Genomic DNA, 144,179 nt, shown 5'->3' on the forward strand with positions numbered 1-144,179 from the left:
ACTTGAATAAATACTCGAGTTGTCTCCGCCATCGCAAAGGGCCACCGTCCTTTCACCCAGGCTCGATGGGTACCGCACCAGCGGCGAGGAGAGTGGCTATCACACATGCCAACTAAAAGTGTCAGAGTTGTCATAGGAGTAATAGACTGAGCTGACCCGCACAGGAGACCAGCCAGACGAGAACCAAGCCGACAATGGTATCACGGAGCACCGGAAGCACGTTGTTGAACGAAGGTGCACGCCCGTGGAGAAGATTGAATAGGACATCACAATGCACCGAGCGAAGCCGAGCAAGATGTAGCATGAAATCCATGCCATCATGCTTCGAAACTAGGACACCGACCGCTCCACCACCAAGAGCAACTACCAATCGCCGCCTTCAAGAAGGAGCACGTCAAGGTGCCGTCGACGCCCAGATCAAGGGAGTATAGACTTTCGCTGGAGCTTAGGGGGAGGCGGGAGGGCGAGGGACCACCCCAAAGCCTCCAGGAAGGGGATCGACGCCAAAGGCGTCGACTTTGGGGGTCGCCGCGTCGGCCAAGGGTTCTCCTGGAACCTCACCAAATCGCCAGATCCGGCCAGCCGGCACCAGCAGACGAAGGCTGCAACCACCTGTAATCGTCGCCATCACGGACCAGAACGGATCGGGCCGGAACTAAGCTTCTCCACGGAGCCTCGACGGGCTGCGAGGTGCCGCCGCTACACCATCGACCGTGACCACCATGCTACCCGCACAACCATGGAGGACGCCCACCAGTATCCGCCGGCGCCACCAGCCATCCACGCGACGTCGTGCGCCACCGCCCTAGGCCGCCTCCCCAGGAGCTGAAGCCCTCCACCCGGAGAGGAGTCGACAGATCCCCGCCGCCACCTTCATCCGAGTCGCACGCCAGCACCACGAAGCTCCTTTGGCAGCGGCGGAGGGGGAGGGGGGAGAGAGCGCGGCGGCGGTGCTAGGTTTGCCCTCGAGTCGCCTCAGAGGGGCGACCGGGGGGGGAGGGGGGGCGGGTTAGCCTGGATGTACTGAGTGGGCTTTTTGGCCCACTCGTGGCTCGTTCGGTCTTGGCCCGCTTGAAAAATTGGACGGCCCGGTGTGTCAAATTCGGCCCGAGAAAATGTCGGTCCGGTCCGGTCTTTAACCGGCCCGACCGAACGGACCGAGAAAACATATCAACAACCGCTGTTGTACTTCATCTTCCCAGCCACCGGCACCTGTGCCTCCGCGTATACCTCGTCTCCCCAGCCATTGGTCACCACAAAACAACAGCTGGGCATGGCCGGCAGCAGCATGCGGCGTTTTGGTGGAAAAAACACACGCACACACACACCTGCGCCTCCGCCGCCGTCGGGCAGTGCACGGCCTCCAGCCGACGCGGTCTCCGTCCTTTTCGTGACTAACTACCATGTGCAGGAGCTCTGCAACCATGGGATCTCCTGTTGGAATTATGCCCTAGAGACAATAATAAATATAGTTATTATTATAATTCCTGTATCAAGATAATCGTTTATTATCCATGCTATAATTGTATTGAATGAATACTCATTTAAATGTGTGGATACATAGACAAAACACTGTCCCTAGCAAGCCTCTAGTTGGCTAGCTAGTTGATCAAAGATAGTCAGTGTCTTCTGATTATGAACAAGGTGTTGTTGCTTGATAACTGGATCACGTCATTAGGAGAATCACGTGATGGACTAGACCCAAACTAATAGATGTAGCATGTTGATCGTGTCATTTTGTTGCTACTGTTTTTCTGCGTGTCAAGTATTTGTTCCTATGACCATGAGATCGTATAACTCACTAACACCGGAGGAATACTTTGTGTGTATCAAACGTCGCAACGTAACTGGGTGACTATAAAGATGCTCTACAGGTATCTCCGAAGGTGTTCGTTGAGTTAGTATGGATCAAGACTGGGATTTGTCACTCCGTGTGACGGAGAGGTATCTCGGGCCCACTCGGTAATACAACATCACACACAAACCTTGCAAGCAATGTGACTTAGTGTAAGTTGCGGGATCTTGTATTACGGAACGAGTAAAGAGACTTGCCGGTAAACGAGATTGAAATAGGTATGCGGATACTGACGATCGAATCTCGGGCAAGTAACATACCGAAGGACAAAGGGAATGACATACGGGATTATATGAATCCTTGGCACTGAGGTTCAAACGATAAGATCTTCGTAGAATATGTAGGATCCAATATGGGCATCCAGGTCCCGCTATTGGATATTGACCGAGGAGTCTCTCGGGTCATGTCTACATAGTTCTCGAACCCGCAGGATCTGCACACTTAAGGTTCGACGTTGTTTTATGCGTATTTGAGTTATATGGTTGGTTACCGAATGTTGTTTGGAGTCCCGGATGAGATCACGGACGTCACGAGGGTTTCCGGAATGGTCCGGAAACGAAGATTGATACATAGGATGACCTCATTTGATTACCGGAAGGTTTTCGGAGTTACCGGGAATGTACCGGGAATGACGAATGGGTTCCGGGAGTTCACTGGGGGGGGCAACCCACCCCGGGGAAGCCCATAGGCCTTGGGGGTGGCACACCAGCCCTTAGTGGGCTGGTGGGACAGCCCAAAAGAGCCCTATGCGCCATAGGAAGAAAAATCAAAGAGAAAAAAAAAGAGGAGGTGGGAAAAGGGAGAAGGACTCCACCTTCCAAACCAAGTTGGATTCGGTTTGGAAGGGGAGACCTTCCCCCCTTGGCTCGGCCGAAGCCCTTAGGGGTCCTTGGACCCCAAGGCAAGGCTCCCCCTCTTCCCCCTATATATAGGGAGGTTTTAGGGCTGATTTGAGATGACTTTTCCACGGCAGCCCGACCACATACCTCCACGGTTTTTCCTCTAGATCGCGTTTGTGCGGAGCTCGGGCAGAGCCCTGCTGAGACAAGATCATCACCAACCTCCGGAGCACCGTCACGCTGCCGAAGAACTCTTCTACCTCTCCGTCTCTCTTGCTGGATCAAGAAGGCCGAGATCATCGTCGAGCTGTACGTGTGCTGAACGTGGAGGTGCCGTCCGTTCGGCACTAGATCATGGGACTGGTCGCGGGACGGTTCGCGGGGCGGATCGAGGGACGTGAGGACGTTCCACTACATCAACCGCGTTCACTAACGCTTCTGCTGTACGGTCTACAAGGGTACATAGATCACACATCCCCTCTCGTAGATGGACATCACCATGATAGGTCTTCGTGCGCGTAGGAAAATTTTTGTTTCCCATGCGACGTTCCCCAACAGTGGCATCATGAGCTAGGTTCATGCGTAGATGTCTTCTCGAGTAGAACACAAAAGTTTTTGTGGGCGGTGATGTGCGTTTTGCTTCCCTCCTTAGTCTTTTCTTGATTCCGCGGTATTGTTGGATCGAAGCGGCTCGGACCGACATTACTCGTACGCTTACGAGAGACTGGTTTCATCGCTACGAGTAACTCCGTTGCTCAAAGATGATTGGCGGGTGTCAGTTTCTCCAACTTTAGTTGAATCGGATTTGACCGAGGAGGTCCTTGGATGAGGTTAAATAGCAACTCATATATCTCCGTTGTGGTGTTTGCGTAAGTAAGATGCGATCCTACTAGATACCCATGGTCACCACGTAAAACATGCAACAACTTAATTAGAGGACGCCTAACTTGTTTTTGCAGGGTATGCTTGTGATGTGATATGGAAAATGATGTGATGTGATATATTGGATGTATGAGATGATCATGTTGTAATAGATAATATCGACTTGCACGTGATGGTATGACAACCGGCAGGAGCTATAGGGTTGTCTTTATACTAATGTTTGTGCTTGCAGATGCGTTTACTATTTTGCTAGGATGTAGCTTTAGTAGTAATAGCATGAGTAGCACGACAACCCCGATGGCGACACATTGATGGAGATCATGGTGTGGCGCCGGTGACCAGAAGATCGTGTCGGTGCTTTGGTGATGGAGATCAAGGAGCACGTGATGATGGCCATATCATGTCACTTATGAATTGCATGTGATGTTAATCCTTTTATGCACCTTATTTTGCTTAGAACGACGGTAGCATTATGAGGTGATCGCTCACTAAAATTTCAAGATGAAATTGTGTTCTCCCCGACTATGCACCGTTGCTACAGTTCGTCGTTTCGAGACACCACGTGATGACCGGGTGTCATAGACTCAACGTTCACATACAACGGGTGCAAAACAGTTGCGCACGCGGAACACTCGGGTTAAGCTTAACGAGCCTAGCATGTGCAGACATGGCCTCGGAACACATGAGACCGAAAGGTCGATCATGAATCATATAGATGATATGATTAGCATAGGGATGCTTACCACTGAAACTATACTCAACTCACGTGATGATCGGACTTGAGCTAGTGTAAGTGGATCATGAACCACTCAAATGACTAGAGAGATGTACTTTTTGAGTGGGAGTTTAGCGAATAATTTGATTAAGTTAAACTCTAATTATCTTGAACATAGTCTAAGTCTACTTTGAATATATTTGTGTTGTAGATCATGGCTCACGCGACAGTCACCCTGAATTTTAATACGTTCCTAGAGAAAGCTAAGTTGAAAGATGATGGAAGCAACTTTGTAGACTGGGCTCGTAATCTTAAGCTAATCTTACAAGCTGGGAAGAAGGATTATGTCCTTAATGCTGCGCTAGGAGATGAACCACCCGCTACGGCTGATCAGGATGTTAAGAATGCTTGGTTAGCACGTAAGGAGGACTACTCAGTAGTTCAATGTGCAGTCTTGTATGGCTTAGAACCGGGACTTCAACGTCGCTTTGAGCGTCATGGAGCATTTGAGATGTTCCAGGAGTTGAAGTTTATCTTTCAGAAGAACGCCCGGATCGAGAGGTATGAGACCTCCGATAAATTCTATGCTTACAAGATGGAGGAGAATTCGTCTGTCAGTGAACATGTGCTCAAAATGTCTGGGTACTCAAACAGTCTAGCTGAGCTGGGGATTGAACTCCCGCAAGAGGCTATCACTGACAAAATCCTTCAATCACTGCCGCCAAGCTATAAAGGCTCTGTGTTGAACTACAACATGCAAGGGATGAACAAGTCACCCGATGAGTTGTTTGCGATGCTGAAAGTCGCAGAGTCTGAACTCCGTAAAGAACATCAAGTGTTGATGGTGAATAAGACCACTAGTTTCAAGAGAAACAACAAAGGCAAGAAGGGTAAATCAAAGAAGAGCGGCAAGCCTGTTGCCAATCCAATGAAGAAACCCAAAGCTGGACCTAAGCCTGAAACAGAGTGTTACTATTGCAAGGGTATGGGTCACTGGAAGCGCAATTGCCCCAAGTATCTGGCTGATAAGAAGGCGGCCAAAGAAAAATCAGGTATATTCGATATACATGTTATTGATGTGTACTTAACCGGCTCTCGTAGTAGTGCCTGGGTATTCGATACTGGTTCTGTTGCTCATATTTGCAACTCGAAACAGGAACTGCGGAATAGACGAAGGCTGGCGAAAGATGAAGTGACGATGCGCGTAGGAAATGGTTCCAAGGTTGATGCAATCGCCGTCGGCACAGTTTCACTTCAGTTACCATCAGGATTAGTTATGAACTTGAATCATTGTTATTTAGTGCCTGCGTTGAGCATGAACATTATATCTGGATCTTGTTTATTGCGAGACGGTTACTCTTTTAAGTCAGAGAATAATGGTTGTTCTATTTCTATGAGTGACATCTTTTATGGTCATGCACCCAATGTGAGAGGATTGTTCATATTGAATCTTGATAGCGATACACACATACATAACATTGAGACCAAAAGAGTTAGAGTTAACAATGATAGCGCCATATTTTTGTGGCACTGCCGCTTAGGTCGTATTGGTGTAAAGCGCATGAAGAAACTCCATGCCGATGGACTTTTGGAGTCACTTGACTTTGATTCACTTGACACGTGCGAACCATGCCTCATGGGCAAGATGACTAAAACTCCGTTCTCCGGAACAATGGAGCGTGCAAGTGACTTGTTGGAAATCATACATACCGATGTGTGTGGTCCGATGATCGTAGAGGCACGCGGCGGATATCGTTATTTTCTCACCTTCACTCACGATTTGAGTAGATATGGTTATGTCTACTTAATGAAGCACAAGTCTGAAACATTTGAAAAGTTCCAGCAATTTCAGAGTGAAGTTGAAAATCATCGTAACAAGAAGATCAAGTTCCTACGGTCTGATCGTGGGGGTGAATATCTGAGTTTCGAGTTTGGTGCTCACTTAAGACAATGTGGAATTGTTTCACAGTTGACACCGCCTGGAACACCACAGCATAATGGTGTGTCCGAACGTCGTAATCGTACTTTATTAGAGATGGTGCGATCTATGATGTCTCTTACCGATTTGTCGTTATCGTTTTGGGGTTATGCATTAGAAACAGCTGCATTCACTTTAAATAGGGCACCATCAAAATCCGTTGAGACGACACCATACGAACTGTGGTATGGCAAAAGGCCAAAGTTGTCGTTTCTTAAAGTTTGGGGATGTGATGCTTATGTCAAAAAGCTTCAGCCTGAAAAGCTGGAACCCAAAGTGGAAAAGTGCATCTTCATAGGTTACCCAAAAGAGACAGTTGGGTACACCTTCTATCTCAAATCCGAGGGCAAAGTGTTTGTTGCTAAAAACGGAGCTTTTCTCGAGAAGGAGTTTCTCTCGAGAAAATTGAGTGGGAGGAAGATAGAACTTGACGAGGTTGTCGAACCTCTCATCCCTCTGGATGGTGGCGCAGGGCAAGGGGAAACCTCTGTCGTTGCGACGCCAGTTGAGGAGGAAGTTAATGATGATGATCATGAAACTCCAGTTCAAGTTTCTGTCGAACCACGCAGGTCGACGAGACCACGTGCTGCTCCAGAGTGGTACGGTAATCCCGTCTTATCAATCATGTTGTTGGACAACAATGAACCTGCAAATTATGAAGAAGCAATGATGGGCCCAGATTCCAACAAATGGCTAGAAGCCATGAAGTCCGATATAGGATCCATGTATGAGAACAAAGTGTGGACTTTGGAAGTACTGCCTGAGGGCCGCAAGGCTATTCAGAACAAATGGATCTTTAAAAGGAAGACGGACGCTGACGGCAATGTGACCGTTTATAAAGCTCGACTTGTGGCAAAGGGTTTTTCAGAAGTTCAAGGAGTTGACTACGATGAGACATTCTCACCCGTAGCGATGCTTAAGTCCGTCAGAATCATGTTAGCAATAGCTGCATTTTTCGATTATGAAATCTGGCAGATGGATGTCAAAACGGCGTTCCTTAACGGTTTCCTTAAGGAAGAGTTGTATATGATGCAACCCGAAGGTTTTGTCGATCCTAAGAATGCTAACAAGGTGTGCAAGCTCCAGCGATCCATTTATGGACTGGTGCAAGCATCTCGGAGTTGGAACAAACGCTTTGATGAGGTGATCAAAGCATTTGGGTTTATACAAGTGGTTGGAGAATCTTGTATTTACAAGAAAGTGAGTGGGAGCTCTGTGGCGTTTCTAATATTATATGTGGATGACATATTGCTGATTGGAAACAACATAGAGTTTTTGGAGAGCATAAAGGATTACTTGAATAAAAGTTTCTCTATGAAGGACCTAGGAGAAGCTACTTACATTCTAGGCATTAAGATCTACAGGGATAGATCAAAACGCCTGATAGGACTTTCACAAAGCACATACCTTGATAAAGTTTTGAAGAGGTTCAAAATGGAACAGTCCAAGAAAGGGTTCTTGCCAGTTTTACAAGGTACGAGATTGAGTAAGACTTAGTGCCCAGCAACTGATGAGGATAGAGAGCATATGCGATCCGTCCCCTATGCTTCAGCCATAGGTTCTATCATGTCTGCAATGCTGTGCACTAGACCGGATGTTAGCCTGGCCATAAGTATGGCAGGTAGGTTCCAGAGTAATCCAGGAGTGGATCACTGGACGGCGGTCAAGAATATCCTGAAGTACCTGAAAAGGACTAAGGAGATGTTTCTCGTGTATGGAGGTGACGAAGAGCTCGCCGTAAAAGGTTACGTCGATGCAAGCTTTGACACAGATCCGGACGACTCTAAGTCGCAAACCTGATACGTATTTATTCTTAATGGGGGTGCGGTAAGCTGGTGCAGTTCTAAGCAAAGCGTCATAGCAGATTCTACATGTGAAGCGGAGTACATGGCTGCCTCGGAGGCGGCTAAGGAGGGTGTCTGGATGAAGCAGTTCATGACGGATCTTGGAGTGGTGCCAAGCGCACTAAATCCAATAACCTTGTTCTGTGACAACACGGGTGCCATTGCCTTAGCAAAGGAACCACGGTTTCACAAGAAGTCCAGACACATCAAACGACGCTTCAACCTCATCCGCGACTACGTCGAAGGAGAGGACGTAAATATATGCAAAGTGCACACGGATCTGAATGTAGCAGACCCGCTGACTAAACCTCTTCCACGGGCAAAGCATGATCAACACCAGAACTGTATGGGTGTTAGATTTATTACAATGTAATTCGCATGATGATGTGAGGGCTAGATTATTGACTCTAGTGCAAGTGGGAGACTGTTGGAATTATGCCCTAGAGGCAATAATAAATATAGTTATTATTATAATTCCTGTATCAAGATAATCGTTTGTTATCCATGCTATAATTGTATTGAATGAATACTCATTTAAATGTGTGGATACATAGACAAAACACTGTCCCTAGCAAGCCTCTAGTTGGTTAGCTAGTTGATCAAAGATAGTCAGTGTCTTCTGATTATGAACAAGGTGTTGTTGCTTGATAACTGGATCACGTCATTAGGAGAATCACGTGATGGACTAGACCCAAACTAATAGATGTAGCATGTTGATCGTGTCATTTTGTTGCTACTGTTTTTCTGCGTGTCAAGTATTTGTTCCTATGACCATGAGATCATATAACTCACTGACACCGGAGGAATACTTTGTGTGTATCAAACGTCGCAACGTAACTGGGTGACTATAAAGATGCTCTACAGGTATCTCCGAAGGTGTTCGTTGAGTTAGTATGGATCAAGACTGGGATTTGTCACTCCGTGTGACGGAGAGGTATCTCGGGCCCACTCGGTAATACAACATCACACACAAGCCTTGCAAGCAATGTGACTTAGTGTAAGTTGCGGGATCTTGTATTACGGAACGAGTAAAGAGACTTGCCGGTAAACGAGATTGAAATAGGTATGCGGATACTAACGATCGAATCTTGGGCAAGTAACATACCGAACGACAAAGGGAATGACATACGGGATTATATGAATCCTTGGCACTGAGGTTCAAACGATAAGATCTTCGTAGAATATGTAGGACCCAATATGGGCATCCAGGTCCCGCTATTGGATATTGACCGAGGAGTCTCTCGGGTCATGTCTACATAGTTCTTGAACCCGCAGGGTCTGCACACTTAAGGTTCGACGTTGTTTTATGCGTATTTGAGTTATATGGTTGGTTACCGAATGTTGTTCGGAGTCCCGGATGAGATCACGGACGTCACGAGAATTTCCGGAATGGTTCGGAAACGAAGATTGATACATAGGATGACCTCATTTGATTACCGGAAGGTTTTCGGAGTTACCGGGAATGTACCGGGAATGACGAATGGGTTCCGGGAGTTCACCGGGGGGGCGGGGGGGGGGGGGGGGCAACCCACCCCGGGGAAGCCCATAGGCCTTGGGGGTGGCACACCAGCCCTTAGTGGGCTGGTGGGACAGCCCAAAAGAGCCCTATGCGCCATAGGAAGAAAAATCAAAGAGAAAAAAAGAGGAGGTGGGAAAAGGGAGAAGGACTCCACCTTCCAAACCAAGTTGGATTCGGTTTGGAAGGGGAGACCTTCCCCCCTTGGCTGGACCGAAGCCCTTAGGGGTCCTTGGACCCCAAGGCAAGGCTCCACCTCTTCCCCCTATATATACGGAGGTTTTAGGGCTGATTTGAGATGACTTTTCCACGGCAGCCCGACCACATACCTCCACGGTTTTTCCTCTAGATCGCGTTTCTGCGGAGCTCGGGCGGAGCCCTGCTGAGACAAGATCATCACCAACCTCCGGAGCGCCGTCACGCTGCCGGAGAACTCTTCTACCTCTCCGTCTCTCTTGCTGGATCAAGAAGGCCGAGATCATCGTCGAGCTGTACGTGTGCTGAACGCGGAGGTGCCGTCCGTTCGGCACTAGATCGTGGGACTGATCGCGGGACGGTTCGCGGGGCGGATCGAGGGACGTGAGGACGTTCCACTACATCAACCGCGTTCACTAACGCTTCTGCTGTACGGTCTACAAGGGTACGTAGATCACACATCCCCTCTCGTAGATGGACATCACCATGATAGGTCTTCGTGCGCGTAGGAAATTTTTTGTTTCCCGTGCGACGTTCCCCAACATCTCCTTCCACACCCACCCCGCAAGGAATCGACTGGATTCGCCACGAATCCGTCGCCATCATCCTCCAACACTGCAATTTCGGCCGTCATCGTTCATCATCGATTACGTCGCCGTCGCAGCTTCCCCGGCCTCCTCGACCTCGCGAACGAGTTTTATGTGAGTTACGGCACCATTTCCCTCTGTCCCCGCTTCTGATTAGGGTCTAAAACCTTCACTAGCCGACACCATGGTCATCACATCGCCCCCGGTGAGTTGTTCGCCGGTCTGCTGGTCCGGTCCGGGCTTTTGCTTCGCCGGTCCGGTCCCTAAGAAAAGGACCGCCAGCCTGCTCGGTCCGTTCCGGACCGGACCGTCGACGGCCAGTCCATACGAGGCAAGCAGCTCAACAAACACCTGTGTTTGCCGAGTGTCCTGAAAAAGAGACTCACATTGTGTTTTTGGTACTATCACATGTCCGCCGAGTTCTGCTGAATAGAAACTCAACAATGCTTGACGGTGGTCTAAGAGGGTGCTTGGATACGTTTTAGTCCCATGACTAAAAGTAATGAGACTAAAACTTGCTAGCCTCACCCATGCTTGGATCCAAATACTAAAGAGACTAAAATCAAGTTAATGAGCATTTATTATCCTCCAAACCCTCCAATCTAGAACTTGTCTGAGGAGTTAAATGAGGAGAGAGAGGACTAATGCACATTTTAGTAGGGGTACCCCTGACTAAAAGATTTTAGCCTCAAGACTAGTTTTAGCCTCTCTTTAGTCAGGGGTGCTTGGAACTTTAGCCTCTTAAAGAGACTAGTTTTAGTCAGACTAGTTTTAGTCTCTTGAATCCAAGCACCATCTGAGTTTATCGGGTTTCTACAAACAGAATCTCGGCAATCTTTTTGGCTTTTCTCTTATTTTTATGGAACCCCAAGGGTCACAACTATTATGAGCTCATGCGGAAAAAGTATTCGGTAAATAACTGTCAAGCAGGCCCGCTAGAGACATGGCAATGGCTATTAAAAGGTTGGGCTTCCTATGCCGAGTTCTGAAACTTCAAATGCTTGACCATATGTCTACCCCACGTGCAAATAGATGTGGGCGCTGATTCTAAAACATCACAGGCGCGGGCGCGGGCTTGGCAAGTGCAGAAACCCTCACCTGGCTCCGTCTCCCTCCCTCGTTGCACCATCGCCGCCCCGCCACTTCCACTCCTTCTGCTCTCCATAGTCATGGAGTCGGCATCACTCGATGTGGCCGCGATCGTCGTAGGAGCCGCTGCGTCGATGAACGCCATCGCAGCCCCGCTCCTCTTCGCACGTCTGCATCATCAAGGAGAAGCGCGCAAGGTAAGCTTCTTTATCATCTTTTTTTCGTTTTATTTATAAATGCATTATTGTTTATTTGTTAAAATAAGAGTTAGATATGATATATTTCGTGCCTGGACTGGCTGGTTGCCCTCGATGCATTTGGGGAGTGTGGGCTCAAAGGCCTCGCCCTCGAACTCTTGCAATAACTCGCGGCACGGGTAGCTTGTGTTTTGTCACTGTCGTTCCTTCACGTATCCTTATTCAGCGGCTAGGATTTGAGTCCATATGTCGTTAATGGAGTCTTTTTCGCTTTTATTTGCTGTTTTTTATCTTGAGGCTTCGATCTGTGGCTATGGGTTGTCGATCCTCATCGCCGAGACTATACTCCTCTTCGGAAGGGGGGAGGTAGTTACTATCCACAGAGTCATCGAGGTCCTCGGGCTTATCCAGATCCATGTGTCCCTCCGAATCATCGAGTTTGTGTTCGGGATCAGAGGGATCGATGGGGCTCTCTGGGTCATCCGGGGTAGCGTTTTCTTTGGTTCCCATATTGCTTTCCTTGCCCTTGCGTGCCATGGCCTTTTTGCGACGTTGGAGCCTTTGGGGTTAATTGCCACTGTTTTTAATTGGGGTGTATTCATCGCTCTTCCCTGTGGCGCCATCGTCCATAGGGGTGTCCACCATGTACACATCATAGGTGGAGGTGGTCGTCCATCGTCCAGTCGTGGGAGGAGAAGATGTGTCGACATCCGTAAATGTATCTTCGGCCTCATCCGAAGACAAGTCGAGCATATCGGTTAAATCTTCGATAGTGGCTACTAAGTGGGTGTTGAGTGGGAAATAAAATGCTTTATGACAGGGCTCGAAGCGAATTGATCACGGATCGAGGCCGGGTCATCCAAACTTTCCATAGTTCGGATCTGGATTCGCATCTCACCTGACAGGAGGGGATCAACCGGACAATTCTTCGGGGTTTTGAGAGAGCCAATCTTTGGTTTGTCTGCATAGAGTGTATGCTTGTCCACGATTAACCCCTGATCTTTGAACGCCACGGTCAAATCCGTGCTCGAGGGCGGATCGAGAGTGGGCACAATCCCGGACACGAAGTGTGGGAGGAGACGTGAAGCCGAGGCTTCAGGGTTTTCGAGCTCAATGGGTGAAATCGTGAACCCAACAATGACTAGATCGCCTTGGGCATCAACGACGTAATCTATGTCGTCGAATTGGTTCCCTGGCCAAGGGCGAACCCGTTGATCCGGCCGAGGCCATGAGTTGTATCGACATGCGAAACAACACTGCCGGAGGCAAGGGGCCATCTGGGGACAAAGATATTCCCGGTACCGATGCAATTGCTAGCGATCAGGCAAGCCATCCATCGTTCTCACGATCCTTCAATGGAACTCTCAATGAAAGCACCCATGTCGGTGTCAAAACCGACAGATTTTAGGTAGGGGGTCCCGAACTGTATATCTTGAATCGATGGGCAACATGAGATAAACAAGACAATGTTTACCCAGGTTCGGGCCCTCTTGATATATAGAGGTAAAAACCCTACGTCCTGCTCTTGTTTATACTGATGATGGAGTATCAAATACATAGTTAATCTACCTCGAAATTGTATGTTGTGGTCTAAACCCTAGGAATAATGATCTTGACCTGTCCTATGAACTAAAGCCCTGCTAGGGATACTATGCTCTTGTTTATATAGATCCTAGGGATACTAGGGTTACATAATATCAGTTACATCAAGGAGAAACATCTTGATTACCACGTGGCCGTGGGATGCACACCTAGTCTTTGCAAGAGTCCGTCTTGGATATAACATGGTTTTATCTGTCCGGATTCCAACAATAATTATAGGACGACCGAGGAGTCCGGCCCACAGAAACAAGTAAGCGCCCCGAGTACCTCTTAATCTCGAACTCCCTGAGTTGATCCTTTCCCTTCATGTGGATGTGGAGAAGGAGCCGACGACGCTTTTTGAATTTTGTGACACAAACATTTTTTGAATTTTGAGAAAACTTTGACAAATAGGAACGGTTTTTAAATTTGTGAACAAAATTATGGAAAACTAGAACATTTTTTGATTTTTTTTAAATGTAAGCATTTTCGAAAATTGTGAAAGGGGTTAACAAAAGTAACATATTTTGAAAACTACAAACAATTTCGAACACTATATTTTTTGAATTTCGGAATGAAAAACTAAATAGCAACAAAAACTGAAATTTCAGAAAAATGAATTTCTACAAAACTTTTTTAGGCAACAGCACGGTCCATTAACATGCAAACCTCATTTATTTTATTTTCCTGAAAATACTTTAAAACTAAATTAAAATTGCTTGTATGTTTCAAGGATATATTTTCTGCTTGCAAGAAAAATATCAGTGCACTTGTTTGAAACAATGTCCAAATAATTAAAAGATGTAGACTTATTTACAAAAAAAATGTAATTGAGAAAATATCACGCCTTTTTACAGATGTATTTAATTGTGTTACAAAAAGGGGTCATGTATTATAAAATGATGCACACCTAATTTAAAAAAAAACATGAAATTTCAAGAAAAGTGATCTCATCTTGTATAGATGTTAACGCTCTTTCAACAAAAAAAAAATGTTCACATGCTTGTAAAAATGTTCACGAATGAACAAAGTATTCATGCAATCTCAGAGATTGTGCATGGTTGAAAAAATTTCATGGATCTAAAATTTCCATGTCATTTATTTAGAAAATCATCAAATTTATGTGGTTTCCAGGCATTTAAAATGTTTTCATGCAGTTTTAAAAAAATTCGTGATTGCAAACATTGATGATTACAAACCAGTGAGAAACTTTAACAATGAATGACACCAGCATATTCGATTTTTTATAAACAATTTTGAATGCTATATTACAAAAATGTGACGCATAATATTAGAAATTTGTGAGAAGATGTTGACACCATTTTTTAAATCTATGAACAATTTTTTAAAATGAACATATTTTTCAGAGAAAAAATGATTTTTTTGGAAATGTTTTATAAGAAATCACGAGAAAAATATAAAAATGAGAACAAGTTATGAAACCACAAACATCGTTTGACATTGCATCTTTTGTGACACGAACATTTTCTGAATATTTTTGTGACACGGACATTTTTTGAATTGTTGAGAAACCTGTGATAAACTGGAACGCTTTTTAAATTTGTGAACAAATTATGGATAACTAGAACATTTTTATTTTTTTGAAATATGTAAGCATTTTCTGAAATTGTTAGAGCAGTTAAGAAAAATAACATCTTTTGAAAACTGCAGGCATTTTTGAAACACTAGATTTTTTCAATTTTGGAAGAAAAAACATGATAGAAAAAAAATGAAATTTCAAGATAATAATTAATTTCTACAAAACTTTTTCAGAAAACAGAAACATAAATGGAAAAATCTAATTAGCACCGTCGCATCCTGTCCTTACCGTGCGTTCATGCCCAAGCATTAAAAAAAGGCACCCGTCGCTTTCATGGCCTACTACGAGGTCAGAAAAGATGTCAAAATGCTCGCTGATGTTCTTCTCAATGGATTGCAAGGAAGCATGTTCTTTTGCGGCCGAGAACATGAAGTAGATCATGTTAAGTAGACTGTATTATTTCTGCATTTTCATGGCCTACTAAGAGGTCAGAAAATATGTCAAAATGCTCACTGATGTTCTTCTCAATGGATTGCAAGGAAGCACGTTCTTTTGGTTACAACGTACTTTCTTCAGGGAGTTTCAAGATTCAGAAGCATATGATGAAAATAACTATGGTACTCTATTGTAAATTGTTCAGAAGTATTGATTGATGAGTGTGGATTTTTAGCTCCCGGTGCCTAGGCACCCCCTTATCTCATCATCCATTCATAAAACACCGCCTAGAGATTTGTGCCATTAGCTGGAGCGTTGGAATGGATTAAGACGTCTAGTCTTCATTAATTTAAGTTATAACCAGGAAAAAAAACTTAGAGGTGACTAGACTAGCCATGCCCCTCCTGACACGATTTCACCTATCTAAAAATGGATGGGGCAATCTGACAACAAGAGACAAAAGTGCACAAGTATAGAAAGCGAGTGATACGAGAGACAACACGTTTCTTCGAGAAACTGAAGAGACAGAAGCTTGCGAGAGAGAGAGTACTTTTCTTTTGAAAGAGAAATGAGACAATATTGTTTTGGCGAATGGAGAGAAGTTAGAGAGTATGTTAGATAAAGATTTTAGAAAGAGAGATGGACCTTTGCGTGTGTGAGAGAGTTTTGCACGCTGTGAAAGAGAGTATTCGTGGAAAAGCTACATGTGAATGCGACAGCATTTATGGCTCTCTCTATTGGAACTTCTCACATGTGTACAGTGGTTGAGACACTGAACGCGCCTCGTTCTGAGATGCATCAGCCTGCTACAGTCCCTATAGGCTAGAGCTACAGCCTACCTAGGCCCTCACGGGTTCAACAATCACACCCAAATTACAGCGACAGAGGGTGCTAATATTCTGACATGCATCTGGTCCATGAACGAATCTCAGAAAATTTGGATGGCTTGGATAATGGGGCGTCGGGGTACCCGAGTGCAACCACATCTTTCCGATTCTTTAGATCAACATCCAAATTCGTGGACCAGAACATGCAAATTCCCTCGGTTAGACCAACACTTATGAGTGCAAAACAGCCCGCAAACCCTAGTAAAATTTTCAAATTCTCCACTCTTTGTGCCGATTTTTTTGTCTCCATGACAAACAGGAGATTGGGCCCTTCCCGCTTCACAATGTGTTGAATCTCACGAACTATCGCGGGGTTCCCAAGCCCTCGACAGTTTCAGCTTAGACAACTCATTGGTCCCGGGCGGGCTGCTCCGCAGCCGCCGCCGAACAATCCAAATTTTGAGAATTGGTGGGTGTAGGCTTCTTCTTCTTTGGATCCGGTTCTGTGCCGCTGTCTTCACCCTCACCCGCCATCTTGTTCTCTCCAGCTCTAAAAACCACCATGGCATTGGTGGCCCCCTTATCTTGCACCTGCTCTTCGGTGGAGACCGCCGACAATGCAATTTGCCTATACACTTGTTTCTGCCCATGAAGACCCCCCTTTCTCTTATTCTTCTGATTGTTTTTCTTGGGAGGGAGACAACCTTGGGATTAGCATATGTTTTTGCATTCATCGTGTGAGCCTTCTTGTTGCTATTCTGATTAGATTGCCGCTCTTTCGATGAGCCCTCGATGGACACTTCTTTCTTCTTCTCTTCTGGCGCTCTCAGACAAGTCTTGAACGGTAGATCACCGTTATCATCCCTCCAATGAGGCGTCGTACAGTGAAGATCAGAATGGCCCAATCGTCCGCATGAGAAGCAGAAATTGGGCACATGTTCATAGTAGATGTCATACCAGTCCCTACTGCCTCTCGCAGGTGTCAATCAAGATCCACCTGCGCAATGGCTTCCAGACATCAATGGTCACCCTAGCTCTCAGGAAACCACCAAAGGGATCAAACTCGATAGCACATGCATTCTCATCTATTTGCACTGCTTTGCCCCTTGCGTCACTCCTCAAATTGAACGGGAGGTTTAAAACCCTAGACCAAATCTGAAGTTTGTCAAACTACACCTCTGACGGTTGCATACTCTCCTTGAACTCTGTGAGAATCACATCATGCTTGCTCACATGCCATGGGGATCCGTCCCACACGCGATCACGATCGCGCTAGGTCTCAAATTCCGCCACGAAGATGTTCTCACATGTCGAGCGGAACACCAAACCTCTAGGGTTTCCCCTAGCCGGGCGCAAAGCATTGGCGATCGTCTAGATATGCAGCAGATTCCGGTACAAGACCCTCCCTGCGATCGCCCAGACCCGCCTTGCGCCGTCATCAAAATCGTCCAAGACCAATGGTGTTGCCTCCTCTTCCATGAGATCGAGTTTTCCCATGGCTTCCTCCATGCGCGCCCTCGCTGCCCTAGGCAAGAGGGCCCCCTTGCTGCTCGATTAACCCGGTGCCACGGCGATCCGGGTCCCCTGTATGCAGCCCGCCGACGAGAATGATCGACGACCGCCATTTTCCACTCGAAACCCTAAGCACCTCCTCGGGGCTCCTATTTTTTCAGGAAATGTGACAAGGAGAGACGTACCTGCATCGCCAAACGTCTCTGGCCTCCTTTTGTTTTCTACCATGCGGAGTACTCCATAGTAGAATGCACGATGAACCTTTAATATTTTTATTGAGTCAATTACATCAATGATGCTAAAACTTAGCACGAAAAGTCAGTCTAGTGCTAAAACTTGTGACATACATTGAACTCATGCCATAACTTGATTTTGACGTACATATATGATGTAAAACGTGTATCTATACAGACATGAAGCTGATTAGGCTACCAACATGGCATGGAGCCCGGTGTTAGCCACTAAACGATGAAGACTAGACACGCTCAAAACATTTTTTGCTAACTCGTAAGTCCCTCGCACAGGTATTGAAACAAACCAACACAACACGAAACGTCCTATGTCCTTGCGGATACACACTATATATCTTTTGTATTAAGCGGCCTGGAGTCTCTAAGACCAATTTTGCATTGTTATTTTTTTCTGAAGTATAAATATATGTAAATTCTAGTCATGTGTTATTAATAAAATATATAGAGAAGTTCGAAAATATCTGTAAATTGTACCATTAAAATTTGAAACTTTGTTAGCATTTATCATATATATATATATACATATATGGAAAGATATAAAATTACTTAGATATTTCTATTAAATATGAAGATTATTATGTTAATAATTTTAAATTTTAAATTAAATTATATGGATAATTTTTTAGATAATATGTGAACTCTTAAAAGCATGAACTGTTTTATATACTATTTTTATATTATATAAATATATGTTTCCAAAGGCATGAATTCTTTGATATACTAATGAATATTTTGTTCAAATTGTGAACATTGTTGAGCCTATATAACCATTTATTAAAATATATAGAGAAATAAAAAAATATTTTAAAGCATGAGTACTTTTATATACTATTAATATTGTATTATTACTGTGATTTTATCAAACTTATATAAGCTTTTATTGGATAAATGTTCAATTAATATGTGATTACTTTTATAATGTAATTTATTATAATTGTATGTATACTATTTACAATATACGATTATAATTTACATATAGTCTGATTTTTCTTAGGAGGACGATCAAGGTTTACATATGATCTCTACATTTAAAAAAAAATACTACGATGGGTTGCACGTGTTGCAGCACACTTAAGCTTCACGAAATACATAACATGTGTATTTAGATTGGAAATGAATGCGTGTGGATCTGGTGATTAGCATTGCTAGGTTAGGTGTCTCTCTTCCTTTTGGGAGACACATATGGTTGGGATCACTGTATGATTCCATTGATATCCCTGTAAACATTGTTTCAATAAATGTCTATTTTTCTTTCTTAAAAAAGGCACGCACACCTGCATTTTCTAGATCAGTGGTTCGAACTACAACCGCGACATAAATTTTCAATTATTTACGGGTCGTGGTCACTGACAAGTGGACCATTGCAGACAGCTGTTCAGCGTGGTAGGGGGTTTGTCATGAAAAAAAAATTCTAATGGTTTTTCGCAAAATAAGAGGGCACACGCACTGCGTGACTTGTTTCATGGTTGACAAGAGGGCACACGCACTGCCTGACTTGTTTCATGGTTGACAAGAGGCCCCACGCCACCCTGGCGCATCAGAAAAGCACTGTTTTTGTATTCAAACGTCATTTGCACTCTATATGCACGCCAAAGCCAAGTTATGACACGAGTTGAATGTATGCCGCAAGTTTTAGCACCAAACTGACTTTTCATGTCAAGTCTTAGCACCGTTGATGTAATTGACTCTTTTTTATTCTGTTTTTTTGCGGGGATTTGTTCTGATCACATTTTAGTGTATGTTCGTATTGCTGCACAAAAATCGGTGAATATTTGGCCCCTGCTAATGACATCGTCTTGACCTTTGGTACTATGATGTATACATATAAGTATTTGTATGCATCTCATTGGATGTGTATAACTCGATGGGTTTTTAGTTCGTTCTATCATAATTATGTTATTACTTCATCAACTGAGAGATGATGAACGTGTTGAAGAAGAATAAGAAAAAGGACTCGATTAAGCCATCGACATGAAATATAATATATGAACATCAATTATTAGCTTCATTTTTTTTGCAAAACACAATGACTATATCTTTCATCGGTAGCATCAGTAGTTAAGGCTCTAGGACAACTCATGACTCAACATTTACCCTTTCTAGTAACCTCATTGATATGAATGCATCATTTAGACAACATAACAACACTTGCCATGGCAACTGGAGATCAAAAGACTGATCTGAAATAAAAAATAGCATTGATGCATACCTAATCCTTAGGAACAAAACATGTGAATATACCACATTACACGAGCAGTGCTTCTTCGGATGAACCAAAATGCATCGATAGTCTCAAATGAATTGGTGTTCCCCTCATTCAACAAATCTATGTAGTGATTCTCGTTGTATTTATCAAAATAAAAAGGAAAGTTAATTATGAAATAAATACATGTGGAAGCGATACACAACATAAGCTCTCTCTCTCATCTAAATAACAACAACAACAACATTCCAAACTTTATCTCGTCTCTCTCTCCACCTCCCCCCTTCTTGCCCCTCGAATCATAGCAGCAACAACATCGTACAGTAAAGAATCTCATCTCACCTCTATCTTTTTGTTGTCGAATATCTCTCTCCCACTCCCTCCACCGTGTATCCGCAGTGACGACACAAACATCAATAGTAGCATAGCAGCGGCGACAGAACAAGCACCACCAACAGCCTAGCACCAATTTTTTTACATATCCCACAGCTCTCTGAAAGGACAATTGCTCCCTAAGGTGGTTTTGGTAATCAATAACAACATATGTATCATTGAAAATAATGATTCTATTCTAGTATATTTCAGAAAAGTTCAAAGGTGCATTGGCTAAAGGATTGTGAGGAGAAACCCCTTGATGCAAGGAAAGAAATAGGATTGTCTAAGCTTGAAGCAAGATGACTCTACATTTTATATTTGTGAGAAATTACTTTTGAGTCCATAGGAAGGCCAATACTATTAAAAGGGGGGTGAGGTATTTATGATGAATTGGTTGCTCAAGTGCTTAGAGATAGCAACAAAAAATACTCAACAATTCTCACACACAATTTGTGTCCAAAGCCTACACGTCAAAATTGGTGCCACCAAGAATTCCATTTCGGCCCTACCGATTTTCCTAGTGACAAAACCTTTGCCAAACCCTAATCTCTCGGTACCACCAACTTTCATATCGATGCCATCGAAAGACAATGACCAACTTTCTGGTATGTCGATTTCAAGAATCGGAAATTCCGACTTTTGAAATCGGACGCACCAAGAATTGGAAACTACACTAGGTCATCGAATCGGTACCATCGAGATTCATATATCGGTCTCACTGAGAATTCAAAATTTGTCACATTTAGTGCAACTCGATACCAATGAGATTCATTTCATGTCACCAAGTTGGATAATAATGTTGTAACAGTTGGAAAGATATGCCTATATATACCCCTCAACCACCTCTGATTCGTAGGAGAAGCACTCAGAACACACACACACACACAATTGCCATATCCATTTTTCTAAGAGAGACACACCTACTCATGTGTTATGATCAAGAGATTCAAATCCATCCATTTTAAACTTGATCTTTAGCCTCCCCAAGTTTCTTTCCACAAAATCAATCTCTCCTACCCATGCTAAATCTTTGAGAGAGTGGTTGAGTATTGAGGAGACTATCTTTTGAAGCACAAGAGCAAGGAGTACATCGTTCCACTACAACAGGACCCCACCTATAGCAACGCTTTTTCCGTATCTAAAGGTCAATATATGCGTTGTTAATGTCTTTACCAACAGTTTAGGATGCGTAGCCTTATCCAGTGTTGCTAGCGCATAATGCAACGCATATACTGCCGTTGGTAAAACGGACTGTTGGAAGAGTACAACACATAGAACCGACTTGTACAACACTTCTATACGTTGGTGCTCAATGTATAGGAATCCAAGTCTCATTGTTTGGCAACAGAGAAGTTGCAACGCTTGAGCTATTGGTACATATATAATGTGATAATAATAATAATAATAATTATTATATTGTTAGAAAATAATTTATGCTCCTCATAATGATGATAATTATGTATATTAAGTGTGAGGAAAAAATAGAGAATATACTCATGATAGTGGATATTACAAGAGGAACATCATCCAAATGTCATGGATAATCTAAATATTTCCTTGAGGTCAAAACTTAAAATGAAAGCATCCATCAATATCCCTACAACTTAACTAAAACTTAATCAAAGAACATCATCCAACAGGAACAACATCCTTACAACTAAACTAAAACTCGAAGCATCCATCATCATTATCTTGAACAAGAACATCATCATCATCATCATCATTGCAGTACACTTGTCATGCACCCATACAATCATCCATATATCTCTTCAATCTACAAAAAATGGACTGTTAACACATGATGAAAATACTGATAGATCCAAGATATTAGACCTGTACAAAGGTTGAAGGCCATGCAATCTTTGTTTTTTTCTGCATTACCGAGAGCTTTAACGTTCCTAATGCTAGATGTTATACATGAACATTCAAATGTTATTAAGAATGATCGCAAAAAAACATAGATAAAGATCTATGAGAAATACCTCAAGCGAAGTGAACAATTTATCCTGGCAGAAAAAGGGCTCAGCTAAAGATAAACTGATTTCGTTGATTGGTATCACAAAACTTGTTTACACCAAGAGAACCTACAAGAAGTGAGGAATTCTCTCTTTCAAATGAAGGAATTTTCCGACATGTCTATTCTATCTAAATATTCAATGTGATAATTATGCTCGTAATGCAGTCTCCTCACGAAATGAAAATTGACTAATGTATCTTAACCAATATATCAACACGAATTCTTGTACCCTGGAAATTGTTACCTTAAGGGTAGCGCAATAGCTTGAAAAGAGAAAACATAGATAAAAATGTGCAGCTGAAAAAGATGCAAACGACATAATGGACACATAAAACAAAAACTAAAAGTAGTAACATTTAATTCGAGTTGCCTCTATGCAGCTCCAAAGTGTCTACGGACTGCCCACTTAGGCGTCTTTGTTTAGCCCATTGGCTGGAACATAACAGTTTACAAAGGAGGTTTGATAGTGGGAGCTACACTTGTGTAAATGAGAAAAATACGTCAACCACCTAGATGTTGGAAGTTACACGACATTCATCATAATTGCAAAATAAATACGTATCTAGAAAACCATTATTTAGACACATGGGGAACATGCCCAGCACTAAATCTTGGCACCTTTACACATAATACAGGGTGAGGATACACAAGAAAACAGAGCAGAAAAATCAACGTAATAAGTTAAAAAAGAAGTATCAGCAAAATGAACATGTGTCTTGTTATAAATCATGTTTTGGGCTCTACATTTCACTATCTTTTGAGACTAGCAGTGCTATATACCATAACAACATGATGTACAGAATAAGTAAATGTGCCACACAAAACATTAACTCAAAAGTACATAACAAAAAAATGCACAATTCCCAATCAGGAACATGTCTACAATTAAATAGAACTATTACACAACCCTGCATTATGTACGGAGTATAGTTATAACCCGTAGCAGACATACCAGGCTCAGTGAGAGAATGCAATGTTTACCTCTCTATAATAGCTGATAAAGGATCCTTGACAAGTTTAAGTTTCCCATCAGTTCAGAGCTATTATCGCACATTAATAAAACCACGACGGCGTATTAGTTATGGAACTGGTTTGATGAAAATATCACAAGGGAAACATTATGACAAATTAGAGATGTTGATTCACATTAATTAAGCTTGGCATCCTCTCACTTTTTTATAGAAAAGAAATTAGTTTTCAAGTCAAGGAACATATATGGAGATTCTGTAATTCAGTTTTTTCAAATATTAACTCAACAAAAAAATTAATGATTGCATATTCATCTAAGAAGCATCAGTTGCAGCATAATTTATAATCCTCCTAACACAATAGAGAATAGAAACAATTGCAAGAACTTAAATCTCAGTTACACTTACGTACCTAACACTAACAGTGCATGCAACTGCAAAAACAATTTAGCGTAGGTTGAAATGTGTGTTGTTTCTAAAACATGATAAAAAAATCATACATGTAGCTTACTTAACAGGTTGCAGTGTCCGTTACAAAGGAAAAATAGGTCAGTACGTAATGCATTATGACAATAATCAACAGTTTACTAGTCATATCACAAAGGTTTTATCTTTTTTGTTTTGTTTTAGAGTTAGTGTCAACTGTAACTCTGCTCTGAAACCAATTTTCTTATAATCTAATAGAAAAAATGGGATGATTCAACATGTTTTATAGATGCGACACAGGAAGATAATACAAGTGTAAGGGAACAACACATTTTCTAACATAAGGAGCCGAAAGAGCTATTGACATGATGAAAGAAACTGATTAAGGAAATTAGAGAAATATAACGCCTCAAAGAAAACAAGGATCGCAAGCCTTATGAAGTATGAACCTTGGGGCTAGGCCTCAGACAAAAGGGCGCAGCTAAGCGCATCTCACACCATGCCATCTCGTCTGGCAGCCCCTTACATCTCACATGGCCAACTGAACCAACGCCTGCTTGTAATCCGAGGCGCAAATTAAATTTCAACAGAACAATTACTTGCATATGTGAGAAAACAAATTAGTAACAAAGTTCAAAAAATTATTTGCAATCAAATCAGGGATAATCAGCAAACAAATTAATTTAAATATGCTTAGTATATTACCTGCTAGCACTAGTTAGATAAATTGACACCTTACTGTCACCATACTTGTGAACATCACGTGATTTTTTTGCCTCCAGGACCTCATCCAAGCCTCATAGCTCTGCATCAACTTGCACTTCTGACAGATTAGTTCGTACAATTGGTTGTAGGCATCAGGATAGAGACAACAAAAGCGTCAGGCAATTAAAATCCACCCAAACAAACATGTAGGCTGCACTTTCTCATAAGAGCCTACGTCACAAATCGTAGAAGCACAACATAAATATTCTCAGACACGAAAACCTACTGCCTTGCTCATTGGATACCTGAAAATAGTATGCTCTACTTCCTCAAATCTATGGCTGGTAGCACCGTGGGTTAACCTTGCAGTTCAATCAAAGCATCAATTAACACTCTAGCAGCACAACAAAATCAAATTGACCGCAAGCAGCAGGCACTTGGTACCAAACAATGGCAAATCCTAACAACACTAAAAAACAATGGCTTGTGATGTGCCACTATCCAGGAAGCTCCATGGCTGCTTCGTCTTGAGTAATAGCAAGGTTGTCCACTGGTTGTTTCCCGCTGCACGTCTACATGATAAGAAAAGAGCAGAGTTACAGAAATTGGGAGAGAGAGGACGAAGCCACGAGAGGGGGACGAGGAGGACGACATGGCCGCATGCGCCCTAGCCGGTGCCCGAAACCCTAGCGATGGGAGGAGGGCTGCGAGTGGGCTTTGGTGGCTTCGAAAGACGGACCTATATGGATGGGAGGGCATCACGGTGCGAGGGGACCTCGGTTGTGCTTCCCGGTGCCGGGATTCACCGGACGTCGCTTGAATCCGCTATCGTGGAACAACGAGAAGCCGCGTGAATAGAGATATGGAGAGATGGGACACGAGAGGGTGTGGGTGGATGATGCTGCGGATCCGACAACCTCCAGAGCTGCGAGGTAGGAGGAGGGGAAGGGGAGGGCTGGCGGCGAGGTGGGAGGAGGGGAAGGGGAGGGCCGGCGGCGAGGTGGGTCGGAAGAGGGAGGCGATGTGGTGGGTGGTGGCCATTTGTTTTGGGAGAGATAAGGGGGATTGACGGGTCTGTTCCTCGTACGTCTCTCTCTCCATCATTCTGTTTATTTTATTTTTTATGCATATATCACGATAGGTTCTTGAGTTGCAAAACTGTCCAACGTATTGTTGCATCACTTATATCCGTATCTATTATCATATTTACAACATATGGTTAAAATGTTGTAAACTTTGTGTTGCAATCTAAGGGGTTTTCTTGTAGTGTTCTACCGCATCTATTACCTTCTGGAGGGTGGTGTGTCGGAAATATGCCCTAGAGGCAATAATAAATTCGTTATTATTATATTTCTTTGTTCATGATAATCGTTTATTTATTATCCATGCTATAATTGTATTGATTGGAAACACAATACTTGTGTGGATACATAGACAAAGCACTGTCCCTAGTAAGCCTCTAGTTGACTAGCTCGTTGATCAAAGATGGTCAAGGTTTCCTGACCATAGGCAAGTGTTGTCACTTGATAAATGGATCACATCAATGGGAGAATCATGTGATGGACTAGACCCAAACTAATGAACGTAGCATGTTGATCGTGTCATTTTGTTGCTACTGTTTTTCTGCGTGTCAAGTATTTGTTCCTATGACCATGAGATCATATAACTCACTGGTACCGGAGGAATGCCTTGTGTGTATCAAACGTCACAACGTAACTGGGTGACTATAAGGATGCTCTACAGGTATCTCCGAAGGTGTCCGTTGAGTTAGTATGGATCAAGACTGGGATTTGTCCCTCCGTGTGACGGAGAGGTATCTCGAGGCCCACTCGGTAATACAACATCACACACAAGCCTTGCAAGGAATGTGACTTAGTGTAAGCACAGGATCTTTTATTACGGAACGAGTAAAGATACTTGCTGGTAAACAAGATTGAAATAGGTATGCGGATACCGACAATCGAATCTCGGGCAAGTAACATACCAAAGGACAAAGGGAATGACATACAGGATTATATGAATCCTTGGCACTGAGGTTCAAACAATAAGATCTTCGTAGAATATGTAGGATCCAATATGGTAATCCAGGTCCCGCTATTGGATATTGACCGAGGAGTCCCTCGGGTCATGTCTACATAGTTCTCGAACCCGCACGGTCTGCACACTTAAGGTTCGACGTTGTTTTATGCGTATTTGAGTTATATGGTTGGTTACCGAATGTTGTTCGGAGTCTCGGATGAGATCACAAATGTCATGAGGGTTTACGAAATGGTGTGGAGATGAATATTGATATGTAGGATGACCTCATTTGATTACCGGAAAGTTTTCGACATTACCGGGAGTGACGAATGGGTTCCGGACGTTCACCGGGGGGGGGGGGGGGGGGGCAGCCCACCACGGGGAAGCCCATAGGCGTTAGGGGTGCCGCACCAGCCCTTAGTGGGCTGGTGGGAAAGCCCAAGAAGGCCCCTGCGCAGAGAGAAAGAAAAATCAAAGAGAAAAAAGGGGAAGTGGGAAAATAGAGAAGGACTCCACCTTCCAATCCTAGTTGGACTAGGATTGGAGGAGGAATCCTCCTCCCCCCACTTCGGCCGACCCCTTGGGGATCCTTGAGGCTCAAGGCAAGGTCCCTCCCCTCCCTCCTATATATACTAAGGTATTAGGGCTGATTTGAGACAACTTTGCCACGGCAGCCCGACCACATACCTCCACGGTTTTTCCTCTAGATCGCGTTTCTACGGAGCTCGGGCGGAGCCCTGCTGAGATAAGATCACCACCAACCTCCGGAGCACCGTCACGCTGCTGGAGAACTCATCTACCTCTCTGTCTCTCTTGCTGGATCAAGAAGTCCAAGATCATCATCGAGCTGTACGTGTGCGGAACGCGGAGGTGCCGTCCGTTCGGCACTAGATCGGAGCGGATCGTGGGACAGATCGCGGGACAGTTCGCGGGGCGGATCGAGGGACGTGAGGACGTTCCACTACATTAACCGCGTTTCTTAATGCTTCCTCCTGTGCGATCTACAAGGGTACGTAGATCGGAAATCCCCTCTCGTAGATGGACATCACCATGATAGGTCTTCGTGCGCGTAGGAATTTTTTTGTTTCCCAGGCGACGTTCCCCAACAGTGGCATCATGAGCTAGGTTCATGCGTAGATGTTATCTTGAGTAGAACACAAAAGTTTTTGTGGGCGGTGATGTGCGATTTGCTGCCCTCCTTAGTCTTTTCTTGATTCCGCGGTATTGTTGGATCGAAGCGGCTTGGATCGACATTACTCGTACGCTTACGAGAGACTGGTTTCATCGCTACGAGCAACCCCGTTGCTCAAAGATGACTGGCGAGTGTCAGTTTCTCCAACTTTAGTTGAATCGGATTTGACCGAGGAGGTCCTTGGATAGAGGTTAAATAGCAATTCATACATCTCCGTTGTGGTGTTTGCGTAAGTAAGATGCAATCCTACTAGATACCCATGGCAACCACGTAAAACATGCAACAACAATTAGAGGACGTCTAACTTGTTTTTGCAGGGTATGCTTGTGATGTGATATGGCCAACGACGTGATGTGATATATTGGATGTGTGAGATGATCATGTTGTAATAGTTAATATCGACTTGCACGTCGATGGTACGGCAACCGGCAAGAGCCATAGGGTTGTCTTTGAACTAACGTTTGTGCTTGCAGATGCGTTTACTATATTTCTAGGATGTATCTTTAGTAGTAATAGCATGAGTAGAACGACAACCCTGATGGCGACACGTTGATGGAGATCATGGTGTGACGCTGGTGACAAAAAGATCATGCCGGTGCTTTGGTGATGGAGATCAAGAAGCACATGATGATGGCCATATCATGTCACTTATGAATTGCATGTGATGTTAATCCTTTATGCACCTTATGTTGCTTAGAACGACAGTAGCATTATGAGGTGATCTCTCACTAAAATTTCAAGACGAAATTGTGTTCTCCCTGACTGTGCACCATTGCGACAGTTCGTCGTTTCGAGACACCACGTGATGATTGGGTGTGATAGACTCAACGTTCACATACAACGGGTGCAAAACAGTTGTACACGCAGAACACTCGGGTTAAACTTGACGAGCCTAGCATGTGCAGACATGGCCTCGGAACGCAAGAGACCGAAAGGTTGAGCATGAATCGTATAGTTGATATGATTAGCATAGAGATGCTTACCACTGAAACTATTCTCGACTCACGTGATGATCGGACTTGAGATGGTGGATTTGGATCTTGTACCACTCAAATGACTAGAGAGATGTACTTTTTGAGTGGGAGTTCTTAAGTAATATGATTAATTGAACTAATTGTCATGAACATAGTCTAATGGTCTTTGCGAATTACGATGTAGCTTGCGGTATAACTCTACTGTTTTTTATGTTCCTAGAGAAAATTTAGTTGAAAATTGATAGTAGCAAACTTTGCGGATTGAGTTTGTAAAACTGAGGATTGTCCTCGTTGCTGCGCAGAAGGCTTATATCCTTAATGCACCACTTGGTCTGCTGCACCTCGAGCGTCGCCTGTGGATGTTGTGAACATCCGACATACACGTTTCTGATGACTACACGATAGTTCAGTGCAAAATACTTAATGGCTTAGAAGCAAGGCGCCGAAGACGTTTTGAAACGTCACGGAACATAAGAGATGTTCTAAAGAGATGAAATTGTGATTTCATGCTTGTGCCCTTGTTAAGAGGTATGAGACCTCCGACAAGATTCTTTGTCCATGAAGTAAAGGAGAAAAGCTCAATCGTTGAGCATGTGCTCAGATTGTCTGAGCACGACAATCGCTTGAATCAAGTGGGAGTTAATCTTCCAGATGAGATAGTGATGGTTCTCCAAAATCACTGCCACCAAGCTATGAGAGCTTCATGATGAACTATAACATATCAAGGATAGATACAATGATCCTTGAGCGATTCACGATGTTTGACATTGCGAAAGTAGAAATCAAGAAGGAGCATCAATAGTTGTTGGTTAGTAAAACCACTAAGTTTCAAGAAAGGCAAGGGCTAGAAGGGATACTTCGTGAAACGGCAAAACAGTTGCTGCACTAATGAAGAGACCCAAGATTAAACCCAAACCCGAGACTAAGCGCTTCTATTATGAGGGGAACAGTCACTGAGGCGGAGCTACCCTAGATGCTTGGTAGATAAGAAGGCTGGCAAAGTCGACAGAAGTATATTTGAGATACATGATGTTGATGTGTACTTTACTAGTACTCCTAGTATCGTGAGGGTATTGGATACCGGTTCGGTTGCTAAGTGATTAGTAACACAAAATGAAAGCCGCGGAATAAACGAAGACTAGCTAAAGGCATGGTGACGATACGTGTTGGAAGTGTTTCCAAGGTTGATATGATCAAATGTCGCACACTCCCTTTACCATCGGGATTGGTGTTAAACCTAAATAATTGTTATTTGGTGCTTGCATTAAGCATGAAGTTGATTGGATCGTGTTTATTGCAATACGATTATTCATTTAAAGAGAATAATGGTTACTCTATTTGCTTGAATAATCAACTTCAATGGTTTATTGAATCTCGATCGTAGTGTTACACATGTTCATGATATTGGTGCCAAAAGATACAAGGTAATGATGATAGTACCACTTACTTGTGGCACTGCCACTTTAGTCATGTTGGTATAAATTGCATGAAGAGGTTCCATGCTGATGGATCTTTATACTCACTTGATTTTGAATCACTTGTGACATGCAAATCATGCCACATGAGCAAGGCCTTGTTTTCGTTGAGATGAAACAAGATAGTAACTTGTGGGAAGTAATACATTTTGATGTATGCAGTCCAATGGGTGCTGAGGCACGCAGTGGATATCATTGTGTTCTTACTTCAATGACGATTTGAGTAGATACAGGAGTATTTACTTAATGAATCACAAGTCTGAAATATTGAAAAAGTTCAATTCTGTTTCAGAGTGAAGTTCGTCGTAACAAGAGGATAAACTGTCTACGATATGATCATACAGATGAATATCTGAGTTGCGAGTTTTGCTACATAGTTAAGACAATGTGGAAGTTGTTTCACAATTTATGCCACCTAGAACACCATAGTGTGATGGTGTGTTCGAACGTCATAGCCGCGCCCTATTTGATATGGTGCAAAATATGATGTCTCTTATCGAATTACCACTATCGTTTGTGGGTTATGCATTAGAGACAACCACATTCACTTTAAATAGGGCACCGCGTATTTCCATTGAGATGACATAGTATAGACTGTGGTTTGGAGAAACCTAAGTTGTCGTTTCTTGAAAGTTTGGGGCTGCGACGCTTATGTGAAAAGGTTTCAGTCTGATAAGCTCAAACCCAAAGCGGATAAATGCGTCTTCATAGGATATCCAAAATAGTTGGATACCTCTCCTATCTCAGATCCGGAAGAAAAATGTTTGTTTCTAGAAATGGATCCTTTCTCGAGGAAAGGTTTCTCTCGAAAGAATTGAGTGGGAGGGTGGTGGAACTTGATGAGGTTACTGAACCGTCACCTCAACCAGTGTGTAGCAGGGCGCAGGAAGTTGTTCCTTTGGCATACACCAATTGAAGTGGAAGCTGGCGATAGTGATCATTAGAGCTTCGGATCAAGCTACTACAAACCTCATAGGTCGACAAAGGTCGCGTACTTCTACAGAGTGGTACGGTAACCCTGTCTTGGAGGTCATGTTGTCGAGCAACAATGAACCTACGATTTATGGAGAAGCAATGGTGGGACCGGATTCCGACAAATGGATGGAGGCCATGAAATCCGAGAGAGGATCCATGTATAAAACAAAGTTTAGACTTCGGAAGAACTACTTGATGGTAGTAAGACTATTAAGTAAAGATGGGTTTTTAAAAGGAAGACAGATAATGATGGTGATAAGTCACTATTATGAAAAGCTCGACTTGTCGCAAAGATGTTTTCGACAAGATCAAAGAGTTGACTATGATGTGACTTTCTCACTCGTAGCAATGCTAAAAGTCTGTTGGAATTATGTTAGTAGTTGCTGCATTATTTGTGAAATATTGCACATAGGAAGACAAAACATTGTTTCCTCGACGGTTTCCTTGAGGAAAAATTGTATGTGATACAATCAGAAGGTTTTGTCAATCCTAAGGATACTAACAAGTATGTAAGCTCCAGTGATCCTTCTATGGACTGGTGCAAGCATCTCGGAGTTGGAATATACGCTTTGATGAGATGATCAAAGCTTTTGGGTTTGTACAAGGTTTATGAGAAACTTGTATTTCCAAAGAAGTGAGTGGGAGCACTATAGAATTTCTGATAAGTATATGTGGTTGACATATTTTTAATCAGAAGTGATGTAGAATTTCTGTGAAGCATAAAAAGTTGTTTGAAAGGAGTTTTTCAAAGGAAGACCTGGATAGAGCTATTTGAACATTGAGCGTCAAGATCTATAGAGATAGATCAATACTCTTAATAGAACTTTCAAATGAAATGCATGCCTTGACAAGTTTTGAAGGAGTTCAAAATAGATCAGCAAAGAAGGAGTTCTTGGTTGTAATGTAAGGTGTGAATATGAGTAAGACTCAAAAGCCCGACCACGGCAGAAGAAAGAGAAAGGACGAAGGTCGTCCCCTATGCCTTAGCCGTAGACTCTACAATATGCCATGCTGTGTACCGCACCTGATATGTGCCTTGCCGCAAGTCTGTTAAGAGGTACAGAGAGTGATCCAGGATTGAATCACTGAACAACAGTCAAAGTTATCCTTAGTGACTAATGGACTAAGGAATTTTTCTCGATTATGGAGGTGGTTAAAGAGTTAGTCGTAAAGGGTTACGTCGATGCAAGCTTTGACACTAATCCGAATAACTATAAGTAGTGAAACATATTCGTATAGTAGAGTAGATATTTGGAGTATTTCCGAATAGCACGTAGTAGCAGCATCTATAAGATGACATAAAGATTTGTAAAGAACACACAGATCTGAAAGTTTCAGAACCGTTGATTAAAACCTCTCTCACAAGCAAGACGTGATCAGACCCCATAACTATATGGGTGTTGGATTCGTTGAAATCACATGGTGATGTGAACTAGATTATTGAATCTAGTGCAAGTGGGAGACTGTTGGAAATATGCCCTAGAGGCAATAATAAATTAGTTATTATTATATTTCTTTGTTCATGATAATCGTTTATTATCCATGCTATAATTGCATTGATTGGAAACACAATACTTGTGTGGATACATAGACAAAACACTGTCCCTAGTAAGCCTCTAGTTGACTAGCTCGTTGATCAAAGATGGTTAAGGTTTCCTAACCATAGGCAAGTGTAGTCACTTGATAACTGGATCACATCATTGGGAGAATCATGTGAAGGACTAGACCCAAACTAATGAACGTAGCATGTTGATCGTGTCATTTTGTTGCTACTGTTTTTCTGCGTGTCAAGTATTTATTCCTATGACCATGAGATCATATAACTCACTGGCACCAGAGGAATGCCTTGTGTTTATCAAACGTCACAACGTAACCGGGTGACTATAAAGATGCTCTACAGGTATCTCCAAAGGTGTCCGTTGAGTTAGTATGGATCAAGACTGGGATTTGTCACTCCGTGTGACGGAGAGGTATCTCAGGGCCCACTCGGTAATACAACATCACACACAAGCCTTGCAAGCAATGTGACTTAGTGTAAGTCATGGGATCTTGTATTACAGAACGAGTAAAGAGAGTTGCCGGTAAACATGATTGAAATAGGTATGCGGATACCGACGACCGAATCTCAGGCAAGTAACATACCGAAGGACAAAGGGAATGACATACGGGATTATATGAATCCTTGGCACTGAGGTTCAAACGATAAGATCTTCGTAGAATATGTGGGATCCAATATGGGCATCCAGGTCCCGCTATTGGATATTGACCGAGGAGTCACTCGGGTCATGTCTACATAGTTCTCGAACCCGCAGGGTCTGCACACTTAAGGTTCGACGTTGTTTTATGCGTATTTGAGTTATATGGTTGGTTACCAAATGTTGTTCGGTGTCCCGGATGAGATCACGGACGTCACGAGGGTTTCATGAATGGTCCGGAGACGAAGATTGATATATAGGATGACCTCATTTGATTACCGGAAAGTTTTCGGCATTACCGGGAATGTACTGGGAGTGACGAATGGGTTTCGGATGTTCACCATGGGGGGGGCAGCCCATCCCGGGGAAGCCCATATGCCTTAGGGGTGACGCACCAGCCCTTAGTGGGCTGGTGGGCAAGCCCAAGAAGGCCCCTGCACAGAGAGAAAGAAAAATCAAAGAGAAAAAAAAGGGAAAGTGGGAAAATAGAGAAGGACTCCACCTTCCAATCCTAGTTGGACTAGGATTGGAGGAGGAATCCTCCTCCCCCACTTCGACCGACCCCTTGGGGCTCCTTGAGCCTCAAGGCAAGGTCCCTCCCCTCCCTCCTATATATAATGAGGTATTAGGGCTGATTTGAGACAACTTTGCCACGGCAGCCCGACCACATACCTCCATGGTTTTTCCTCTAGATCGCGTTTCTGCGGAGCTCGGGCGGAGCCCTGCTGAGATAAGATCACCACCAACCTCCGGAGTGCCGTCACGCAGCCATAGAACTCATCTACCTCTCCGTCTCTCTTGCTTGATCAAGAAGGCCGAGATCATCGTCGAGCTGTACATGTTCGGAACGCGGAGGTGCCGTCCGTTCGGCACTAGATCGGAGCGGATCGTGGGACAGACCTCGGGACGGTTCGTGGGGTGGATCGAGGGACGTGAGGATGTTCTACTACATCAACCGCGTTTCTGAACGCTTCCTACTGTGCGATCTACAAGGGTACGTAGATCAAAAATCCCCTCTCGTAGATGGACATTACCATGATAGGTCTTCGTGCGCGTAGGAATTTTTTTGTTTCCCAGGCGACGTTCCCCAACATGGTGCCTCCTAGATTCGTTAGGTGTTGCTTGGGCGCCTCCTACTTCGTGTTGTGGAGTTGAACCAAGAAGTTTGCAAGGTCAAGGATATTGCCTACTTCGTGAAGATCTACTGTGAGTGAGGTTTGTGTTGTGTGGTGAAAGTGCGGTATATCGACTAGAGGGGGGGTGAATAGACGATTTTTACAAATTCATCACTGAGGAAATTACTAGCGAGGAAAGTCCTCAGTCACGAATTAAGTGCATTGGAATGAGTACTCAAACTGATATACAAAAACAGTTATAGCTTAGTCGTCCGAGTGAAATGAAATGTTCAGGTTGCACAAGTCGCGTGATCAGGATAAGCAGGTGACGAATAACTTAAGTGAAGAATTTGGGGTGAGGAATTAGAGAAATTCTTCGGTCAAATTCTTCAAACAGTAAAGATCAAAGTCGCCAGGTGAAGAAGTTTCAGGTGAAGAATTAGCAGATTCTCGTTCGATGCATTTCAAACACGATGGAATGAATTCTTCCTGAGCGGTACTGATCTGTTGAGCAAGGAAGGAATCATTTTAAATTTGAATATCATCATGAGACATTCTTAGTTTCTCAAGATATTTCTTTCTTTGAATAAATTCATAAGAAATCTTCTCATGATCAGCCAAGAGTGTGCCATAACGTTCTTGAAGACTATCAAATCTAGACCGAAGACTTTGAACATCATCAGTGAGGGTTTGAGTTCGATTCATTTCCTCACTCAACACGTCATCTCTTTTGTCTAGCAGTTTTTGAAGCTTTGGAATAGCGGTTTGTTGCTTACTGGCAATATTAGCAAGTTTATAGTAACTGGATTTTTGATAGTCATCAGGTTCACAGTCACTAGAGTCATAAGAGGAAGTGTGGCTTGGTACCTTTGAACCTTTTTCCATGAAGCAATAGGTGGGAGCAAAGTCATCGTCACAGTCATCGGTGTTGTCGACGTTGTCATTTTCTTCCAGGTCGAAGATGGACTTGCTGACGAACGTGGTAGAAAGGGATAGGCTTGCCACACGAGACTCTGACTCCACTTCAGAACCTTCCTCTTCATCACATTCTTCAGATTCTTCCTCGGAATCCATTTCTTTGCCAATAAGTGCTCGAGGCTTTCTGAATCTGGTCTTCTTGTGTGATGAGGACTTTGAGGATAAGGACTTTGAAGACTTCTTATTTTTCTTTGAGTCATCAGAACTGTCATCCTTGTACTTCTTCTTCTTCGATTCCTTCACCCAACGAGGACACTCATCAATGTAGTGACCAGATTTCTTGCATTTATGACAGTTTCTTTTCTTGTAGTCATAAGATGAAGACTCTGACTTCCTCATATCTCTCCTCGAAGACTTTCTGAACTAGCCTCACCTTGAGAACTTCTAGAATTTCCTCATGAGCATAGCAAGTTCCTGACCAAGTTCTTTAGGATCACCAAGACTGCAATCGGAGTCTTCTTCTTCAGATGAGGAAACAACCTTTGCCTTCAGTGCACGAGGTCTTGTATAGCTTGTTCCATAAAGTTCTCTCTTCTCTTCTTGTTGGAATTCATGAGTATTGAGTCTCTCAAGAATATCAGCATGATCAAGTAGCTTGTAGTCTCTCCGTTCTTGAATCATCGCTACCAGTGTGTCGAATGAAGAATCAAGAGATCGCAGCAGCTTCTTCACCACTTCATGGTCAGTGATGTCTCTGGCTCCAAGGTCCTGAAGCTCATTGGAGATGTTAGTGAGGCAATCAAAGGTATCTTGGCAGCTTTCATTATGAATTCTCTTGAAGCGGTTGAAGAGATTGCGAAGAACATCAGCATGAGAGTCACGTTGTGTGGATACTCCTTCATTGACTTTGGACAACCTTTCCGATATAAGCTTTGCATAGGCCAAAGCACTCACTATGCTATGTTGACCTTTGCTGAGATGGCCGCAGATGATACTCTTCGCTTGCTTGAATCTCTTGACATCAGCATCATTGATAGTTGTAGTGATAGAGGGAATACCATTTTCCACAACATACGAGAGATTGTTGTCAATTGCTTCAAGGTGCATGCACATCTTGTTCTTCCAGTAGGGAAAATCCTTTCATTCAAAGGTAGGACAATCCGCAATAACCTTGATCATACTTGCGGTCGACATAACTAGAACTCCAGGTGGTTAAACCAAAATCACACAGAACAAGGGAGTACCTTGCTGAGATACCAATTGAAAGTGCATTATATTGACTAGAGGGGGGTGAATAGGAGATTTTTACAAATTCGTCACTAAGGAAATTCCTAGTGAGAAAAGTCTTCATTCACGAACTAAGTGCACCGGAATAAGTACTTGAACAGATATACGAGAATAGCTATCGCTTAGTTGTTAGAGTGAAATGGAACGTTCAGGTTGCAGATGTCACGTGATCAAGGTAAGCAGGTGACGAATAACTTAAGTGAAGAATTTGAGGTGAGGAATTAGAGAAACTCTTTAGTCAAATTCTTCAAACAGTAAACATCAAAGTCATCAACATGCAATTGAGGAAATGAAAGAGTTGAGGAATTTGAACCCGTTGCTTGATGAAGACATTGATTTGATGACCCAGTTCCAACTCTTGTGATAGTCATACATGTGGTTTGGAGCGGCTTGGTATTTAAATGAAAGGACACATAGTCCCTACTATAATCTCCTTGAGCTAAGGACACACAGTCCTCGCCCAACAGTCGTGGTAAGTCTTCAGGGCAAACTTCTAAACCCTCAATAACACGGTCACCCGACGATCCAAAATTCACTACTAGATGCTCTAGACCATGACTCCTAACCGTATGGAGGATGCACAATCCTGAAAGGTATCAATCATCGGTTCCACACAGGAACAATCTCTTCAGTGATGCTCAATCACTTTGGGGGTTTTGGGTTTTGGTTTGGGTGTTTGGGGTTTTTCGTCACTGATGATTTTATCTCAAAGTCTCTGAGGATTGGGTTGCTCTCAAATGACAAGTGTCAGTTTCTCTCGGGGAGCAACCAACCAACTAGTGGTTATGGGGGTGGCTATTTATAGCCGGGGAGCAATCCCGACATGAATTGACATTGATGCCCTAATGATATGACCATTAGGTGGATAAGGTTGGGGACAACAACGGCCGAAACCCTTCAACTATGAACATCCTCATGTCACTCATGTTCCTCACAGGTAGGTGATTCGCACTAGCGAAGACCTAACTCCTCACATAGAGCAAATTCCTCAGAGACCGGAAGATCTTCGTCTTTGTCACTAAAGAATTTGACTAAGCTGTTGAAGATTTCCAAAGGCTTCATCCGAAGGGTTTGAATGTGTAGGCTTTGAGATGAGCATCACTTGGAAATTTTTCCTTAGTTTTACCTTGACCCCCTTTAACAGTACGGTGGTCCTATCACACATAATAAAGAAAATGAAACTATGAAAACGAAGGTCTTCATGCTTCAGAGTCTTCACATCGATTTCTTCACGGACACACCAATTTCCTCAATTTCAAAGTCTTCAAAGGAAATAGCGAAACCTTGAGCCAAAGACATACATTTTTAGGGGTCGATATTCTTTGAATAACTCAAACTCCTTAGCGACTTATAGAGCCTATGTACACTCACAAACATACCAGTCTCTTAACCTGTAAGTCTTCAATACACCAAAATCACTAAGGGGCACTATATGCACTTACAATCTCCCCCTTTTTGGTGACTGATGAGAAATAGGTTAAGTTTTAAACAGGGATAATAATATGAAGTGTAAGTACAATGTAGCGACCCAACTCAAAACGAGTCAAGCCTCTGTGTATCTGTGCCATCCCTGGATCAGTATGCTGGCACACACAGTACATCAATGTATATATCAAAGTGCAATCACATGTAAATAGCGTAAAACTGACATATACCTTAAATATCTCAGCGGAAGCAGTCAAGGGAGTGGAGTCCCAATAAACACCAACGGCAAGTTGAGTGTAGATCGTAACCCTGAATCATACTCTTACTCGTCGAAGAAAAATATCTGCAACATAAGACGTTGCAGCCGTGTAGGTCAGCATATTGAATATGCCGGCAAGTCACATAAGAGAGGGGTGAAAAGTAATCATCTATACTATATGCATATATGGCAGGTGGGGCTATAAGTTTTTAGCGAAAAACAAGTTTTCTCCTACATCAAGAGAGGGCTAAAAGCAAAATGTTACTACATTGTTGGTTGTTAACGAGATGGTTCCACCAACCAATTTTCGTACCCATGTTGTCAATAATACCCACATCAATATTATTATTTGTGTTGATAATCTCAGATAACTTCAGTTCCTTTGGCTCAAGTTGTCCATGACCGTGGACACGGCTAATCGATTAGGTTTGAGTACTCTGCAGAGTTTTGCACACGCTCCCCACAAGATTTGATCGCCTCCGTGTATGTCCTCGCACTTCAGGGTGTTTGAAGACCGGATGATCAAAACATGGTCTTTCAACGGGTCCCTCTGAATCCCTGTCGGTACCCATCCAGTCCTACCGTTCTTCTACATCTGCTAGCACCGCCTGTCCAGAGTCGTCGCTTTGTCCAACCAAGCCAGAGCCCATAATGACTTGTGGGTGTGCAGGTAAGCCTTGGGTCTTGAAAATATCCGTCCGTCTCTTTGAGCCTGGGTGAAGCTTTCCGCAAGATGTCATGGCCGTCTCCAGCATCCCGGGTCATCCACTGGTTTCTCCAGGGAGCCGATAAACCGTCCTTCACCCAGAGTTGCATTGCATCACGAGGTCTTGAAAAGTCTTGACTTAACCGGTCTTGGTTATTAAATTATTCTCGCATCACTCGTGGTAAACTCTCAACCAGAATCCCGTCTACTCAAGCATAGCAATATGAAATTTGTCTTCCCGGGCCAAGTAACGGGGTTGTTGGGTGCCTACCACATGATACTACAATATGTAACCATAATTTCCAAGTACCTACTCAGCATGCAATTGGGCATAGGATGGTAGAACTACGATGCATAAAACATATGTGATACATGATCAAATGACTTGCCTGGTGATGTTGACGAAGAAGAATTTTCGTTCTCGAGGAATAACTTGATAGACTACTCGTCACTCTCCGATGAAATCTATATAACAACCATATCATTCACGTAAGCACTCATACTAGCAATCATTGTAGCAATCAAAACAAAAGATAGAGCGAATAAGAATCCGAAGGAAACTTCAAATAAGACTAGGGAGTCTTCTACTACATCAAACTCTAAATAGTTTTTGTCTAACAGAAAAATAAAATACTTAAATAACAGGGAACTAATAAATTTAACTAAGATAAAATAAAGTATTTTTCACAAAACTATTTGAAAGTATTTCCAAACGGGATTTGAAACAGTAGAGAAACCAATTGCAAGTTATTAGAGAACTAGAATTGATTTCATGATAACAAATAAAATAAAAATAAAAACTTGTTGAGAACTTACTGTTTACTAACTGAAACAAAACATAATATTGCTGAAATCAAAAGAAAAATAATTTAAAAACAACTAAATAAAGAAAATTAGTCACAATCCTAAAAGAGGTGAAACAGAAATTATTTCACAAGAAACAATGAGCTAAAATACTCAAACAATTCTGAAATTTTTACCAATGATAAATAATATCACTAGTGATCAGTAGCAAAAAGAATTAAATTAAAAGCTATTTCTAAACTCCTCGAATAAGCAAAACAATGTTTAAACTAAATCTGATCTAATTCAAATTTGAAAATTTCAAACATAGACAAATAATATGTTTTTGAAAACTACAGGAAAATTGTGATCTACTGGAAAAAGAATCAACCTCATTGGATCGCTAGATCAAAAGTTATGAGCCAAACAAAATTAGAACTCTCTGTGTTTTTGAATTAAAACTGAAAAACAGAATAAGCTAACTAGTGCACGGGGGGTATGTGGCGTGCTCTGATTGGCTAAGGGGGTGAGTGCTGCGGGGATTCTAACAAATGGCCGAATTTAACAAAAACCGAGTCGGCTAACTAATAAGTAAAGAAAACCGGCTCGGTCTTTAACTAAAACCAAAGGGGTACGGGGTTCTAATCTCAGGCGTTGGTGCAAGATCTAACGGTGGAAGGAGAAACATGGGCTTATAGGGAGGTTTGGTCGACTCCGGCGAGAAGTCCGGCGAGCTGAGGCGGAGTGGCGATGGGGAGGTGACTCCGGTGGGTCTCCGGCGATGCCGAGGGGTCGGGGAGGTGGCGGAGCTCCTCCTCCGTCGATCGGTGGTGGCGGATAGGGGGCTCGGGGCCAGAGGTGTGCAAGGGGCGTCGGCGAGCTTTGGCTGGAGCTCTGCTCCGGCGAGCTCGGGCAGGGGGTGGCGGGGCTTGGGCAGGGCGGCGGTGAGGCGGAACGGGGCAAGGAGGGGTCGGGGCCTCGGGTTTTATAGGGGAGAGGAGGGAGCGCAGAGGGGAAGGAGATCGGGCTGGCGAGGCAAGTCCGACGATGCCGGGCTCGTCGGGCAGGGAGAAAAGGAAGGAGAGGGCGCGGGGTTGGGGGTGAGCGAGGGAGGGGTGGGGTCGGACGGGGTGGGTCCCGGGCGTCAGCGAGGCTGGGGGCTGCCGATTCGGTCGGCTGGCCGAAGGGAAAGGGGATCCCGGATCCCGGGCCAGTCGGGAGTGGGCCGACAGGCTATAAAGCCCCCGAGCGCTTTCCTAAAAAAAACATTTCCCGATTTTGGTTTTTTTCAAAAACAGAAAGTAAATAAATATAAAAAGGAAATAAATAAATTCCAAATATAGGGGTATTATATACCAAAAGTTTCAGAAAAAAAATTCCTACTCGTTTATCATTTTTCCAAGACCAAAATAAAAACTTTTTAAAAATGTTTTTTCAGAAAAACCCATAAAGGTTTTATTTTCTTTTGTAATTATTTTCTCAATAAAAAATCTGGTTTTCTTGGCTCAAAAATATTTCAAAAATGCCCCTGATTTTGGGAGGGTCATTTTCCTCCGCTCTTTCTTGCTTGCAAGAATTATTTTCGGGGTATTTCTCAGGGAAGAAAATATAGAAGCAAGGGCAAATATTTGAAAGGATTCAAATGCAAACTCCGTTCAAATTCTTTATAGTTGAAGAAGTCATGTCATCTTCTCTCTTTGCTTTTAAATGATTGAATTTGAATTCACCGGAGAAGGGGAAAGTCATTTTATTCCCTCTCATTCAAAAGTTTTGAAAAGTTTTCAAATTTCACTCAAGCTTTCAATCACTCAAGCAACCAAACAATCAATCTAATAATTATATTAACATTCCAAAATTTGGGATGTTACATACAGAGTTTGAGGAATTTGAATGCAAGATATAGAGAGACTCCCCCTGAAGATGTGCATATTTGAGGAATTTGCTTTGGAGTGCAAATGCACATTGATGATTTATACCATGGAGATCTCCCCCTATATCTTGTAATCCATGCAGGAAAATGAAATGCATGATGGGAAGTGGTGTCTGATGAATTTTAGCATGCATGCATTAATCAGTATGAGGAATAAGCATGAAGTAAAATGGTTCAAAAGAGTTAGACCACCACCGGGCATAAGTTTACAACTCATACAACCAAACACTTTAGAAGAATGAGAGTTGTAACTTAAGGTAGATATAGTTCAAAAGCCCATAAAGATAAAATTGACCCGCTTGAAGACTAACTCATATTCCTCCCCCTTTGTTATCAAGTGACGAAAAGGGACAAAATTGAGGACTAACGCCCTTGAACAATATCAGTTCTATGTTGGAGGAGTGTTGGGGTCATTCGTCGCAACAGTGTCATGAAGGCCTTCAACTTCATGAGTGGTGCGCATTAAACAAAATGAGCTGGCCAGCAGTTGACGAATTTGAATCTTCTTGAACTTCTTTGGGGGGCCAGGACTAGTCAAAGTCTTGCTGGAACTCCATTTCAGTGAGTTCTTCAAAGGTTTTGAGGTGAGACATAATGGCCCATGTGCGTTCAAAGATCTCATGAAGATAATAGTGATTTTTTTCAGTAAATTCGGAGTCGTGTTGAGGTCTTTCACAATGGCACCAAACTAACGCTTGACCCAATTCTGATTGCAGTCAACCTTCTCATGAAGACTTAACAGGAGCTCACGGGTCAGTCATCACACGCGGTATAGTTGGTCTTGGAGGTTCTTGTGTTGCAGTGACGTCATTGGTGGAGTATGATGCTGCTTTGCGAAATTAGCCATTAAGGGGCCGAGTTCCTTCATCGATCACAGATTTGCTTTTGCCTTCAATTTCAACAAAGGAACTCTTGATGACTTCAATTGGAGGCAAGTAAGTGTGGTGATTTAGAATGTCAACCTTGTAAGAAATTTCACGATGCCCACAATTTCTTCATCATTTGAGTCATGGCCCTTGATTGGGCAGAAGGTTTTCTCCAAGATGTGGTATACTGTCCTGAGCACATAGATCAATTCCTTTGCGAGGAATGTGGTTCTTGGTGGCTGGCTAGGTTCCAAAGGCTTCATGAGGACTTGCATGAGATGATTTTCCTTATGAGGGAATCGGGACTGGAAGAGCCTGAAGTAATTCAGTTGTAGGGGCTTTTAAGTGTATATCTTGTGTCATCCAGTCCAGAACCCAAGTGTTGACATATGTGACATCTCCTGAAAGGTGCAGTGTAGCATAGAACTGAAGAATGATTTCTTCATTCCAGTCACAGATGTCAGCGCAGAATTGCAGGAGTCTAGAATCATGAAGTACTAGAAGAATTGGTTCGTAGCAAGGAATTTCCTCCATATCTCCATGAGTAATTTGCATGTGAGGAAAAACCTTGTCCTTGTTGAAGAGTACTACGCTATAGTAGTTCATCTGAGTGAGGGTCCAAAATCTGTTGTGCCTAACCCGAGGAGATTCATAAGGACTAGCGCTTGTGAAATAGTGATGTTCATCAAGGAATTGGGCCCTGTCAAACTCTGAACTTTCTGTTCCTTTGAAGGGCTGAATACTCTTCGGTTGAAGATTTGGCTTGAAGTAGCCAACAAGTATTCGAAGATTTCCTGTTTGAGGAATTTCAGCCACGACAACTCCAGACTAAGGATTCTCAACATGAGGTTTAGTTGCACTGTCTTTAGTCTGAGGAACATGTTCTTGAGTGGCACTCTTCTCAGTTTGAGGAATATGTTGTGCAGATTCATCAACTTCTGGAGCAGAAGTTTCGCCAGTTGAAGTTTGATTTGTAGTATGTTCAGCCAATGCCGCTGATTCAGTTTCCGGGACAGACTTCATCGGAGTGGTCTTTTCTTTAGACCCTGTCTGAATTTCACTGGCTGCAGGGGACTCATGCACTAGAGGAATTGGAGTGTCCAATGGTGAGTTGGGATGAGTCTTTTCCCAGAATTCATCATGTATCACTAGAGTTGTACATCCAATGTCCACATCTTCATCCTTTTCTTCATCATACACCTCTATGTTCTGCTGAGGTGGATGAGTTGAGGCTTGAGGAATTGGACTAGCTTCAATTTCCTCGTCAATAGGCATGGAAGTAGCAGAGCGATTTTCTTCAATTTCTTCATCCCCTTCTTGGATGACATGCTCAACACCAAATGGCACCATCATATAGGCAGGTGCAACATTGATAGGGGTGGCATCCATTGGAGCAGTTGAGGAAGTTGTCAAAGTCCTCAAGCATTTTGCTTCTCAGGACTCTAAGCTGGTTGATGCTTTTCTCTTCTTTGCTCCTCCTACTCAGCGTCTTGCTTTTCTTCACTTGTGTTGTAGAAGGAAGCTTCACTTTCTTCACTTGTGAAGGTTTTCGAGCAGGAGTGGCATTTTCTTCAAGCACAGCTGATGCACTCGTCCTGGCTTGGGCAGTTTCTTCAGGCGCAACAATTTCTTCAGCTGCCCTGGCATGTTCGTGAGTTGGAGGAAGGTCATCACCAGAGTTGTCAGGCAGCTCAACTATGTACTCTGCCTTAGGAGTTTTTGGTTGCGTCTTGTCTGCAACCCTCTTGTTATGTTCAGTGATATCTTTGTTGGCAATTCAGGTTCCTCATAGACGCATATGGCTCCTTCTGAGGGAATTGGGACTGGAAGAGCCCGAAGCAATTCAGTTGCAGGGGCTTTGAAGTGTGTATCTTGTGTCATCAAGTCCAGAACTCAAGTGTTGACATGTGTGACATCTCCTGAAAGGTACAATGTAGCATAGAACTGAAGAATGATTTCTTCATTCCAGTCATAGATGTCAACACAAAATTACAGTAGTCCAGAATCGTTAAGAACTCAAAGAACTGGTTCGTAGCAAGGATTTTCCTCCACATGTCCATGAGGAATTTGCCTGTGAGGAAAGACCTTTTCCTTGTTGAAGAGCACGATGCTACAATAGTTCGTCTGGCCGAGGGTCCAAAATCTGTTGCACCTGAACTGAGGAGATTCATATGGACTTGGGCCTGTGAAGTAGTGACCTTCATCAAAGAATTGGACCATGTCAAACTTTGGCCCTTTTCCTTTGTAGGGATGAATACCCATTGGTTGAAGATTTGGCTTGAAGCATCTTCCAAGTCTTCGGATATGTTTTGTCTAAGGAATTTCAGCCACAACAACTGTAGACTGAGGGTTATCAACCCGAGGTTCAGTTGGATTGTCTTCAGTTTGAGGAACATGTTCTTGAGCGGCACTCTTCTCAGTTTGAGGAATATACTATACAAGTTCATCAGCATCTGGAGCACTAGTTTCCCTAGTTGAAGTATTAGCAGTATCTTCAGGTGATGCAACTAATTCAGTTTCCAGGACAGACTTCACCGGAGTGCTCTTTTTTCTTCAGACCCTGTCTGAATTTCAGTTGCTGCAGAGGTCTCATGCACTTGAGGAATTGGAGTGGCCTATGGTGAGTTGGGATGAGTCTTTTCACAAAATTAATCATGTATCATTGGTGTGTTGTAGCCAATGTCTACATATTCATCCTTTTCTTCATCACCCATCTTTGTGTTCTGCTGAGGTGGAGGAGTTGAGGCTTGAGGAATTGGATCGGCTTCAATTTCCTCATCAATGGGTGTGGAAGCAGTAGATCGATCTTCTTCCATTTCTTCATCCCCTTCTTGGATGACGTGCTCAACACCAAATGGCACCATCAAATAGGAAAGTGCAACATTGATAGGGGTGGCATCAATCGGAGCAGTTGAGGAAGTTGGCAAAGTCCTCAAGCATTTTGCCTGTGAGGATTGTGAGCTTGTTGAGACTTTTCTCTTCTTGGATGCTTCCTTCTCAGCAGCCTTGATTTTCATCAATTTTTTTGTAGAAGGAAGCTTCACTTTCTTCACTGGTGAAGGTTTTCGAGGAGGAGGGGCATTTTCTTTAGGCACGGCTGATGCAGTCGTCCTGGCTCGTACAGGTTCTTCAAGAACAACAATGTCTTCAGCTGTCGTGGCAGGTTTGTTAATTGGAGGATTGTCATCACCAGAGTCATCACGCAGCTCAACTATGTACTGTGGCTTGGTAGTTTTAGGTTGTGTCCTATCTACAACTCTTTTGTTATGCTCAGTGATGACTTTGTTGGCAACATTGATGAATCCGACCTTTGCGTCCTTCCAGTCAGCATTTAAGCTTCAGTGTTCTTCACTGAGGTTTTTGATCTCAGTCTGAGCTTTGAGGAGTTTCTCAAGGGACATAGTAGAAGGTTATCCTTCAGAAAGTTATCTTTCCTAGCCTGAGCCTTTTTGGCTTGTCGGGCTTTCTGCACCTTCCACTTTTCGTCATTAATGAAGGCAGTCAAAATGTGGCTTGGTCCAGGAGGAAGCTTCAAGTCATCAATTGGCGTATGGGAATTATCATACCAAATGTCTATGAAGTCCAATATCACCTTTGGGTCCATCATGAGAGGAACGACGGTACCTTTGGCCTGTGCGACCCTCTCTTGTTTATTTATGATGATTGCTTCAAGTGTTTCATCATCAACTTCATCTTCATCATCTGATATAGAGGGAACACTAAGGACTTTCCCAGGGCTGGGCGTTGGTCCTCGCCTAGCCGTCATCTTCTTCTTCACATTTACACTGGAAGAAGTGTGTGCAGAACCTGAAGCAGATGCCTCTCAGAGATGCTGTGTGGTCATGAGCTTCATTGGTGTTGAAGACTTTGTGACAGCAGTTGAGGACTTTGCTGCCACCATAGGTGCTGTTTGAGGATTTTGTACTGAGGGTTGGGCTATTAAGGACTTTGGCTTGACACCAGATTTCTTCAGAATGCTTCATTTTGGAGCAGTCTTAGTGCGAGAGGCCTCAACAACAGAGGAGGAGACAAGAGAAGCTGGAGCAGCAAAATCCTGATTGAATCTCTTCACACCCTTGTGTGCAACTTTCTCCAGTTTGGCCTTGTATTTGGCATGTTCTTCAGGAAAGTCATAAATAGTTGCAAGGCTTGTTGGATGAGCAACCCGTTGATCACCCAAAGGAGCCCTTTTGCATGGAGACTTCAGGGTGAATTTCTTCATGCACTTGGGAGTCACATACCTGTACTCCCTCCATTCTTTCGCCCATCTCCTCTCAATTTTCTGCAATCGAGTTTTGCACTTCTCCTTTGTTTCCTTTCCATAGACTTTTTCGTCGGGTGTGCAATATTCATCATAAATATCATCAGGAATCTCAAAAGTAGTGTTCTGCTCTGCGTTCTTTCCAACATTCTGTTTCTTACCATCAACCATTTTCTTGACTTGAGGAATATGAACTATTGAGGACTGTGAAGAGGTATGCAAATTTTCTTCAAGAAACGCTGCAAATGAGTAAAGTTGATGAGAACCTAGTGATTCATCAGCTGAGATTTTGTACCTGTTAGGAGAGTATAGGTACGAAGAATTTGAAGAGGTCATATGCGTTCTCAGAAGATTTTCAAAAATGTCTCAAGTTGAGGAAACTGACCAATATTGAGGAACTTCGCTAAGTGTCCTTGACTTGGCTTCTAGAGTTGTGCAGATCCAAAAATTTACACAATTGAGGAAACTCTTGAGGAATTGAGTGACTTAGTGAAAATTTCCAAGTGTTCTAAGGCATGGATGTGTTCATCAGATGAATTTGCTATGGAATAACAGTTCGCAGATCTAATGGAAATATAAAGATCAAGAGAGGCAGTAAAAATAGATTTCAATTACCTTGGACGAAGAACACGAAGAGCACGACAAACTGTAGAAGGTGAAAAAGGAAGCTCGTCGGTCTAGATCTTGAGCGCCCTAACTCGGCGACTGAACACAGCTACGACGATGGCGGAGGAAGAAGATCCATGACCGACTTGAGTACGACATCGATGATGTCAACGCAGCGAAGCTTTTCCTCAATGACGACGATGATATACAACGAGTGCGCTGGAGGTGGCTTCTAGTGATAAGAGATGAGAGCGAGATGAAGAAATGACATCGGGGGTAAGAATGGGGCATCTATAGCCCATGTGAGAAATAGTCTGGTCCAAAAATTTTGGACCAGAATGCCCCTGGACCGTCCTCTCCGTGTGATAGGTGGCACCCACGTATTAGGAAGTGGATATAGTGGAGGTAGTGCTTATCCAATCGTGGGTAGTGGGTGCGGTTTACATTGATTGAAGAAAAACGTTACTTCGTGTGTTGCACATCTAAGTCGTCAATTTTGCGTAAGTGTTAGGATGTGTGCCTATTTGCAGAACATTCGAAGATTCTAAGATATTTAGCTCACACCACAACTTGCAAAATCTCTTCTCATCCCAGGACTTTGTGAAGATATTCGCTAGCTGGCCTTCAGTCTTTATGTGGTCAATGATGATGTTGCCCTTGAGTACATGATCACGAAGAAAATGATGACGAATCTGGATGTGCTTGTTCTTCGAGTGTTGTACTGGGTTGTATGCAATCTTCATTGCACTCTCATTGTCGCAATAGAGTGGCACATTCTTCATTTTGATGCTGTAGTCCTTGAGGGTTTGCTTCATCCACACTAGTTGAGCACAACAAGAACCAGCAACAATATATTGAGCTTCAGCAGTGGAAAGTGACACGCAGTTGTGCTTCTTTGAGGACCAACAGACTAAGGATCGTCCGAGGAAATGGCAGGTGCCTGATGTTGACTTGCGATCCACACAGTCACCACCATAATCAAAAGCAGAATATCCAACGAGGTGAAGATTTGAGCGCTTTGGGTAACATAATCCAAGTGTTAGTGTGTGAGCTAGATATCGAAGAATATGTTTCATAGACTTATGATGTGATTCCTTCGGCTTGCTTGGAAGCGGGCACACATGCAAACACTAAGCATAATGTATGGCCTAGATGCACATAGGTACAATAAAGAGCCAATCATAGAGCGATATACCTCCCGATCGAAATCTTTACCATTTCCGTCACTGCAGAGGTGGCCGTTGGTAGGCATAGGAATTTTGACGCCTTAGCATTCATTCATGCCGAATTTCTTCAGGACATCCTTGAGGTATTTAACTTGAGAGTTGAAGATGCCATTGCGTTTTTGACGAATTTAAAGCCCTAGGAAGAATTTCAGCTCCCCCATCATTGAAATTCTCAGTGTAACATTTGTCAATACAATCAAAGAAGATATCGTCCACATATATTTGACATACAAACTATAAGTGCATCTAGTGCCCCTTAGTGATTTGGTGGATTGAAGACTTATAGGTTAAGAGACTGATATGTTTGTGAGTGTACACAGGCTCTATAAGTCGCCGAGGAGTTTGAGTTATTCGATGAATATCGACGCCTAAAAATGTATGTCTTCCGGTGAAGACTTTGGTCATCCTTGAAGACTTTGTCAGCGAAGAAATTGCTATTCCTCATGAAGACATTGAAGATGAGGAATTTGGCGTATCCCGAAGAAAATGCTTTGAAGACTTTGAAGCTTGAAGATTTACTCTTTATGTTTCATTTTCTTCTTTCTTGAGTCATAGGAACACCCTACTGTTAAAGGGGTCGAGGTAATACTAAGGAAATATTTCCTCATGATGCTCAACTCAAACCTACACATACCAAATCCTTCAAGTGAGGAACATGAGAGACACGAGGACTTTCACAGTTGAAAGATCCGATCGTTGTCGCGTCGCGCGCCACCTGTCCCCAATCTTATCCACACAACGGTCATATCATTGGGGGCATTAATGTCATATCATCAGAGGATGCTCCCAGGCTATAAATAGCCACCCCCACAATCACTAGTTGGTCGGCTGCTCTGATAGAAACTAACACTTGTCATTTAGAGCAATCCAATCCTCGAGGACTTTCAGCGAAAATTATCAAGTGAGGAAAAACCCCAAACACCCAAACCAAAACCCAAAACCCATAGTGTCGTGGTTTTGTCACGACAGATGTCCTCGTGAAAGGACTTAGTACTGGAGCCATCGCACCTTGGTGGCGACTCAAACGGGTTGAGCGGGAGAGACGCGGCGATTTACCCAGGTTCGGCCCCTCGTGAGGAGGTAAAGGCCTACGTCCTGCTTTGAGTTGTATTGATGTGGTTTCGATTACAAGGAGGGCGTAACTCGCCAAACCTAGCACTCGATGATTTCTAACCTGCCCTCTTCTTCCCTGGGACTCTCCTTTATATACAGGTCGAACCCCTAGGGTTTTACAAGGATACTTTCCTTCCCACAAATCATGACCTCTGCGGTTTCTAAGTCGCCATCCTTTAAAGCTTGGAGACCTTCCGGAAATTATAAACCGCCATACAACCTTTGGTCTTGCCAGGCCAAGGCCCAAAACACGTTTAGGTGAATCGCCTGATTTGCTGACCCGACCGAACTGGGGCGGGTTATTAACACGTGATATCCCCAACATTAGGCCCCAGATTGACTTGAACTCTTTTCACGCCAATACTTCCGCTCAGTTAAAGGCGACTCATCCTTCATTCTTCTCTATATGTCAGAAACTTTAACCCGCCACCCGGCGCTGAAAATCTTTAAATCGCCAAACAATTTCTCGTCGGCCTCTTCTTATCCCTTGAATCCCGGGAAGACTGATATAATCCCAACAGATCCTTTGGTGTCGTTATCCCAAAATTTTCGTAGCGCCATGATAGCGAATATTTTTATCCTCCGGCGGTTCCCGCTCACGGCGCCTCGATTCCAGCGCCCGCCCTGTTAAATAGGTGGGGGGGACAGGACTGGCGCTTCCCACCTACCAGTCTCGTCAATCTCCTCCCCATTACCACAGCGAGGAAACCACTCCGCCTTCCTAGGGCTCCGGCGCCGACCGCAGTTCCTGTCGTCGCCCGAAAGCTTCGGCGCCGCGCATAGATCTTCGCCGCCGTCAAGCCTCGTACCGCGGCCGATCTGCTTGCCGCCATCGACCACCGCGTCGCCGTCGACCACCTCGCTGTCTGCCAAGCACTCCGTCGCCGCCGAAGATCTCTGCGCTCATCAAGACTTCCGTCCTACTCCAACAGCCTCCGTTGCCGTCGATCGCTTCCGACCGAAATCATCAGGTTAGGTCACCGCTCACTTAAGAACAGATCCCATCCCTGTTCGAAGTTTCAACATTGCCATGTTCTTGATGTCTCTCGTGAATATCTGCTACCTGTCCTTGACTGATTAATGTAAACGTTGATGCGATAGCCAATGTTTTTAATACATTCATTTATCCGCCCTTGACTTGCATGTTTTTAGAACAATATTTCGTCAAACGAATGATATCACCTTATCCTGGTAGTAAACTGCTGCATCCAGTCATTTTTCTCATGTTTTTTCGACTATCCAGTAGATCCATAGTTTACCTGCTCATTCCGTAAAGCTGTTTGTAGTCTTCACACTTCACCGTTTCGAGCAAATGCCTCCGACACCTTTAGAACATAACTCTTATGAATAGCCAAACTTCGTAAGTCGCCATAATAACCCAACCCGGATCTTTATATGGCGGGTTAAACTTTTCCCTTAGTCCATGAAGAAATTACTTGGCGAATCAAATGAACTTATTTCACCCTTTACGGTAGATATTCAAGGCGTGTAAATCCACCCATACTTTACTTCTTTGTAGCATGGGCGTCGTTTTCAAAAGTGACTGGCTCCCTACCAAAGTCGATGACTCCATACTAGCAGATTATGTGAAAACGGGAAACTTGGACCCTCAAAATGTTATCGGCTGGCGTACCGGGTTCGGAGAAGATCTCCCTAACCCCAAAGAAGGGGAAATAGTCGTTTTCGTTGAACACCTTGAGCGTGGTTTTAAGCCGCCCGGATCAAAGTTTCTTAGAGACGCCATGGCTTTCATGAACGTCCGCCTCCAGGATCTGGGACTTAACTCGATAAGTAACCTATGCCAGTTCCAAGTGTTCCGTGAGGCTTATCTGCGGATGGAACCCTCAGTTCCCTTATTCTCGTACTTTTTCCACCTAAATCGCCAGACGGAATTTCACAATGGTCCCAGCCTGTAACTTGGCGGTGTAAATGTTCAGCACCGCAGAGATAGCCCGTTTCCCTCACTTGCCATGCCAAGCCATCCCAAAGGCTGGGGAGAGTCTTGGTTCTACTGTCAAGAGACATCACCCGCAGGAGAAAACAAGCTTCTGGGCTATAGGAAAGACCACCTTCCAACAAACTTCAAACTTCCGGACAAGCTCACCGAAGAGGATGAATCAGATTTTATCCCACTATTGTCCGAGTTAAGATCTTTGACGAACAATGGCCTTACTGGGGTCGACTTGATTCGCTGGTGGGTCGAATGGCGGGTCCTTCCTCTGAGTCGCCGGGACGGGCTTATGTGCAAATTTGATGGCACCTTAGATCATCCTCAATGTCATTTCCATACGGCTTTAACGGAAAAGGATATTGTCACTATCATCAAGAAATTGACCGGCGAGCCTGCGGGAAAATGTGGCCAAATCGGCCTCAAACCCTTCTGCAAAATTAATCTGGCGCCCAAGGTAAGCGATTTCAACCTGCCTTTTGTCTCGATTTCCTATGTTTCATTCAAGTTGTGGCCTTTTATAATATATACCATTCCAGAAAGGTGATAAATTTTGGTCCAAGAAACCCAAAAGGCCAGCCATGAAGCAAGCTAAGCCGCCCTCAAAGAAAACCAAGGGCAAGGGCAAAGCTGTTGTGGCTGATCCATCCGAAGCCGATGAATCTCAAGTCGGCGACGCACCTTCGGAGGTAAAAACCTATCTTTTTTTTTCACTCGCCATCCGCTGTTGTTAACTTTGTATTTATACCTCTGCCTCTCTTGAATAGAATGAAGGCAACGAAAGTCAGGAAGATTCTGTAGAGGTAATTTCTGTTTCCTCCGATTCATCTCCTTCTCCACCTAAGCCAGCCAGGCGAATTTGTGGGGAAGTTCCCTTCTCACATCCAAATGCTTGTTTGGACCCCAATTTTCTATTGAAGAAAGCACAACATACCTCAAATCGGAAGACCCGAAGTCACTCTAGTGATCTGGTGTCCGACTTACCAGCAAAGAACAAGAGGAAACCAAACGAGGTACCCATGAACGATACTTCCTCATGTTTCTTTGGATCGCATCCGTAGTCCGCCTATATTTTTGACGTATAGTTCTTGCAAAATTCTCCTCCTACATCTGGCGATTTAGTAATGTCGACACGTCTGCCAATGATTCGAGTCCCTGGGTAAGTCTTTTGACAATTTTACTTTGAATATGAGGATAATGAATTACCGGTTTTTTTAATGCGCCATTCCCCTTTTTAGGGCGCAGGCGAAGAAGAGGAAGACCAACGGGTCAACTCCTGTCATAATTTCAGAGCCCATCAAAGAGTCAGCGCCAATCCAAGATGATCCGGATCAAGGCGAGCGTGAGGATCAAATGGATCTTCCTGACTCGCCCAAGGACACAACGGATGCCCCTAAGCCGCCAAGTCCATTGACGACAGCAGAAGACCCAGATGCTGTGGTTATCATGGGCACCAGCTTCTCTAAATCGGCCACAACGGTTTTATCAAAACATGCACCATCATCCTCTCAAAACATCCCTGAATTTGAACTTTCCAAGGCTAAGCTTTCTGAATATGAACACCTGGAATTCCAAGAACTCTGCTCTGGTTTTGCGAGTCGCCTGGAGGCGAGTTATGAGATGGAGAAAAGCCTGCTCCGGATGCTGAAGAATAAACATGAGGTAAGCTTTGTTATACATTATATTACTCCCATTAACCCCCAAGGGCCGGGTCATCAGCAAAAAGATGAGCCGGGTCTTGATAGATTAGAAAAAACTTTCGACCAGTAACCCACAAGGGCCGGGTCATCAGTAAAAAGATGAGCCGGGTCTTGCTGAATTTAGAGAAAACTTTCGACCAGTAACCCCCAAGGGCCGGGTCATCAGTAAAAAGATGAGCCGGGTCTTTTATGAATTTAGAAAAAACTTTCGACCAGTAACCCCCAAGGGCCGGGTCATGAGTAAAAAGATGAGCCGGGTCTTTTATGAATTTAGAAAAAACTTTCGACCAGTAACCCCCAAGGGCCGGGTCATCAGTAAAAAGATGAGCCGGGTCTTTTATGAATTTAGAAAAAACTTTCGACCAGTAACCCCCAAGGGCTGGGTCACCAGTAAAAAGGTGAGCCGGGTCTTGATTTTGTATAATTTTTCAGATAAAATTATACATTAGCCCCCAAGTGTCAGGGATATTGCTTGCAATAGCTCTGAGACTTGCCCCTTTATCATGTACTTTCAACAGGAAACTCTTACTCAGACTGAATCGGCGCTTGGCGATTTAAAGAAAAACTTATCTGATCAGCAAGATGCCCGAGCTAAGTCGGAGGAGAAGCATCAATTGGTCCTGGCTGAGATGGAAAAACTCAAAGCCGATTTAAAAAGGGCTCAGGCTGACCAAGATGCTGCAACAACAAGAGCAGAGAAGGCTGAAGCCAGGCTGGCTATTGTACAACAAGAACTGTCCGGCTTAAAGCGTCATATCTCAAACATGGCGCAAGCTCTCTTTGGTAAAATACTCAAACTTTTGATTTCTCTCTTTTTTACCAATACTTCTTATTGTAAGTTGCTGATTATCATGAACCTTTGCACAGGTCCGAGAGCCGCCACCCTTCAGGATGATTGTGTGCTAATGTTGAGGGCAATTTACACGCTGACAGAGCAGTTGTATACCGATAGTGTATTAACTGTTAAAGCTGTGATGGGTGCCAAGGAGCCTATAACTTCCATAAAAAAGATGCTTGGCTGCCTATCTACGCTTCCCCCTCAGATTGGCGAATTGACTCGGTCAGCCGCCCAGAAGGGGGTACGGACTACCTTAAGTCGCTGCTTGGCGTATGCTCCAGAGATCAACCCAGAAGAGGTGGCGGCAGGCTTTCCTCAACTCAAAGATGACGGGTCAGAATTCGTCGAAGAGGACTATCAGCGTGTCGTCAAGGACTCCCGACTGGCGGTGACTCAACTTGCTACAAGTCTGGACTTATCAAAGTATCAGGCTGCTTACGACAGCAAGAACAAGAAGGTCAACCCGCCAATCTTTATGACGACCAGCTTAACTCCACGGCGACCCAAGAACCCTTTTGAGTTGGACGCAGACCTTGCATCAATTCTGACCGATGAAGATGACTTCGCGGCTCTGGCCAAGTGCAACTGGGTACTGGGCGACTTGCAAATTGAGGTCGGCCAAAGCTCGCAGCAAAATGATCCAAGGGCGCCAGCAGAATAAACTTCATCGAGTTGGCCTGGGAGCCATGTAACAGGTCTCTTTTATGAGTCGGTACTGTTTTTGTGATACTTCCGAAAGAATCTTTATACCGCCCTTAAGGTGATTTCAAATGTTGGATCCGTCGTTTGAAAATCCTTTATAATGCTTAATCCGCCATGCATGAAGTGACTTTGATTATCAACCTATTTTAAGCTCGCGGCAATGCCATGAATAAAAATAGCAATTTCGTCGGCTCATAAGGTCGCGACAGGATGGGCCGAGTCAGAAAGCTCAAGCACACACCCTAAGATGGTTTCGTCGGCTCATAAGGTCGCGACAAGATGGGGTGAGTCAGAAAGCTCAAGCACACACCCTAAGATGGTTTCGTCGGCTCATAAGGTCGCGACAAGATGGGGCGAGTCAGAAAGCTCAGGCCCACACCCTAAGATGGTTTCGTCGGCTCATAAGGTCGCGACAGGATGGGGCGAGTCAGAAAGCTCAAGCACACACCCTAAGATGGTTTCGTCGGCTCATAAGGTCGCGACCGGATGGGGTGAGTCAGAAAGCTTAGGCCCACACCCTAAGATGGTTTCGTCGGCTCATAAGGTCGTGACAGGATGGGGAGAGTCAGAAAGCTCAAGCACACACCCTAAGATGGTTTCGTCGGCTCATAAGGTCGCGACAGGATGGGGCGAGTCAGAAAGCTCAAGCACACACCCTAAGATGGTTTCGTCGGCTCATAAGGTCGCGACAGGATGGGGCGAGTCAGAAAGCTCAGGCCCGCACCCTAAGATGGTTTTGTCGGCTCATAAGGTCGCGACAGGATGGGGCGAGTCAGAAAGCTCAGGCCCGCACCCTAAGATGGTTTCGTCGGCTCATAAGGTCGCGACAGGATGGGGCAAGTCAGAAAGCTCAGGCCCGCACCCTAAGATGACAATTCTGTCGGCTCATAAGGTCGCGACAGGATGACAAAATTGATTTTTAATGAAGAAGCCCCCAAGTCGGGAAGCATTTTAATTTTATTACTTCATGATGAAACTGAAAAACTTACAAAATGCAGAGCTTAAGAGCTCAAGAGTAATAAGGCCGCAAGTGGGAAATATTCCAAGGGCGAGTTGACTCAATCTCTGCGGTTGGTCGGTTAGGCCGAAGATCCACCAGATAATAAGAGCCATTGAGAAGATTCTTGCTGACGACGAAAGGTCCTTCCCATGGTGGTGACAACTTATGCATGCCAGCACGATCCTGTATTAACCGAAGAACTAAGTCGGCTTCCTGAAAGGTCCAACTTTTAACCCGACGGTTGTGATAACGCCGTAGATCCTGTTGATAGATGGCCGAACGGGCCGCAGCCAGGTCACGTGCTTCTTCTAAAGCGTCCAAGGAATCTTGACGCGCTATCTCATTGTCTTGCTCCACATACGCAGCGACTCTAGGCGAATCATGCCTTATGTCAGTAGGAAGAACGGCTTCTGCTCCGTAGACCAAAAAGAAAGGGGTAAAACCCGTGGACCGGTTCGGGGTGGTCCGGATACTCCACAGCACCGAAGGCAATTCTTCAACCCAACATCCTGGGGTTTTCTCCAGGGGAGCCATGAGTCGGGGCTTAATTCCTCGTAAGACCTCCTGATTCGCCCGTTCCGCCTGCCCATTAGATTGTGGGTGAGCAACCGCAGAAACATCAAGCCGGATATGCTCTCGACGGCAAAACTCCTGCATCGCCCCTTGGGACAGGTTAGTACCATTATCAGTAATGATACTATGTGGATATCCAAACCGGAAGATCAGCTTCTTCAAGAATTTGAGCGCCGTCTCCGCATCGCAATTTCCAATAGGTTCCGCCTCAACCCACCTAGTGAATTTATCAACCGCCACCAGCAAATGGGTTTTCTTATTGGAAGACATTTTGAAGGGGCCGACCATGTCTAACCCCCAGACCGCAAAAGGCCAAGTGATGGGAATCATTCTTAATTCCTGAGCCGGCACATGAGCCTATCGTCCATAACGCTGGCATCCTTCGCACCGACGAACTATATCCTCTGCATCTGCATGAGCCGTCAGCCAAAACAAACCATGACGGAAAGCTTTTGACACCAGAGAGCGTGACCCGACATGATGCCCACAATCTCCGGAATGAATGGAATTTAAGATTATGCATCCTTCTTCGGAGGAAACGCATCGTTGAAAAACTCCAGAGGCGCTTCGTTTATATAACTCGCCGTTGATGATCACCATGGATTTGCTGCGCCGAACGATTTGACGGGCCGAAACTTCGTCTGTTGGTAACCTGCCCCGGGCAAGATATGCCAGATAGGGAAGAACCCAAACCGGCGTGGCGTGGAGAGCCGCCACGAGCTGAGACTCAGGATCCGGTATTGCCAACTCCTCCTCCAATGGTAAAATCACGGATGGTTTCTGCAAAATGTCCAGAAAAACATTGGGAGGAACTGGCTTTCGTTGGGAACCAAGTCGTGAGAGGGCGTCAGCCGCCTCGTTGAGGCGCCGATCAATGTGGTCCACTTGATAACCATGAAAATGACCCGCCACGTCAGACACAGCTCTTCTGTAAGCCGCCATCATGGGGACCCGAGAATCCCAGGTACCCGAAACTTGCTGCGCCACCAAATCAGAGTCGCCAAAACACCTGACTCGTGTTAGATTCATCTCTTTGGTGAGTCGTAAACCATGTAGCAAAGCTTCGTATTCTGCAGCATTGTTAGTGCATGGAAACATGAGTCGGAGAACATAACAGAATTTATCTCCTTGAGGAGATACCAGTACCACACCAGCCCCCGAGCCTTCCAGCTGTCTAGATCCATCAAAATAAATAGTCCAGTAAGTGAGATCAGGCCTGTCTTTTGGAGCCTGCAACTCCATCCAGTCATTGACGAAATCAACTAAAGCCTGAGACTTGATGGCGGTGCGGGGGCTGTACTGCACGTGATGCGGCCCAAGTTCAATTGCTCACTTGGCAATTCGCCCTGTTGCCTCCCGATTCTGGATGATGTCCCCAAGGTTAGCAGAGCTAACCACTGTGATAGGGTGTTCTTGGAAATAATGCTTAAGTTTCCGACTCGCCATAAACACCCCATACACTAACTTCTGCCAGTGTGGGTAACGTTGCTTGGAAAGGGTTAGCACCTCGCTGATAAAATACACCGGGCGTTGCACCGGGTACTCCTTCCCTTCCTCCTTTCTTTCAACAACCACTGCCACACTTACTGCTTTGGAATTTGCCGCAATATAGAGAAGCATGGGCTCCTTTTCAGCCGGGGCGGCCAGGACCGGCGGGTTAACCAATTGCCGTTTCAAAGCTTCGAGCGCCTCGTCTGCCTCGTTTGTCCAAATGAACCGGTCAGATTTCTTTAGTAACTGATAAAGAGGAATCACCTTTTCACCCAGGCGACTTACAAAGCGACTCAGAGCCGCAATGCGACCCGCCAATCGTTGAACTTGATTAACGTTTGCCGGCTTTCCAAGGGACGTAACTGCTTCGATTTTGTCCGGGTTAGCTTCAATGCCACGCTCTGACACGAGGAAGCCCAACAATTTCCCTGCAGGAACACCAAAAACACATTTGGTGGGATTCAGCTTCATCTGATATACTCGCAAATTATCGAAAGTTTCCTTGAGATCCTCCAACAGCGTCTCCCCCTGGCGGGTTTTGATCACAATATCGTCGACATAGGCGTGGACGTTGCGACCGATTTGGGTGTGAAGGCAATTCTGGATGCAGCGCTGATAAGTCGCCTCCGCACTCTCGAGTCCAAAAGGCATGGACACATAGCAAAAGGCCCCAAAGGGGGTTATAAAAGCTGTTTTCTCTTGATCCTCCACGGCCATCTTGATCTGGTGATATCCTGAGTAGGCGTCCAAAAAGCACAATCGTTCGCATCCCGCCACCGAGTCAATGATCTGGTCGATGCGGGGAAGAGCGAAGGGATCTTTTGGACAAGCCCTGTTGAGGTCCGTGTAATCAATGCACATATGGAAGGTACCGTTCTTCTTGAGCACCAGGACCGGGTTAGCCAACCATTTGGGGTGAAAAACTTCCACGATGAATCCGGCGGCTAAGAGACGGGCGACTTCTTTCCTGATCGCTTTGCGTTGTTCCTCGTTAAACCTGCGAAGATACTGCTGAATGGGTTTTGCCTTTGGGTCAACATAAAGATGGTGCTCATCGAATTCTCTCGGCACACCAGGCATGTCAGAGGGTTTCCATGCGAAGATGTCCCAATTCTCACGGATGAATTCGATGAGTGCGCTTTCCTATTTGGGGTCCAGACCCGTTCCGATAGTGAACTGCTTGGATGAGTCGCCAGGAACGAAATCGATTGTCTTGGTGTCATCCGTTGGTTTGAACTTGAGGGGCGACTCAGCATCTGTCATTGGCTTCTTCAGGGGTGACATGTCTGCCGTGTCAAATTGGCCCGATGGTGTTTGAGCTCCTCCGCAGCGCAGGCGACTTCCGCATAAGCCGCGTCCCCTTCTTCACATTCCTTTGCAATCCTTCTATCCCCTTCGACCGTGATGGGTCCCTTGGGACCGGGCATCTTGAGCTTAAGGTAAACATAGCATGGGCGAGCCATGAAGCGGGCGTAAGCCGGCCGCCCAAATAATGCATGGTATGGGCTTTTCAATTTGACCACCTCGAAAATCAGTGACTCGGACCTGTAATTTTGCGCCGTTCCAAACGCTACTGTGAGTTTGACTCGGCCTATGGGGTAGGCCGACTTGCCCGGGACAATTCCGTGGAAAACCGTGGTTGAAGGCATCAGGTCCTTTTCCAATAGGTTCATCCTTTGGAAAGTGTCAAAGTATAAGATATTAATGCTGCTGCCACCATCCATTAACACTTTGGACAGGGTGTAGCCCCCAACTTGGGGAGCCACGACCAACGCTAAATTGCCCGGATTGTCAACTCTTGGCGGGTGATCCTCCCTACTCCACGATATGGTTTGTTCAGACCAGTGGAGGTACCTGGGAAGGACCGGCCCAGACACACTGTAAGCCCGGTGACTCACCTTCTTATCACGTCTGCAAGCGTTGGTGGTGAAAACATGATACTGCCCATTGCTTAACTGTTTGGGATTTCTGCGGAAACCTCCGTTGTCATCTTGACCCTGCGGAGCCCCCTGTGGGGGCGGCTGCTGGAAGGCTCCTGGCGGGTTATACCGCCGCTGATGATGTACCGGATATTGGCCGTTGTTTGGCTCCAGGCCTCCCTGAGGCCCCTGTTCGGGAAAACCGCCGAAGGGGTTCTGTCGTTGGTTGGGTGCGGTGAACTGCTCCTCGCGTTGGTCCGGGTCATCGCTTTGGCTTTTCTTGATCGCCTCTGCCCGAAACTCCCGCATCACGAAGCAGTTCTCCCAGGAGTGAGTCGCCAGACCGTCTGCTGTGGCATGGTGCGGGCAAGGGCCTTTGAGTATCTCTTCATAGTTACACGACCTCTTCCCGCTAAAGCCCCTGTTTTTCTTCTGGCGTTGGTTGCCAGTGTTGGCATTGGTGTTGGCGACTAAATCCGAGGGCTCCTCTTGCGGTCTTCGCTTGCCATTGGCTCCTTGATTGTGGCGATTACGTCCCTGGAACCGGGTATGATTTTTGAATGACTCGCCCATCTTGGGCAAATTGGCCTTACCGTCCTCGCCAGGATCTTTGGTGTCATCTGCTTCAGCGTACCTAGTGAGGGTGTCCATCAGTTCTCCCATGTCTTGGACCTTTCGCTTGAGTCGCCCTAATTTTTGCACCAAGGGTTCATAGTGGCAGTTCTGCTCGAGGATTAACACAGCCTGAGCCGCCGTAAAACCGTCTGACGAATGGATAATTTCCGCAACCCGCCGTGACTAATGGTGGGCCGACTCATCAGGGCGCTGAACACAATGCTGCAGATCGACGATCGTCATCGGACGTTTGCAAGTTCCTCAGAAGTTCTTGATGAATCGCTCTTTCAACTCGGCCCAGGTCTGGATGGAGTTGGGGTGTAAGTTTTTCAACCAAGTACGTGCTGACCCCTCGAGCATCATCGTGAAGTACCTAGCGCAAACTGCCTCGTTTACGTCGAGCATGCGCATGGCGATTTCATAACTCTCGACCCATGATGCCGGCTCAAGGTCCGGGGTGTAGTTGGGCACCTTTCTTGGTGCCTTAAAATCTTTGGGCATCTTTTCGTTACGAAGGGCGGGGGCCAAGCATGGCACCCCTACTCGCCCACCGCTCCCGACGAGAGGGGCCGGGGCGACTTGGGTGTTCGGGAGATCCCGGCCCGGCGGGTTCTGATGATCAGGCGGGTTGTCCTGGGGGACGGGTCGCGGCCCGCTATTCAAGGCGGGCTGGTCCTCTGGCCGACTCCTAGTGTAACTCGCCTGGGGGGTGGAATGCAGCCTATCTAGGCTATGTGAGAATTGGGCGTTTTGAACCACCGCCGTCTTCAACATCTCGATGGCGTTCCTTGCCTCTATCTCGGCAGGGGTGTTGCCGTGGATCAGAAGAGACTCCAAATGGCGAGTTGCAGTGAGGACGTTATCCACCGGGTTGGAAAAGTGGCCTTGAGGCGTCCGGAATCGGGGAATGCGATCCTCAGCCATCTGGACCGGCGGGTTAGGCGGTTGACCCGGCCCTCCCCCTGTGGCGGCTCCCGCCCCGGGGGTTCGTGGAGTGTCGAACAGGCGAGTCGGGTTGAGATCATGGGGCAGGCGACCTTGGTATCTCCGTTGATGGACGGTGTCGGATGCGCGCTGGTGTCTTTCGAGCCGCCAGTTGTCAGTATTTAAGCGCATCCTTTCGGCCGCAATTTGAGCCTGCCGAGTCTCGATCCTGGCGGACTCCACCTCGGCATCCCGATGAGCCTTTGCCACTGCCTCTCTGAGTTTTGCCAGCTCCACGTTTATTCCCTCCTGGTTTTCTGGTGTGAGGGGAGTCGTCATCAGCCTTGTGATCTCCGCCGCTAATTCCACCAGGACAGCGGCCGGGCTTCTGGACGTCTCGCCGGTCCCATCGCCTCCGGTAGGGTTTTGCGAAGGCTGAGTCGCCCCTGCCATATAAATGGCGATCTGGCGGCGGGTTCGATCAAGGACTTCGGGGTCCATGGCTAACGACAAGCCCCCAAGACAGTTCCCATGTAGAGACCGGATTGAATCTGAGTCGCCCATGGATGATTCGTCATCAGAGTTGACCGACGTGGTTTCCTGGGTCGCCGAACGTTCTGGCTCCTCTGATCCCTGCGTGAACCCAACAAAAACCGAGCGAGTCAGATTCGGCGTCACCACTGGGTGAACGTACCTGGCCGGCTCAACGATGTCGGTGGAGATGTCCGGCTCAGGCACGGATGATCCGATCATGCCGATGAAGACGTTAATCTTGCCGAAGGGGACCCTGTAACCAGATTCGATCGAGTCCGCTTCGGGCCCCCACTGCTGGTTGTCGATGTAGATCTTCCCGCGGAGGCTCCGGGTCATGAGCCCCGTCGCGTAACTCCCAAACCCTGGTAGGGCTCCCATTGAGAACTCAACTCCACCGTGCTTAGGCCCCACGGTGGGCGCCAACTATCGTGGTTTTGTCACGGCAGATGTCCTCGTGAAAGGACTTAGTACTGGAGCCATCGCACCTTGGTGGCGACTCAAAGGGGTTGAGCGGGAGAGACGTGGCGATTTACCCAGGTTCGGCCCCTCGTGAGGAGGTAAAGGCCTACATCCTGCTTTGAGTTGTATTGATGTGGTCTCCATTACAACGAGGGCGTAACTCGCCAAACCTAGCACTCGATGATTTCTAACCTGCCCTCTTCTTCCCTGGGACTCGCCTTTATATACAGGTCGAACCCCTAGGGTTTTACAAGGATACTTTCCTTCCCACAAATCGTGACCTCTGCGGTCTCTAAGTCGCCATCCTTTAAAGCTTGGAGACCTTCCGGAAATTATAAACCGCCAAACAACCTTTGGTCTTGCCAGGCCAAGGCCCAAAACACGCTTAGGTGAATTGCCTGATTTGCTGACCCGGCCCAACTGGGGCGGGTTATTAACAGGTAATATCCCCAACACATAGTGATTGAGCATCACTGAAGAGATTGTTCCTGTGTGGAACCGACGATTGTTACCTTTGAGGACTGTGCATCCTCCAAATGGTTATGCGTCATGGTCTAGAGCATCCAGCTGTGAATTGTGGATTGCCGGGTGATCGAGTTTGTGAGGGTTTGGATGTCTGCCCTGAAGACTTACCACGAGTGTTGGGCGAGGACCGTGTGTCCTTAGCTCAAGGAGACTACAATAGGGACTGTGTGTCCTTCGGTTTGAATACCAAGCCGCGTCAAACTAGACGTACAAGTATCACAACAATTGGAATTGGGTCATCAAACCATTGACTTCATCGAGCTACGGGTTCTAGTTTTTCAACTCTTTCATTTCCTCAATTGCATGTTGATGACTTTGATTTGTACTGTTTGAAGAACTTGATTGAATACGTTATGTGAATTCCTCACCTCAAGTTCTTCACCTAAGTTATTCATCACATGTTTTCCTGTTCACGTGACCTGTGCAAACCGAACACTTCAACTCACTCCGAGGACTTAGCTATTGTCGCTTTTGCATATATGTTTAAGTACTATTTTCGCTGCATACAGTTCATGACTGAGGACTTTCCTCACTAGGAATTTCCTCAGTGATAAATTTGTAAAAATCGCATATTCACCCCCCTCTAGTCGATATAACGCACTTTCAGTTTGTATCGGAGCAAGGTACTCCCTTGTTGTGTGTGATTTTGGTTTAACCGCCTAGAGTTTTAGTTATGTCGATCACAAGTACGATCAAGGTTACTCCGGGTTGTCCTACTTTTGAAGGAAAGGATCTCCCACTACTGGAATCCAGTAATTTGCCATAAGCCAGTTCTTTGCCGCCTGTTGGCTGATGGCAAAGAACCTCTTTGCCGTCAGCTGACTTCAAGCAGACGGTAAAGGGCTGACGGATAGCAAACAAACTATTTGTCATTGGTCAGTCCTTTCTCGTCTGCCAGCGGATGGCAAAGAGACCTAGGGTAGACCACAAAGAGGACACATGGGTCCCACTAGACCTTGGGCCTGGCCAGGTTCGATGGAAGGGCTCTTTGCCGTCCGTCATGGGGCTCTTTGCCGTCCGGGGGCAAACGACAAAGGGGACGAGCGTATAACGGCCGTTCCCCCGGCCCCTCGCTCCACTACCCCCACTCACCCACTGTCTCTTTCTCCACCGCGTGCGCGCCTTGCTCCAGCACGACCGGCGGCCGACCACCCCTCCACCGCCCCGGTGCCGCCCCCTGCGCCGCCCCTCCCCTCACCCCCCGGCACCGCCCCCTTCCCTCACCGGCCCCGGCACCGCCCCTCCTCTCACTGGCTACAGGCCCCGCCGCTCCTCTCACTGGCTGCGGGCGCCGCCCCTCCCCTCACCTGCCCCCGGCGCCGCCCCCTCCCCTCACCCGGCCCCGGCGCCGCCCCCTCGCCTCACCGGCTCCCGGCAAGGCCCCTCCTCTCACCGAATGCGGGTGCCTCCCCCTCCCCTCACCGGATCCCGTCGCCGCCCCCTCCCCTCACCGGCTCCCTACACAGGCCCCTCCCCTCACCGACTCCTGTCGACGCCCACTCCCCTCACCGGCTTCCGACGATGCCCCTCCCCTCACCGGGTGTCCCCAACTCCGGTGAGTGCCTCCGATACCCCTCTTTTTTAGCTTTTTTCTTTTAAGTTAGATAGTTAGTTTATTTTCTGTTTTTTCTGTTAAATTAGATAGTTAGTTTATTTTCTGTTTTTTCTGTTAAATTAGATAGTTAGTTTATTTTCTGTTTTTTGTGTTAAATTAGATAGTTAGTTTATTTTCTATTTTTTCTTTTAAATTAGATGGTTAGTTTTTTTCTTCTGTTTTTTGTTCTAAATTAGATAGTTAGTTTATTAGATAGAATAAAGTAGATAGAGAAGAAAAAAATAGATAGAAAAGAAAAAACTTAGAAGAAAATAAGAGAAGAAAAAAAACTAGAAGAAATAAGAAGAAGAAGAAGAAGAAGAAGAAAGAGGAGAGGAGGAGAAAGAGAAAAGAAAGAAGAAGAAGAAGAAGAGGAGGAGGAGGAGGAGAAAAAAGAATAATAATAAGAATAAGAAGAAGATGATCAAGAAGAAGAAGAAGAAGAAAAAGAAGAAGAAGAAAAAGAGAGAGGAGAAGAAGAAAGAAGAGGAAAACGGAACCCCGACACCCCGGCACTGACCCTCGACCCCGACCCCTGATGACCCACAAGTATAGGGGATCAATCGTAGTCCTTTCGATAAGTAAGAGTATCGATCCCAACAAGGAGCAGAAGGATCTGACAAGTGGTTTTCAGCAAGGTAAAATCTGGAGGCACTGAAATTGTCGGTAACAAGTGATTGTGTAGTGAGATGATTCGTAGCAAGCAACAAGTAACAAAAGTAGCAACGATACAGCAAAGTGGCCCAATCCCTTTTGTAGCAAGGGACAAGCCTGGACAAAGTCTTATAGGAGGAAAAACGCTACCGAGGACACACATGAATTTCTGTCATCCTAGTTTCATCATGTTCATATGATTCGCGTTCGTTACTTTGATAGTTTGACATGTGGGTGGACCGGCGCTTGGGTACTGCCCTTACTTGGACAAGCATCCCACTTATGATTAACCCCTCTTGCAAGCATCCGCAACTACGAAAGAAGAATTAAGACAAAGTCTAACCATAGCATTAAGCTGGTGGATCCAAATCAGCCCCTTACGAAGCAACACATAAACTAGGGTTTAAGCTACTGTCACTCTAGCAACCCATCATCTACTTACTACTTCCCAATGCCTTCCTCTAGGCCCAAATAATGGTGAAGTGTTATATAGTCGACGTTCACATAACACCACTAGAGGAAGAACAACATACAACATATCAAAATACCGAACGAATACCAAATTCACATGACTATTATTAGCATGACTTATCCCATGTCCTCAGGAACAAAAGTAACTACTCACAAAGCACAATCATAATCATGATCAGAGAGGTAATGAGTAGCATCAAGGATCTGAACATAATCTCTTCCACCAAATAATCCAACTAGCATCAACTACAAAGAGTAATCAACACTACTAGCAACGTTACAAGTACCAATCAGAGTCGCGAGACGGAGATTGGTTACAAGTGATGAACTAGGGTTTGGAGATGAGATGGTGCTGATGAAGATGTTGATGGAGATGAGTCCCCTCCGATGAGAGGAGTGTTGGTGATGACGATGGCGACGATTCCCCCCCAGGAGGGAAGTTTCCCCGGCAGGATCGTCCTGCCGGAGCTCTAGATTGGTTCTGCTCAAGTTCCGCCTCGTGGCGGCGGCGAAACCACGAAAAAGCTCCTCTGTGATTTTTTCCTGGATGAAACCCTCCATATAGCAAAAGAGGGGGCCAGTTGGCCAGTGGGCTGCCCACAAGCCCCCATGGCGCGGCCTGGGGGGTGGCCACACCGTGTAGGCTTGTGGGCACCCCCTGGTGCCCCTCTGGCACTTCTTTGGCCCAGTATTTTTGATAAATTGGGAAAAAAATCCTCGTTGATTTTCACGACATTTGGAGTTGCGCAGAATAGGTATCTCAACTTTGCTCCACTTTCAGGCCAGAATTCCAGTTGCCGGTATTCTCCCTCTTCATGTAAACCTTGCAAAATAAGAGAGAAAAGGCATAAGAATAGTACTGTGAAGTGAAATAACAGCCAAAGAAGCGATAAATATCAACATGAAAACATGATGCAAAATGGACGTATCAACTCCCCCAAGCTTAGACCTCGCTTGTCCTCAAGCGAAAGCCGAGCTCAATAAATATGTCCACATGTTTAGGGAGAGAGGTGTCGACAAAACAAGATACGAACATGCATGCATCATGATCATGATCAGAACAGCAATACCAACATATAATATCTCATGCTAAAGTGATAATTTCCTCACAAAGTAAAGCACGAATCAAGAACCTTACCAAGAAGTAACAACCGATAGCCTTTAGTCATTGAAGCAATTGCAATTTATCACCACATCAGAAAGAGTCAAATAAGAGCTTGTAAAGAAAATCCACATACTCAATCATTCTTTCGTTCTCTAAAATTGCTAGAACTCACGTGCTACTCATGAGATCAAAGTTTCAGTTAGACACAGAGAAAGATAGGGGCTTACGGTTTTGCCTCCCAACTACTTACCTCAAGGGTAATTTCAACCAATAATAATTCATGAATTGTTACTTCCGAGTTAACATATGAATATAGATCTTTCCCAAGCATGTGACGGTAGCCAAGATAAAGGCGAAATAAGGAATTGGTGAAGATAACCATGACTCTTTCAGGGGCAAAAAGTAAAGGTACAAGATAGGCCCTTCGCAGAGGGAAGCAGAGGTTGTCATGCGCTTTTGAGGTTTGGATGCGTGTCCTCTTAGTGCGGAGGAATGTCACTTTATATTGCCCCCTGTGATAAAGAACTTTATTATGCAGTCTGTCCTTTTATGTCTTCCTCATCAGAGGTTCGTATAAAGCTTATTTTCCACACACTAATAGATCATACATATTAGAGAGCAATTTTTATTGGTTGCACTAATGACAACTTACTTGAGGGATCTTATTCAATCCATAGGTAGGTATGGTGGACTCGCATGGAAAAACTGGTTTGAAGGTTTATGGATGCACAAGTACTATCTCTACTTGGTGCGGGAGTTTTGGCTAATATGAGGTGGAAGCAATCGTCACATGCTAAGGGATCTCTAATCATATAACATTGTTCAGAGCCAAGCAAACACAATTCATTATGTTGTCTTCCTTGTCCAACATCTACTTCTAGGCATGCAATAGTTTAGTGAGTGTTCACAATCATAGATGGTGTGAGAGATGATATATTTATATGTGAACCTCTCCTTCCTTATCACTTCCTATTAATTGCAACAATGACCAAGGTCTACGTTTGCCTACCCTCAACAAGTGTCAATCCTCATTCTTTTTATATGTGAAGCCATCACTTCCCATAAGATCATTACATGATCTTTCATGCTTTTGTTCTATTCTCACTCTTTTGATCATGACAAGAGGCAAAGCCCTTCAACTAAGACACTCTTTATTATATGTCTCACGAGAAAGAATACATCGGGGGTGACACAAAGCAAAACTCAACACTAAAACACTAAGACTTTTAAACTACTAGAGAAAAATAAAACTGAAAAGGAAAACTAAAACAAAGGTAAAGGCAAAAGATGTGATGGTGATACGATACCGGGGCAACTCCCCCAAGCTTGGCACAAGCCAAGGGGATTGCCCATACCAATGCTGAGTTGTCTTCCTTTGGTGGTGATGGTGGATTTGTTGGAACCTTTGACTCCAAGAGGGCCATTAATCTTTGATTTATGCCTTGGAGATCTGCGATATGTTTTTCTAGCAAAACAACTTCACGAGTGAGACAAGTATTGCGAGCACGAGTTGTTTCACAAAACCTCAAGACTTCAATCAAGGATGGAGACAATAGGTGGAGGTAGGGTTGGAGGAAATTCACTCCTTCAACTTCTTCCTTGTTGAGCACAGATTGCACTTCATCCCATGCCTGATCCTTCTCCTTAGCTTTGCCCTTGGTTTCTTTAGGTAGCCTCTCTTTAGCCTCCATGACCTCCATCCTTTTCAGATCAACATGAACTTATCCATAGATTTGACAAAGCTTGTTCTCCCCCATAGATTCCTGGGACGACATCTTGACCTAGATCTGCGGCAGAAAACAGGCTCGAAACGAAAAATAGAAGAAATCCGCGTGATGCAGAGGTCAGACCAAACAGAAGTATATATAATGATTTTTTTCAGACCAGAAGGAGTCCCTGCACGAAAACGGAGTTCGAGAAGCGCACGAGGTGGCCACAAGCCCTCACGACGCGGCCAGGGGGTGGGCCCTCACCGTGTAGGCTTGTCGCCTCCTCGCGCACTTTCCGGACTACTTCCAATTTTTTTTTTCAAATATTCCAAAATTGAGAAAATTTCCTATTGGAAAAGTTTTGGACTCTGTTTTCTTACCGAATCACATACCTCTTCGTTGTCGGAGTCTGAAACAGGCTGATAAACATCCCTTAGGTATTCCTCCGGAGTTATGGTATTGATGATATTGCTTTCAACATTTATGGGAGTACCTGAGATATAGTGCTTGATTCTCTGCCCATTTACCACTCTCGGACAATTACCTTCAGTGTTGTTGATCTTGATAGCACTGGAACGATATACTTCCTCAACAACATAAGGACCTTCCCATTTAGAGAGAAGGTTGCGTGCAAAGAATCTTAAGTGAGAGTTATATAGCAAGACATAATCACCTACATTGAACTCACGCTTTTGTATCCTCTTATCATGCCACCTCTTAACCTTCTCTTTGAACAACTTGGCATTCTCATATGCCTGAGTTCTCCACTCATCAAGCGAGCTAATATCAAATAACCTCTTCTCACCGGCAAGTTTGAAATCAAAGTTGAGCTCTTTGATTGCCCAATAAGCTTTATGCTCTAGCTCAAGAGGTAAATGGCAGGCTTTACCGTACACCATTTTGTACGGAGACATGTCCATGGGATTCTTATAGGCAGTTCTATAAGCCGACAATGCATCATCGAGATTCTTAGACAAATTCTTTCTAGACGTGTTGACAGTCTTTTGCAGAATTAGTTTAATCTCTCTATTACTTAGCTCTACTTGACCACTGGATTGAGGGTGATAGGGAGACACAATTCTATGGTTGACATCGTACTTAGCAAGCGTTTTACGGAAAGCACCATGAATGAAGTGTGAACCACCATCGGTCATTAAATATCTAGGGACTCCAAATCTAGGGAAGATAACTTCTTTCAGCATCTTGATAGAGGTGTTGTGATCAGCACTACAAGTGGGGATAGCTTCAACCCACTTAGTGACATAATCAACAACAACTAAGATGTGAGTATACCCATTAGATTTTGGAAAAGGTCCCATATAATCAAAGCCCCAAACATCAAATGGTTCAATGACAAGTGAATAGTTCATAGGCATTTCCCGACGTTTGCTAATATTACCTATTCTCTGACATTCGTCACAAGACAGGACAAACTTACGGGCATCCTTGAAGAGAGTGGGCCAATAGAAACCTGATTGCAATACCTTGTGTGCAGTTCTATCTCCCGCATGGTGTCCTCCATAGGCCTCGGAGTGACACTTCTGTAGGATCTGTCCCTGTTCATGTTCAGGTACACAACGTCTAATAACACCATCTACTCCTTCCTTATAAAGGCGAAGATCATCCCAAAAGTAGTGTCTCAAGTCAAAGAAGAATTTCTTCTTTTGCTGGTATGTGAAACTAGGTGGTATGTATTTGGCAACGATATAGTTTGCATAATCAGCATACCAAGGTGCACTACGTGAATCATTGATGACATTCAATTTCTCATCGGGAAAGCTATCATCAATAGGTTGTGGGTCATCAAGAACGTTCTCCAACCTAGACAAGTTATCTGCTACTGGGTTATCAACACCCTTTGTGTCGACAACGTGCAAATCAAATTCTTGTAGCAAGAGAACCCATCTGATAAGTCTAGGTTTAGCATCCTTCTTCTCCATGAGGTACTTAATTGCAGCGTGATCACTGTGCATAATGACTTCGGAATCAACTATGTAAGACCTGAACTTTTCACACGCAAACATGTCTGCTAAAAATTCCTTCTCCGTAGTAGCATAGTTTCTCTGGGCACTGTCTAGAGTTTTACTAGCGTAGTGAATAACATTCAACTTCTTATCAACTCTTTGCCCTAGGACAGCACCAACAGCATAATCACTAGCGTCACACATGATCTCAAAAGGTAAGTTCCAATCAGGTGGTTGAACAATAGGTGCAGTTATCAAAGCCCTCTTAAGTATTTCGAAGGCTTCCTCACAATCATCGTCAAAAACAAAAGGAATATACTTTTGCAATACATTGGTAAGAGGCCTAGAAATCTTAGAGAAGTCTTTAATGAACCTTCTATAGAAACCAGCATGACCAAGGAAACTTCTTATACCTCTGATATCTGTGGGGTATGGCATTTTCTCGATTGCATCAACCTTAGCATTATCGACTTCAATACCTCTTTGAGAAATTTTATGTCCTAAGATGATGCCTTCAATAACCATAAAGTGGCACTTCTACCAATTCAAGACAAGATTGGTGTCTTTACATCTCTGCAAGACTCGATCAAGGTTGCTGAGGCAATCATCAAAGCAAGACCCGTAAATGGAAAAGTCATCCATGAAAACCTCGACAATCTTTTCACAAAAGTCAGAGAATATAGCCATCATACATCTTTGAAAGGTGGCAGGTGCATTACATAAGCCAAAAGGCATACGTCTATAAGCATAGGTCCCGAAAGGGCAGGTGAAAGTGGTTTTCTCCTGATCAGATTGTGCAACTGGTATTTGGGAGAAACCAGAATAACCGTCTAGAAAGCAGAAGTGTGTGTGTTTGGACAACCTTTCTAGCATTTGGTCGATAAAAGGCAAAGGGTAATGATCTTTCCTAGTGGCTTTATTCAGTTTCCTGAAATCAATCACCATCCTATTGTTGGAAATATGCCCTAGAGGCAATAATAATTAGTTATTATTATATTTCTTTGTTCATGATAATCGTTTATTATCCATGCTATAATTGTATTGATTGTAAACACAATACTTGTGTGGATACATAGACAAAACACTGTCCCTAGTAAGCCTCTAGTTGACTAGCTCGTTGATCAAAGATGGTCAAGGTTTCCTGGCCATAGGCAAGTGTTGTTACTTGATAACGGGATCACATCATTAGGAGAATCATGTGATGGACTAGACCCAAACTAATAGACATAGCATGTTGATCGTGTCATTTTGTTGCTACTGTTTTATGCGTGTCAAGTATTTGTTCCTATGACCATGAGATCATATAACTCACTGACACCGGAGGAATGCTTTGTGTGTATCAAACGTCGCAACGTAACTGGGTGACTATAAAGATGCTCTACAGGTATCTCCGAAGGTGTTCGTTGAGTTAGTATGGATCGAGACTGGGATTTGTCACTCAGTGTGACGGAGAGGTATCTCAGGGCCCACTCGGTAATACAACATCACACACAAGCCTTGCAAGCAATGTGACTTAGTGTAAGTTGCGGGATCTTGTATTACGGAACGAGTAAAGAGACTTGTCGATAAACGAGATTGAAATAGGTATGCGGATATTGACGATCGAATCTCGGGCAAGTAACATACCGAAGGACAAAGGGAATGACATACGGGATTATAGGAATCCTTGGCACTGAGGTTCAAACGATAAGATCTTCGTAGAATATGTGGGATCCAATATGGGCATCCAGGTCCCGCTATTGGATATTGACCGAGGAGTCACTCGGGTCATGTCTACATAGTTCTCGAACCCGCAGGGTCTGCACACTTAAGGTTCGACGTTGTTTTATGCGTATTTCAGTTATATGGTTGGTTACTGAATGTTGTTCGGAGTCCCGGATGAGATCCCGGACGTCACGAGGGTTTCCGGAATGATCCGGAAACGAAGATTGATATATAGGATGACCTCATTTGATTACCGGAAGGTTTTCGGAGTTACCGGGAATGTACCGGGAATGACGAATGGGTTCTGGGTGTTCACCGGGGGGGGGGGCAACCCACCCCGGGGAAGCCCATAGGCCTTGGGGGTGGCGCACCAGCCCTTGGTGGGTTGGTGGGACAGCCCAAGAGGGCCCTATGCGCCAAGGATAGAAAATCAAAGAGAAAAGAAAAAAGAGGTGGGAAAGGAGAGAAGGACTCCACTTTCCAATCCTAGTTGGACTAGGATTGGAGGAGGACTCCTCCTCCCCTTGGTGCGCAGCCCTTGGGGCTCCTTCAGCCTCAAGGCAAGCCTCCCCTCCCTCCTCCTATATATATGGAGCAATTAGGGCTGATTTGAGACAACTTTTCCAAGGCAGCCCGACCACATACCTCCATGGTTTTACCTCTAGATCGCGTCTCTGCGGAGCTCGGGCGGAGCCCTGCCGAGATTAGATCATCACCAACCTCCGGAGCGCCGTCACGCTGCCGGAGAACTCATCTACCTCTCCGTCTCTCTTGCTGGATCAAGAAGGCCGAGATCATCGTCGAGTTGTACGTGTGCTGAACGCGGATGTGCCGTTCGTTCGGCACTAGATCGTGGGACGAATCGCGGGATGGTTCGTGGGACGGTTCGCGGGGCGGATCGAGGGACGTGAGGACGTTCCACTACATCAACCGCGTTCACTAACGCTTCTGTTGTGCAATCTACAAGGGTACGTAGATCGGAAATCCCCTCTCGTAGATGAACATCACCATGATAGGTCTTCGTGCGCGTAGGAAATTTTTTGTTTCCCATGCGACGTTCCCCAACAGTGGCATCATGAGCTAGGTTAATGCGTAGATGTAATCTCGAGTAGAACACAAAAGTTTTTGTCGGAGGTCATGTGCGTCTTGCTGCCCTCCTTAGTCTTTTCTTGATTCCGCGGTATTGTTGGATTGAAGCGGCTTGGACCGACATTACTCATACACTTACGAGAGACTGGTTTCATCGCAACGAGTAACTCCGTTGCTCAAAGATGACTGGCAAGTGTCAGTTTCTCCAACTTTAGTTGAATCGGATTTGACCGAGGAGGTCCTTGGATGAGGTTAAATAGAAATTCATACATCTCCGTTGTGGTGTTTGCGTAAGTAAGATGCGATCCTACTAGATACCCATGGTCACCACGTAAAACATGCAACAACAATTAGAGGACGTCTAACTTGTTTTTGCAGGGTATGCTTGTGATGTGATATGGCCAACGATGTGATGTGATATATTGGATGTATGAGATGATCATGTTGTAATAGTTAATATCGACTTGCACGTCGATGGTACGGCAACCGGCAGGAGCCATAGGGTTGTCTTTGAACTAACATTTGTGCTTGCAGATTCGTTTACTATATTGCTAGGACGTAGCTTTAGTAGTAATAGCATGAGTAGCACGACAACCCCGATGGAGACACGTTGATGGAGATCATGGTGTGACGCCGGTGACAAGAAGATCGTGACGGTGCTTTGGTGATGGAGATCAAGAAGCACATGATGATGGCCATATCATGTCACTTATGAATTGCATGTGATGTTAATCCTTTATGCACCTTATCTTGCTTAGAACGAAGGTAGCATTATGACGTCATCTCTCACTAAAATTTCAAGACGAAATTGTGTTCTCCCCGACTGTGCACCGTTGCGACAGTTCTTCGTTTCGAGGCACCACGTGATGATCGGGTGTGATAGACTCAACATTCACATACAACGGGTGCAAAGTAGTTGCACACGCGGAACACTCGGGTTAAGCTTGATGAGCCTAGCATGTGCAGACATGGCCTCGGAACACATGAGACCGAAAGGTCGAGCATGAATCGTATAGTTGATATGATTAGCATAGAGATGCTTACCACTGAAACTATTCTTGACTCACATGATGATCGGACTTGAGATAGTGGATTTGGATCATGTACCACTCAAATGACTAGAGAGATGTACTTTTTGAGTGGGAGCTCTTAAGTAATATGATTAATTGAACTAATTGTCATGAACATAGTCTAATGGTCTTTGCGAATTACAATGTAGCTTGCGCTATAGCTCTACTATTTTTATATGTTCCTAGAGAAAATTTAGTTGAAAGTTGATAGTAGAAAACTTTGCAGAGGGCTGTCCTCGTTGCTGCGCAGAAGGCTTATGTCCTTAATGCACCACTCGGTGTGCTGCTCCTCGAGCGTCGTCTGTGGATGCTGTGAACATCCGACATACACGTTTCTGATGACTACACGATAGTTCAGTGCAAAATACTTAATGGCTTAGAAGCAAGGCGCCTAAGACGTTTTGAAACGTCATGGAACATAAGTGATGTTCTAAAGAGATGAAATTGTGATTTCATGCTTGTGCCCTTGTTAAGAGGTACGAGACCTCCGACAAGATTCTTTGTCCACAAAGTAAAGGAGAAAAGCTCAATCGTTGAGCGTGTGCTCAGATTGTCTAAGTACGACAATCGCTTGAATCAAGTGGGAGTTAATCTTCGAGATGAGATAGTGATGGTTCTCCGAAGTCACTGCCACCAAGCTGTGAGAGCTTCATGATGAACTATAGCATATCAAGGATAGATACAATGATCCTTGAGCGATTCGCAATGTTTGACACTGCGAAAGTAGAAATCAAGAAGGAGCATCAATAGTTGATGGTTAGTAAAACCACTAAGTTTCAAGAAAGGTAAGGGCTAGAAGGGATACTTCGTGAAACGGCAAACAGTTACTGGACTAATGAAGAGACCCAAGATTAAACCCAAACCCGAGACTAAGTGCTTCTGTAATGAGGGGAACAGTCACTGAGGCGGAGCAACTCAAGATACTTGGTAGATAAGAAGGCTGGCAAAAGTCGAAAGAAGTATATTTGATATACATGATGTTGATGTGTACTTTACTAGTACTCCTAGTAGCACGAGGGTATTGGACACCGGTTCGGTTGCTAAGTGATTAGTAACACGAAATGATAGCTACGGCATAAACGGAGATTAGCTAAAGGCGAGGTGACGATACGTGCTGGAAGTGTTTCCAAGGTTGATATGATCAAAACGTCACACGGTCCCTCTACCATCTAGATTGGTGTTAAGTCGAAATAATTGTTATTTGGTGCTTGCGTTAAGCATGGACATGATTGGATCGTGTTTATTGCAATACGATTATTCATTTAAAAGAATAATGGTTACTCTATTTGCTTGAATAATCACCTTCAATGGTTTATTGAATCTCGGTCGTAGTGTTACACATGTTCATGATATTGGTGCCAAAAGATACGAGGTAATGATGATAGTACCACTTACTTGTGGCACTGCGGCTTGAGTCATGTTGGTATAAATTGCATGATGATGGATCTTTATACTCACCTGATTTTGAATCACTAGTGACATGCAAATCATACCACATGAGCAAGGCCTTGTTTTCATTGAGATGAAACAAGATAGTAACTTGTTGGAAGTAATACATTTTGATGTATGCAGTCCAATGGGTGCTGAGGCACGCAGTGGATATCATTATGTTCTTACTTCAATGACGATTTGAGCAGATACAAGAGTATTTACTTAATGAATCACAAGTCTGAAATATTGAAAGGTTCAATTCTGTTTCAGGAGTGAAGTTCGTCGTAACAAGATGATAAACTGTCTACGATATGATCATAGAAATGAATATCCGAGTTACGAGTTTTGGTACGCAGTTAAGACAATGTGGAAATAGTTTCACAGTTCATGCCACCTGGAACATCATAGTGTGATGATGTGTCTGAACGTCATAGCCACGCACTATTTGGTATGGTGCATGCTATGATGTCTCTTATCGAATTACCACTATCGTTTATGGGTTATGCATTAGAGACAACCACATTCACTTTAAATAGGGCACCGCGTATTTCTGTTGAGATGACACAGTAAAGACTGAGGTTTAGAGAAATCTAAACTGTCGTTTCTTGAAAGTTTGGGGCTTTGACATTTGTGTGAAAAAGTTTCAGTCGAATAAGCTCAAACCCAAAGCGGATAAATGCATCTTCATAGGATATCCAAAACAGTTGGGTACATCTCCTATCTCATATCCAAAAACAAAGTGTTTGTTTCTAGAAACGGATCCTATCTCGAGGAAAGGTTTCTCTCGAAAGAATTGAGTGGGAGGGTGGTAGAACTTAATGAGGTTATTGAACCATCACTTCAACCAGTGTGTAGCAGGGCGCAGGAAGTTATTCCTATGGCGCCTACACCAATTGAAGTGAAAGCTGATGATGGTGATCATCGAGCATCGGATCAAGTTACTACAAACCTCGTAGGTTGACAAGGTCATGTACTACTGCAGAGTGGTACGGTAACCCTGTCTTGGAGGTCATGTTGTTGAGCAACAGTGAACCTACGAGTTATGGAGAAAGCAATGGTGGGCCAGGATTCCGACAAATGGATGGAAGCCATGAAATCCGAGAGAGGATCCATGTATGAAAACAAAGTGTAGACTTTGGAAGAACTACTTGATGATCATAGGACTGTTGAGTAAAGATGGATCTTTAAAAGGAAGACAGACGATGATGGTGATAAGTCACTATTAAGAAAAGCTCGACTTGCCGCAAAGATGTTTCCGACAAGATCAAACAGTTGATTATGATGAGACTTTCTCACTCGTAGCGATGCTAAAAGTCTGTTAGAATTATGTTAGTGGTTGTTGCATTATTTATGAAATATTGCACATAGGATGTCAAAACATTGTTCCCTCGACGATTTCCTTGAGCAAACATTGTATGTGATACAACCAGGAGGTTTTGTCGATCCTAAAGATACTAGCAAGTATGCAAGCTCCAACGATCCTTCAATGGACTGGTGCAAGCATCTCGGAGTTGGAATATACACTTTGATGAGATGATCAAAGATTTTGGGTTTGTACAAGGTTTATGAGAAACTTGTGTTTCCAAAGAAGTGAGTGGGAGCACTATAGAATTTCTGATAAGTATATGTGGTTGACATATTGTGGATCAGAAGTAATGTAGAATTTCTGTAAAGCATACAAGGTTGTTTGAAAGGAGTTTTCAAAGGAATACCTGGATTGCGCTACTTGAACGTTGAGCATCAAAGATCTATGAAGATAGATCGAAAGCTCTTAATAGAAGTTTCAACAAGATGCATGCCTTGACAAGTTTTTGAAGGAGTTCAAAATAGATGAGCAAAGAAGGAGTTCTTGGTTGCGTTGTGAGGTGTGAATTTGAGTAAGACTCAAAACCCGACCCCGGAAGAATAAAGAGAATAGACGAAGGTCGTCTTCTATGCCTTGGCCGTAGAATCTGAAGTATGCCATGCTGGGTACCGCACCTGATGTGTGCCTTGACTCAAAGTCTGTTGAGAGGTACAGAGAGTGATCCATGATTGAATCACTAGAAGCGGTCAAAATTTATCCTTAGTAACTGATGGACTAAGGAATTTTTCTCGATTATGGAGGTGGTTAAAGAGTTCGTCGTAAAGGGTTACGTCGATGCAAGTTTTGACACTAATCCGAATAACTATGAGTAGTGAAACAGAATCGTATAGTAGAGTAGATATTTGGAGTATTTCCGAATAGCACATAGTAGCAGCATCTATAAGATGACATAAAGATTTGTAAAGAACGCACGGATCTGAAAGTTTCATAACCGTTGACTAAAACCTCTCTCACGAGCAAGACGTGATCAGACCCCATAACTATATGGGTGTTGTATTCGTTGGAATCACATGGTGATGTGAACTAGATTATTGACTCTAGTGCAAGTGGGAGACTGTTGGAAATATGCCCTAGAGGCAATAATAATTAGTTATTATTATATTTCTTTGTTCATGATAATCGTTTATTATCCATGCTATAATTGTATTGATTGGAAACACAATACTTGTGTGGATACATAGACAAAACACTGTCCCTAGTAAGCCTCTAGTTGACTAGCTCGTTGATCAAAGATGGTTAAGGTTTCCTGGCCATAGGCAAGTGTTGTTACTTGATAACGGGATCACATCATTAGGAGAATCATGTGATGGACTAGACCCAAACTAATAGACGTAGCATGTTGATCGTGTCATTTTGTTGCTACTGTTTTCTGCGTGTCAAGTATTTGTTCCTATGACCATGAGATCATATAACTCACTGACACCGGAGGAATGCTTTGTGTGTATCAAACGTCACAACGTAACTGGGTGACTATAAAGATGCTCTACAGGTATCTCCGAAGGTGTTCGTTGAGTTAGTATGGATCAAGACTGGGATTTGTCACTCCATGTGACGGAGAGGTATCTCGGGGCCCACTCGGTAATACAACATCACACACAAGCCTTGCAAGCAATGTGACTTAGTGTAAGTTGCGGGATCTTGTATTACGGAACGAGTAAAGAGACTTGCCGGTAAACGAGATTGAAATAGGTATGCGGATACTGACGATCGAATCTCGGGCAAGTAACATACCGAAGGACAAAGGGAATGACATACGGGATTATATGAATCCTTGGCACCGAGGTTCAAACGATAAGATCTTCGTAGAATATGTGGGATCCAATATGGGCATCCAGGTCCCGCTATTGGATATTGACCGAGGAGTCACTCGGGTCATGTCTACATAGTTCTCGAACCCGCAGGGTCTGCACACTTAAGGTTCTATGTTGTTTTATGCGTATTTGAGTTATATCGTTGGTTACCGAATTTTTTTCGGAGTCCCGAATGAGATCACGGACGTCACGAGGGTTTCCGGAATGGTCCGGAAACGAAGATTGAAATATAGGATGACTTCATTTGATTACCGGAAGGTTTTCGGAGTTACCGGGAATGTACCGGGAATGACGAATGGGTTCCGGGTGTTCACCGGGGGGGGGGGGGCAACCCACCCCGGAGAAGCCCATAGACCTTGGGGGTGGCGCACCAACCCTTGGTGGGCTGGTGGGACAGCCCAAGAGGGCCCTATGCGCCAAGGATAGAAAATCAAAGAGAAAAGAAAAAAAGAGGTGGGAAAGGAGAGAAGGACTCCACTTTCCAATCCTAGTTGGACTAGGATTGGAGGACTCCTCCTCCCCTTGGTGCGCAGCCCTTGGGGCTCCTTGAGCCTCAAGGCAAGCCTCCCCTCCCTCCTCCTATATATATGGAGCAATTAGGGCTGATTTGAGACAACTTTTCCAAGGCAGCCCGACCACATACCTCCACGGTTTTACCTCTAGATCGCGTCTCTGCGGAGCTCGGGCGGAGCCCTGCCGAGATTAGATCATCACCAACCTCCGGAGCGTCGTCACGCTGCCGGAGAACTCATCTACCTCTCCATCTCTCTTGCTGGATCAAGAAGGCCGAGATCATCGTCGAGCTGTACGTGTGCTGAACGCGGAGGTGCCGTCCGTTCGGCACCAGATCGTGGGACGGATCGCGGGACGGTTCGTGGGACGGTTCGCGGGGCGGATCGAGGGACGTGAGGACGTTCCACTACATCAACCGCGTTCACTAACGCTTCTGCTGTGCGATCTACAAGGGTACGTAGATCGGAAATCCCCTCTTGTAGATGAACATCACCATGATAGGTCTTCGTGCGCGTAGGAAAATTTTTGTTTCCCATGCGACGTTCCCCAACACCTATAGCCAATAATAATCCTCTGTGGGATCAATTCATCCTTATCATTAGGGACAACGGTAATGCCTCCCTTCTTAGGGACGCAATGCACCGGACTCACCCAGTCGCTATGAGCAACAGGATAAATGATACCCACTTCCAGGAGCTTTAGTATTTCTTTTCTCACTACTTCTTTCATCTTAGGATTCAATCTCCTTTGATGATCAACAACTGGTTTGAAGTCAGGATCAGTTTTAATCTTGTGCTGGCATAGAGTAGGACTAATGCCCTTAAGATCATCAAGAGTATATCCAATAGCAGCACGGTGCTTCCTCAGAGTTTTTAGTAACTTCTTTTCTTCATGCTTCGAGAGGCTAGCACTAATAATGACAGGATATATCTCCTTTTCATCAAGATAGGCATACTTAAGAGTATCAGACAACTGTTTAAGCTCAAACACAGTATCACCCTTTGGTGGGGGTGGATCCCCAAGCAGTTCAACAGGCAAGTTATTCTTAAGGATAGGATATTGTTCTAAGACAACTCTACCTATCTCATCCCTTTCATCCATATGCATACCATTTTCATGCTCAAGTAGGTATTGCTCTAAGGGATCAGTAGGAGGCACGACAATAGAAGCTAAGGCAATAGTTTCATCCCTACTAGGCAACTCCTTTTCATGACGTTGTCTACCAAACTTGGAGAAATTGAACTGATGTGACACTCCTTCAAAGCCAACAGTGACAGTTTGCTTCTCACAGTCAATATGAGCATTGACGGTATTGAGGAAGGGTCTGCCAAATATGAAGGGACAGAAGCTATCTTGTGCGGTAGCAAGAACGAGGAAATCAGCAGGGTACTTTGTTTTACCACACAAGACTTTAACATCCCTAACAATTCCCACATGGCATATAGTATTTCTATTGGCAAGCTAAATAGTGACATCAATAGGCTCTATCTCAACAGGTGCAATCTCATCTTTGATTTCATCATATAAGGATTGAGGTATTGCACTAACACTAGCACCCATGTCACATAAACCATGATAACAATGATCTCCTATCTTAACAGAAACCACATGCATGCCAACGACGGGCCTATGTTTGTCTCTAGCGTGAGGTTTAGCAATTGTAGCAGCATCTTCACAGAAGTGAATATTATGTCCCTCAACTTCTTCAGACAGAAGATCTTTGATAATAGAAATGCTAGGTTCAACTCTAATTTTCTCAGGGGGTGCAGGTGTTCTAATATAGCCTCTACGTATCACTGTTGAAGCTTTAGAATGATCTTTTATCCTAACAGGGAAAGGTGGTTTCTCAATGTAAGCACTGGGAACCACATGATCATTATAGGCAATGACTTTCTCTTCAACTGGAGAGGGTTTAACTACATTGACTTCTAAAGGAGGATGAAATTGAAACCACTTCTCTTTGGGGAGATCAAGATGAGCAGCAAAGGATTCACACAATGAAGCTACTATCTCAGAGTCAAGTCCATACTTAGCGCTAAAGTCACAAAAAGTATTTGTCTCAACAAAGGATTTAACGCACTCAAAAGTGAAATTCATACCTGACTCGTTACCTTCTTCAATCTCCCAATCTTCAGAGTTGCGTTTAATTCTCTCCGATAAATTCCATTTGAAGTGAATATCTCTCTTCATAAAAGAACCGATACAAGAAGTGTCAAGCATGGTGCGATCATCATGAGAAAGTCGAGCATAGAAGGTCTGAATGATAATTTCTCTCGAGAGCTCATGATTGGGGCATGAATATAGCATTGATTTAAGCCTCCCCCAAGCTTGAGCGATGCTTTCTCTGTCACGAGGCCACAAAATGTAAATATAATTCCGATCACGATGTACTAAATGCATAGGATAAAACTTTTGATGAAATTCCAATTTCAACCGATTGTAGTCCCATGATCCAGTATCATCACATAGCCTATACCATGTCAATGCCTTATCCTTCAAAGATAAAGGAAAGAACTTCTTATTGACCTCATCCTCGGGGACACGTGCAAGCTTAAATAAACCACAAACTTCATCTACATAGATTAGATGCAAGTCTGGATGTGATGTTCCATCTCTTGTAAAAGGATTAGCCAGCAGTTTCTCAAGCATACCTGAAGGAAATTCAAAGTAAATATTTTCAGTAGGTGCAGTAGGTTGAGGAGAAACTCTTTGTGCTTTCGTTCGAGGTGAAGATACCCCGAACAAGCCCCTCAAAGGATTAGTATCCATAGTGACAAGTGACAACAAATTTCAGCACACTATATGAATGTTTCCTTACCAAAGGCGCTTCACTCCCCAGCAATGGCGCCAGAAAAGAGTCTTGATGACCCACAAGTATAGGGGATCAATTGTTGTCCTTTAGATAAGTAAGAGTGTCGAACCCAACGAGGAGCAGAAGGATCTGACAAGTGGTTTTCAGCAAGGTAAAATCTGCACGCACTGAAATTGTCGGTAACAAGTGATTGTGTAGTGAGATGATTCGTAGCAAGCAACAAGTAACGAAAGTAGGAACGGTGCAGCAAAGTGGCCCAATCCCTTTTGTAGCAAGGGGCAAGCCTGGACAAAGTCTTATAGGAGGAAAAACGCTCCCGAGGACACACGAGAATTTCTGTCATGCTAGTTTCATCATGTTCATATGATTCACGTTCGTTACTTTGATAGTTTGATATGTGGGTGGACCGACGCTTTGGTACTGCCCTTACTCGGACAATCATCCCACTTATGATTAACCCCTCTCGCAAGCATCCGTAACTACGAAAGAAGAATTAAGACAAAATCTAACCATAGCGTTAAACTAGTGGATCCAAATCAGCCCCTTACGAAGCAACGCATAAACTAGGGTTTAAGCTTCTGTCACTCTAGCAACCCATCATCTACTTACTACTTCCCAATGCCTTCCTCTAGGCCCAACTAATGGTGAAGTGTTATGTAGTAGGCGTTCACATAACACTACTAGAGGAAAAACAACATACAACATATCAAAATACCGAACGAATACCAAATTCACATGACTATTAATAGCATGACTTATCCCATGTCCTGAAGAACAAAAGTAACTACTCACAAAGCATAATCATAATCATGATCAGAGAGGTAATGAGTAGCATAAAGGATCTGAACATAACCTCTTCCACCAAATAATCGAACTAGCATCAACTACAAAGAGTAATCAACACTACTAGCAACCTTACAAGTACCAATCGGAGTCGCGAGACGGAGATTGGTTACAAGTGATGAACTAGGGTTTGGAGATGAGATGGTGCTGATGAAGATGTTGATGGAGATGAGTCCCCTCCGATGAGAGGAGTGTTGGTGATGACGATGGCGATGATTTCCCCCTCTGGGAGGGAAGTTTCCCCGGCAGGATAGTCCTGCCGGAGCTCTAGATTGCTTCTGCTCAAGTTCCGCCTCGTGGCGGCGGCAAAACCACGAAAAAGCTCCTCTGTGATTTTTTTTTCTGGACGAAACCCTCCATATAGCAAAAGAGGGGGGCCAGTGGGCCAGTGGGCTGCCCACAAGCCCCCATGGCGTGGCCTAGGGGGTGGCCGCGTCGTGCAGGCTTGTGGGCACCCCCTGGTGCCCCTCTGGCACTTCTTCGGCCCAATATTTTTGATAAATTGGGAAAAAAAATCCCCATTGATTTTCACGGCGTTTGGAGTTGCGCAGAATAGGTATCTCAACTTTGCTCCACTTTCAGGCCAGAATTCCAGTTGCCGATATTCTCCCTCTTCATGTAAACCTTGCAAAATAAGAGAGAAAAGGCATAAGAATAGTTCCGAGAAGTGAAATAACAGCTAAAGAAGCGATAAATATCAACATGAAAACATGATGCAAAATGGACGTATCAACCCCCGACGCCCGATGCCACTGACCCTCGACCCCCGACACCATTGACCATCAACCCCGACCCTCGACCCCCGACGCCATTGACCCCGACCCCGACCCCCGACGCCCGACGCCATTGATCCTGGACCCCCAAACCCCTACACCTCTTCGGCCTCTTGTTGACCAAAAAGACCCCAACCCCCGATGCCAGTGACGCTCGACCCCCGACGACACTGACCCCCGACCCTCGATGCAACTAGCCCCCGACCCTCGACGCCACCGACACCCGACACCACCGACCCTCGATACCACTAAGCCCCGACCCCGACACCTCTTCCGCCTACTATTGAACGAGAAGGTGCTTTTCGGCCTTCTAAAGGCCGACGGGGTCATAGTTTTGTAAATTATGAGTTAGGTCACATATTTTCCCATTATGTTAATTACAAAAACAGCTTATTTGTGTTGATCGGGTGAATTTCTATGTGCAGTTGTTCGACGACCTCCACGTGTGTTGGACGAGCTCTGCCCCTGCGTTTGTTGGTGAGCACAAATGACTTCTCCTTCTACCCCCTTAATTTGCTCTGTTCCGGTCTTCATGCCGATGAAACTTGCTAGCTATAGGTTTCTTCAATCATGAGTATGCGTGACCAGTATGCGCCTCCCGTTCAAAAGGGCGACATCTATAAATATGCATGTCATTGCATATTTATAACCACCATCCTTTCGAATTGTCCAACGTTATCCATGGACAGCCCGAGTATGTGTAGATTGGGTTCGTTTTCCCGTATGCTGTGCTCCGGATCCGATGCGGAATTTCGTCAGTGCCTCCCTATTGTTCTCCGGGTACACATCCTCTCTGCTTATTGCCGAGACGTGTATCAGGAGAACAACGGGGAGGTGCTGCCGAAATTCCGTGTCGCATCTGCAGCAGAGCATGGGAAAACGAACCCAATCTACACATACTCGGGTGGGATTAGGACCTATCTTTACCTATTAGCGTGTAGGTTGCATGGACGTAATAAAACTGCTAAACTTGATTAGCGGATGAATATAGATGATGAATTATATATTTATTTCTTGTGCGTCCATAGGTAGCTAGGCAACATGAGTGATCGTGCTTGGATGTACACTGGTCACCCTAGTCAGAAAGACATGACCCATGAATGGTTAACAAAAACCAGGGGGTTTGTGAGAGCCACATTTGCAAATGGCCAGCGAAAAACATGGTGCCCCTGTCCCAACTGCGACAACTGGAAAAAGCAAACATAGTTTGAAATGGGTAAACACCTGCAGAAGTGGGGTTTTACACCTAATTATATGGTGTGGACTTTTCATGGTGAGTCTGACCAACGTGCCAGAGATGAGGTGATTCGTCGTTGCCCCGACGAGCATTGTACCGGGATCGTAGACATGGTGCAAGACTTTGATGATGCTCGGGATTCGGACGATGAGATGGAGGAATCTGCAAAGGCATCCTATGAAATGTTGGAGTCTTCAAAATGTCCTCTTCACAAGCAGACTGAGCTTTGTCAGCTGGATGCCATCGCGAAAGTAATGGCTCTGAAGGCTCAATTCAACCTAGGCAGAGAATGCTACGACGCGATGATGACGATATTTGGACGTTTTCTACCCAAAAGGCCATGTACTGCCTGCAAACCTGTACCAGTCACAGAAAATCCTCCTGTACTTAAGATTCCCTATGAGAAGATACATGCGTGTGAGAATGGATATGCCTTATTTAGGCTAGAGTATGCGGCCTTGAACTATTGCCCCATTTGCAATTCTTCCAGGTATATTGTGGTAGACAACGGTATGGGTGAGAAGAATCAGACGAAAATCCCCATTAGTGTTCTTCGGTATCTTCCAATCGTACCAAGAGTTCAACGTCTTTTCATGGTCGAAGAGACGGCCAGACAGATGACATGGCACAAATTGGGCAAAAGAACCGAACTAGATGCGGATGGGAACAAGATGCTGGTACACACTTCAGATGGTTTTGTGTGGAGGCACTTCGATGCATTACATAAGGAGGAAGATCCAAGGCATCATAGAATTGCCATCAACACGGATGGGTTCAATGTCTATGGTATGACGGCAATACAATACAGTTGTTGGCCTGTATTTGTCATTCCACTCATTTTCCCACCCGGAGAGATTATGAAAAGAAAGAACATTTTCCTGACGTTGAAAACTCCAGGGCCCAACTATCCATGGAAGAATATGAACGTGTACATGCAGCCGCTTAAGGATGAGTTGCAAGAAGCCTGGGATAATGGGATCAAGAGCTACGACGCCACTACCAAAACAAATTTCAAAATGCATGTGTGGTACATGTACTCGACGCATGATTATCCGGCGTTTGCGCTATTCGCTGGTTGGTATGTGCATGGAAGGTTCCCGTGCACCACATGCAAGGCAGCTCTTCAGTTCTGTTGGCTGCAGGCTGGTCGGAAGTTTTCATTCTTCGACATGCATAGACAGTTCCTGGATCTTGACCATAAGTTCAAAAAAGACAAGAAGAATTTCATCAAAGGTAGAGTTGTCAAAAATACTGCACCAGCTGCGTTGACAGGCCAATAGACCCTTGATGAGTTAAACGCTCTCGAGCCTGATCCTTTGCGTCCAGGGTACTTCAAAGGGTATAATACGGAACACGCCTGGACTCACAAGTCATGCTTATGGGATCTGCCTTACTTCAGAGACCTCCTTTGCCCACACAACATTGATGTGGTGCACACTGAAAATAATATTGCGGAGGCCATTTTTGGTACATTGTTCGGCATAGAGGGGAAGTCAAAAGATAATCCTAAGGATAGAATCGACCTGGAGGCTCTATGTGGTAGACCGTTACAAAACTTGCGACAACGGAAAGGAAAGCAAAGCATAGCGAAGCCAAAGGCATGGTTTAATCTTGAAAGTCCAACTATGAGGGAAATGCTATTGTGGGTGAAAATGCGGTTGATATTCCCCGATGGGTATGCTGGGAATCTAAAGAGGGGAGCGAGTCTTGAGAAATTGAAAATATTTGGTCTCAAGAGTCATGATTGGCACATATGGATTGAGCGGGTAATGCCGGTGATGTTGCGTAGCTTTATCCCTGAGGATGAATGGCTAGTACTAGTAGAGCTGATCTATTTATTCCATTCTCTTTGTGCAAAAGAACTATCGCCTGGCGTGCTAGATGAAATGGAAGAGTTGGCGGCGGAGTTGATCTGCAAATTAGAAAAGATCTTTCCACCGGGCTTCTTTAATCCAATGCAGCATTTTATTTTGCATCTCCCGACCGAGGCAAGATTGGGGGGGGGGGCGTTCAAAATCGATGATGGTACTCAACTGAGAGTATGCAGAAGATGCTTCGAGCTAAGTGTAAAAATAAATGTAGAATTGAAGCATCGATGGCCGAGGCACTCATTACTGAGGAGGCGATAAACTTCGTGACAACACACTACGAAGCCGAAAATCATCATTTGCATAACCCGAAGCCTCGGGACAATGATGGCGATCCAAAAAAAGGTTGATCCAACACCAGCCTATTCGAAGGGAAGCTCGCACCATCTGGTACTTCGAAAGGGAAATAGTTGGATGTCGAAGAATGGCGGACCATTTCATTGTATATCTTCACCAACCTAACAGAAGTGTGGCTGTACATCGAGTAAGTTCTCGGTAAATTATTGTTCTGCAACTTCTAATTCCTTTGAACTACTCTTATTCTCGGGTATTTGATATAGTCGATACGTCACCGAATTCTCGGATGGAGAGGTCATTGAAATGGATTCCGTCGAAGAGTATGAGCTTCTTGCAAAGCATGAAGGCGACTATCCCGGTTTCATCCCTTGGTTCAAAGAAAGGGTAATTAATTACCATTAATGGGCCATTTGATTACTTGGTCTAATTTGCGGCTAATGCATCCATTCTTTTGTATTAAACTTGTAGGCTGATGTAGAGTCTATGGACGCCGAGTTGAGACAAGTCGCTAATGGTTTTCACTATAAGGTTCGCTCATTTGAGAAATACAACATCAACGGGTATCACTTTCATACCTTTGGCAAGGAGCTATCTATGCCCGACCTAAAGACTACAATTTTTTAGTCTCTGCTATCGGCGAAGGAGGCATTGAGTATTATGGAAGAGTCGAAGCAATTTATGAACTTCTATTCTATGGTGAAAACCCACTAACCGTCGTAGTCTTCAAATGTTATTGGTTTGAGCCGAGGGAGACTAGAAGGACTCATGAACATATAGGACTAGTCGAAATCAACCAAAACACCCACTTAGATGTTCCCGATGTCTATATTACGGCTCAACAGGCGACACAAGTTTCCTATCTACCGTGGGCCTACCAAATGGATCCAAATCTGAAAGGTTGGGATGTCGTTTATGAAGTGCCGCCACGTTTTAGACCACCTACCCTCAATGAAGAGGATTACAAACCTCACATTAACCCAAAGACATATGAAGGAGAATTATTCCAAGAAACACGTATGTCCAAGAAACGTTTCAAGAACCTCTCTACTTCACCCCAGAACTTTGAACTAGACAGCAACAGTGAATCCGTCTTAACCCCTAAGCCTGAACAGGAAGAGCCAGAAGAAGAAGAGATTACTCGTGCGGATGACCTGTCACTTCTTGACCAATTAGATAATGGTGGCCTTCCACATGTTCTTCCTGATAGTGATGACGATGATGCATTTATTGATGATAGTGATAATCATGATGCATTTATTGACCCTGAAGCATATATAGACGAGCACGATTGTTATTAGTTCATGTCAGGTATTTGGCGAGATTCATTTAATGGTTGGTGTGCCACACCATCAAGGGAGCGTCAACTTAATCCAATTTGGCAAGAACTGTGTATGTGGTTTGCTTCATGCCTCATGCAATTCATTCTTAATGCTATCTTGAGCCCTTTACTAATACATTTTTCCTCTCTCTCTCTTTTAGGCGCGTCACAATAAGACGGAGGTGCCACAGATGTACGACCTGTATGCGATGGCCCGTACTGCCTCGTACAAGAAGGTCAAGGCATTCTCTGAGTCTGACATCGAGCATCCAGAAAACTTCACCAACATCTCGTCCCACCACAAGCTCGTGAAGTACAGAGATCCCGGGAAGGCGAGGAAAGGGGATGACTTTAACTCGAGTGAGGTGCCTATTGATCCAGAGCTGGTGATGATAGCTGGCAACGGGAGGCCCCATGGCTCGATCACCATTGGATACGACCTTATACGTTGTCCTAGCACTCTTCGGAAGATAAAGGCATGCCAAACGAGCTCCTGTCCTAAGATAACACCTCGTCCATGGCCATTCGAGCTCGCCATCGAGGTTAGTTTAATGGACTCAACTATATTTGCGCATTATGTTGTGCGTGGGAACAAATATGATTACAATGCTAACAATGAGTTGTGTTGCAGGCTGCTATTCTGAAAGAGAGAGAGGCAATACAGGCGCTTTTGGCGGAGAAGGATAAGGAGATGAAGGAGCTGGAGGAGAGGACGACTGCATTGGTGGAGGCGGAGAGGGCACGGGATGATGCGTCTAACAGCGCCATGTACGAGCTCTTCGTGGTAAGTTTCTTCTTCATATTATTTCAAATCTTGCATCTTAATGTCCGTTTCATTAATAATAAAAAGTTTGACTTGTCGAAACCAAATGTACAGTCTATGTGCGAGAAGACCGCCCACGTCCCTCCGGCAATGCCAATCATTAACATGGCGGGGACGATGAGTTTCATTTCAATGCAGTGATCTCAAGAGTGTCATCATGCTAACGACACATTGCAAACGATGTTCGGTGCAGAATATCTCCCGAAACGCATCGCACGACCCTTCTACAATGGAGCCTTCTCCAGGGCAACCTTCTCCAGGTGAAACAAGCCACAACCACCGTGCTTCACCGCCGTGATGACGATAATGGTATGTTATTTCTAGTGTTTTGCTTAACAACCGCATAATGGTGCAATATGGTTTATTAAGCATACTTAGCTCAAAAATGACATATTTAACCCAAGTTAGCTCCAAAACGATATATAGTTAGCTTGGCTTCCACCTAAATGACATAATTAGCTTAGTTAGCTCCAAAATGACCTATTCAATAAAAAATGACCTATACTTACCTAAGTTCTCTCCTAAATGACATAATAAGGCTTACGTAGCTCCAAGATGACCTATTCCCCCTGACTTAGCTATTAAATGGCCTATAATTAGCTTAGCTAGCTCCAAAATGGCTTAATAAGCATAGTTGGCTCCAAAATGACCTATTTTTCCCTAAGTAGCTCCAAGATGACATATACTTAGCTAAGTTCTCTCCTAAATGACATAATAAGGCTATGTAGCTCCAAGATGACTTATTCCCCCTAACTTAGCTATTAAATGGCTTATACTTAGTTAAGTTCTCTCCGAAATGACATATACTTCTCTTCTTCATCTAGTCTTCTTCTTCTAACTTTCTTATTTGCCATTTTGCAGATTACATTCACTTCACGGGAAGCTTGGATTATATTGATGGAGTGCTTGAATATGGTTTCTTCTACCATGGCTTCACAGAAGCTTGGATTGAAACTATTGTAGTATATGGATATATATGAAACTTTGTATGCATCGCCTCCAATCTCAACTATATTTAGTCCCTTTCGTCCGAAAAAATCAAGGAGAAGAGTTCATCGCGTTTTACGATACGGAGGCGCCACCACCTACTGTTCTTCCTCTCGAGGGCAGATCTGGAGTCCGTTCTGGGCTCCGAAGAGGGGAGATCGTCGCCATCGTCATCACCCACCTTCCTTCATCGCCAATTCCATGATGCTCTTCACCGTTCGTCAGTAATGTCATCGTAGTCTTGCTGGACGGTGATGGGTAGGATGAGATTTATCATGTAATCGAGTTAGTTTTGACGGGGATTGATCCCTAGTACCCACTATGTTCTGAGATTGATGTTGCCACTACTTTGCCATGCTTAATGCTTGTCACTAGGGCCTGAGTGCCATGATTTTAGATCTGAACTTATTATGTTCATGTCAATATATGTGTGTTCTTGATCCTATCTTGCAAGTTGTAGTCACCTACTATGTGTTATGACCCGACAACCCCGGAGTGACAATAGCCGGAACCACTCCCGAAGATGACCATAGTATGAGGAGTTCATGTATTCACCAAGTGTTAATGCATTGGTCCAGTTCTTTATTAAAAGGAGAACCCCGACTTACTAGTCGAGAGTCGTCGTGCTCAGTGATCCCACAGATCAATGCTCACCGAACACAGATACTGAATAAAGAGTCTTACATCCAAGTACCAATTATTACAACATGTGAACGAAGGGTCAAGTTCACAAGACAGGGCCTAAGGCCAAATCACACGAATACACTAATAGCGGAAAACATAGGGCTAAGCGGGTGCCCATGACATCAAGCCTACACCGACAGGCATTCTGACTCGGAAGCGTCCTAGTTCGCAGGAGTGTCACCGAAGACATACTCATCTCCAAACTCCGGTCCTTCCAAGTTTGGTCAATAACATAACCAGTGGCAAGCCAATGAGTACTTTGAATGTACTTGCAAACAGCCCATGATATGAAAAATGAAAGTGAAGGAAAACAATATCATGCATTTTTAGTGTAACTCATCTGGTGGAATAATCATGAATATGCATCAAGTTAAAGAATTATGCTTGAAGAACAGGTTACGGATACCAATATATCTGTTGAGGGCTGAACCATCCGGGTTCACCCAATATGCCAAGTCTCTGAACTTGGTCATATCATTGCTATCATAGCAACTCTTCTCTTATCATCACACACATACTCACACTTACGCACACTTGGTTTATGCGAAAACACCAGGACGTAGTTTAAGCAGGATTGCCCAACTATCCTTGACCGAGGACACGGCTATTCGAATAGTTTACACTCTGCAGAGGTAGTACGCTGGACCCACGAGATCCGAGAAGCTTCCGTGTCATCCACGACTCGCGGTATATCACATACCCGAGATAAGTACCCGATCAATGCCTTTTCCCTAACGATACTACACAAAGAGGTCCACTCAATTGGTACCCAGCCCACATGTCGTATGTCTTACAAGCACCAACTCTGGACAGTACCGACCATGCGGGGACCAACAGTGTGACTGGAACTCATAAAAATGGCATAGTCGTCCTACCCGGCACGACCCCATCACGAGAGTGACTACAATCACTCCCGCCACTAGTAATGTGGCTCTTTGCTAGCACCGACCAGAGTAATTAACATAGCCCCGTCCCATAAGGGGTAACGTGGTCATACTGGTAAGGTTGGGACGGTTGACACATCATAAATCTAATCCCATTTCCGAAACCTTACTCACACAAGATACCGGGTGCATCACTTCACCAAAAGTGACCACCTAACTCATCATCACCCTCGGGCATTAGTGGCACCCGACGAGGTTTTCATAAACTCTTGCTTTAAGACAAAATCATGCTCATGATAAAACTACCGCTACTTTTATTTGTCAACATGGTATTAGCATGACTCTAAGGGGTAGAGTCAAGCTCAATGCATGTGCTCCGGGGGAGCCTTTGGTAAAATCATATCAAATGATTACTCTCACTTATGATCATATGCAACGGGAATACTTGCTAACATCATGCAAAGTAATATATGCTCAGTCAGGGTCAAAGGGCTGCTTGCCTTGGTGAGCTAAGTATCCGGGGTCTTCGAGGTGTTCCGCTCCGATTCCCTCGTCACACGGGTTTTCTATCATCGATAAAACCACAAATAAGAAATAGCTCACACAGAAACAGTCCACAAGGTCATTTTAAAAATGTTCCCTATTTCTGAAAAATCTAAGATATCATTTTAAAAATACTTGCCTAAATTTTCCTTGAAGGAATATTTTTGAAAACAACCAAGCAGAAGCAAAACTATTCCATTTTACTCGTTTTTAATATTGTAAAATAGTATAGTTGCTGGAAAAATTCATCTAAGCATATCATTAAATACTACACAATTTTAGAAGAATAAAAGTGGAAGAATTATATTTTTACACTGGTTAAATGTTTTTATAAAAATCTTAGAAATCCAGGTTTAAAAATTAAAGAAAAACAGGCCAGCTCCTGGCCTGGCTCGGCCCAGAGCTGGTTGGCCCATGGCCAGCCGATAGCTTGCCCAGGCACGCGCGCCGTCAGGTTTGAACCTGACGCGCGGGGCCCTGCGGTCAGTGGTCGAGGCCAGCACGGGGGAGGAGGCTGGGCCACCCACAGGTGGGGCACACCTGTCGGGGTCATCTCCTACCTCCAGCCAGAGAGGAGGAGGAGGACGCCGATGTGGCTGCCGACGTGCTCAAGCCCCAATGAGCACGGAAATGGGTTCGCCTGACCGTCGCCTACCTGCTGGTGATCGAAACAAAAACGTGGAGGCAGGGTTTCGCCGGCGACGAGGAGGCCGTGGCAGAGGGGTTTCGGGAAGTGGTCGAGGGGGTGGCTAGAGACACAGAAAAGCTCGAGCGAGTTGGGGGAAAGCTTCCTGGGGTCAAGCGGGGTAGTTTGGTGGGTCGAGGGGCACAGGAGCCATCGTGTAGCCGAAGATCGACCAGAGCTCCGAGGCGGAGGGGCCTCGGTCGATCTCGAGCACTGGGGCTCTGCTGGGTTGCTGGGGTGGCTAGGGAGGTGCTAGTGGATGCGGGAAAGCTATCTAAGGGGTGCTGGAGTGAGGGGGAGGGCTTTATATAGGCCCGCGATGGTGAGCAGACTCGAGAGCGCCGGTGGCTCACCGTGGCGCGCATGGGGGTGTAGAGAGACGTTCGAGTGGAAACCACGGTCTCATGACGTGGTATTGGACTGCCCAAACCGTCTGCTGCAGAGAGAGAGAGAGGGAGAGAGAGAGAGAGGAGAGCCGCGCATTCGTGGCCGCGCAAGCTTGGCCGAATCTAGAGCGCGCGGCCACACGTCGCGCGAGCTCTTGCGCGAGAGAGGAGGGGCCCTGAGGCTGGCCCGACGCAGAGGGGCTGTCGGGGAGGAGGATGGAGATCTCGGGGGAGGCTGGAACTAGCCGAGGGGTCGCCCCCACCTCGGTGACTGCCTGTAGCACGCCCAGAGCGTAGTTTTGGCATGCCACGGCATGCTGGGGCGCTCTGAGGCACTTTGGACGTGTCTAGCATGTCCTGGCACTTGCTGGGGGTGTGGCTAGCCATTTGGTTTTAGTGGGAGCTTTGGCTGGTCAAAGGAGGCAAGAAATACTGGTGCTGTCAGGCATGAACTCAGGTCTAAATTGGGTTTTTTGGCCTTTCCACTTTGAACCAGTGAGGGGCCAGTTGACTGGGGTTAGCTACTCGTGCTGGCCATTTAATCTAAGAGTTTGAAGCAAAGGAGTTTGGTTTAGCTGTGGCTAAGGTGGCTTTTTCCTATCTGTCAGAAGGTGTTCGACAGTGGTCACAGGGGGTTTCACCCCACCACTGGTGCTGAGACGTAACATGTTTGGTTCTGGGGATAAACCATGGAGTTCCACCAAATTTGAGCTCCAATGGACAAGTTTAGCTTTGTAAACTTGAAATCACTCCAATATGACCAGTTCTGTTCCTTCCAAAGGGAGTGTGGGCAAACTAAGTCCCACAAATCCCTTTTTGGTGTAGAACCCTCTTTTGAGGTATTAAGCACTCCTGCAAAGTTTTAGCCTCATTGGACAAACTTTGCTATGTAGAGTTGCTCTAACTAGATTCTGGACAGACAAGGTTTTTGGGTTATTTGGGGCCCTTATCCACGTTTGATCAAGGTGAAACTTTATGTGGACACCAATCAAGGATTAGTGACATCACTGGAATTTTCTAGGAATTTATTGAGAATATTTCCTTTGGAAATATCTCAAAATGCCAAAACAGACAAAAATAGCTTTTATAGTTTTAATCAATAAATATAATATAAAATGGGGTTTAAAATCGAATGTATGGAAAATATATGTCCTTCTGATCATCTCTAAATTTAATCAGATTTTTCCAAAGCAGAAAGGTATTTTTCCATGCTGGAATACCAATTCTGACCTTAGAAATGGACAAGTTATTTAATTAGGAAAATATTCACAAAAATAATTATTTTTGTGGTTTTGAAATATAAAGATAGGTAAAAATCAGATTACCAAATATGAGTAGAAGCAATGCTTACTATCAAGGACATGTAGTGCAACTCAAGGTGGTTTTACTTTGGTTATCAAAGGTTTTTGGAAATGAGTAAAATACCAAAAGGAATTTAGGGTTTTGAAACCTCTCATGATCAAGCATACCAGCATACAATGTCAATCATGACACTCACAACATTAGTTTTGATTTTTTTTTAACAAGCTCAAAATTTTACAACACAGATAGGTGATAGCAAAAACAGGGTGTGACAGACCTATCCCCCTTACAAGAATCTCGTCCCCGAGATTCCTAAGCTAGGTGCTTAAAAGGTCTGGAAACTCAGATCGGAGATAGTCTTCACGCTCCCATGTAGCTTCGGCTTCGGTGTGGTTGCTCCATTGAACCTTGAAATACTTGATGGTGCGGCTTCGAGTGCATCGCTCTATTTCATCCAGAATGCGGATTGGCCTCTCACAATAGGTGAGATCAGACTGAAGGTCAATGGCCCGGTGATCAATGTCCTTATAAGGATCGGAACGACTTGGCGTCTGGAGACACTTCCGTAACTGTGACACGTGGAAAATGTTGTGCACACCCAAAAGTTCCGGAGGTAATTGCAGCTGATAAACGACCTTCCACGCCTTGCCGTGATCTTGAATGGCCCAATGAACCTTAGAGCGAGCTTCCCCTTAACATGGAAATGCTTGGTTCCCTTGAGAGGCGTGACACGGAGGTACACCAGATCTCCGGGAATGAACTCCACATTCCTGCGGCGAGAGTCCGCATAACTCTTTTGTCGCGACTTGGCTGCCTTCAGATTTTTTTGGACTAGTTGCACCTTCTCTTCTGCCCGGTGCAAAACTTATGGTCCGAAAATCAGCCCGTCTCCGGTTTCTGACCTGTTGAGATGGGTGTGGCATTTACGTCCGTACAACACTTTGAATGGGGCCATGTGGAGACTAGATTGGTAGCTGTTGTTGTATGAAAACTCAGCGAACGGCAAACAGTCTTCCCATTTGGCTCCATGCGCTAGGACACATGCGCGGAGCATATCTTTGAGTATCTGATTCACCCTTTCCGTCTGTCCTCCCGTCTGCAGGTGGAAGGCGGTGCTGAAAGAGAGTTTGGTACCAAGGGCTTCCTGAAGTTTCCTCCAAAACCTCGAGGTGAACTGCGTGCCTCGATCAGATACAATCTCCTTGGGAACTCCATGAAGGCTAACTATGCGCTCGATATAGAGACTAGCCAACTTGTTCCCATCATAAGTGGTGTTGACAGGGATGAAATGGGACACCTTGGTCAAATAATCGACAACAACCCATATCGAGTTATGTCCCTTGCTAGACCTTGGTAGACCGGTAATGAAATCCATCCCTACCTTGTCCCACTTCCACTCCGGCACCTGGAGAGGTTGTAGCAGTCCTGCGGGTCGCTGATGCTTAGCCTTAACTTGCTGACACACATCACACTTAGCCACATACGACGCGATTTCCCTCTTCATGCCGTGCCACCAGAATCTTCCTCGGAGATCCTGATACATCTTGGTACCACCGGGGTGAATGGAGTAGGGTGTATCATGAGCTTCTCGTAGGATGAGTTCCTTAAGTTCGGCCTTGTTGGGTACGCATAAACATTTCCCAAACCACACTTCTCCTTGATCATCCTCCAAGAATCCTGGGGCCTTGCCTTCTGGAATCTTCTTCTTGATACCTTCGATACTCTTGTGACCCTTCTGGGCCTCCTTGATGTCGTCTTCCAGCGTTGGTTTGACTTCGAGATTATCCAGGAATCCTGGTTCCACCAGTTCCAATCCGAAGTTCTCCAATTCTTCGTATAAGGCGGGCTTCCTTTCCTTAAACATGATGTTTAAGGTGCTGCTCTTCCGACTCAAGGCATTAGACACTACATTTGCCTTACCGGGGTGATATTGAATGCTGAGGTCGTAGTCTTTGATCAACTCAACCATTTTCGTTGCCTCATATTCAATTCCCTTTGGGTGAAAATATACTTCAGACTCTTGTGGTTGGTGTATATTTCACATCGCTTCCCTAGAAGGTAATGTCGCCATGTCTTCAGGGCATGCACTACTGCTGCCAACTCGAGATCATGGGTGGCATAATTTTCCTCATGCGGGCGCAGTTGTTGCGACAGGTATGCCACGACCCTGCCATCCTGCATTAGAACCCCACCTAGCCCGGTCCTGGAGGCATCACAGTATATCACGAACTCCTTGCTGATATCTGGAGTGGCCAATACCGGGGCGGTGGTTAGCCTCTTCTTCAACTCTTGGAAACTTGCTTCACATTCTGGCGTCCATTCGAACTTCTTGCCTTTCTTCGAGAGCTGAGTCATAGGTCGCGCGATGCGGGAGAATCCTTCTACGAACTTGCGGTAATAGCCTGCGAGTCCGAGAAAACTCCTCACTTCCTTCACGTCGATTGGCGATTCCCAGTTGGTTACCGTGGTAATCTTAGAGGGATCAACTGCCAATCCACTTGCTGTCATGGTATGACCTAGGAATCCAACTTTGTTCAGCCAAAACTGACATTTGCTGAACTTGGCGTACAGTTGGTGCTCTCGAAGCTTTTCCAACACTAACCTCAAGTGTTGCTCATGCTCTTCTTCAGACTTGGAAAAGATTAATATGTCGTCAATGAATACGACGACAAACTTGTCCAAATATTCCATGAAGACCTTATTCATGAGGTATATGAAGTAAGCTGGGGCATTTGTTAATCCGAAGGACATGACAGTGCATTCGTACAGACCATACCGGGTCACAAATACCGTCTTCGGAATGTCTTCGGGTCGAATCTTTAGTTGGTAATATCCAGATCGGAGGTTGATCTTGGGGAATACCTTTGCTCCATTAAGCTGGTTGAACAAGTCTTCAATCTTGGGGAGTGGATACTTGTTCTTGATCGTGACCTCATTGAGTGAACGGTAATCGACACAAAGTCGGATTGTCCCATCCTTCTTGGACACGAAGAGAATAGGCGATCCCCAAGGTGACGCGTTTGGACGAATGAATCCCTTCCTGAGTTGCTCATCCAGTTGCTTCTTCAACTCCGCTAGCTCTTCGGATCCCATCCTGTAAGGCTTCTTATAGATAGGCCTTGATCCGGGCATGAGTTCGATGATGAACTCGATGTCCCGGTCAGGTGGCATCCCTAGTAGCTCATCAGGAAAGACATATGGGTACTCACAGACTATTGGCACTTGGTCGAGTCCTGCCTCTGATAGGCTGTTAACTCGTGGCACTCGAGTGGGTACTAGCTCAAAGACATACTTGACTTTGACCCCTTGGTCACTTGTCATGGTAATGGCCCTGTTAGCACAGTCCAAGATACTCTGATGCTTGGCCAACCAGTCCGTACCGAGGATTACTTCTAGGCCTTCCGACTTAAGCACAATGAGATCCGCTGAGAAGTTCGTCCCATTGATAACTATCCCAACCTTTCTACACCCTACGTTGGTTCTCAAAACTGCTCCCAGGGTTTGAATTGCCATATGCCCACAAAGCAAGGTAGGTTCTAGTCCACACTTTTCCGCAAACTTTTGTGTAACAAAGGAATGCGAAGCACCACAATCAAACAATACTGTTGCTTGGGTAGAGTTGACGAGGAACGTACCCAGAATGCAGTCCGGGTCTTCCTGTGCCTCTTCCGCGGATATATGATTAATCTGCCCCTTGCCGTGATACTGCTGATTGCGGGGAGCCTGGTTCCTTCCCGGTGCTCCTTGGCCTGGATTTGGCGCATTGGGGCGCGAAAGATCGGGTTTTTTATTGGGGCACTGCCTGGAATAGTGCCCTGGTTGTCCACACCCGAAACAGGTAACTTGCACTGGAAGATTTGTCTTGCTCCCACCGTTGTTTGGCGGTGTGCTTGCTGGCTTGATGCTGACTTGCTGAGGTTGGTAATTCTGGCGAAATGTTGGGTGCTTGTATTGCTGGTGCTAATAGTTGGGTCTTGCTGGGGCTGACTGCCATGGTCGTGGCTTCGAGTTGATCGGTCCTCCACTACTTATTAGCTTGCGCTTACGGGTGTCGTCCATTGTACGACACTTGTCTTCCAACATCAGAGCCTTATTAACCAGGTCACTGAAGGTCCGACATTCACAAACCACCAGTTGATATTGGAGTGACTGCTGCACTCCTTCCACAAAGCGCTCCACCTTGGCAGCCTTAGTGCCGACATCTTCAGGTGCATACCTTGATAGAAGGTTGAACTTCTGCAAATACTCCTTGACTGATCCACTGCCTTGACTTAAGGCTCGGAATTCCCGCTTCTTAATGCTCATCATCCCCGGAGGAATGTGAGCAGCGCGGAATCCATCCTTGAACATGGCCCAAGTGATGACTTGCCCGGCTAGCATGATCTGAAATCCATCCCATCAGGCTCTGGCAGTGCCTCCAAGATAGTGGGTTGCATAGAGAACTTTCTCGTCGTCGTCGGTGCACTTGACAATCGCGAGAAGGTCTTCGATAGTGCGGATCCAGTCATCGGCATCCAAGGGCTCAATCGTCTCCGTGAATATGGGCGGCGTAGTCCGCATAAACTCAGATAGAGTAGAGCGACCATTGCCATTCCTGTTCTGCGGCAGGTGGTTCACCAAGATTTGAGCCAGCTGCCGGATAGCGGCATTGTTGGCTTGGCGCTCGTCCCGAAGAGCTTGAAGGAACTGAGCCATGGTCAAGCTTTCAGGGGGAGGTGGCGGCGGAGGAACATCGTCTTGCTGCACATGGTGATCTCTAGCTTGAGCTTCCCCTCCGGTTCCCTGCTGCTGTCATGAAGAGGCAGAGCCGGGGTTGCCGGAAGTGCGGTTGCGAGTGCATTCACCATCCTGTCAGGGGAGTAGATAGGTCAAATTCTGCTGAACCGGTTGTACTTGAAAGGGATGTCGTTCTAGTAAAGAGGGGGTCTGGTGTGTGCTAGTGTGCAAAGTTTTATGACAAAGGTTTTTGAAACAACTACTGCATTAATTTAAAAGCAAGCGATACAGTCGCTCACACACTGCTCAAGGCAGAATGCGACTTGCATCCAACAGGTTCACACAACATCCGGGTCATAAAATCCTGATACAAGAACTTCTACGTTCGGTACATTCTACGCTACTACGCGATCGACTGCGCGGTCTCATAAGCCGGCTCTGTGGGATCTTCGTCTTCATCTTCATCTCTGTCTTCATCTTCAGTAGTGCTTCCCTTCCTCGAAAGGGTAGGGGAAGGAAGTAGACCATCTCGACGTCTCTTTGTTGGTGAGGTAGCGAAAAGCTCGGTGTACTCTTCTGCGGTTAAGCGTCGACTCTCAAGAGGAACTGCCTGAAGCGGGGGTATTCCTCCTCGGAAAGAAAAACCAGGTGATATCACAGGTGCTCCTTCTTTCTTCACCTTGCTATTCTTCATCTTCTCCATACAAAATGGGTCCTTAACTTGGTGCAGCTCTTGACGAATCCTAGTTGACTCCTTGATCAAACGATGTGTCAAGGTGTCTGAGGAGAGGCTGAAGTAGGTCTGAAACCTTAATGGCATCCCGTCCTCAGATGAGGGGTTGAGTGTCCAGCTTCCGTCTATATTATCCTTAACAAAAGGTAAGTGACGAGTAGCGGGTTCGTTTGCCATCTCAGGAAGGATGTCGCGGAGTCGCACGAGTGCCTCTCGTGCTGCAGTCTCCACGGCCAACATCAGATCCTCCATTTGTGGCCCTTCAAAGAACCAGCTAGTTGGGGAGTCATTAGCCTTCACTATCACGTCCACGTGATACTCCTTAGTTTCGGCGTTGACCCAGTGTTCGTGGTAGAGAAAGACGGGCGTGCGACGCACTTGACACTTCTCGAAGCTATCACTCAAAAGCAGAGGAAAGCCCGTCTCTAGAAGTGTCTCAGGTACAGCGGCCATCTACAAGGTGTAGAGGAGAGGGTTAGAAATATATAGTGGGTGCGGTTCTCGGGTCACTCTATGTGCACTAATTGTCCGGCTATCGTCCATGCTACCTAAGGCTTCCTATAGTCAGGATGGCTGTGATACCAGCTCTGTGGGGACCCCGACTTACTAGTCGAGAGTCGTCGTGCTCAGTGATCCCACAGATCAATGCTCACCGAACACAGATACTGAATAAAGAGTCTTACATCCAAGTACCAATTATTACAAGATGTGACCGAAGGGTCAAGTTCACAAGACAGGGCCTAAGGCCAAATCACACGAATATACTAATAGTGGAAAACATAGGGCTAAGCAGGTTCCGATGCCATCAAGCCTACACCAATAGGCATTCTGACTCGGAAGCGTCCTAGTTCGCAGGGGTGTCGCCGAAGACATACTCATCTACAAACTCCGGTCCTTCCATGTCTGGTCAATAACATAACCAGTGGCAAGCCAATGAGTACTTAGAATGTACTCGCAAACAGCCCATGATATGAAAAATGAAAGTGAAGGATAAAAATATCATGCATTTTTAGTGTAACTCATCTGGGTGGAATAATCATGAATATGCATCAAGTTAAAGAATTACTCTTGAAGAACAGGTTACGGATACCAATATATCTGTTGAGGGCTGAACCATCCGGGTTCACCCTATATGCCAAGTCTCCGAACTTGGTCATATCATTGCTATCATAGCAACTCTTCTCTTATCATCACACACATACTCACACTTACACACACTTGGTTTATGCGGAAACATCAGGACATAGTTTAAGCACGATTACCCAACTGTCCTTGACCGTGGACACGGCTATTCGAATAGTTTACACTCTGCAGAGGTAGTACGCTAGACCCACGAGATCCGGGAAACTTCCGTGTCATCCACGACTCGCGGTATATCACATACCCGAGGTAAGTACCCGATCAATGCCTTTCCCCTGACGATACTAGACAAAGAAGTCCACTCGATTGGTACCCATCCCACATGTCGTACGTCTTACGAGCACCAACTCTGGACAGTACCGACCATGCGGGGACCAACAGTGTGACTGGAACTCATAAAAATGGCATAGTCGTCCTACCCGGCACGACCCCATCACGAGAGTGACTACAATCACTCACGCCACTAGTAGTGTGGCTCTTTGCTAGCACCGACCAGAGTAATTAAGATAGCCCCGTCCCATAAGGGGTAACGTGGTCGTACTGGTAAGGTTGGGACGGTCGACACATCATAAATCTAATCCCATTTCCTAAACCTTACTCACACAAGATACCGGGTGCATCACTTCACCAAAAGTGACCACCTAACTAATCATCACCCTCGGGCATTAGTGGCACCCGACGGGGTTTTCATAAACTCTTGCTTTAAGACAACGTCATGCTCATGATAGAACTACTGCTACTTTTACTTGTCAACATGGTATTAGCATGACTCTAAGGGGTAGAGTCAAGCTCAAGGCATGTGCTCCGGGGGAGCCTTCGGTAAAATCATATCAAATGATTACCGACATTTATGATCATATGCAACGGGAATACTTGCTAACATCATGCAAACTAATATATGCTCAGTCGTGTTCAAAGGGCTGCTTGCCTTGGTCAGCTAAGTATCCGGGGTCTTTGAGGTCTTCCGCTCCGATTCCCTCGTCACACGGGTTTTCTATCGTCGATAAAACCATAAATAAGAAATAGCTCACACAGAAATAGTCCACAAGGTCATTTTAAAAATGTTCCATATTTCTGATAAATCTAAGATATCATTTTAAAAATACTTGCCTAAATTTTCCTTGAAGGAATATTTTTGAAAACAACCAAGCAGAAGTAAAATATTCCATTTTAGTCCTTTTTAATATTGTAAAATAGAATAGTTGCTGGAAATATTCATCTAAGCATATCATTAAATACTACACAATTTTAGAAGAATAATAGTGGAAGAATTATATTTTTACACTTGTTAAATGTTTTTATAAAAATCTTAGAAATCCAGGTTTAAAAATTAAAGAAAAACAAGCCAGCTCCTCGCCTGGATCGGCCCAGAGCTGGGCTGGCCCATGGCTAGCCGACGGCCTGCCCAGGCGCGCGCGCCGTCAGGTTTGAACCTGACTCGCGGGGCCCTGCGGTCAGTGGCCGAGGCCAACGCGGGGGAGTAGGCTGGGCCACCAACAGGTGGGGCACACCTATCGGGGTTGTCTCCTACCTCGAGCCAGAGAGGAGGAGGAAGACGCCGACGTGGCTGCCGACGTGCTCAAGCCCCAATGAGCACAGAAATGGGTTCGCCTGACCGTCGCCTACCTACTGGTGGTCGAAACAACGACGGGGAGGCAGGGGTTCGCCGGCGATGACGAGGCCGTGGCGGAGGGGTTTCGGGAAGTGGTCGAGGGGATGGCTAGAGACACGGAAAAGCTCGAGCGAGTTGGGGGAAAGCTTCCTAGGGTCATGGGGGTCAGTTTGGTGGATCGAGGGGCGCAGGAACCGTCGTGTAGCCGGAGATCGTCCGGAGCTCCGAGGCGGAGGGGCCTCGGTCCATCTCGAGCACCTGGGCTCTGCTAGGTTGCTGGGGTGGCTAGGGAGGTGCTAGTGGATGTGGCGAAGCTATCTGAGGGGTGTTGGAGCGAGGGGGAGGGCTATTTATAGGCCCACGACGGTGAGCAGACTCGGGAGCACCGGTGGCTAACCATGGCACGCATGGGGGGTGCAGAGAGACGTTGGGGTTGAAACCACGGTCTAAGGACGTGGTATTGGACTGCCCGAACCGTCTGCTGCAGAGAGAGAGAGAGAGAGAGAGGAGAGCCACGCATTCGTGGCCGCGCAAGCTTGGCCGAATCTGGAGCGCGCGGGCACGCATCGCGCGAGCTCTTGCGCGAGAGAGGGGCCCTGAGGCTGGCCCGACGCAGAGGGGCTGTCAAGGAGGAGGATGGACATCTCGGGGGAGACTAGAACTAGCCGAGGGCGTTGCCCCCACCTCGATGACTCCCTGTCGCATGCCCAGAGCATAGTTTTTGCATGCCACGGCATCCTGGGGCGCTCTGAGGCACTTTGGACGTGTCTAGCATGTCCTGGCACTTGCTGGGGGTGTGGCTAGCCGTTTGGTTTTTGTGGGAGCTTCGGCTGGTCAATGGAGGCAAGAAATACTAGTGCTGTCAGCCATGAACTGAGGTCTAAATTGGGGTTTTTGGCCTTTCCACTTTGAACCAGTGAGGGGCCAGTTGACTGGGGTTAGCTACTGGTGCTGGCCACTTAATCTAAGAGTTTGAAGCAAAGGAGTTTGGTTTAGCTGTGGCTAAGGTGGCTTTTTCCTATCTGTCTAAAGGTGTTCGACAGTGGTCACAGGGGGTTGCACCCCACCACTGGTGCCGAGACTTAACAATTTTGGTTTTGGGGATAAACCATGGAGTTCCACCAAATTTGAGCTCCAATGGACAAGTTTAGCTTTGTAAACTTGAAATCACTCCAATATGACCAGATCTGTTCCTTCCAAAGGGAGTGTGGGCAAACTAAGTCCCACCAATCCCATTTTTGGTGTAGAACCCTCTTTTGAGGTATTAGGCACTCCTGCAAAGTTTTAGCCTCATTGGACAAACTTTGCTATGTAGAGTTGCTCTAACTAGATTCTGGACAAACAGGGTTTTTGGGTTATTTGTCGCCCTTATCCACCTTTGATAAGGTGAAACTTTATGTGGACACCAAACAAGGCTTAGGGACATCACTGGAATTTTCTAGGAAATATCTCAAAATGCCAAAAGAGATAGAAATAGCGTTTATAATTTTAATCAATAAATATAATATAAAATGGGGTTTAAAATCCTATGTATGGAAAATATATGTCTTTCTGATCATCTCTAAATTTAATCAGATTTTTCCAAAGCAGAAAGGTATTTTTCCATGCTGGAATACCAATTCTGACCTTAGAAATGGACAGGTTATTTAATTAGGAAAATACTCACAAAAATAATTATTTTTGTGGTTTTGAAATATAAAGATACATAAAAATCAGATTGCCCAATATGAGTAGAAGCAATGCTTGCTATCAAGGACATGTAGTGCAATTCATTGTGGTTTTACTTTGGTTATCAAAGGTTTTTGGAAATCAGTAAAATACCAAAAGGAATTTAGGGTTTTGAAACTTCTCATGATAAAGCATACCAGCATACAATGTCAATCATGGCACTCACAACATTACTTTTGAAAAAGTTTTATCAAGCTCAGAATTTTACAACATAGACAAGTGATAGCAAAAACAGGGTGTGACAACCGATCCAATGCCTACGATTTTTTTCCTACTGGTCCTTGCTACGTTACTCTGTCGCTACTGCTGTCACTGCTGTTACTGTTGTCACTTTGCTGCTACTGGTTACTGTTGCTACTGTTTCTATCATACTACTCTGCTACAGATACTTTGCTACAGATACTAAATCTTTCAGGTGTGGTTGAATTGACAACTCAACTGCTAATACTTGAGAATATTCTTTGGCTTCCCCTTGTGTCGAATCAATAAATTTGGGTTGAATACTCTACCCTCGAAAACTGTTGCGACCCCCTATACTTGTGGGTTATCAAGACCTTTTTCTGGCACCGTTGCCGGGGAAGCTTAACAATATTCTCTGAGTCACTTGGGATTTATGTCTGCTGATCACTATGAGGAATCCGAAAGATCCAGGAACTAAAGTCTTGCCCTCAACTACGAGGACAGGTAAGGAACCGCCATCTAGCTCTGCACTTGATTCACCTTCAGTGATGAGTAAGTTTGCGACACCACCTCCTGCTAGAAATCTTGATATGTCGCATGTGCTTGATGATGCTACTTATGCTGCCCATGATGCTTATGATGATGCTATGCTTGATACTATTTTGCCACTAGGTGCATTCCTTGATGCACAAATTGCTAGAGTTGCTGCTAGATGTGATGATACTTCTGGAACTGCTGATACTATTGAAGTAGAACCTGCTATTTTGCTTGTTAGAACTAGCTCTCCTAGATATGAATTGCCTGATATGCGTGAGTGTTATGTTATGGCGGGAGAGATAGTTGAGGACTTTCTTGCTTGTAAGGATAACTATGATGTTGAGAAATTACTGCGCAAGTGGAAAGAAAAATCTTTGAATGCTAGGATGAAATACGACCCAAAGTTTGCTACTTCGCCTATCTTTGTGACCGATAAGGATTATGAATTCTCTGTCGACCCTGAGTTAATCACTCTGTTCCAATCTGATCCTTTTCACGGTTATGAGTCTGAAACGGTTGTAGCCCATCTTACCAAACTGCACGATATAGCCACTCGATTCACTAGTGAGGAAAAGATCCGCCACTACTATATCCTTAAGCTGTTTCCTTTCTCGCTAAAGGATGACGCTAAGACTTGGTTCACTTCTCTTGGTCCTGGTTGTGTGCGTAGCCCCCAGGATATGATCTATTACTTCTCTGAGAAATATTTTCCTGCCCATAAGAAGCAAGCTGCCTTGCAGGAAATATACAACTTTGCGCAAGTTGAAGAAGAGAGTCTCCCACAAGGTTGGGGGAGGCTTGTCCAGCTACTGAATGCTTTGCCTGATCACCCTCTTGAGAAGAATGAAATACTTGATATCTTCTATAATGGAGTAACCGATGGTTCTAGAGACCACCTAGATAGTTGTGCCGGTTGTGTTTTTAGGGAACGAACCGTAGAACAAGCTGAGATCCTATTGAATAACATCTTGTGCAATGAGAATGCTTGGATTATTCCCGAACCACCTCCTAAGCCAACTCCAAAGAAAAGAGGTATTCTATTCCTCGGTCCTAAAGATATGCAAGAAGCTAAGAAATCTTTGAAAGAGAAAGGCATTAAATCTGAAGATGTCAAAAATCTACCACCTATCTAAGAGATCCATGGTCTTGATAACCCGATACAGGTAGTAGAAGTAAATTCTCTGCATAGATTCAATGAGAGTGATGTTCCTTTTGATAAACCTGCTAGCTTATGCCTGGATGAATTTGATAACTTTGTTGCCAAACAACAAAGTTTCAATGATTATGTAGCAGCCAATTGGAACAGAATGCTCGTATGCTTAGTCATTTAAGTGCTTGTGTGGACAGAAGCGTCAATGATCTTAAGCTCCTGAGTAAACATGCCTCTATGGTTACTACTAAGGTAGAACAAGTACTTAAGGCTCAAAATTACTTGCTCAATGAGTTGAATGACAATTCTGTTAGAGTCGTCACTAGAGGCGGTAGAATGACCGAGGAACCTTTGTATCGGGAGGGTCATCCTAAGAGAATTGAACAAGATTCTCAAGGAGTTAGCACTGATGCACCTAGTCATCCTAGGAAGAGGAAGAAAGATGATAGGAACTTGCACGCTAGCAACCCTGTTGCTGCTACACCTGAGAGTCCAAATGATGTCTCTGTTTCTGATGCCGTAACACAATCTGGTGATGAACATGAGGCTAATGATAATATCAATAGTGATGTTCATACTGATGCCCAACTTAGCAACGATAAGGATGTGGATATTGAACCTATTGATCTTGATAACACACAACCTAAGAATAGGAGATACAATAAGAATGACTTTGCTGCTAGGAAGCATGGTAAAGAAAGGGAACCATGGGTTCAGAAACCCATGCCCTTTCCTCCCGAACAATCCAAGAGAAAGGGTGATGAGGATTTTGAGAGATTCGTTGAAATGATTAGACCTGTCTTTCTGCAAATGCATTTGACAGATATGCTCAAAATGTCTCCGTATGCTAAGTACATGAAGAATATTGTGACAAATAAGAGGAGGATACCTGAGGTTGAGATTTCCACCATGCTCGCTAATTATACCTTCAAGGGTCGAACTCCTAAGAAACTAGGTGATCCCGGAGTGCCCACTATACCTTGCTCCATTGAAGGCAACTACGTTAGCACTGCTTTATGCGACCTTGGAGCCGGTGTTAGTGTTATGCCTCTCTCTCTTTATCGTAGGCTTGAACTGGTTAAGTTGATACCCATTGAAATCTCTCTGCAAATGGCCGACAAGTCAACTGCTTTCCCTATCGGCATTTGCGAGGATGTGCCTGTTGTGGTTGCTAACGTTACTATCTTAACGGACTTTGTTATTCTGGATATTCCCGAGGATGATGCCATGGCGGTCATCCTTGGAAGACCCTTTTTAAACACTGCATGGGCTGTTATAGATTGCAACAAAGGCAATGTCACTTTCCATGTCAACAGTAATGAGCATACGATGCACTTTCCGAAGAAACAATATGGAGTACATTACATCAATGCTATCGAAAAAGCTTCATCGATTCTTATTGGGAGCTTTGAATGCCCTATACCTCCTGTCAAGAAGAAGTATGATTTACTTGTTGGGGATATCCACATTCCCATTGAGGTAACCTAGTGACTATTCGAAAGTTCTCCGTTTCCTTTTGCGATTCGAAAAAGTTTGTCAAGGAGACTTGATCAACCTCATTGACGGATTTCTTTCGATGACCATGAGATGGATGAATCGATGAGTCACAAACCTCTGTTCCAAGCTTTCACCTTCGGTTGCTTAGAAGAAAAATGATATATTTAGTTTAGTTTTCATTGTTTTCTGCTTTTAGCGTCCCGTACAAAAGTACCCCGAAAATAAAAGTTCTCCGAATGCCGTGAAAATCAAGTATGATTTTTTCTGGAATTTTTTAAAAATTCCGAGACGAAGAGCTAGTGAGGGGGCTGCACGAGTGGGCCAGAAGCCCTGGAGGCGCGAGCACCCCCCTGGCCCCGTCTACCAGGCTTGTGGGGCCCACATGTACCCCCTCCACTTATTCTAGCGCCCATCTACTTGTCCTACCTCCAGAAAAAATCGTTTCGCAGCTCAAACCCGTGTTCTTGCTCTTCTTGCTGTGATTTTCGATCTCCTTGTGCAAAGCACCATTCACCAAAATGTTTTGGGGAAATTGCTCCTTGGTATGTGACTCCTCCATTGGTCCTCTAGTGCCTTATTCGTTGCGTATTTTTGCTGCCTTCGTGACCCTGTTCTTGAGCTTTGCATGCTAATTTTAGCTGGTCACAAGTAGTTTTGATGCGTGATATGGCCTCTAGGCACTTGTTGGAGTAGTTGCTATGAGTTTCGTTGAGCCTTGTTCACTTTTCCTTTGAGTCACTGAAAATTTCAGAAAAGGAAGATGTTCAGGAGAAACTATCATGGTGGTTCCTCAAGCAAGAAGGGTCCCCGTCTCGCGATTCGGGAGCCCGATCCTTACCAACAAAGGAACGCACAGGTACAACCATGTGAATGGCCTTCTGATGAATTCATGATTGAGGCAGGTTTCAAAGACGAGTTTGATACACTTGTTCGCAACGTCGGACTCGAAGAATTCATCTTCGATAAATGTGAACAGTATGTTACTCTCACTGCCTCTTTTGTCCATAGATTCAAATTTTCAGCTGGCCGTGACACATCCGTACTGTTTGATCTCTATGACAAATCATATACCATGGATTTAGAGGATTTCAATAGAATTTGCAAGATACCTGGTTGGGGTAGCCTCAATGATCCTCCTAAATCTTCGGTTAGAGATTTTTTCTCTAGTATAATTGTTGGAGAAACTAGAGATATTACGCAGGCTACCATGGGGAGCATTCATTTTCCTGCCTTGCATTACTTTGCCCTCATCATAGGTAGATGCATTAACGACAAGATCGAGCATTGTCACCTCTGTGCACCCGACCTTAGTATTCTTAAGAGCGCAGTAACGGGTGATAGAAGTTTCAACATGGGAGCTATAATAGAAGGAGGCTATATAATAATGCTAATGAAGGGGATTTCTTTGGTGGGATCTATGCCACTCACATAGCAAATTTTCTTGGAGTACCCATCCGCGAAGGAGATCCCCCGCTCCATACAGCTTTCCTTGATCGCGCCGCTTTGACACGCTATCAGTTCCTTGAGAGGGATGATGCATCCCTCCTATACCGGTTAATATTTAACCGACAACGTGTTTTCCATATTACCCTTCCTGCTCCTGCCTTCTTTGGCTTTCAGGTAAAACGGAGATATTACGTAACCAGAGGAGAGGCAGAGGAGTATGAGAGGGAGGCAAAGGCTGCTCGTCTCCTTGAGGCAGCTATTCAGGCACTGGCTGCAACGCTCCCATACAACCCCCATTATGATTTTGGGTATCGCCCGGACCATCCATGGGAGTAGACCAACTTAGGCCAAAAGCCTAAGCTTGGGGGAGTACGTGTTTCTCACCGACTTTATATTCTTGCTCACACTTTCACTTTTTTAGTCGGTGTTCACACTTTGCCACTGTATCATCCATGCTAGTTCATTTCTTTTTCTCGCTTTCTTCTCGTGTGTTTGTCTAGTTTGAGAAAACCCAAAAAGATTTTCCGTTCTTCTTTTGCTTGTTGGGAGCTTTCCCGTGTAAATAGTTTTGTTTTTCTTTGGGTCAAGGTAGAAGACCATGGTTACAATGTTTAGTGGCTCTCGCATGCATATCTGTTTATCTGTCAAAGAGCCATATTACTTTGTCTTCTCCTTTGTGATTGCTTGCAGATTCCAGCTTAGTCCAATGCACGAGCACTCTTATTATTGTTCACATCATTCGGTCGTGCAAGTGAAAGGCAATAATGATGATATATGATGAAGTGACTGAGCCTGGAAAAGCGGGTATGAACTCGATCTATTTTTTCTTTGTAAATATGACTAGCTCATCGTTCCTGATTCAGCTTTGTTGTGAGAGAAACATGTTTGCAATGACAACTTAGAGATCATAGTTTCTGATGCCATGCTTAATTAGCTAGGAGCTTATAATGGTTTGTCTTGGATGCCAACATGAATTGTGAAATGATTATGATGTAGTATGATTGGATGGTATCCTCCTTTGAATGATTCAAGTGGCTTGACTTGACACATGTTTACGCATGTAGTTGAAATAGATCAACATAGCCTCTATGATATTCATGTTCATGGTGATTTATGTCCTACTCATGCTTGCACTCAATGTTGGTTAATCTCAATGCATTTTGATGACTGTTGTCGCTCTCTAGTTGGTCGCTTCCCAGTCTTTTGCTAGCCTTCACTTGTACTAAGCGGGAATACTGCTTGTGCATCTACTTCCATAAACCCAAAGTTGTTCCATATGAGTCCACCATACCTACCTATATGCGGTATCTACCTGCCGTTCCAAGTAAATTTGCATGTGCCACTCTCTAAACCTTCAACAAATAATCTGTTTTGCATGCCCGAACTGCTCATGTGGTGACAAGGGGTGATTAGTATCTTCCATGCTAGGCGTGTTATCCTTGATATGTGTTTATTCACTATCACTCACGAGAAAGGGGCCGGTAATTGGAATGCCTAGTTCCATGCTCAAATCGAAAAGATAATTGCAAACAAAACTCCCCCTGGATTGATGTTGGTATGGACGACACCCGAGCATTCGGCTAGTCGTGGAGTGTGATTGATCGGTGGTGGGGGAGTCAAAACTTTACTTTTCTGTTTGGGAATCGCCTATAGCATGTGTAGCGTGGAAGATGGTGAAAACTCTTGGTCATTGCGTTGACAATGAAAGCATGCCACCCAAAATTATTATCTCTGTTTTCAAAGCTTGAGCTGTGGCACCTCTGCAAATCAATGCTTCCCTCTGCGAAGGGCCTCTCTATTTATGTTCCTGTTGAGTCATCCTCTTCTTATAAAAGCACCAATTAGAGAGCACCTCTGTCATTTTTATGCTTTGCTTTTGACTGATGTTGAGTATGACTATGACTGGATCTTCTTTGCCATGAATTACAATGTTTAGTCAGCCCTTGGTCTTTGAAGGTGCTTTGCATTTATGTTTGCGGTCTCAGAAAGAGCTAGCGAGATACCATCTGTTCGTGCTGCTTCACGATTGTTTTGATTGAAGTGTTGACGTTTGAAACTTATTATTATTTGCTCGCTAGTTGATTATGCCATTGATATGAGTTTACTGTGAGACCTAGATGTCATTTGCTTATGTGGTTAGCTTGTGATCTTGCTGAAATTCTGGTCATGAGTTAGACATAGTTGCAACAACAAGATCAAACAGAGTTTTTAAAAGTTTTTCTTGTCTCTTTCAGTTTGTCAACTGAATTGCTTGAGGACAAGCAAGGTTTTAAGCTTTGGGGAGTTGATACGTCTCTGTCGTATCTACTTTTCCAAACTCTTTTGCCCTTGTTTTGGACTCTAATTTGCATGAGTCGAATGGAACTAACCCGGACTAATGCTGTTTTCAGCAGAATTACCATGGTGTTGTTTTTGCGCTGAAATAAAAGTTCACGGAATGACCTGGAAATTTACGGGGATTTTTTGTGGAATATATGAAAAATACTAGCGCAAGAATCAACCAGAGGGGTGGAGCTGAGGCCCACAAGCCCACCAGGCGCCCCCCTGGCCGCACCTGGTAGGCATGTGGGGCCCGCGTTGCTCCACTGCCTCCAATCTCTTTCGTCCGGAAAAAAATCAAGGAGAAGAGTTCATCGCGTTTTACGATACGGAGGCACCGCCACCTCCTGTTCTTCCTCTGGAGGGCAGATCCAGAGTCCGTTGTGGGCTCCGGAGATGGCAGATCGTCGCCATCGTCATCACCAACCTTCCTTCATCTCCAATTCCATGATGATCTTCACCGTTCGTGAGTAATCTCATCGTAGGCTTGTTGGATGGTGATGGATTGGATGAGATCTATCATGTAATTGAGTTAGTTTTGATGGGGATTGATCCCTAGTATCCACTATGTTCTGAGATTGATGTTGCTACTACTTTGCCATTCTTAATGCTTGTCACTAGGGCCCGAGTGCCATGATTTAAGATCTGAACCTATTATGTTCTCAATAATATATGTGTGTTCTTGATCCTATCTTGCATGTTGTAGTCACCTACTATGTGTTATGACCCGACAACCCCGGAGTGACAATAGCCGGAACCACTCCCGGTGATGACCATAGTATGAGGAGTTCATGTATTCACCAAGTGTTAATGCGTTGGTCCGGTTCTTTATTAAAATGAGAACCTTAATATCCCGTAGTTTCTATTAGGTCCCCGCTGCCACGGGAGGGATGGACAATATATGTCATGCAAGTTCTTTTCCTTAAGCACATATGACTACATACGGAATACATGCCTACATAACATTGACGAACCGGAGCTAGTTACATATCTCTCTGTGTTATAACTGTTGCATGATGAATAACATCCGACATAATCATCCATCACCGATCCAATGCCTACGAGTTTTTTCCTACTGGTCCTTGCTACGTTACTCTGTCACTACTGCTGTCACTGCTGCTACTGTTACTCTGCTACTACTGCTGTCACTTTGCTGCTACTGGTTACTGTTGCTACTGTTGCTATCATACTACTCTGCTACTGATACTTTGCTGCAGATACTAAATCTTTCAGGTGTGGTTGAATTGACAACTCAACTGCTAATACTTGAGAATATTCTTTGGCTTCCCCTTGCGTCGAATCAATAAATTTGGGTTGAATACTTTACCCTCAAAAACTGTTGCGATCCCCTATACTTGTGGGTTATCAGGAGGGCAGACGACAAAGGGTAGTAGGGCAGACAACAAAGGACATGTGGCCGAGCGGGCTACCGTTAGCACTTAACGGAGCGCCTTGCGGATCTGCCGTCCCATTTCCTTTGCCGTCTGCCCCCTCAGGGTAAATATTCTTTGTCGTCTGCCTTCTAAAAGCAGAGGGCAAAGAACCTCTTCACCGGATAAATCTTTACCGTCTAGTTTGCCATTTGCTGACTGATGGCAAAGGCTTTGCCGTCCGGGGTTCCCCCCTTTGCCGTCAGCCATGGCAGACAACAAAGTTTCAGATTCCTGTAGTGTCCCATACTAGAAGAACAAGATGTGCATGCACCTTGAACAAATTGACAACGATCTCTGGTATATTGTGGAAAAATGTGTTCCCTCTGTCACTTCAACTATCACTGGCGCTGATGTGAAGAGATTCAAGCAACTCGACTCTCAAGCGAAGAATATCATATATGGCCATCTAAGCAAAGGTCAGTATGGGAGAGTGAGTGCTTTGGCCTCTGCGCAGCTTATCTAGGAAAGGTTGTCCAAAGTAAAGGAAGGAGTCTCCACACAGCGTGACTCTCTATTGTTGTTCTTTACAATATATTCAACCACTTCAAGAGACTTGACAATGAAAGCTGCCAAGATACCTTTGATCACCTCACTGACATCTCCAATGAGCTTCAAGCCCTTGGAGCCATAGAAATCACAGACCATGAAGTTGTGAAGAAACTGCTACGATTTCTTGATCCATGATTTGACACACTGGTACTGATGATTCAAGAACGAAGAGACTACAATATGCTTGATCGTGCTGATATACTTGAGAGACTCGGTACTCATGAATTTAAACAAGAAGAGAAGAGAGACCTTTATGGACCAAGCTATTCAAGACCTTGTGCGCTGAAGGCAAAGGCTGTTTCCTCATCTAAAGAAGAAGAATCAGATTGCAGTCTTGGTGATCCTGAAGAACTTGGCCAGGAACTTTCTATGCTCGTGAGGAAATTCCATAAATTCTCAAGGCGTGGAGAGTTCGGAAAGTCGTCAAGAAGAGATATGCGGAAATCAGAATCTTCACCTCAGGACTACAAGAAAAGAACCTGCCATTAATGCAAGAAATCCGGTCACTACATTGCTGATTGTCCTCGTTGGGTGAAGGAATCAAGGAAGAAGAAGTACAAGGATGACAGTTCTGATGACTCGAAGAAAAAGAAGAAAACCTCAAAGTCCTCATCTTCAAAGTCCTCATCTTCAAGAAAAAGACGAGCTTCAGAAATGCTTGGGCACTCATTGGCAAGGAAATAGATTCTGAAGAAGAGTCTGATGAATGTGATGAAGAGGAAGGTTCTGAAGTGGAGTCAGAGTATGGTGTGGCAAGCCTAGCTCTTGCTACCACATTCTTCAAAAATTCCATCTTCAACCTTGAGGAAAATGACAACATCAACAACACTGATGACTATGATGATGACTTTGCTCCCACCTATTGCTTCATGGCAAAAGGTTCAAAGGTAGCAAGCCACACACCCTCTTCTGACTCTAGTGACTATGAACCGAATAATTATCAAAAGCCCAGTTACTGTAAACCAACTGCTATTGAAAAACTTCAGAAACTGCTAGACAAAAGCGATGACTCGTCGAGTGATGAAATGAATCAGACAAAAATCCTCACTGAAGATGTTCAAAGTCTTCATTATAGATTTGATAGTCTTCCAGAAGGATATGGCACACTCTTGGCTGATCATGAGAAGATTTCCTATGAAATTCTTCAAAGAAGTCAGATTTTTAGAAGCTCAGAATGTATCATGTTGATCTTCAAATCGAAAATGATTCTTTGCTTGCTCAACAGACCAGTACCGCTCTGGAAGAATTCATTCCACCATGTATGAAATGCATCGAACGTGAAACGGCTAATTCCTCACCTGAAACTTCAAATGCTTCTATCGCTACAAATTCTTCAACCGTTTCTGTGGTAACAAATTACTCATCTGAGGAAACCACATATGTCACTGACGAAAATGCAGGGTTGAAGGAACTATATGCGAGAGACATATACGAAAGCTTCAAAGGGTATCAAACCCTTTGCGATGTGTTAAAAAAGCAGATTCTGAACAAGAACCCGTGGAAAGAGGGTATTGCCTCTGAGAGGAAACTGAATGTTGATGGGTCATACTGGAAACCTGACCAGTACCCCAAAACCTCATGGGTTGCTGCAAAAGGACCTCATGTTGATCCATCCACCCTAACAGGCTTTGCATGTGAAATGTCTTATTCTTCTGATGAGTCATTTGACTCTAACTGTAAACTGTTCAAAAATTAAGCTAGTGAAGTATTTGCTAGATATGTTGGAACTAACTACAGGATTGGACCACCCTTGAGGAAAATTTGGGTTCCCAAAAGCAGCTTGGAAAATCTTCACGTGAATGTCCTCATGACACCACCAGTGAAGAAAAGGAACCCCAGGTCAGGTGGACCAAAGTCTTCATGAGGATCAAATTCCTCAGGTGGACCAAAGTCTTCATGAGGATCAAATTCCTCAAATGGTCAAAATTATGCTCGTACTCGCACTAATGCTTCTGATATGTAGGGAAACTACAAGGGACATGAATATGTGCATTATTCCTCAAATCTCTGTGTTTATAAGTCCTCAAAGAATTTCTCTGCCTATTCATTTGAGTACTCTAACCACCCTCCTGTTAAAAGAAGTGCATTAGCTTCAATGCCTCAATTCTCATATGGTGATTGCATGATGATAAAATCTTTACCACCTCTTCGGATGTGGGTGGTGAAGAAATCGAACTAATCAGTTCTGTAGGCCAGGTCTCCAGATGAAAGTCGTCATGTGAAGAATTTGCTGGAGACCTAAGGAAATTGCTTGATAGGACGCAAGCTAAAAACCGACGAAATGATCTATCGTTTCACACGTCCTCATTATGTCCAAAATATATTTTATGTGATGAAATTAGAGTCTGGTGAAATTGATATCATATTCTTCAATATGAAGCATATGAGATGGTAAGCAATACTAATTCATCTGCAGGATGAACAACCCAAGACCATAGAGTGGGTTCTTGACAATGGGTGTACAAATCACATTACTTGTGAGAAAAGCCTATTGTTGAATATCCCACTGACTCCATCACATCTGAAGCATATCACCTGCACTGACAAAGGAAAAAGCAAGGTATTGGGACTTGGTAAAGTGGCTATCTCTAAGGACCGACACATGGATAAATTCATGCTTGTTGAATCCCTTGGGTTTAACCTCATGTCAGTCTCAATGCTTTGTGATCTTGATATGATTGTCATCTTTGGAAAATATAGATGTGTAGTCGTCATGGAATCTCACAAATCCAAAGTCTTCAAAGGCTTGAGGAGATGAGACTTGTATATTGTTGATTTCTCTGCAGGTCCTCAAACAACCACGTGTCTACTAGTAAAAACCTCAAAGGGCTGGCTATGGCATCGACGACTTGGTCATGCAAGCATGAGGAACTTGCATATATTGTCAAATAAGAAGCATGCCATTCGCATCGAAACCATCAAATTCATCAAGGACCATCTCTGCGGGGCTTGTGAGTGTGGAAAGATGACCAGATCCAAACACCCCTCAAAGACTATCATGACCACTACTCGTTCTTTTGAATTGCTTCACATGGATCTCTTTGGACCTACTCGTTATGCTACTCTAACCAATGCAACATCTCTGTATGGCTTTGTCATCGTTGATGACTATTCTCGTTATACTTGGGTGCATATCATTCTTTACAAACTGAAGTGCGAGAAGTCTTCAAACGATTTTCCTCAAGTGCCTCGATGAATTTCGGCATCAAGATCAAACACATCATGACTGACAATGGGATAGAATTTAAGAATACAGGTCTTGATCACTATCTTGATGAACTTGGTATTAGTCACGAATTGTGTGCTCCTTATACTCCTGAACAGAATGGCGTCATTGAGCGCAAGAACATGACTCTCGGTGAAATGGTATGGACTATGCTTTAAGAATATCAGACTCCTTGTTGCTTCTGGCCTAAGGCAATCAACACTGCTTGCCACATCATCAACAGGGTATATCTTCACAAATTCCTCAAGTAAACTTCATACGAACTCCTCACCGAAAAGAAACCCAACGTAAGTTATTTCAAAGTCTTCGGAGCAGGATGCTAGATTAGAGACCCTCACCATAGTTCAAAATTTGCACCAAAAGCACATGAGGGTTTTATGCTCGGTTACGGAAAGGACTCGCACACCTACAATGTCTTCAACAACTATCACAACAAGATTGTTAAAACTGTAGATGTGTGGTTCGGTGAAACTAATGGCTCACAAAGAGACAACTCCCTCTCGTGCGAGATAAATTGACTCCTGAGGAAGCTATTAAACACAAGGCTACTAAAGATATCATTCCTATTGAGGAACAACCTCCTGCTGAAGAAGTCATCCCCAACACTAAGGACATTCAAGTGGGTTCACTTGAGGAAATTGCTCCAGATCAAATTCCTCAACCCAACAAAAGTCTTCAACCTACGCATCCGAGGATTGCAAATGAAGTGGAAATTGGGAAAATCCTTGATGACATCAATGCGCCAGGTCCTCTCACTTGCTCAAAACCTTCGGATTTATTTAACTTTTGTGGGAATTTCTTCTTTTTGTCTAGCAGAGAACCCTCAAAAGTTGATGAATCCTTCATGGAACTTGAGTGGACTCAAGCCATGCAAGATGAACTTCATCAATTTAAGCTGAATGACGTCTGGGAACTCGTAAAAAGGCCTGATCCTCGCAATCACAATGTCATCGGCACCAAGTGGATCTACCGAAACAAGCAAGATGAGGATGGTCATGTAGTTAGGAACAAGGTACGACTTGTAGCCCAAGGCCACACACAGGTTGAAGGAATTGACTTTGATGGAACTTTTGCACCTGTTGCTAGACTTGAAGCTATTCATATATTGCTTGCTTATGCTAATCATCACAACATTACACTATATCAAATGGATGTGAAAAGTGCATTCCTCAATGGTAAGCTTGAGGAAAAGTATATGTTTCTCAGCGCCCAGGTTTTGAAGACCCGAAGCATCTACACAAAGTCTTCAGAATAAAAAAGGCACTCCATGGCCTCAAGAAAGCCCCTTGGGCGTGGTATGATACATTGAAGGAATTCATAGTGAAGAAAGGCTTCAAACCTGCTTCACTCAATCCCAATCTTTTCACAAAATCCTATGATAATGAACTATTTGTATGCCAAATATATGTGGATGATATCATCTTTGGTTGTACTGAGAAACGTTACAATGATGAATTTTCCTACATGATGGGTAAAAAATATCAAATGTCCATGATGGAGAAGCTGAAATTCTTCCTAGGGCTTCAAATTCGTCAACAACGCAACGACATCTTCATATCTCAACAGAAATACCTCAAGGATGTCCTGAAGAAACTCGGCATGAATGAATGCAAAGACATCAAAATTCCCATGGCTACCAATGACCACCTCTCCACTAACGAAAATGGTAAAAATTTCGATCACCAGGTATATTGCTCTATGATTGGCTCTTTATTGTACCTATGTGCATCTAGGCCAGGAATTATGCTTAGTGTTTGCATGTGTGCATGTTTTTAAGAAAAACCAAAGGAAGCACTGTTGGAATTATGCCCTAGAGGCAATAATAAATATAGTTATTATTATAATTCCTGTATCAAGATAATCGTTTATTATCCATGCTATAATTGTATTGAATGAAGACTCATTTACATGTGTGGATACATAGACAAAACACTGTCCCTAGCAAGCCTCTAGTTGGCTAGCCAGTTGATCAAAGATAGTCAGTGTCTTCTGATTATGAACAAGGTGTTGTTGCTTGATAACTGGATCACGTCATTAGGAGAATCACGTGATGGACTAGACCCAAACTAATAGACGTAGCATGTTGATCGTGTCATTTTTTTGCTACTGTTTTTCTGCGTGTCAAGTGTTTGTTCCTATGACCATGAGATCATATAACTCACTAACACCGGAGGAATACTTTGTGTGTATCAAACGTTGCAACGTAACTGGGTGACTATAAAGATGCTCTACAGGTATCTCCGAAGGTGTTCGTTGAATTAGTATGGATCGAGACTGGGATTTGTCACTCCGTGTGACAGAGAGGTATCTCGGGGACCGCTCGGTAATACAACATTACACACAAGCCTTGCAAGCAATGTGACTTAGTGTAAGTTGCGGGATCTTGTATTACGGAACGAGTAAAGAGACTTGCCGGTAAACGAGATTGAAATAGGTATGCGGATACTGACGATCGAATCTCGGGCAAGTAACATACCGAAGGACAAAGGGAATGACATACGGGATTATATGAATCCTTGGCACTGAGGTTCAAACGATAAGATCTTCGTAGAATATGTAGGATCCAATATGGGCATCCAGGTCCCGCTATTGGATATTGACCGAGGAGTCTCTCGGGTCATGTCTACATAGTTCTCGAACCCGCAGGGTCTGCACACTTATGGTTCGACGTTGTTTTATGCGTATTTGAGTTATATGGTTGGTTACCGAATGTTGTTCGGAGTCCTAGATGAGATCACAGACGTCACGAGGGTTTCCGGAATGGTCCGGAAACGAAGATTGATACATAGGATGACCTCATTTGATTACCGGAAGGTTTTCGGAGTTAGTGGGAATGTACCGGGAATGACGAATGGGTTCCGAGAGTTCACCGGGGGGGGGGGGGCAACCCACCCTAGGGAAGCCCATAGGCCTTGGGGGTGGCACATCATCCCTTAGTGGGCTGGTGGGACAGCCAAAAAGAGCCCTATGCGCTATAGGAAGAAAAATCAAAGAGAAAAGAAAAAAAGAGGAGGTGGGAAAAGGGAGAAGGACTCCACCTTCCAAACCAAGTTGGATTCGGTTTGGAAGGGGAGACCTTCCCCCCTTGGCTCGGCCGAAGCCCTTAGGGGTCCTTGGACCCCAAGGCAAGGCTCCCATCTTCCCCCTATATATACGAAGGTTTTAGGGCTGATTTGAGACGACTTTTCCACGGCAGCCCAACCACATACCTCCATGGTTTTTCCTCTAGATCGCGTTTCTGCGGAGCTCGGGCGGAGCCCTGCTGAGACAAGATCATCACCAACCTCCGGAGCGCCGTCACGCTGCTGGAGAACTCTTCTACCTCTCTGTCTCTCTTGCTGGATCAAGAAGGCCGAGATCATCGTCGAGCTGTACGTGTGCTGAACGCGGAGGTGCCGTCCGCTCGGCACTAGATCGTGGGACTGATCGCAGGACGGTTCGCGGGGCAGATCGAGGGACGTGAGGACGTTCCACTACATCAACCGCGTTCACTAACGCTTCTGCTGTACGGTCTACAAGGCTACGTATGTCACACATCCCCTCTCGTAGATGGACATCACCATGATAGGTCTTCGTGCGTGTAGGAAAAGTTTTGTTTCCCATGCGATGTTCCCCAACAGTGGTATCAGAGCCAGGTTCATGCATAGATGTCTTCTCGAGTAGAACACAAAAGTTTTTGTGGGCGGTGATGTGGGTTTTGCTGCCCTCCTTAGTCTTTTCTTGATTCTGCGGTATTGTTGGATCGAAGCGGCTCGGAGCGACATTACTCGTACACTTACGAGAGACTGGTTTCATCGCTACGAGTAACTCCGTTGCTCAAAGATGACTGGCGGGTGTCAGTTTCTCCAACTTTAGTTGAATCGGATTTGACCGAGGAGGTCCTTGGATGAGGTTAAATAGCAAATCATATATCTCCATTGTGGTGTTTGCGTAAGTAAGATGCGATCCTACTAGATACCCATGGTCACCACGTAAAACATGCAACAACAAAATTAGAGGACGTCTAACTTGTTTTTGCAGGGTATGCTTGTGATGTGATATGGAAAATGATGTGATGTGATATATTGGATGTATGAGATGATCATGTTGTAATAGATAATATCGACTTGCACGTCGATGGTACGGCAACTGGCAGGAGCCATAGGGTTGTCTTTATACTAATGTTTGTGCTTGCAGATGTGTTTACTATTTTTCTAGGATGTAGCTTTAGTAGTAATAGCATGAGTAGCACGGCAACCCCGATGGCGACACATTGATGGAGATCATGGTGTGGCGCCGGTGACAAGAAGATCATGCCGGTGCTTTGGTGATGGAGATCAAGGAGCACGTGATGATGGCCATATCATGTCACTTATGAATTGCATGTGATGTTAATCCTTTTATGCACCTTATTTTTCTTAGAACGACGGTAGCATTATGAGGTGATCTCTCACTAAAATTTCAAGACGAAATTGTGTTCTCCCCGACTGTGCATCGTTGCTACAGTTCGTCGTTTCGAGACACCACGTGATGATCGGGTGTGATAGACTCAACGTTCACATACAACGGGTGCAAAACAGTTGCGCACGCGGAACACTCGGGTTAAGTTTGACGAGCCTAGCATGTGCAGACATGGCCTCGGATCACATGAGACCGAAAGGTCGATCATGAATCATATAGATGATATGATTAGCATAGGGATGCTTACCACTGAAACTCTACTCAACTCACATGATGATCGGACTTGAGCTAGTGTAAGTGGATCATGAACCACTCAAATGACTAGAGAGATGTACTTTTTGAGTGGGAGTTTAGCGAATAATTTGATTAAGTTAAACTCTAATTATGTTGAACATAGTCTAAGTCCACTTTGAATATATTTGTGTTGTAGATCATGGCTCACGCGACAGTCACCCTGAATTTTAATACGTTCCTAGAGAAAGCTAAGTTGAAAGATGATGGAAGCAACTTTGTAGACTGGGCTCGTAATCTTAAGCTAATCTTACAAGCTGGGAAGAAGGATTATGTCCTTAATGCTGCGCTAGGAGATGAACCACCCGCTACGGCTGATCAGGATGTTAAGAACGCTTGGTTAGCACGTAAGGAGGACTACTCAGTAGTTCAATGTGCAGTCTTGTATGGCTTAGAACCGGGACTTCAACGTCGCTTTGAGCGTCATGGAGCATTTGAGATGTTCCAGGAGTTGAAGTTTATCTTTCAGAAGAACGCCCGGATCGAGAGGTATGGGACCTCCGATAAATTCTATGCTTGCAAGATGGAGGAGAACTCGTCTGTCAATGAACATGTGCTCAAAATGTTTGGGTACTCAAACCGTCTAGCCGAGCTGGGGATTGAACTCCCGCAAGAGGCTATCACTGACAGAATCCTTCAATCACTGCCGCCAAGCTATAAAGGCTTTGTGTTGAACTACAACATGCAAGGGATGAACAAGTCACCCGGCGAGTTGTTTGCGATGCTGAAAGTCATAGAGTCTGAATTCCGTAAAGAACATCAAGTGTTGATGGTGAATAAGACCACTAGTTTCAAGAGAAACGACAAAGGCAAGAAGGGTAAATCAAAGAAGAGCGGCAAGCCTCTTGCCAATCCAATGAAGAAACCCAAAGCTAGACCTAAGCCTGAAACAGAGTGTTACTATTGCGAGGGTAAGGGTCACTGGAAGCGCAATTGCCCCAAGTATCTGGCTGATAAGAAGGCGGCCAAAGAAAAATCAGGTATATTCGATATACATGTTATTGATGTGTACTTAACCGGCTCTCGTAGTAGTGCCTGGGTATTCGATACCGGTTCTGTTGCTCATATTTGCAACTCGATCCAGGTCCCGCTATTGGATATTGACCGAGGAGTCTCTCGGGTCATGTCTACATAGTTCTCGAACCCGCAGGGTCTGCACACTTCAGGTTTGACGTTGTTTTATGCGTATTTGAGTTATATGGTTGGTTACCGAATGTTGTTCGGAGTCCCGGATGAGATCACGGACGTCACGAGGGTTTCCGGAATGGTCCAGAAATGAAGATTGATACATAGGATGACCTCATTTGATTACCGGAAGGTTTTCGGAGTTACCGGGAATGTACCGGGAATGACGAATGGGTTCCGGGAGTTCACCGGGGGGGGGGGGGCAACCCACCCCGGGGAAGCCCAGAGGCCTTGGTGGTGGCACACCAGCCCTTAGTGGGCTGGTGGGACAACCCAAAAGAGCCCTATGCGCCATAGGAAGAAAAATCAAAGAGAAAAGAAAAAAAAGAGGAGGTGGGAAAAGGGAGAAGGACTCCACCTTCCAAACCAAGTTGGATTCGGTTTGGAAGGGGATACGTTCCCCCCTTGGCTCGGCCGAAGCCCTTAGGGGTCCTTGGACCCCAAGGCAAGGCTCCCCCTCTTCCCCCTATATATACGAAGGTTTTAGGGCTGATTTGAGACGAGTTTTCCACGGCAGCCCGACCACATACCTCCACGGTTTTTCCTCTAGATCGCGTTTCTGCGGAGCTCGGGCGGAGCCCTGCTGAGACAAGATCATCACCAACCTCCGGATCGCCGTCACGCTGCCGGAGTACTCTTCTACCTCTTCGTCTCTCTTGCTGGATCTAGAAGGCCGAGATCATCGTCGAGCTGTACATGTGCTGAACGCGGAGGTGCCGTCCGTTCGGCACTAGATCATGGGACTGATCGCGGGACGATTCGCGGGGCGGATCGAGGGACGTGAGGACGTTCCACTACATCAACCACGTTCACTAACGCTTCTGTTGTACGGTCTACAAGGGTACGTAGATCACACATCCCCTCTCGTAGATGGACATCACCATGATAAGTTTTCGTGCGCGTAGGAAAATTTTTGTTTCCCATGCGACGTTCCCCAACAAGCACACCATAAGGTTGTGAAACATATTCTTCGATATCTAGCTCACACATCAACATTTGGATTATGGTACCCGAAGGGCTCAAATCTTTGCCTCGTTGGATATTCTGATTTTGATTATGCTGGTGGCCGTGTGAATCGCAAGTCAACATCAGGCACTTGTCATTTCCTCGGACGATCCTTAGTCTATTGGTACTCAAAGAAGCAGAACTACATATCACTCTCAACTATTGAAGCTGAATACATTGGTGCTGGTTCTTGCTATGCTCATCTGCTGTGGATGAAGCAAACCCTCAAGGACTACGACATCAACTTGAAGAATGTGCCACTCGACTAGACAACGAGAGTGGAATCAAGATTGCTTACAACCGAGTACAACACTCGAAGACCAAGCACATCCACATCCATCATCATTTTCTTCGTGATCATGTACTCAAGGGCAAAATCGTCATTGACAATGTGAAGACTGAAGGCCAGCTACACATATCATCACTAAGCCCTTGGATGAGAAAAAGGTTTTGCAAGTTGCGGTGTGAGCTAAATATCGTAGAATCTTCGAATGTTCTGTGAAAAGGCACACATCCTAACACTTATGCAAAACTGATGACTTAGATGTGCAACACACGAAGTAATATTTTTCTTCAATCAATGAAGAATAAGACTCTAAGTGTGAAGAAACTAATTAAGAATTCTATCTCAGGGACCTACGATAATTGTACGCCACCACCAAATTTGCAAATTTTTCAATTTTTCAAAGTCTTCAAAATTTCGAATTCTTCAAAAACTTTTCTGTGATGATCTTCATTGACTATATATATACATGAGCTTTCAATGTACTCAACAACATTCACTTATTGCTAAGTCTTCAAGTTGGTTTTATCTAAGGGAATGTGATTGGACCAGTCTCCCCTCTATGCTAAGCTCAACCCAAACTATTCTCAATTCTTCATATGGGTTCTAATTGCCACTTGTTCAAAGTCCTCACCGAGTCCTTGTCAACTAAAGACTTTGCTACAAAATCCTAAAAAAATTAAAACTTAATTTGTTCAGCCGTTACCGCTCTAACTGCACCCACTACTCATGATAGGATAAACATGATCTCCACTAAGTCCACCGCTTCGTACGTGGGTAAAGCGTGTCAAGCGGAGAGGAAGGGCCACGGGCACTTCGGTCCAAAAGTTTCGCTCCAGGCCATTTTCACTTGAGCTATAAATAGCCCCTACCCCCTTCAGTAAAACACTTCATCTTGCTTACATCCTCCCCTGCTCGAGCTCTACCCTAGCGTCGCCACTGGAAATCTTCGTCGCCAGTGAGAAACAGCTTCGCTGCCTCGACCTCGCCGTCACCGGACTCACACCGACTGTGGATCATCTTCCTCCACCGTCGTCGTAGCTGTCTTCGGTCGCCAAGTTAGGGCGCTGGAGATCTGAACCGACGAGCTTCCTTTTTCACTTCCTCATTTCGCCGAGTTTGTCGTCTTCTTCACACAGGGTAATTAAAATCTAACTTTACTGCCCCTGTTGATCGATATATTTTCATTGGTTTTGTGAAAACTGTTATTCCTCAGAAAATCCTTCAGATGAACACATCCATCTTTGGAACACCTGATGAATTTCTCTAAGTTACTAAATTCTTCACAAGATTCCTCACTTGTGTAAATTTTTGAATCTACACAACTGTGGAACCCAAGACGAGAATGCTTAGCGAAATTCTTCAACACAATATTAGTAAAATTCCTCACCTTGAGTCATTTCCAAAATTCCTGAAATCTGAGAATGCATATGATGTCTCCAAATTCTTCGCACCTATACCCTATTCACACGTACAAAATGAAAGCTGATGAATCACTAGGTTCTCACCAACTTAACTCATTTGCAACGTTTCTTGAAGAAAATCTGCGTGTGTCATCAGATTCCTCCATAATTTAAATTCCTCAGCAAACTCCTCAAGTGAAGAGAGTTCCAAGGTATAAATCATTTTCGTAATACTTATCTCACTCGTGAAGTTGTTTTGCTGGAGAAACATATCACATAGCTCCAAGGTATAAATCAAAGATTGATGGCCCTCTTGGAATCAAAAGACAAGACAACTCCACCACCATCACCTTCGTAGGAAGACAACTAAGCACGGGTATGGGCAATCCCCTTGGCTTGTGCCAACCTTGGGGGAGTTGCCCCGGTATCATATCACCATCACATCTTTTGCCCTTACCTTTTCTTAGTTCGATCCTTTTTGGTTTTATCTTTCTCTAGTAGAATAAAGTTCTTAGTGTTTTAGGCTTGAGTTTTGCTTTGTGTCACCCCTGATGTATTCGAGTTTGTGAGTCATATAATAAAAATTGTTTTAGTTAAGGGCCTTGCTTCATGCCATGATCTGAAAGAAAAGAATGATAAAAGAACAAAAGCATGAAAGATCATGTAATGATCTTATGGGAAGTGATGGCTCCACATATAAAAAGAATGTTGATTGAAACTTGTTTTGGGTGGACAAACGTAGACCTTGGTCATTGCTGCAATTAATAGGAAGTAATAAAGAAAGAGAGGTTCACATATAAATATATCATCTTGGACACCATCTATGATTGTGAACACTCACTAAACTATTACATGCTTAGAAGTAGATGTTGGACAAGGAAGACAACATAATGAATTATGTCTGCTTGGTTCCGAACAATGTTATATGACTAGAGATCCCTTAGCATGTGACGATTGCTTCCACCTCATATCAGCCAAAACTTCCGCACTAGGTAGAGATACTACTTGTGCATCCATAAACCTTCAACCCATTTTTGCCATGAGAGTCCACCATACCTACCTATGGATTGAAGAAAATCCTTCAAGTAAGTTGTCATCGGTGCAAGCAATAAAAATTGCTCCCTTAATATGTATGATCTATTAGTGTGTGGAAAATAAGCTTTGTACGAACCTGTGATGAGGAAGACATAAAAGTGATAGACTGCATAATAAAGTTCTTTATCACACGAGGCAATATAAAGTGACGTTCCTTCACACTAAGAGGTCACACATCCAAACCTCGAAAGCACATGACAACCTCTGCTTCCCTCTACGAAGGGCCTATCTTGCGCCTTTACTTTTTGCCCTTGAAAGAGTCATGCTGATCTACACCAATTCCTTATTTTGCCTTTATCTTGGCTAACGTCATATGCTAGGGAAAGATCTATATTCATATGTCACCTTGGAAAGTATTCATGAATTATTATTGTTGACATTACCCTTGAGGTTAATAGTTGGGAGGTGAAACTATAAGCCCTATCTTTCTCTGTGTCCGACTGAAACTTTGATCTCATGAGTACCACATGAGTTGTAGCAATTGTAGAAGACGAAAGGATGATTGAGTATGTGGATATGCTTTACAAGCTCTTATTTGACTCTTTCCGATGTTATGATAAATTGCAATTGCTTCAATGACTAAAGGCTATTGGTTATTAATTCTCAGTAAGGATCTTGATCCATACTTTACTTTGTGAAGGAATTGTCACTTTAGCATCAGATATTATATGATGATATTGTTGTTCTAATTATGATCATGATGCCTGCATGTCCATATCTTGTTTTGTCGACACCTCTCTCTCTAAACATGTGGGCATATTTATTGATCTCGGTTTCCGCTTGAGGACAAACGAAGTCTAAGCTTGGGGGAGTTGATACGTCCATTTTGCATCATGCTTTTATGTTGTTATTTATCGCTTTATGGGCTATTATTACACTTCACGGTACAATACTTATGCCTTTTCACTCTTATTTTGCAAGGTTTACAAGAAGAGGGAGAATGCCGACAGCTGGAATTCTGCCCTGAAAAAGGAGCAAGTTTGAGATAGCTATTCTACGCAACTCCAAAAGCCATGAAAATCAACGAGGAATTATTTTGGAGTTTGTAAAAAATACTGGGTGGAAGAAGTATCAGAGGGGAGCCACCTGGAGGCCACAAGCCTGCTAGGCGCGGCCTACCCCCCTGGCCGTGCCTAGGGGGCTTGTGGGCTCCCTGTTGGCCCTCTGGCTCCCCTCTTTTTCTATAAGGAGGGTTTCGTTCCAGAAAAAATCAGGAGGAGGCTTTCGGGAGGAATCGCCGCCGCCACGAGGCGGAACTTGAGCAGAACCAATCTAGAGCTCCGGCAGGGTCGTCCTGTCGGGGAAACTTCCCTCCCGGAGGGGGAAATCATCGCCATCGTCATCACCAACACTCCTCTCACCCGAGGGGACTCATAATCAACAACATCTTCATCAGCACCATCTCATCTCCAAACCCTAGTTCATCTCTTGTAACCAATCTGCGTCTTGCGACTCCGATTGGTACTTGTAAGGTTGCTATTAGTGTTAATTACTCTTTGTAGTTGACACTGGTTGGATTAATCGGTGGAAGATTATATGTTCAGATCCTTGATGCTATTCAATACCTCTCTGGTCATGAACATAATTATGCTTTGTGAGTAGTCACTTTTGTTCCTGAGGACATGGGATAAGTCATGCTATAAGTAGTCATGTGAATTTGGTATTCGTTCGATATTTTGATGTGTTGTATGTTGTTTTTCCTCTAGTGGTTTTATGTGAACGTCGACTACATAACACTTCACCATTATTTGGGCCTAGAGGAAGGCATTGGGAAGTAGTAAGTAGATGATGGGTTGCTAGAGTGACAGAATCTTAAACCCTAGTTTATGCGTTGCTTCGTAAGGGGCTGATTTGGATCCTCTAGTTTAATGCTATGGTTAGACTTTGTCTTAATTCTTCTTTCGTAGTTGCGGATGCTTGCAAGAGGGGTTAATCATAAGTGGGATGTTTGTCCAAGTAAGGGAAGCACCCAAGCACCGGTCCACCCACATATCAAACTATCAAAGTAGCGAACGCGAATCATATGAACATGATGAAAACTAGCTTGACAGAAATTCCCATGTGTCCTCGGGAGCGCTTTACCTCCTATAAGAGTTTGTATAGGCTTGTCCCTTTCTACAAAAGGGACTGGGCCAATTTTCTGCACCGTTGTTACTATTGTTACTTGCTACTTGCTATGAATCATCTTATCACACAACTATCTGTTACCGATAATTTCCGTGCTTGCACAGAATACCTTGCTGAAAAGCACTTTGTCAGATCCTTCTGCTCCTCGTTGGGTTCGACACTCTTACTTATCGAAAGGACTACGATAGATCCCCTACACTTGTGGGTCATCAGTGGCATACTGAAGAAAAAGATGACTGCTGGGAGAGGAACAAGGCCCAGTCCAAACAGAGTTGTCCTCAATGTCCCCTCTACATTAGAGGAAGATGATGAATATGATGATGAAACACTTGAAGCCATCATGAGAAACAAATAAGAAAGAGTCGCTTAGGCCAAGTGTACCACCTTTCCCCTCGCACTGGATCCAAAAGTGGTACTGGACTTCATCAATCTTTGGTTCAAAGATCCCAAGACACCCATTGATGATTTGAAGCTTCCACTTGGACCCCAGTCACATGGTGGCCACATTCATCAATGAAGAAAAATGGAAGGCCCAGCAAGTCAAACAAACTCAAAAGTCAAAGGTTCAAAATGAGAAGTACTTGCAACAAAATATTCTAACCTTGACGCTAGAGCAACTTGTCTCCACTCAAGGTGAGAACAAAACCCTCAGCGAGAAATTCACAAGCTATCATGCTGAAAGGAAGGGAGCTAAAGTGAGATTTTTCAAGGCTGCTACTAAAGCCAAACAGAGTAAAACAACAGGGTTGAAGTCCATCGCAACAATCCATTCCTCTGGCCAACTACACTGTCCTACCGGCTGATGAAAATGAAGAACCTGCAGCTGATGCACGTGCTGATAATGAACATATAGTTGATGAACCTGCTGCTAATTAACCTGCTAAGCCTGCAAGCGAATATGCTATGCGTGAAGAAAATGCTCTTTCACCAAAGTCTTCAACTATGAAGAAAACCACTCTTCCTTTGGCATCTGAAGTGAAGAAAACAAAAGAACCTGAAAAAGAAGCCAAGAAGAGAATGTCATCAATAGCTTCAGAGTCCTCAAAGGCAAAACGCTTGAGGACTTTGTAAACTTCTTCAACTACTCCAATAGATGCAACTGCTTTGAATGTTGCACCTGCTTATATGATTGTGCCCTTTGGTGTGGAGGATTTCCTCCAAGAAAGGGATGAGGAAATGGAAGAAAATCGCTCTACTGCTTCCACACACATTGATGAGGAAATTGAAGCTCATCAAATTCCTCAAGTCTCAATTCCTCCTCCTCAGAACCCTAATATGACTGCTGAAGAAAAGGAGGACTATGTGGACATTGGCTGCAACACACTTATGATACATTATGACTTTTGGGAAAAGATTCATCCAAATTCACCAATGGTTCCTCCAATTCCTCAAGTACACGAGTCCCGTGCAGCCATTGAAGTTTTGACTGGCTGTGAAGAAAAGAGCTCTCCGTTAAATCCGCCCAAGAACAAGAATTAGCTGCATCAGCTGATGGAACTGATGTGCCTGAAACTAATGGCAAACCATATGTTGCAAATCCATAGATAGCAGGTGTTGTGGCTGAAATTCCTCAGACATGAAATAGCCGAAGACGTGGAAGCCGCTTCAAGCCAAATCTTGAACCGACGGGTATTTAGCCCTACAAAGGAAAAAATGCCAAAGTTTGATAAGGACCAATTCTTTGATGAACATCACTACTTTATAGGCAACAGTCAATATGTATGTCCTGAGTTGAAACGCAACAGATTTTGGACCCGCAACCAGATGAACTACTACAGTGTTGTGCTCTTCAACAAGGAAAAGGTCTTTCCTCACAGGCAAATTCCTCGTGTAGATATGGAGGACATTCCTTGCAACGGACCAGTTCTTTGAGTTCTTCACGATTTTGGACTGCTGCCATTTTGCGCTGACATCTGTGACCGGAATGAAGAAATCATTCTTGAGTTCTATGCTACACTGCACCTTTTAGGAGATGTCACCGATGTCAATACTTGGGTTCTGGACTAGATGCTACAAGATACACACTTCAAAGCCTCTGCAACTAAATTACTTCACGCTCTTCCAGTCCCAATTCCCTCAGAAGGAGTCATATCCGTCTATGAGGAACCTGAATTGGAAAATCATCTCACGCAAGTCCTCATGAAGCCTTTGGAACCTGGCTAGCCACCAAGAACCACATTCCCCGCAAATGAATTGATCTATGTGCTCAGGATAGTATACCACATCTTAGAGAAAACCTTCTGCCCAATCAAGGGCCATGAATCAAATGATGAAGAAATTGTGGGCATCATGAAGAATTTGCTCTTTGACATCATACATGGAATCCCCATAAACCTTCATGATTTCTTCATGAGGACTTTGTCCGACTCTGCTCTCTCACCATTTGATCTGAAGACTTATGCGCCATGGATCATGAGATTCATCAAGAAAAGGTCGGGAATTTCTTAAAAGGTTGACATTCTAAATCACCACACTTACTTGCCTCTAATTGAAGTCGTCAAGTGCTCCTTTGTCGAAATTGAAGGCAAAGGCAAATCTGTGATCGATGAAGGAACTCGGCCCCTTGATGGCCAATTTCGCAAAGCAGCATCATACTCCACCAATGACGACACTGCATCACAAGAACCTCCAAGCCCAACTATACCGTGTGTGATGAATGACCGTGAGCTCCTGCTAAGTCTTTATTAGAAGGTTGACCGCAATCACAAATGGGTGAAGCGTTAGTTTGGTGCCATTGTGAAAGACCTCAACGCGACTCCGAATGTAGTGTAGAAAAATCACTATTATCTTGATGAGATCTTTGCACGCACATGGGCCACTCTGTCTCACCTCAAAACCTTTGAAGAACTCACTAAAATGGAGTTCCAGCAAGACTTTGACTGGTCCTGGCCCCCAAAGAAGAAGTTCAAGGAGATTCATATTCCTCAACTGCTCGCCAGCTCATTTTGTTTAACGGGCACCACTGATGAAGTTGAGGACCTTCATGACACTGCTGTGACGAACGTCCCCAACACTCCTCCTCCAACACAGAACTGATACTCTTAAAGGGCGTTAGTCCTCAGTTTTGTCCCTTTTCGTCTATTGATGACAAAGGCGGAGAAATCTGAGTTAGTCTTCAAGCGGGTCTATTTTATATTTATGGGCTTTTGAACTATATCTACCTTAAGTTACAACTCTCATTCTTCTAAAGTGTTTGGTTGTATGAGTTGTAAACTTATGCCCGGTGGTGGTCTAACTCTTTTGAACCATTTTACTTCATGCTTATTCCTCATACTGATTAATGCATGCATGCTAAAATTCACCAGAAACCATTTTCCATCATGCATTTCATTTTTCTCAAATTATATGTCAAATGCGTGCATGTATTACAAGATATAGGGGGAGATCTCCATGGTATAAATACTCAATGTGCATTTGCACTCCAAAGCAAATTCCTCAAATATGCACATCTTCAGGGGGAGTCTCTCTATATCTTGCATTCAAATTCCTCAAACTCTATACTTACACTTCATATTATTATCCCTGTTTAAAACTTAACCTATTTGTCATCAATCACCAAAAAGGGGGAGATTGTAAGTGCATCTAGTGCCCCTTAGTGATTTTGGTGTATTGAAGACTTATAGGTTAAGATACTGGTATGTTTGTGAGTGTACATAGGCTCTATTAGTCGCTGAGGAGTTTGAGTTATTCAAAGAATATCGACCCCTAAAAATGTATGTCTTTGGATCAAGGCTTTGCTATTTCCTTTCAAGACTTTGAAATTGAGGAAATTGGTGTAGCCATGAAGAAATTGATGTGAAGACTCTGAAGCATGAAGACCTTCGTTTTCATAGTTTCATTTTCTTTATTCTGTGTGATAGGCCCACCGTACTGTTAAAGGGGGTCGAGGTAAAACTAAGGAAAAGTTTCCAAGTGATGCTCATCTCAAAGGCTACACATTCAAACCCTTCGGATGAAGCCTTTGGAAATCTTCAACAGCTTAGTCAAATTCTTTAGTGACAAATACAAAGATCTTCCGGTCTTTGAGGAATTTGCTCTAAGTGAGGAGTTAGGTCTTCGCTAGTGCGAATCACCTATGTGTGAGGGACATGAGTGACATGAGGACGTTCATAGTTGAAGGGTTCCGACCGTTGCTGTCCCCAACCTTATCCACCTAATGGTCATATCATTGGGGCATCAATGTCAATTCATGTTGGGATTGCTCCCGGGCTATAAATAGCCACCCCCATAACCACTAGTTGGTTGGCTGCTCCGCGAGAGAAACTAACACTTGTCATTTGAGAGCAACCCCATCCTTGAAGACTTTGAGACAAAATCATTGGTGGGGAAAAACGCCAAACACCCAAACCAAAACCGAAAACCCCCAAAGTGATTGATCATCACTAAAGAGATTGTTCCTGTGTGGAACCGATGCTTGTTACCTTTCAGGATTGTGCATCCTCCAGACGGTTAGGAGTCATGGTATAGAGCATCGAGTAGTGAATTGTGGATCGTCGGGTGACCGAGTTTGTGAGGGTTTGGAAGTTTGCCCTGAAGACTTACCATGACTCTTGGGCGAGGACTGTGTGTCCTTAGCTCAAGGAGATTATTGTAGGGACTGTGTGTCCTTTCATTTAAATATCAAGCCGCTCCAAACCAGACGTATGACTATCACAAGAGTTGGAACTGGGTCATCAAATCAATGCCTTCCTCGAGAAACATGTTCAAATTCCTCAACTCTTTCATTTCCTCAATTGCATGTTGATGACTTTGATCTTTACTATTTGAAGAATTTGACTATAGACTTTCTCTAATTCCTCACCTCAAATTCTTCACTTAAGTTATTCGTCACCTTCTTACCCTGATGACATGACCTGTGCAAGATGAACGCTCCATTTCACTATAACGACAAAGCGATAGCTATTTTCGTATATATGTTCAAGTACTTTTTCCGGTGCACTTAGTTCATGAATGAGGACTTTTCTCACTAGTAATTTCCTTAGTGACAAATTTTGTAAAAATCTCCTATTCATCCGCCTCTATTCGATATAATGCACTTTCAATTAGTATCTCAGCAAGGTACTCCCTTGTTCTGTGTGATTTTGGTTTAACCACGTGGAGTTCTAGTTATGTCGACCGCAAGTATAATCAAGGTTACTATGGGTTGTCCTACCTTTGAAGGACATGATTTTCCCTACTGGAAGAACAAGATGCGCATGCACCTTGAATAATTTAACAACAATCTCTCATATGTTGTGGAAAATGGTGTTCCCTCTATCACTACAACTATCAATGCCGCTGATGTCAAGAGATTCAAGCAACTCGACTCTCAAGCGAAGAGTATCATTTGCGGCTATCTGAGCAAAGGTCAGTATATTATAGTGAGTGCTTTGGCCTCTGCAAAACTTATATCGAAAAGGCTGTCCAAATTCAATGAAGGAGTATCGACACAACGTGACTCTCATGTTGATGTTCTTCGCAATCTCGTCAAGCACTTCAAGAGAATTGATAATGAAAGATGCCAAGATACCTTTGATTGCCTCACTAACATCTCCAATGAGCTTCAGGCACTTGGAGCCAGAGACATCACTGACCATGAAGTGGTGAAGAAGCTGCTACGATCTCTTGATTCTTCATTCGACACACTGGTAGTGACGATTCAAGAACGAAGAGACTACAAGCTACTTGATCCTACTCATATTCTTGAGAGACTCAATACTCATGAATTCCAACAAGAAGAGAAGGGAGACCTTTATGGACCAAGCTATACAAGACCTCGTGCACTGAAGGCAAAGGTTGTTTCCCCATCTAAAGAAGAAGACTCTGATTGCAGTCTTGGTGATCCTGAAGAACTTGGTCAGGAACTTGCTATGCTCATGAGGAAATTCCAGAAGTTCTCTAGGCGAGGCTAGTTCAGAAAGTCTTCAAGGAGATATATGAGGAAGACACAGTCTCCGTCTCATGACTACAAGAAAAGAAACTGTCATAAATGCAAGAAATCTGGTCACTACATTGATGAGTGTCCTAGTTGGGTGAAGGAATCAAAGAATAAGAAGTACAAGGATGACAGTTCTGATGACTCAAAGAAAAAGAAGAAGTCTTCAAAGTCCTTATCCTCAAAGTACTCATCGCACAAGAAGACGAGCTTCAGAAAGGCTCGAGCTCTTATTGGCAAAGAAATGGATTCTGAGGAAGAATCTGAAGAATGTGATGAAGAGGAAGGTTCTGAAGTGGAGTCAGAGTCTCGTGTGGCAAGCCTAGCCCTCTCTACCATATTCGTTAGCAAGTCCATCTTCGACCTGGAAGAAAATGACAACGTCAACAACATCGATGACTACGACGATGACTTTGCTCCCACCTATTGCTTCATGGCAAAAGGTTCAAAGGTACCAAGCCACACTTCCACTTATGACTCTAGTGACTGTGAAACTGATGACTATCAAAAATCCAGTTACTATAAACTTGCTAATATTGTCACTAAGTAACAAACCGCTATTGAAAAGCTTCAAAAATGTTAGACAAAAGCAATGACATGTTGAGTGAGGAAATGAATCAGATTCAAACCCCTACCCCCTCCAGTAAAGTTTTTAATGAAGCGGAGAGGAAGGGCGAGGGGCACTTCGGTCTGAAAGTTTCACTCCAGACCATTTTCACTTGAGTATAAATATCCCCTACCCCCTTCAGTAAAAACTCTTCCTCTCGCTTTCATCCTCCCCCGCTCGAGCTCTTCCTTAGTGTCACCACTGGAAATCTTCGTCGCCGGTGAGAAACAGCTTCGCTGCCTCGACCTCGTCGTTGCCGGACTCATACCGAATGTGGATCATCTTCCTCCACCGTCGCCGTAGCTGTCTTCGGTCGCCAAGTTAGGGTGATGGAGATCTGAACCGACGAGCTTCCTTTTTCACTTCCTTAGTTCATTGAGTTTGTCGTCTTCTTCACACACGGTAATTAAAATCTAATTTTACTGCCCCTGTTGATCCATATATTTTCATTAGTTTTGTGAAAACTGTTATTCCTCAGAAAATCCTTCAGATGAACACATCCATGTGTGGAACACCTGATGAATTTCTCTAAGTTACTAAATTCTTCACATGATTCCTCACTTGTGTAAATTTTCGAATCTGCACAACTGTGGAACCCAAGACCAGAATGCTTAGCGAAATTCGTCAACACAATATTAGTAAAATTCCTCACCTTGAGTCATTTTCAAAATTCGTCAAATCTGAGAATGCATATGATGTCTCCAAATTCTTCGCACCTATACCCTGTTCACAGGTACAAAATAACAGCTGATGAATCACTAGGTTCTCATCAACTTAACTCATTTACATCGTTTCTTGAAGAAAATCTGCGTGTGTCATCAGATTCCTCCATAATTTAGATTCCTCAGCAAAGTCCTCCACTAAAGAAAATGGAGGATGACAAGAAAGAGAAGGGTGGGAAGAAGCTAGAGCAGAACACTGCCTTTGAGATTCCCGACTACATTTATGCTGATTGTTGCACACCTCATGAAAATGTCTATGTGAAGGAAACCACTACGAAGCGCAAGATAAGGCTTCAGAAGATTGAAAGGAGATGGGATAAGGACTGGAAGGAATACAAGTATGTCACTCCCAAGTATGCCAAGAAATTTTCCCTCAAGCCTCCTGGCAACAGACCGCCTCTGGGAGATAAACTAAGTGCCTATCCCTCAAGCATGGTCACTATTGAAGACTATCTTGAGGAAAACACCAAGTATTTGGCAAAACTAAAGAAAGTCGGCACAGAAGCTATGATAACCTTCAATGAGGAATCTACTACTGCATCCTCCTCTAGTACAGAGGCTTCTGCCACTGAGCCACCTCCCAAGAAGGCCCTGATGAAGAAACCAGGTGTCAAGCCAAAGTCATCAACAACACTATAAAAACATCAAACTCCTCAGACAGGTCCTAGTGTTGCTGCAGTGTCATCAAGTGCAGCAAAGTCTTCACTTCCTGTGCAACACCAGTCTAGTCAACATCCAACAAGGACCCCAATTTATTCAAGACCATCTACCTCTGGTGCGACATACAAATCTTCAAGTGGCATACTGGAGAAAAAGATGACTCCTTGGAGAGGAACAAGGCCCAGTTCAAATAGAGTTGTCCTCAATGTTCCCTCCACATCAGAGGAAGATGATGAATATGATGATGAAACACTTGAAGCCATCATGAGAAATAAATAAGAAAGAGTCGCTTAGGCTAAGGTTACCACCATTCCCCTCACACTGGATCCAAAGGTGGTACTGGACTTCATCGATCTTTGGTACAAAGATCCCAAGACACCCATTAATGATTTGAAGCTTCCACCTCGACCCAGTCACATGGTGGCCACATTCATCAATGAATAAAAATGGAAGGCCCAGCAAGCCAAACAAGCTAAAAAGTCAAAAGTTCAAAAGGAGAAGTACTGGCAACAAAATCTTCTGACCTTGACGCCATAGTAACTTGTTTCCACTCAAGGTGAGATCAAAACCCTCAGTGAGAAATTCGCAAGCTATCATGCTGAAAGGAAGGGAGCCAAAGTGAGATTTTTCAAGGCTTATACTAAAGTCATATCAGAGTAAAATAACAGGGTTGCAGTCCCATCGCAAAAATCCATTCCTCTGGCCAGCTACACTGTCCAACCGGCTGATCAAAATGAAGAACCTGCAGCTGATGCACGTGCTGATAATGAACCTATAGTTGATGAACGTGCTGCTAATTAACTTGACACTGATGAACCTGCCAAGCCTGCAAACGAATATGATATGCGTGAAGAAAATGCTCCATCAGCAAAGTCTTCAAATGTGAAGAAAATCACTCTTCCTTCGGCATCAGAAGTGAAGGAAACAAAAGCAGCTGAAAAAGAAGCCAAGAAGAGAAAGGCATCAATAGCTTCAGAGTCCTCAGAGGCAAAACACTTGAGGACTTTGACAACTTGTTCAACTACTCGAATAGATGCAACTCCTATGAATGTTGCACCTGCTTATATGATTGTGCCCTTTGGTGAGGAGGATGTCTTCCAAGAAAGGGATGAAGAAATGGAAGAAAATCGCTTTGCTGCTTCCATACTCATTGATGAGGAAATTGAAGCTGATTAAATTCCTCAAGTCTCAACTACTCCTCCTCAGAACCCTGAGATAACTGTTGAATAAAAGGAGGACGATTTGGACATTGGCTGCAACACACCTATGATACATGATGACTTTGGGAAAAGATTCATCCAAATTCGCCAACGGTCCCTCTAATTCCTCAAGTACATGAGTCCCCTGCTGTCACTGAAGTTCTGACTACCGGTGAAGAAAAGAGCGCTCTTGTGAAATCCACTCGAGAAATAGAATCAACTGCATCAGCTTATGAAACTGATGTGCCAAAAACTGATACATTAGCTCAACATATTCCTTAGACTGAAGAACATGTGCGTGAAGAAACTTCTTCGGCACAAATTGAAGAATCTGCTGGTGAACCATATGTTGCGAATGCTCAGATAGCAGTTGTTGTGGCTGAAATTCCTCAGACATGAAATATCCGAAGACTTGTAAGTCGCTTCAAGCCAAATCTTCAACCGCCGAGTATTTAGCCCTACAAAGGAAAAAATGCCAAAGTTTGATAAGGACCAATTCTTTGATGAACATCACTACTTTATAGGCAACAGTCAATATGTATGTCCTGAGTTGAAACGCAACAGATTTTGGACCCGCAACCAGATGAACTATTACAACTCTGTGCTCTTCAACAAGGAAAAGGTCTTTCCTCACAGGCAAATTCCTCGTGTAGATATGGAGAACATTCCTTGCAACGGACCAGTTCTTTGAGTTCTTCACGATTTTGGACTGCTGCCATTTTGCGCTGACATCTATGACTAGAATGAATAAATCATTCTTGTGTTCTATGCTACACTTCACCTTTCAAGAGATGTCACCGATGTCAACACTTGGGTTCTGGACTAGATGATACAAGATACACACTTCAAAGCCCCTGCAACTGAATTACTTCAGGCTCTTCCAGTCCCAATTCCCTCGGAAGGAGTAAGATCCGTCTATGAGGAACCTGAATTGTAAAATCATCTCATGCAAGTCCGCATGAAGCCTTTGGAACCTGGCCAGCCACCAAGAACCACATTCCTTGCAAAGGAATTGATCTATGTGCTCAGGACAGTATACCACATCTTAGAGAAAACCTTCTGCCCAATCAAGGGCCATGACTCAAATGATGAAGAAATTGTGGGCATCATGAAGAATTTGCTCTTTGACATCATACATGGAATCCCCATAAACCTTCATGATTTCTTCATGAGGACTTTGTCCCACTTTGTTCTCTCACCATTTGATCTGAAGCCTTACGCACCATGGATCATGAGATTCATCAGAAAACGTCAGGAATTGCATACATGGCTGACATTCTGAATCACCAGTTGGCGTCTTAGGATTATTATACCAAACATCTATGAAGTCCAATATCACCATTGGGTCCATCATGAGAGGAATGGTGGTACCTTTGGCCTGTGCGACCCACTCTTGTTTTTTTGATGATTGCTTCAAGTGTTTCATCATTAGCTTCATCTTCATCCTCTCGTGTAGAGGGAACATTGAGTACTTTCCCTAGGTTGGGCCTTGATCCTCGCCCTGCCGTCATCTTCTTTTTCACATTCGCATTGGAAGAAGTGTGTGCAGATCCTAAAGCAAATGGCCGTGAGAGATGCTGTGTGGTCGTCAGATTCATTGGTGTTGAAGACTTTGTGAGCGCAATTGAGGACTTCACTGCCACCATAGGTGCTGTTTGAGGATTTTGTAGTGAGGGTTGGGCTGTTGAGGACATTGGCTTGACATCAGATTTCTTCAGAATGCTTCATTTTGGAGCAGTCTTAGGGCTAGAGGCCTCAACAACAAAGGAGGAGGCAGCAGAATCCTCATTGAATCTCTTCACACCCTTGTGTGCAACTTTCTCCAGTTTGGCCTTGTATTTGGCATGTTCTTCAGGAAAGTCATGAATAGTTGCAAGGCTTGTTGGATGAGCAACTGTTTGACCACCCAAAGGAGCCCTTTTGCATGGAGGCATCAGGGCAAATTTCTTCATGTACTTGGGATTCACATACCTCTACTCCCTCCATTCTTTCGCCCATCTCCACTCAATTTTCTGCAATCGAGTTTTGCACTTTTCCTTTGTTTCCTTTCCATAGACTTTTTCATCGGGTGTGCAATATTCATCATAAATATTACCAGGAATCTCAAAAGTAGTGTTCTGCTCTACCTTCTTTCCACCCTTCTATTTCTTATCATCAACCATTTTCTTCACTTGAGGAATATGAACTTTTGAGGACTTTGAAGAGGTATGCAAATTTTGTTCAAGAAATGCTGCAAATGAGTTAAGTTGATGAGAACCTAGTGATTCATCAGCTGAGATTTTGTACCTGTTAGCAGAGTATAGGTGCGAAGAATTTGACGAGGTCATATGCGTTCTCAGAAGATTTTCAAAAATGACTCAAGTTGAGGAAACTGACCAATATTGAGGAATTTTGCGAAGTGTCCTTGACTTGGCTTCTAGAGTTGTGTAGATCCGAAAATTTACACAATTGGAAACTCTTGAGGAATTGAGTGACTTAGTGAATATTTTCAGGTGTTCTAAGGCATGGATGTGTTCATCAGATGAATTTGCTGAGGAATAACAATTTTCACAGATCTAATGAAGATATAAAGATCAACAACGTTAGTAAAATTAGACTTTAATTTCCTTGGATAAAGAACAAGAAGAGCATGACAAATTATACATGGTGAAAAAGGAAGCTCGTTAGTCTAGATCTTGAGCACCCTAACTCGGCGACTGAAGTCAGCTACGGCGACGGCGGAGGAAGAAGATCCGCGACCGGCGTGAGTACGACATCGATGAGGTCAAGGCAGCGAAGCATTTCCTCAACGACGGTGATGATATACAGGGGCGGCGCTGGAGGTGGCTTAGAGAGGTAAGAGATGAGAGCAAGAGGAAGAAATGACCTTGGGGTAAGAATGGGGTATTTATAGCCCAGGTGAGAAACGGTCCGCTCCAAAAATTTTGGACCAGCATGCCCTTGGCCCTTCCTCTCCGCGTGATAGGTGGCACTGATGACCCTCAAGTATAAGGGATCGCAACAGTTTTCGAGGGTAGAGTATTCAACCCAAATTTATTGATTCGACTCAAGGGGAAGCGAAAGAATATTCTCAAGTATTAGCAGCTGAGTTGTCAATTCAACCACACCTGAAAGATTAGTATCTGCAAGCAAAGTATCAGTAGCAAGTGATATGTCTCAAACATATCTATAATTTTTGATGGTTCCGTGCTATTATCTTGTCAACTTTGGATGTTTTATATGCATGAATAAGCTATTTTATATCTTTTTTGGGACTAACCTATTAACTCAGTGCCAAGTGCCAGTTTCTGTTTTTTTCGTGTTTTTGGCCCATTTTCACACGGAGTCCAAATGGAATGAAACTTTACGATGATTTTTTTGGACCAAAAGAGACCCCCGAAGCTTTGGAAGAAGCCAGAACAGCCACGAGGGAGTCACAAGCCCTCACGCTGCCACCACCCCCTAGGCGGCGCAGAGCAGGCTTGTGACCTCCTCGTGGGCCCAACCGACGTAATTCCACCGCCATAAATTACTATAAATTCAGAAACCCCCCAAAAGAAACCTAGATCGGGAGTTCCGCTGCCGCAAGCCTCTGTAGCCACCAAAAACCAATCTGGAGCCCGTTCCAGCACCCTGTCGGAGGGGGAATCCATCTCCGGTGGCCATCTTCATCATCCCGGCGATCTCCATGACGAGGAGGGAGTAGTTCTCCCTTGGGGCTAAGGATATGTACCAGTAGCTATGTGTTTGATCTCTCTCTCTCTCGTGTGCTTGAGGTGTCTTGATCTCGATGTACCGTGGGCTTTGCTACTATAGTTGGATCTTATGATGTTCTTCCCCCTCTCCTTCTTGTAATGAATTGAGTTTCCCCTTTGGATTTATCTTATCGGACTGAGTCTCTGAGAACACTTGATGTATGTCTTGCACATGTCTATCTGCTGTGATCAACTTGCGGGTTTGTGACAATTGGGAACCTATGCATATGGGTTGGCACACGTGGATTCATGTGAGTACTTGATGTATGTTTTGGTGATCAACTTGCGGGTTCATGACATTGGGAACCTATGCACACGGGTTGGCACACGTTTTGTCTCTCTGGTAGAAACGTTGGGGCACTCTTTGAAGTTCTATGTGTTGGTTGAATAGATGATTCTGAGATTGTGTGATGCATATCATATAATCATACCCACGGATACTTGAGGTGACAATGGAGTATCTAGGTGACATTAGGGTCTTGGTTGATATGTATCTTAAGGTGTTATTCTAGTACAAACTCTATGATGGATAGAACGGAAAGAATAGCTTCGTGTTATTTTAATACGAACTCTTGAATAGATCGATCAGAAAGAATAACTTTGTGGTGGTTTCGTACCCGACAATAATCTCTTCTTTTGTTCCTCGCTATTAGTGACTTTGGAGTGACTCTTTTGTTGCATGTTGAGGTCTAGTTATATGATCCAATTATATTATCATTGTTGAGAGAACTTCGCTAGTGAAAGTATGAACCCTAGGCCTTATTTCCACACATTGCAATACCGTTCGTGCTCACTTTTACCATTTGTTACATTGCTGTTTTTGTAATTTCAGATTACAAAAACCTATATCTACCATCCATATTGCACTTGTTTCACCTTCTCTTTGCCGAACTAGTGCACCTATACAACTTACCATTGTATTGGGTGTGTTGGGGACACAAGAGACTCTTTGTTATTTGGTTGCAGGGTTGCTTGAGAGAGACCATCTTCATCCTATGCCTCCCACGGATTGATAAACCTTAAGTCACCCACTTGAGGGAAAATTGCTACTGTCCTACAAACCTCTACACTTGGAGGCCCAACAACATCTACAAGGATAAGGTTGCGTAGTAGACATCAAGCTCTTTTCTGGCGCCGTTGTCGGGGAGGTTAGCGCTTGAAGGTATATCTTTAGATCTTGCAATCTAATCTTTTTGTTTCTTGTTCTTTCTCTAGAAAAGTACAAAAATAAGGAATTGAGGATGCCTCATATGCTCCATCTTTTCAATGTCTTTCGTGAGCATGATGGGAAGGAAAACTGTGCTGAAGTGCTGAAAGAAGAATTACATAGAATGCTTGGCATAGAATATGTGAACGATGAGCATGATTGCAATGTTCTTAGCATGAATTCTTTGAATACCCATGATGCTGATGATATGCAAAGCCACAAGCTTGGGGATGCTATATTTGATGAAGATGATCTTTTTAGTTCTTCCACGTTGAATGATCCAAATCATTTTGATGAAAGCATGCCCCCTATCTATGATGATTATTGTGAGGATACTTATGCTTTAAAGAAGAGGGATGATAAAACTTGTCATACTCTCAAGAACCCTTTTGCTAAACCTTGCCTTTTCATTGTGGACACAATTTGTAGTGCTCAAGTCTTTTAAGATACTCCCACTACTATTCTTGAGAATAGATTTCCTTATGTGGAGAGTAGTAAAATTTCTATGCTTGTAGATCATGAAAAGAATGCTTTAGGTGCTGGTTATATTGTTGAATTCATTCATGATGCTACGGAAAATTACTATGAGAGAGGATCATATGCTTCTACTTATTGCAATAGTATCAAGCTTCCTCTCCATATGTTGAATTTTTTGAAGCTATGCTTGTTTTGCCTTCCTATGCTAGTTGACTCTTGCTCCAATAAATTGTTTGATCACAAAATCCCTATGCATAGGAGGTGGATTAGACTTAAATGTGCTAGCCATTTGCTCCATGATGCTCTCGTTGTGTTTCAATCCTTACCTTTTATGTGAGCATCATTGAAATCAATGCCTAGCTAAGGGCGTTAAACGATAGCGTTGTTGGGAGGCAACCCAATTAATAAATTTTGCTTTGCTTTTTTGCTTCCTGCTTTGTTTTCTCCATACCATCATAATTCTGTTATGATTGTGTTTTTTGTGTTTGTTTTTGCGTTTGTGCCAAGCAAAACCGTTATGATTAGTCTTGGGGATGGTCGTTTGGTCATGC

The sequence above is a fragment of the Hordeum vulgare genome, chromosome 3H (assembly GCF_904849725.1).
Source record: "Hordeum vulgare subsp. vulgare chromosome 3H, MorexV3_pseudomolecules_assembly, whole genome shotgun sequence".
Lineage (NCBI taxonomy): Eukaryota > Viridiplantae > Streptophyta > Magnoliopsida > Poales > Poaceae > Hordeum > Hordeum vulgare.